Source organism: Mus caroli, unplaced genomic scaffold (assembly GCF_978045245.1).
Source record: "Mus caroli unplaced genomic scaffold, Mus_caroli_1 scaffold_1, whole genome shotgun sequence".
Taxonomy (NCBI): Eukaryota; Metazoa; Chordata; class Mammalia; order Rodentia; family Muridae; genus Mus; species Mus caroli.
This window is the reverse complement of record NW_028227256.1, coordinates 63,880,321-64,024,499: the sequence shown is the minus strand read 5'-3', so window position 1 is coordinate 64,024,499 and position 144,179 is coordinate 63,880,321. Positions and strand designations below refer to the sequence as shown.

The window sequence follows — 144,179 nt, the reverse complement described above, 5'->3', positions numbered from 1 at the left end:
CATGACAGTGTTAAAGTTGAGCACTGTCTTTGACTTCCACTACAAGACCTCTTTGAGATGGCCCCAATAGGTAGTTCAATGGTAAATAACAGTCTTCCTCACTGTGCTTTAACAATTATCACTAGATCATTGTGGGGTTATTGGGTGCCCCACATCTGCTCAGGGCTCAGGCAGCTCATGGAGGCAGAGATGTGCTTACCCCAAGCCGGCAGTGGGCAGATATGAGGCTATGTGAAGCCACTGGACACTGCCCAGGGGTGGGGAGCATAGCCTGAGGTCCCTAGGGACTGAAGGAGCAAGCTCAGGGGTCCCCGGGCCTGCAGAGAGGCCAGGACCATCTGGTTATCAGACTCTTGGGCACCTAAACTCTGCTGGGAGCCATGGAAGAGCTGAGAACAGAGTGGGGGAGTCCCCCAGGTTGGATCTAGCCTGGGGCTGAAGGGGAAAAGAGGGGAGCTCCGGCTGGGTCCCTGGCTTGTTCATCAGGTGGCTTGGCTTGATGGAGGCTGTGGCTGGGAGCACTGAGAGGCCTTCTGCAGGAGACTACATGCTGCTCTTTAGATGAAAGCCTGGTCCACTACTCCCCATGGAAGATCCCAATGTAAAGAGAAAGTCTATGGTTGGTTTTAAGGCATTAATTGTCATGGTGGAGAGTGGCGATGAGTAAAACCATACCGCAATTTCTCAGGGCTGGCCTGAGGTTAAACACCTTTTGCAGGGAGGAGTGTCTGGGAAGGGGAGTTTATTGGCTAAGCCCTTCAGACCTTTAGGTACCTCATTGGAATGGAGATCTGTCTTGAGGCTACATGTCCTGTGGTCACATCCCCTACCTGTGGAGGGGCTTGGGGCATTGCCCTTACATGACTGATGACCACAAAATTATGGAGACCTGCGGCATCATGTCAGGAGCCTGGTGTCCAGGAACGTGGAAAAACACCCATCTTCACTTGCAGGGCCTCCAAAGTTTCCAACCTAGCTCAATCAGAAAGCAGGCTACCTTTAACAGTCCTACAGATCATCTTTTTGTTAAAATTTGTGATCCTGCTGGATGTTTTCAGAACTTGTATCAACAGCTACTCACAGCTACTGTCTTAGGTTAACTCGTGCAAGTTCCTCAGTATCAGCTTACTTACCTGGAATAACTGTTTTATGCGTAGGTTAAGATACTGAAAACTCAACAGAAGACAGATACTATAATCCTGCCACCTCCTGAAGGAAACACCACTGACAGCAGATCAGAACAGAATCACTTACTCTACTACAAAAACAATAATACCTATCTTCCTGCCTTCTGTTAGCAAACCCAACACGACTACTTCAGAAATGAGAGTCAATTTTGGTTTTAAAAGAGAGGTGGCAGATTCAGTTATGATATCTGAATTTAAATTCCAATGCCACCTTTTATTTGATAAAATTAACTGATATTTATGTCATTTGTTTCCTTCTTTTATAAATTAAATAAAGTGATAGATGGTGGTGATGGCAGACAGCTTTAGTCCCAGCACTCAGGAGGCAGAGGCAGGCAGATCTCTGAGCTTGAGGCCAGCTTGATCTACAGAGTGAGTTTCAGAACAGCCTGGGCTATACAAAGACCTTATCTCAATAAATAAATAAATAAATAAATAAATAAATAAATAAATAAATAAATAAATAAAATTAAGTAAAGTAAGATCTGTAGTTTCCATGAAATAGGAATTACAAACATGGATTTTATGGAATAGAGTGAATAACTTTTTTTTTTTTTTTTTTTTTGGTTTTTCGAGACAGGGTTTCTCTGTATAGCCCTGGCTGTCCTGGAACTCACTTTGTAGACCAGGCTGGCCTCGAACTCAGAAATCCGCCTGCCTCTGCCTCCCAAGTGCTGGGATTAAAGGCGTGCGCCACCACCGCCCGGCTTATTTTTTTATTTGAACAGAGGAAAAGCCCTTATCCAATCCTCCCTCTCCCTGCTTCCATGACGGTACTCCCCACCCTCCCACCCACTGCTGCTTCCCTACCCTGACATTCCCCTAGACTAGGGCATTAAACCTTCCCAGAACCAAGGGACTCTCCTCCCATTAATGCTCAACAAGGCCATCCTCTGCTACATATGCAGCTGGAGCCATGGCTCCCTCCATGTGTACTCTTTGGTTTGTTGGTTCAATCCGTGGGAGCTCTGGGAGTGGGGTGGGGGTGGAGGGTCTGGTTAGTTGATATGGTTGTTCTTCCTATGGGTTGTTCTTCCCCTTGAGCTCCTTTAGTCCTTTCTCTACATCCTCCCTTGGGGAGTCCGTGCTCAGTCCAATGGTTGACTGCAAGCATCCATCTCTATATTTGTCCGGCACTGGCAGATCCTCTCAGAGACAGCTATATCAGGCACCTATCATCAAGCTTTTGTTGGCATCCGCAATAGAGTCTGGGTTTGGTGTTGTATATGGGATGGATCCCCAGGTGGGGCAGTCTCTGGATGCTCTTTTCTTCAGTCTCTGTTCCACACTTTGTCTCCATATTTCCTCCCTTGAGTATTTTATTACCCCTTTTAAGAAGGACTGAAGCATCTACACTTTGGTCTTCCTTCTTCTTGAGCTTCATGTGGTACGTGAATTGTATCTTGCATATTCTGAACTTTTGGACTAATACTACTTATCAGTGAGTATATACTGTGTGTATTCTTTTGTGACTGGCATACCTCACTCAGGATGATATCTTCTAATTCCATCCATTTGCCTAATAATTTCATGAATGTATTGTTTTTAATAGCTGAGTAGTACTCCATTGTGTAAATGTACCATATTTTCTGTATCCATTCCTCTGTTGAGGGACATCTTGGCTTTTTCCAGCTTCTGGCTATTATAAATAAGGCTGTTATAAACATAGTGGAATATGTGTCTTTATTATATGTTGGAGCATCTTCTGGGTATATGCCCAGGAGTGGTATAGCTGGGTCTTCGATACTATATAGTATAGTGGTAGTATATGTCCAATTTTCTTAGGAACCGACAGACTAATTTCCACAGTGGTTGGACCAGCTTGCAATCCCACCAGCAATGGAGGAATGATCCTCTTTCTCCACATCCTTGACAGCATCTGCTGTTACCTGAGTTTTTGATCTGGTGTGAAGTGGAATCTCAGGGTTGTTTTGATTTGCATTTCCCCGATGACTAAGGATGTTGAACATTTTTTCAGGTGCTTCCCAGCCATTCAGTATTCCTCAGTTGAAAATTCTTTGTTTAGCTCTGAGCCTCATTTTTAATAGGGTTATTTGGTTCTCTGGAATCTCTTTCAATGAAATGCTTAAAGCTGAAGATAATGAGTGGTTTAAATTCACTGAACTGTAGATGCCTAAGAAGCAAAGACTTAGCTGATGACAAGATCTGAAAATATTTCTGACAGAAAGTGTCTGGCACAGTATTAATATTAACGTGTATATCTCAAGCTGAAATAGAACAGAACTGAACTGACACAGAGCAATGAGTGAGCAAAAAAAAAAAATGGAGAGAAAATAAACGCAGTTATGATGAAAACAAATCGAATCTATATTTTATCCACAATGCTGCCTCTTATTATCAGGATGTCTGACCTAGTTCCTACTTGAAATTTGAGGGAAGACAGTCCGTACATGGCTGCTGGTTAAGTATTGATTAAGCAGTGAAGAGTAAGCAAGAATATTCTGGAATGCTGTCAGTCTAGAGTTTTGTTTTACTTTTTGTCTACAGTCAAAGGAAAACTCAAACACCTCTCTCTTTCTCTCTCTCTCTCTCTCTCTCTCTCTCTCTCTCTCTCTCTCTCTCTCTCTCTCTCTCTCTCTCTCTCTCTCTCTCTTGTCCCAATTATGTTAAGGTTTAAGTACCTATAATGCAGTAAGTTCTACCTCAGGGGGAAGCAAATGAAAAGACACTTTACTAACAGCACAAATCTACCTGGGGAAAGGAAATGGTGCAGGAATACTCTCTCATTGTTGAAAGCAAAGGTTCCTATGCCAGGTTTGTTCTGACAGAGCCTTAATAACAAAGGCAAATGCTTGAACTGGTTCCTGAAGAAAGCTATGTTTGTTTTTAGCATTCTACTTCTTTCTTGTCTAGGTTCAATTCAACCTAATGCTAAATTAATCATTTTTGCACCTACTAAGTGCTAAATCTTAAAAGACTGAAAAGATGATCTAGATGTGGTTCCTATGTTTAAAGAAATGAGGAGTCTACAGGCCTCTTCCGGCTGGGCCAGCACCGGGGTAGCTAGACCGCAGGGTCGGCTGACACCCGCCAGCTACCCACGACCCCCGCCACAGGATTTTGAGACTTCTGGTGAGTGGAACACAGCTTCTGCTCCAGTCCAATCACTCGGGACCAGAGACTGCTTTGGTTGGGGAGGCAGAAATCTGGCCTGAGTAGGGCCACAAGCCTCTTCCAGTCAGAAAAGCACCAGGGTAGCTAGGGCGCAGGGTCGGCTGACACTCGCCAGCTACCCACAACACCTGCCACAGGATGTTAAGACTTCTGGTGAGTGGAACACAGCTTCTGCTCCAATCCAATTGCGTGCGAGACCTGAGACTGCATTAGTTAGGGAAGCAGAAAACTGGCCTGAGTAGGGCCACAGGCCTCTTCCGGCCGGACCAGCACCGGGGTAGCTAGAGGACAGGGTTGGCTGACACCTGCCAGCTACCCACAACACCCGCCACAGGATTTTGAGACTTCGGGTGAGTGGAACACAGAGTCTGCTCCAATCTTTAAACAGTGACAATGATAACAACTAACCCCAGAGATTACCAGATGGCGAAAGGTAAACGTAATAATCTTACGAACAGAAACCAAGACCACTCACCATCATCAGAACACAGCACTCCTACTTCGCCCAGTCCAGGGCACCCCAACACACCGGAAAAGCTAGACATGGATCTAAAAGCATATCTCATGATGATGGTAGAGGACATCAAGAAGGACTTTAATAACTCACTTAAAGAATTACAGGAGAACATGGCTAAAGAGTTACAAGTCCTTAAAGAAAAACAGGATAACACAATCAAACAGGTAGAAGTCCTTATAGAAAAACAGGATAACACAATCAAACAGGTAGAAGTCCTTAAAGAAAAACAGGAAAACACATCCAAACAGATGATGGAAATGAACAAAACCATACTAGACCTAAAAAGGGAAGTAGACACAATAAAGAAAACCCAAAATGAGGCAACACTGGAGATAGAAACCCTAGGAAAGAAATCTGGAACCATAGATACGAGCATCAGCAACAGAATACAAGAGATGGAAGAGAGAATCTCAGGTGCAGAAGACTCCATAGAGAACATCGGCACAACAATCAAGGAAAATGTAAAACGCAAAAAGATCCTAACTCAAAACATCCAAGAAATACAGGACACAATGAGAAGACCAAACCTACAGATAATAGGAGTGGATGAGAATGAAGATTTTCAACTCAAAGGACCAGCAAACATCTTCAACAAAATTATAGAAGAAAACTTCCCAAACCTAAAGAAAGAGACAAGGGAGCTAAAGACATCCAGTGGAAGAAAGACAGCATTTTCAACAAATGGTGCTGGCACAACTGGTTGTTATCATGTAGAAGAATGCGAATCGATCCATTCCTATCTCCTTGTACTAAGGTCAAGTCCAAGTGGATCAAGGAACTTCACATAAAACCAGAGACACTGAAACTTATAGAGGAGAAAGTGGGGAAAAGCCTTGAAGATATGGGCAAGGGGAAAAATTCTTGAATAGAACAGCAATGGCTTGTGCTGTAAGATCGAGAATTGACAAGTGGGACCTCATGAAACTGCAAAGCTTCTGCAAGGCAAAAGACACCATCAATAAGACAAAAAAACCACCAACAGATTGGGAAAGGATCTTTACCTATCCTAAATCAGATAAGGGTCTAATATCCAATATATATAAGGAACTCAAGAAGGTGGACTCCAGAAAGTCAAATAACCCCATTAAAAAATGGGGCTCAGAATTGAACAAAGAATTCTCACCTGAAGAATACCAAATGGCAGAGAAGCACCTGAAAAAATGTTCAACATCCTTAATCATCAGGGAAATGCAAATCAAAACAACCCTGAGATTCCACCTCACACCAGTCAGAATGGCTAAGATAAAAAATTCAGGTGACAGCAGATGCTGGCGGGGATGTGGAGAAAGAGGAACACTCCTCCATTGTTGGTGGGATTGCAAGCTTGTACAACCACTCTGGAAATCAGTCTGGCGGTTCCTCAGAAAATTGGACATAGTACTACCGGAGGATCCAGCAATACCTCTTCTGGGCATATATCCAGAAGATGTCCCAACTGGTAAGAAGGACACATGCTCCACTATGTTCATAGCAGCCCTATTTATAATAGCCAGAAGCTGGAAAGAACCCAGATGTCCCTCAACAGAGGAATGGATACAGAAATTATGGTACATTTACACAATGGAGTACTACTCAGCTATTAAAAAGAATGAATTTATGAAATTCCTAGCCAAATGGATGGACCTGGAGGGCATCATCTTGAGTGAGGTAACACAATCACAAAGGAACTCACACAATATGTATTCACTGATAAGTGGATATTAGCCCAAAACTTAGGATGCCCAAGATATAAGATACAATTTGCTAAACGCATGAAACTCAAGAAGAATGAAGACCAAAATGTGGACACTGTGCCCCTTCTTAGAATTGGGAACAAAACACCCAGGGAAGGAGTTACAGAGACAAGTTCGGAGCTGTGATGAAAGGATGGACCATCTAGAGACTGCCATATGCAGGGATCCATCCCATAATCAGCTTCTAAACGCTGACACCATTGCATACACTAGCAAGATTTTGCTGAAAGGACCCAAAGATAGCTGTCTCTTGTGAGACTATGCAGGGCCCTAGCAAACACAGGAGTGGATGCTCACAGTCAGCTATTGGATGTATCACAGGGCTCCCAATGGAGAAGCTAGAGAAAGTACCCAAGGAGCTAAAGGGATCTGCAACCCTATAGTTGGAACAACATGATGAACTAACCAGTACCCCAGAGCTCTTGTCTCTAGCTGCATATGTATTGAAAGATGGCCTAGTCGGCCATCACTGGAAAGAGAGGCCCATTGGACTTGCAAACTTTATATGCCCCAATATAGGGGAATGCCAGGGCCAAAAGAATGGGAATGGGAGGGTAGGGAAGTGGGGGGGCGGTATGGGGGACTTTTGGGATAGCATTGGAAATGTAATTGAGGAAAATATGTAATAAAAAAAAAACAGTGAAAAAAAAAAAACAAAATATCACTTTTTGCAGATGATATGATAGTATATATAAGTGACCCTAAAAATTCCACCAGAGAACTCCTAAGCCTGTTAAACAGCTTCGGTGAAGTAGCTGGATATAAAATTAACTCAAACAAATCAATGGTCTTTCTCTACACAAAGAATAAACAGGCTGAGAAAGAAATTAGGGAAACAACACCCTTCTCAATAGTCACAAATAATATAAAATATCTTGGCGTGACTCTAACTAAGGAAGTGAAAGATCTGTATAATAAAAACTTCAAGTCTCTGAAGAAAGAAATTATAGAAGATCTCAGAAGATGGAAAGATCTCCCATGCTCATGGATTGGCAGGATCAACATTGTAAAAATGGCTATCTTGCCAAAAGCAATCTACAGATTCAATGCAATCCCCATCAAAATTCCAACTCAATTCTTCAACGAATTAGAAAGTGCAATCTGCAAATTCATCTGAAATAACAAGAAACCTAGGATAGTAAAAACTCTTCTCAAGGATAAAAGAACCTCTGGTGGAATCACCATGCCGGACCTAAAGCTCTACTACAGAGCAATTGTGATAAAAACTGAGTGGTACTGGTATAGTGACAGACAAATAGACCAATGGAATAGAATTGAAGACCCAGAAATGAACCCACACACCTACGGTCACTTGATCTTCGACAAGGGAGCTAAAGACATCCAGTGGAAGAAAGACAGCATTTTCAACAAATGGTGCTGGCACAACTGGTTGTTAACATGTAGAAGAATGCGAATCGATCCATTCCTATCTCCTTGTACTAAGGTCAAGTCTAAGTGGATCAAGGAACTTCACATAAAACCAGAGACACTGAAACTTATAGAGGAGAAAGTGGGGAAAAGCCTTGAAGATAGGGGCACAGGAGAAAAATTCTTGAATAGAACAGCAATGGCTTGTGCTGTAATATCGAGAATTGACAAGTGGGACCTTATGAAACTGCAAAGCTTCTGCAAGGCTAAAGACACCATCAATAAGACAAAAAAACCACCAACAGATTGGGAAAGGATCTTTACCTATCCTAAATCAGATAAGGGACTAATATCCAATATATATAAAGAACTCAAGAAGGTGGACTCCAGAAAGTCAAATAACCACATTAAAAAATGGGGCTCAGAACTGAACAAAGAATTCTCACCTGAAGAATACCGAATGGCAGAGAAGCACCTGAAAAAATGTTCAACATCCTTAATCATCAGGGAAATGCAAATCAAAACAACCCTGAGATTCCACCTCACACCAGTCAGAATGGCTAAGATCAAAAATTCAGGTGACAGCAGATGCTGGCGAGGATGTGGAGAAAGAGGAACACTCCTCCATTGCTGGTGGGATTGCAAGCTTGTACAACCACTCTGGAAATCAGTCTGGCGGTTCCTCAGAAAATTGGACATAGTACTACCAGAGGATCCAGCAATACCTCTCCTGGGCATATATCCAGAAGATGTCCCAACTGGTAAGAAGGACACATGCTCCACTATGTTCATAGCAGCCCTATTTATAATAGCCAGAAGCTGGAAAGTACCCAGATGACCCTGAACAGAGGAATGGATACAGAAATTATGGTACATTTACACAATGGAGTACTATTCAGCTTTTAAAAAGAATGAATTTATGAAATTCCTAGCCAAATGGATGGACCTGGAGGGCATCATCTTGAGTGAGGTAACACAATCACAAAGGAACTCACACAATATGTATTCACTGATAAGTGGATATTAGCCCAAAACTTAGGATGCCCAAGATATAAGATACAATTTGCTAAACGCATGAAACTCAAGAAGAATGAAGACCAAAATGTGGACACTGTGCCCTTTCTTAGAATTGGGAACAAAACACCCATGGAAGGAGTTACAGAGACAACGTTTGGAGCTGTGATGAAAGGATGGACCATCTAGAGACTGCCGTATCCAGGAATCCATCCCATAATCAGCTTCTAAACGTGGACACCATTGCATACACTAGCAAGATTTTGCTGAACGGACCCAAATATAGCAGTCTCTTGTGAGACTATGCAGGGGCCTAGCAAACACAGGAATGGATGCTCACAGTCAGCTATTGGATGTATCACAGGGCTCCCAATGGAGAAGCTAGAGAAAGTACCCAAGGAGCTAAAGGGATCTGCAACCCTATAGTTGGAACAACATGATGAACTAACCAGTATCCCGGAGCTCTTGTCTCTAGCTGCATATGTATCGAAAGATGGCCTAGTCGGCCATCAATGGAAAGAGAGGCCCATTGGACTTGCAAACTTTATATGCCCCAATATAGGGGAATGCCAGGGCCAAAAGAATGGGAATGGGTGGGTAGGGAAGTGGGGGGCGCTATGGGGGACATTTGGGATAGCATTGGAAATGTAATTGAGGAAAATATTTAATAAAAATATTAAAAATTTAAAAAAACCTTAAAAAAAAGAAAAGAAATGAGGAGTCAAGACACATAAAATTAACTACAGAAAGAGTTATTCTATCTCATTGGCTGTCCCAATACCACCTTAATATTCTAGCATGTCCCAATACCATCTTAGTAGTTCATTCCTCTAAAACGGGATTCCCTTATTATTTGAGGATGAAGCCCCAAGCCCTCCCACAATAGACTCATGTGTTTGAACAGTTAGTCTCCAGCTGTTTGGGAAAGTTGTGTCTGGATGTAGGAAGAGCGTTCATGGGTCCAGGCCATGAGATTTTTTTGAGCCTGGCCTCACTTCCTGTTTTCTCCCACTGCTTTCTGGTTGTAGATGAAATGTGACTAGCCAGCCTCCTGCTCCTGATACCTTCCCTGACTAATTCTGCATCTTCTCTGTCATAATAAATTGCATTTACTCAGAACTGTAAGCCAGAACAAACTCATTTTCCCTTAAGTTGCTTTTATCACAGGATTTTATCACAGAATAGAAAACTATGGTATCCCTTTAAAGAAATTTACTTACACACACCACCATTGTGGTAAATTCACATGCATACAAAACCAAACACAATATGATTTCATATCCATTGTGTGTGTGTGTGTGTGTTTGTGTGTGTGTGTGTGTACTTTGTAGTTCTGATGTACTCTACTTTCCCAATCTCCCAAAGCTCCAACTAATATTTCTTTTATTCAATCCTTTTATTTCTTGGCCTTATTCAATTAGCTATTAAATCCTACCAAATATCCCTGAGGAATTTACTCCATAAAAATAGTTTCCCCTCATAGGAACTCCACAGGACAACCAACAGAGTCAACTGACCTGGACTCTTGGGAGCTCTCAGAAACTGAACCACCAACCAAAGAGCATGCATGGGCTGACCTAGGTCCCCCTGCACAAATGTAGGGGATGTGCAGCTCCAACTTCATGCAGGTCCCCCAACCACTAGATTGCGAGCTATTCCTAAAGCTTTTGTCTGTTGGTGGATCCCATTCCTCTAGCTGTTTTACCTTGTCTGGTCTGGAGGTGCCTAGTCCTGCAGAGATTTGATGTCCCCAGGTAGGGGGATACCCACAAGGGCCTCTACACTCTCAGAGGAGAAGGGGAGGGAGGATGGAGGGACTGTGGAGGGCTCTGTGAATTGCCTTTATCATCAGTAGTAAGCAATGTGACAGAAACCTACTTCACCCACATCCCTGCCTAGTTCACAAGCTCCTTACTCCCCATTCACGTCTCAGCATAGTGCTGCTCCCACCTGTCGCTTTAGCTTGGTGCTCCTGAAACAATAAAAGTTTTTCCAATGGTGGGTGAGAATGGCGCTCACCACAGGCAGGGATATCAGAGCACCCTTCCCTGGAGAAACTCCATTAAAGCTAGTCATGAGAGGTAACTCCTCAGTTACATGCTACAAACCTTCCTTGCCATTGCAAACTAATGTTTAATAGAACCTCAACACTTTCATGTTGAAAATCTCCCCTAGAAGGAGAACAGTTAAGCGCAGAGGCTGACCTACACGCACCACTGACTAGGTGATCTCTCGGCCCAAGAGACCTAAGCCTCTGTTATTCTTTTTCAGTGTGTTCAATCTTACTGGAGTTCTGCAATTAATTGGATGTCCCTGACACATCTTCATGTTAGAAAATAAGTTACAAAGAATGTGCTATTCTATTTGAAGAAAAATAAACAACAAATTAGTCTAAGGTATTTTGCTTATATAGAGTTTTGTGAACAGAGATGGATATGTAGGCGGGGCAGGGGTGGGGGGACACTCCAGGTGTTGGGAGTAGTTTATAAAGGGAAGAAACAAGGCAGCAAGCAATAGTGAACACCAAGAGGCTGGAAATCATTGATGAATGATGGGGCTTAAGCAAAAGCTCAGATGAACTAACCTGATCTAACTGAAAATCTATAAAAATCGAAAACAATATTTTGGTCTTCTTCAAATAGAAATATCACAGATAAACAACAATTTTGATCGATTATGTGACAAGATCATAATAATTTACACTAGTGATATTTATTCTTTTTTAATATTTTGCTTGCAATTCAGTAACATCTGATTTTTGTATGAATTTGGAAACAATTCTGCTTCCCAACTTCAAAGAATCTTTATCATTACATAACTTCTCTCTTCCATGCACATCCCAGGTGCATGCACATTTCATAAGAAACCTTTAGTTTCTTGGGGGTTTGTAGGGTTATGGGTCTCTGTGTCTGCTCTGCCACAGGGCACAGCTCCAGGGGAGGCCGGACTTGGGAGTTGACTGCACTTACCACAAACTATCCCCTTGCAGGTGTTGGGCTGTAAGGAAGCCCCAGGACACCACTTGGGAGTGGGTTAGCACAGTCTGAGGTACAGACAGCTGGAGCTACCTCAGGGGTCCCCAAACATGCAACAAGGCTGGGGCCATCTGGTTCTCAGACTCTTGGACATTCCAGTGTTCCTGGAAGCCCTGGAAGAACTGAGAATGGAGTGTTCCCTCCTCCTCCACCCCTGCAGGCTGGATCTGGCTCAGGGTGTGTGTTGGGGGGGGGGGGGACTCCAGCTGATCCCACAGGAGGCTGGAATCAGGCGAAGGAGTCCTTGGCTTGACAGCAACAGCATAGCTGGGAGTGCAGAGAGGCCTTCTATGGGATATTAGACAGTGGCTCTGTAGGCAAAGGCCATCTCCAGGGCTCCCCATAATGAATTCCGATGAAAAGAAGCAGCTCATCATTTAAGACATTTAATAAGATAAAAATGACATCAATAATTACAGGGAGCAACAATCACTATTCCTTAATATCTCTTAACATCTATGGGCTCAATTCTCCAGTAAAAAGACATAGAATAACAGACTGGATATGTAAGGGACCTCATAAAATTACAAAGTTTCTGTAAGGCTACTGTCAATAGGACAAAATAGCAACCAACACATTGGGAAAAGATCTTTATCAACCCTCTATCTGATAGAGGGCTAATATCCAATATATACAGAGAACTCAAGAAGTTAGACTCCGGGCTGGTGAGATGGCTCAGTGGGTAAGAGCACCCGACTGCTCTTCCGAAGGTCCAGAGTTCAAATCCCAGCAACCACATGGTGGCTCACAACCATCCGTAACGAGATCTGGCGCCCTCTTCTGGAGTGTCTGAAGACAGCTACAGTGTACTTACATATAATAAATAAATCTTAAAAAAAAAAAGAAGTTAGACTCCAGAGAACCAAATAACCCTATTAGAAAATGGGGTACAGAGCTAAACAAAGAATTCTCAACTGAGGAATACTGAATGGCTGAGAAGCACCTGAAAAATGTTCAACATCCTTGGTCATCAGGGAAATGCAAATCAAAACAACCCTGAGATTCCACCTCACACCAGTCAGAATGGCTAAGATCAAAGACTCAGGTGACAGCAGATGCTGGCAAGGATGTAGAGAAAGAAGAACACTCCTCCATTGATGGTAGGATTGCAAGCTAGTACAACCACTCTGGAAATCAGTTTGGTGGTTCCTCAGAAAATTGGAGATAGTACTTAATAACTGAGGACCCAGCTATACCACTTGTGGGCATATACCCAGAAGATGCTCCAACATATAATAAAGACACATGCTCCACTATGTTCATAGCAGCTTTATCTATAATAGCCAGGAGCTAGAAAGAACCCAGATGTCCTTCCACAGAGGAATGGATACAGAAAATGTGGTACATTTACACAATAGAGTACTACTCAGCTATTAAAAACAATGAATTCATGAAATTATTAGGCAAATGGGTGGAACTAGAAAATATCATCCTGAGTGAGGTAACCTGGTCACAAAAGAACACACATGGTATGCACTCACTGATAAGTGGATACTAGCCCAAAAGCTCCAAATAACCAGGATAATTCACAGACCACATGAAGCTTAATAAGAAGAAAGACGTGTATGTATGCGTGCTTCTTTCCTTCTTAGAAGGAGAACAAAATACTCACAGGAGCAAATATGGAGATAAAGTATAGAGCAGAGACTAAAGGAAACGCCACCCAGAGACTGTCCCACCTAGAGATTCATCCCATATACTGTTACCAAACCCAGACACTATTGTGGATGCTAAGAAGTGCATGCAGAAAAGAGCTGATACGGCTGTCTCCTGAAAGACCCTGGTAAAGTCTTACAAATAGAGAGATGGAGGTTAGTAGCCAACCATTGGACTGAGTGTGGGGTACCCAACAGAGGAGTTAAAGAAAGGACTGAAGGAGTTGAAGGGGTTTACAACCCCATAGGAAGAACAATAGAAACCAACCAGATCCCCCCCCCCCAGAACTCCCAGGGACGAAGGCATCAACAAAGGAGTACACATGGCTCCAGCTGCATATGTAGCAGAGGATGGCCTTGTCATGCATCAGTGGAAGGAGAGGTCCTTGGTCCTATGAAGGCTCGATAGATGCCCCAGTGTAGGGGAATCGAGGGTGGGGAGATGAGAGTGGGTGGGTGGGGAGATGAACACCCTCATAGAAACAGGGGGGCAGGGAGATGAAGGATGTAATAGGGTGTTGCCGGGAGGGAGGGAAACTGGGAAAGGAGACAACATTTGAAATATAAATAAAGAAAATATACCACCAAGAGATTGGGAAAGGATCTTTACCTATCCTAAATCAGATAAGGGACTAATATCCAATATATATAAAGAACTCAAGAAGGTGGATTCCAGAAAATCAAATAACCCCATTAAAAAATGGGGCTCAGAACTGAACAAAGAATTCTCACCTGGGGAATACCGAATGGCAGAGAAGCACCTGAAAAAATGTTCGACATCCTTAATCATCAGGGAAATGCAAATCAAAACAACCCTGAGATTCTACCTCACACCAGTCAGAATGGCTAAGATCAAAAATTCAGGTGACAGCAGATGCTGGCGAGGATGTGGAGAAAGAGGAACACTCCTCCATTGCTGGTGGGATTGCAAGCTTGTACAACCACTCTGGAAATCAGTCTGGCGGTTCCTCAGAAAATTGGACATAGTACTACCAGAGGATCCAGCAATACCTCTCCTGGGCATATATCCAGAAGATGTCCCAACCGGTAAGAAGGACACATGCTCCACTATGTTCATAGCAGCCCTATTTATAATAGCCAGAAGCTGGAAAGAACCCAGATGACCCTGAACAGAGGAATGGATACAGAAATTATGGTACATTTACACAATGGAGTACTACTCAGCTATTAAAAAGAATGAATTTATGAAATTCCTAGCCAAATGGATGGACCTGGAGGGCATCATCTTGAGTGAGGTAACACAATCACAAAGGAACTCACACAATATGTATTCACTGATAAGTGGATATTAGCCCAAAACTTAGGATGCCCAAGATATAAGATACAATTTGCTAAACGCATGAAACTCAAGAAGAATGAAGACCAAAGTGTGGACACTGTGCCCCTTCTTACAAGTGGGAACAAAACACTCAGGGAAGGAGTTACAGAGACAAAGTTTGGAGCTGTGATGAAAGGATGGACCATCTAGAGACTGCCATATCCAGGGATCCACCCCATAATCAGCTTCCAAACGCTGACACCATTGCATACACTAGCAAGATTTTGCTGAAAGGACCCAAATATAGCTATCTCTTGTGAGACTATGCCGGGGCCAAACAAACACAGAAGTGGATGCTCACTGTCAGCTATTGGATGGATCACAGGGCTCCCAATGGAGAAGCTAGAGAAAGTACCCAAGGAGCTAAAGGGATCTGCAATCCTAGTTGGAACAACATGATGAACTAACCAGTACCCCGGAGCTCTTGTCTCTAGCTGCATATGTATCGAAAGATGGCCTAGTTGGCCATCACTGGAAAGAGAGGCCCATTGGACTTGCAAACTTTATATGCCCCAATACAGGGGAATGCCAGGGCCAAAAGAATGGGAATGGGTGGGTAGGAAAGTGGGGGGGGGGTATGGGGGACTTTTTGGATAGCATTGGAAATGTAATTGAGGAAAATACGTAATAAAAAATTAAAAAAATAAAAAAATAAAGAAAATATAAAATAAAAAAATTTTTGAAAAGCTCTATAAGATTCTGGATTGGGATCGCAGTCTAGCTTCTGAATCTAGGCTGCATCCTCTTGGGTTGTGCATTTGATAAACCAGTCTCGTTTGAATCAGTGTCTGAGTGATTGTTTGTGTGGTGATTCCTAGACTTCAACAACTACTTTAACTACTTTATCAATAAAAGTAATAGAATCTTCCCAGGATCTGACCTCCAGTGTAGCTAATAAAAGCCCCAAGACTATTCAGGATATGAAAAAAATACCCAAACATTTACTTAAAAGCTCCAGAATTCAGGAGGAACTGAGGTATGTACCAAGAACAGCCCTCTCCACCGTAACTGTTCTAGCCTGGGAACACTCAGTCTCATTTGAGGTTTGGGGTGGGGCTACGTTCCCAGGAGTCGGGAAGCCATTATCACACAGTCTGTCCCTATACCTAAAGCTACATTTCATGACTAGAGTCAAGCAGAGGTTGCCATTGTCCAGCCAGACCCTGCTCATGGGATGAACACTGACCTGCCCAGTTGAGGTAGGCTAGGACAGACAAGGAATTATGGAGCCATGAGGACAGAGAGCTGCTCACTCTGGAGTTTGGTTGGAGCTCCCCACCAGCCGGAAGCAGAAAACCCTAGTGCAACACTAGCTGCAGGCTCTGCAGATTAGAATACAACACAGGGCAGAGCCTCCCTATAGTCCCACTTGTTGAAAACATGTTTCTTTCTTTCTCTTTTGTTTTTGTTGTTGGTTTGGTTTGTTTTTATTTTTGTTTTTCCAGACAGGATGTCTCTGTGTAGCCCTGACTGTCTTAGAATTTTCTCTGTAGACTGAACTCACAGAGGTCCACCTGACTCTTGTCTCCCAAATGCACCACTTTGCCAGCTTGCTGGTTTAAAAAAAAAAAAAAAAGGATATTCAATGTCATGGTGGAAAGTAGATGTGTAAAACCATACACACCCCACTTCTCAGGGTAGGCCTGAGGATTAATACCTTTTGCAGGGAGGAGTGTCTGGGAAGGAAAGCTTATTGGCTAAGCCCTCAAGCCCTTAATTAAGGTACCTCATTAAAATGGAGATCTGTCTTGAGCCTACATGACTACAGGATCAAATCCTTTACATGTGGAAGGGCTTTGGGCATTATCCTTACATGACTGATGGCCACAAATCTAAGGAGGGTGACTGTGGCTAGTGACAGGGGCCTGGGTACCCAGGAACAGGCAAAGCACCTGCCATCCATCCCTTCAGGGTCTCCAAAGATTTTAGTCTTAGCTCAACTGGGAACCAGGATATCTTTTCATGGTTCCATGGGGTTTGCGATGGACTTTCAGGGTGTGTGGTTTGGGAGAAGGAGGAAAGGTAAAAGCCCTTGATTTCTGCTGTGTGATAGGTACTGTGCTAAGTGCTTTTGATTCAGAAGTCCATTTAGTCCTCTCACTGACAGTAAGATGAGGTTTCTGCCACCTTCTCTTTTGTGTAGATAAGAACAGAGGTAAGTCTCTTTCTTGGATTCACAGAGGCAAAGCTTCAGTTTTCACACAGGAGAGCAAGATGACAATGTTCCTTCTGGGTTTTTCTGTCTACCTGCTTCCTACATCTGTCTTACCCAAGCATCTTAGTGGACTTCACCCAAATCCTGTCATCTATAGTGTGCTACTTGTTACAGGCCAACATAACCCACCCCCACCCCCAGCCTTCTTCTGTTTTTTCTTTTCTTTCTTCCTTTTCTTCTTCCTCTCCCTCCTTCCTTCTCTCTTGTTCTTATTCTTGCCTCTTCTCTGACCCTGTTTTTCTCCCGTGTTGTTTCTTCCTCCTTCTTCTTTATAACCCGCTCTTTTCCTTCCTTACTTTCCCCCCCCCTATGATTTGGTATGTGCCATTACTCGTCACCTGTATATTAAGCAAATTCCCACATCCTCCCTAAGGTCCAACCCAGCCGTTCTCTCCTTTTGTAGTCCATGCCTGACATGACATTCTCCAAATAGACTCAAATCTTTTCTATTGTTATGTTGTCTATTTTTACATGGTTCTTGTCGAGTTCATCACTGCCCTGTTGCTTAGCCACTAGCTTACTTAATCTTCCCTTTCTCCAACCCAAAATGTACTCCTGTAGAACAATAACTAAATGGAGTTTCCCTTTGTCTTTTCAGAGTCTCATAGAGAATTTGGAATGGATCAGATACTTACTAAATTCATACTAAATGGAAGAATGGGTCCATTGTTCCCCAGAGTTTAATGTAGCAATCCAGAGCAACTCAAGAGACAGGTGGTAGAACAAGACAGAATGGACATGAGTTTGCCCTCTGTTCATGAACGATAACAGAGGCTTTAAGATAAGTTAACTGTCTGAGGGAGGCTTTGCATCAGAGTAATCAGCCCGATGGTACAAAGTCTCCAAGGCATAATACAGACTTACATACAGTAGGCTTTGCACGTTGCACCTGTAGAAGCGAACCTTAGCTCCCTGATAACCAGTCTCTCTAACGATCTTCTTATCCCTGGCATAGAACAAAGGCGGCAACAGTGGACACCTCAGAAACTGGCTACTGGTTCTCAGCCTCGGAATCATAGAGGGGAATCCCCACTAAAGTTTCAATTTAATTTCTCACCAGCCCAGTGGATAAAAGGATAAGAGAGTTGATTTGGAGAAATAAAGAAATGCTATGCTCTTTCCTTTGCCAAATTTAATGTATTAAAATAACTGCGTTCCAGCCAACACAAAATTACACTTAAAATAACTTGCAAGAAACAGTGAAGATTTGGCCCACAAGGAGTAGCCAGGGAAAGAGGCCTTTGGAACAAATAAGGACAAATGAGTCCCTGAGGATCTAGGTGGCAGAAGTCAATGGCCTTTGTCAAAGAGCCATCTTTGAGTTGAACATAGTCCAATTATATTCAGTTTTCCTGAGAGTCTGATTGGACAAGCATGATCAGGTGTCTACAAGTTGGCAAAGAGAACGAGATTGGAATAAGATCAAAGACTGTCCCACCAAGATATCAGTCAAACAGGGTAGCAAGTTTCCCACAAAAATATCAGAATACAGGAATTAGAAAATGACAATGCATAAGATTTGGAGATACCATATCCATTATTCATTCATAATTCCTACTTTTCATTATAACATTTACAATACAAGTTCAGTGGAGGCAAAAAATTTTGTGTTGTTCCTTACTGTGCCCTTAGTCTTTTGTGGCTTATAATAATCATTCATGGAACATTAGAAAGGCTAGGAATCAGCTCAGTGACTGAACAGTTGCCTAGTCTGTGTGAGACATGAGGTTGATTCCTTAACACTATAACAAATAAGTAAAGTTTAGTTACCTTATTACTTTGTCTCCAAATAAAGTCAGTGTGGTTATGATAGATATGTGTAAGCCCAAGAAGGAAAATAGGCAGTTGGTAAATTTTATGTAAAGAAAAAGTTTACAAAAGAATCAAAGTCTGAAGCAGAATATAATTAAAAACATTAACTGTACAGAACACCATTGAATGGTTCTAGAGACTTACAATTGCTAAATAGCCATGCAGAAGAAGGCACAGGATGGCTGCCATGAGGGAGGATGATAAAATGTCTACTTAGAGCAGCTGTTGTAAGCACTTTTGCATCTGCTGTCTCATTAAAATGGTGTGCCAAAACTCCAAGAAATATATAAAAAGTAATGATTATCACAGAATATGGACTTCTTTTGCTTCATAATCATGTTACAAGAGGCCCTTGACCTGAAGTACCCTCCACTAAATACACATTTGATTTGCACAGTGGGGTCATTGGCTCTGGCAAACAGCAGTGTCAACATTGCTAATCTGAAACAACAATCTCTCATGCCCCTCTCTGCCCCACCTTCAAACACACCCACAGCAAGTCCTGACAAACACTTTATATGTGCCGAACTGAGCATTCTCTATCACTTGAGTAGACATGACAACCAGCTAACCTTGCAGGAACTTCCCTCTCTCCTGGCTTCTTTCTAGTGAGAATGGAATCCAGCTCACCTTATTCTAAAATACTTGGTGTAGAACATGAAATGGTTTTGGAGTTTTCTTCATATATATTTAGATCTAGAAAGAGCCCATGCTTATTTTAAGTTAATGAAAGATAAATTCAAATTTAAAAAAAAAACAAAACAAAAAAACAAACAAACAAACAATTGCTCAATCCCTCACACTTGTTAGCTCTGGGCCTGGTCTTTAACCCCAGTTTTCCATTTCTACTTCAGTTCTTTTCTCAGTCAGCTGGGTTTGCTAAGATTCATGCTTGCTTTACATTTTCTACAAAAGCCCAGAGACTGAAACTATGTGTTTTAAGTGGTTTTAACTCAAAATGTTCTTTTTTGCTTGTTGAGAACTCATAAACCAACTTGATGGAATGTTCTTTCTAATTATAAAATATTATAATGAGGTCCCTGTATCCAAGAAGCACCATCTAATGTCCTTTCTGATCTCTGAGGATTTTATTTTTACATCAATCCAGTTCTGACCACCCAGACATGAAAGAGCCTTGGTCACTGAGCCACCAGCACCCTCCAGTTGGCAAAAGCAAGGTCATGAGAAATGGTAACAATTTCAGAGCTTCTTACTCTTCATTTGGATTCAAAGTCCCTAAAATGGAAATATAATTCTTTTTACCACTACTTGAACTACTCTATCAGGCAGGGTTCAAAAAATAAAATCCACTTTGAGAGTTTCTTTAAATAGTAACACCCTTAATAATATCACAACATGATTTACATAATTGCACCCTATTAACTAATATGAGTGTATTTCTTGTGAATAGTTATGTTGAAAAGAAGTTCTTGGAAGCATCAAAAATATTAACTAAAATATTTAAAGAATGATTTAAGCTCCATCAAAATTTTAAAATGTTTACTCAAAAGATACTGTTAAGAAAGTGGAAAATAAGGCATAGACTTAAAAGCAAATAGTCACAAATGATATTATAGTAAAAAAAAAAAAAAAAAAAAAAAGTTGTATCCAGGCCAGATTAAGAGCTGTTAGAAGTAGATAGCAAGATGAATGATCCAACTTAAAATAGGCAAAATAGGAGCTGGAAAATGCTCAGTGGGAAAATGCTTGCTATGCAAACATGAGGATCAGATCTCAGATACCCAACAACCCTATAGCTCACAGCCAACCATTGGACTGAGCTCCAGGGGACCTGGATGGAGGAGATGGAGAAGGGATTGAAGGAGCTGAGGGGGTTTGCAGCCCCATGGAGGGAGCAAGAGTGTCAACAGGCCAGATAGCCTGGAGCGTCCAGGGACTGGACCAACCACCAAAGAATACAGCCCATGGCGCTGGCCACATATGTGGCAGATGGCCTGGTTGAACATCAGTGAGAGGAGAGGCCCTCTGGCCTGAGGGTGTTCAAAGCCCCATTGTAGGGGAATGCCAGGGAAGGAGAATGGGAGTGAGGGAGTTGGGGAGTACCCTCATAGAGGCAGGGGAGGGGGAATGGGATGGGGGTTCCGAAGAAGAGACCTGGAAAGGGGAAACCATTTGAAATGTAAACAAACAAACAAAAAAGCTATTGCAGCAACACAAGCCTCTAATTCCAGCACTGGGACATCAGGTGGGGCTGGGGTGGAGGACTTGTGAATATCTGACGTTTCTTCAGATCCAGCTAGTTCAACTGAGAGCTTCTGTTAATCAAGACAAACATCGACAGTTGGTCTACACGCACACACAGGTACAAAGATGCCACAGGTACATATACAAATCAAATAACTAGAATGAAATACTTAAAGTCTCCTAAAACATACAATATGTTTGTATAGCTTTATCACAAAAGAAAATATACTGGAGGCTAAAAGTCACAAAAAAGAAAAGAATGCCTGACACCAGAAAGCACTACAGAATTGCACATTAAGCTGTAACAGGAAGCCTTCTAATGCTCATTATAGGAGTTGTAATCATGAGGCTAGGGAGAGAGGGAGAGAGGGATCCGTATGTTAAGTGTTACCCATCCCACAGGCAAGAACAAATCCCTGACACTCTTAATGATACCTGGCTATGCTTGTAGACAGGAGCCTAGCATAACTGTCACCTGAGAGGCTCCACCCAGCAGCCAATGGAACAGATGAAGAGACCCACAGCCAAGCATTAGATGGAGCTCAGGGAGTCTTGCAAAAGAGTTGGGAGAATTGAGGGACCCAAAGCGAATAGGGACTCCATAAGACCAACAGTCAACTAACGTGGACTCTTGACAGCTCCCAGAGAGTGAACCACCAACCAAAGAGCAAGCGTGGGCTGGACCTAGCACCACCACCACCCCGGCGTGTATGTAGCAAGTGTGCAGCTCGGTCTTCATGCGGGTCCTTCAACAACCGGAGCCAGTGCTGTTCCTGAATCTGTTGCCTGTCTGTTCCCTTACTGGGCCTCCTTGTCTGGCCTCAGCAGAGAGAATGTTCCAAATCCTGAGGTGACTTGATGTCCCAGGTTGGGGTAATACCCAAGGGGGTCCTCCCCTTTCTCAAAGGGGAATGGAAGGGGTATCTGGAAAGGGATTTGTGAGTAGAAGACAGAAGGGGTACTGCGATTAATTAATTAATTAATTAATTAATTAATTAATTAATTAATGAAAAAAGAGTGTTTACTACTGCTCTCCCAAAGTACCCAGTGTCAGTTCCCTGCTCCTACATTATGAAGCTCACAGGCCCTGTAATTCCAGACACTGTAATTCCAACTCCGGGGCAAGGGACAGGAATTCTACACACACAGCGTGTGCGCCTGTGTGTGTGTGTGCATGTGTGTGTGTGTGTGTGTGTGTGTAATTTAAGCAAAAATCTTTATTTTTGACAAAAGAAAAGACTATAATCAAAAATTGATAATAAGAAGCATTGGTGAGAAATTGGAAACGTTATACATTGCTACTGAGATGGTAACATAGTACAGATTCCTTAAAATCCTTTTGCCAGTTTCTTAAAATGTAAATATAAATTTCTCACATGATTCAAAATTCTACCCTTATTTACTTGAAAAGTGAAATTCACAAATTATGTTCTCACAAAGATCTATATGTGTGTATCACAGAAACATTAATAGGATCAAGATAGAATTAAGCCAAATGTTTATAATAAGAACATAGATAAACAAAATATAGTAGATTAGTACAGAATTCTATGACTCAGTAGTCATTAAAAAAAAAAGAAGAAGAAAAGAAATGGATAAACCTGGGAACTAAAATCCATCCTGACATAATGGAACCAGATACGAAAGGCCTACATATTACCTAATCCAGTTCAATAAAAATGTTTAGAATGGAGGCTAAAGTGTTAATTCAGTTAAGAACACTGCCTATTCTTCCAGAGGACCTGAGTTTGATTCCCACCACCCATCAGGCATACAGGTGGTACACAGACAAAAAACGCAAGCAAAGCATTTATATACATTTTTTAAAGTTTAGAGTGGCAATTCCATGTAGAGTAAAATTCATAAGCCATCCAGGCTGGAAGGAAGCATATGATCTTTGGGAACTGATGGGGATACCCTAAACTCCAGGTGACAATGGTTGTGAAAATATGAGGATTTGCAAAACAAAACAAAACAAACAAACAAAAAACAAACAAAAAAACACTGGACTATGCATTTGAAATGATAGATGTTATGATGTGCAAACTACAACTTAAAATGCATTGGACAAAGGGTAAGATCTCCCTTGTTCACTGAGAGTTAGAGGGACCATCTTCCCATGTGAAGTATCACCTAGAAATTATATAAGAGAATCAGCTTCTTTCAGTGTTTGGTTAAATAGCTAATGGTGACATCACAGACCTGATACAATGAGGCAATCTTGAGCTCATCTCATCTTCATGACTTGACTTTCAACCTTTGTCTCAGGGAAAAGGGACTAAGTCCAGTGGAGTAGCTGAATCTCAGATGCAGATGCTGAGGGCACAAAAGACAAATGCATATTCTAATATCGAATAAAATAGACTTCCAACCCAAACTTATCAAAAAAGACAAGGAGGGACACTTCATAGTCATCAAAGGTAAAATCTACCAAGATGAACTCTCAATTCTAAATATCTATGCTCCAAATGCAAGGGCAGCCACATTCATTAAAGAAACTTTAGTAAAGTTCAAAGCACACACTGCACCTCACACAATAATAGTGGGAGACTTCAACACCCCACTCTCACCAATGGACAGATCCTGGAAACAGAAACTAAACAGACACATGGACACTAACAGAAGTTATGAAACAAATGAATTTAGCAGATATCTACAGAACATTTTATCCTAAAACAAAAGGGTATACCTTCTTCTCAGGACCTCATGGTACCTCCTCCAAAATTGACCATATAATTGGTCACAAAAAAGGCCTCAACAGATACAAAAATATTGAAATTTTCCATGCATCCTATCAGATCACCATGGAACAAGGCTGATCTTCAATAACAGCATAAATAATAGAAAGCCAACATTCACATAGAAACTGAACAGCACTCTACTCAATGATACCTTGGTCAAAAAAGAAATAAAGAAAGAAATTAAAGACTTTTTAGAGTTTAATGAAAATGGAGCCATAACATACGCAAACTTATGGAACACAATGAAAGCAGTCCTAAGAGGAAAACTCATAGCCCTGAGTGCCTCCAAAAAGAAACTAGAGAGAGCATACACTAACAGTCTGACAGCACATCTAGTAGCTCTAGAACGAAAGGAAGCAAATTCATGCAAAAGGAGTAGATGGCAGAAAATAATCAAACTTAGGGCAGAAATCAACCAAGTGGAAACAAAAAGAACTATGCAAAAAATCAAGCAAACCAGGAGCTGGTTCTTTGAAAAAATCAACAAAATAGATAAACCCTTAGCCAGACTAACTAGAGGGCACAGAGACCGTATCCTAATCAACAAAATCAGAAATGAAAAAGGAGACATAACAACAGATCCTGAGGAAATCCAAAACATCATCAGATCCTACTACAAAAGGCTATACTCCACAAAACGGGAAAACCTGGATAAAATGGACAACTTCCTAGACAGATACCTGGTACCAAAGTTAAATCAGGATCAGATTAACAATTGTAACAATCCCATTTCTCCTAGAGAAATAGAAGCAGTCATTAATAGTCTCCCAACCAAAAAAAGCCCAGGACCAGATGGGTTTAGTGCAGAGTTCTATCAGACCTTCAAAGAAAACCTAATTCCAACTCTCCTCAAACTGTTCCACATAGAAACAAAGGGTACTCTACCCAATTTATTCTATGAAGCCACAATTACTCTGATACCTAAACCACAGAAAGACCCAACAAAGAAAGAGAACTTCAGACCAATTTCCATTATGAATATTGATGCAAAAATACTCAATAAAATCCTCCCAAACCGAATCCAAGAACACATCAAAATGATCATCCATCATGACCAAGTAGGCTTCATCCCAGGGATACAGGAATGGTTTAATATATGGAAATCCATCAACGTAACCACTATATAAACAAACTGAAAAACAAAAATCACATGATCATCTCTTTAGATGCTGAGAAAGCATTTGACAAAATCCAACACCCCCTCATGATAAAAGTCATGGAAAGATCAGGAATTCAAGGCCCATACCTAAACATAATAAAAAGCAATGTACAGCAAACCAGTAGCCAACATCAAAGGAAATGGAGAGAAGCTGGAAGCAATCCCACTAAAATCAGGAACTAGACAAAGCTGCCTACTTTCTCCCTACATATTCAATTAGTACTTGAAGTTCTAGCCAGAGCAATTCGACCACAAAAGGACATCAAGGGGATACAAATTGGAAGGAAAAGTCAAAATACCACTATTTGCAGATGACATGATAGTATATATAAGTGACCCAAAAAAATTCCACCAGAGAACTCCTAAACCTGATAAACAGCTTCAGTGCAGTAGCTGGATACAAAATTAACTCAAACATATCAATGGCCTTTCTCTACACAAAGAAATTAGGACTGAGAAAGAAATTAGGGAAACAACACCCTTCACAATAGTCACAAATAATATAAAATACCTTAGTGTAACTCTAACTAAGGAAGTGAAAGATCTGTATGATAAGGACTTCAAGTCTCTGAAGAAAGAAATTCAAGAAGATCTCAGAAGATGGAAAGATCTCCCATGCTCATGGATTGGCGGGATTAATACAGTAAAAATGGCTATCTTGCCAAAAGCAATCTACAGATTCAATGCAATCCCCATCAAAATTCCAACTCAATTCTTCAATGAATTAGAAAGGGCAATTTGCAAATTCATCTGTAATAAAAAAAAACCTAGGATAGCAAAAACTTTTCTCAACAATAAAAGAACCTCTGGGAGAATCACCATGCCTTACCTCAAGCTGTACTACAGAGCAATTGTGATTAAAAAAAAAAAAAAAACTTCATGGTACTGGTACAGCAACAGACAGGTAGATCAATGGAATAGAACTGAAGACCCAGAAATGAACCCACACACCTATGGTCACGTGATCTTTGACAAGGGAGCTAAAACCATCCAGTGGGAAAAAAAGACAGCATTTTCAACAAATGGTGCTGGCACAACTGGCGATTATCATGTAGAAGAATGCAAATTGATCCATTCTTATCTCCTTGTACAAAGCTCAAGTCTAAGTGGATCAAAGAATTCCTCATAAAACAAGAGACACTGAAATTTATAGAGGAGAAAGTGGGGAAAACCTTCAAAGATATGGATGGGCACAGGGGGAAAATTCCTAAACAGAACAGAATGGCATGTGCTGGAAGATCAAGAATCGACAAATGGGATCTCATAAAATTGCAAAGTTTCTGTAGGGCAAAAGATACTGTCAATAAGACAAAAAGGCCACCACAAGATTGGGAAAGAATTTTTACCAATCCTAACTCTGATTGGGGGCTAATATCCAATATATACAAAGAGCTCAAGAAGCTGAACTCCAGAAATTCAAATAACCCCATTAAAAATGGGGTACAGAGCTAAACAAAGAATTCTCAACCAAGGAATACAGAAGGGCTGAGAAGCACTTGAAAAAATGTTCAACATCCTTAATCATCAGGGAAATGCAAATCAAAACAACCCTGAGATTCCACCTCACACCAGTCAGAATGGCTAGGATCAAAATTTCAGGTGACAGCAGATGCTGGAGAGGATGTGGAGAAAGAAGAACACTCCTCCATTGCTGGTGGGATTGCAAGCTTGTACAACCACTCTGGAAATCAGTCTGGCGGTTCCTCAGAAAACTGGACATAGTACTACCGGTAGATCCAGCAATACCTCTCCTGGGCATATACCTAGAAGATGTTCCAACTGGTAATAAGGACACATGCTCCACTATGTTCATAGCAGCCCTATTTATAATAGCCAGAAACTGGAAAGAACCCAGATGAATGGATACAGAAAATGTGGTACATTTACACAATGGAGTATTAGTCAGCTATTAAAAACAATGAGTTCATGAAATTCTTGGGCAAATGGATGTATCATCCTGAGTGAGGTAACACAATCACAAAAGAATTCACTTGATATGCACTCACTGATAAGTGGATATTAGCCCAGAAACCTAGAATACCCAAGATACAACTTCCAAAACACAATAAAATCAAGAAGGAAGACCAACTCATGGATACTTCATTCCTCCCTAGAATAGGGAATAAAATATCCATGGAAGGAGTTGCAGAGACAAAGAAAGGATGGACCATCCAGAGACTGCCCCACCTGGAGGTCCATCCCATAATCAGCAACCAAATGCAGACACTATTGCATATGCCAGCAAGATTTTGCTGAAATGACCCTGATATAGCTGTCTCGTGTGAGGCTATGCCAGTGCCTGGCAAACACAGAAGTGGATGCTTACAGTCATCTCTAGGATGTTATAACCATTTTAAGTAGAAGTATAATGATGTCATATACATACATGCATACATATACTTGTATGTATGTGTGTGTGACCAAACTTTTGAAGGTGAAAATTAAAATACCTGATGTTTAAGATGTACAGCAAACTGGGTGTCACAGAATAAAATACCAATGAATTCAAGAGTTTGAGGATTTAACTCAGTGGTAGAATAACTATTACAGCATGAAAGAAAGAAAGAAAGAAAGAAAGAAAGAAAGAAAGAAAGAAAGAAAGAAAGAAAGAAAGAAAGAAAGAAAGGAAGGAAGGAAGGAAGGAAAGAAAGAAGGAAGAAAGAAAGAAAAAAAGAAAGAAAGAAAGAAAGAAAGAAAGAAAGAAAGAAAGAAAGAAAGAAAGAAAGAAGAAAGAGGAAGGGAGAGGAAGGAAGGAAGGAAGGAAGGAAGGAAGGAAGGAAGGAAGGAAGGAAGGGAGGGAGGGAGGGAGGGAGGGAGGGAGGGAGGGAGGGAGGGAGGGAGGAAGGAAGGAAGGAAGGAAGGAAGGAAGGAAGGAAGGAAGGAAGAAGGAAGGAAGGAAGGAAGGAAGGAAGGGGGGAGGGAGGGAGGGAGGGAGGGAGGGAGAGAGGGAGAGAGGGAGGGAGGGAGGGAAAAAGAAAAAAGAAAATTCAACTCATTGTAGAAAGCAACTGAAACTACTAAAAATGAAAATGTAAAATAAAAAAAGTTTTAAAGAAATTATTAAAACACCAGTGAATCCCTCCCAGCCAGGGGCAAAGAGACATCTTATTGGTGGTGTTGTTCGTATATCAATCAGGGGCAGAGAAGATGGCAGTCCTTTGTTCATCATAGCTTGATGGTAGGTTTGGTGGCTGCGATAGTTTGTATATACTTGGCCCAGGGAGTGGCCCTATTAGGAGGTATAGTCTTGTTGGAGTAGGTGTGTCACTGTGGGTGTGGGCTTAAGACCCTCGTCCTAGCTGCCTGGGAGTCAGTATTGTGCTATCAGCCTTCAGATGAAGATGTTGAACCCTCAGCTCCTCCTGCACCATCTCTGCCTGGATGCTGCCATGCTCCCACCTTGATACTGGACTGAACCTCTGAACCTGTAAGCCAGACCCAATTAAATGTTGTTCTTTATAAGACTTATCTTGGTCATGGTGTCTGTTCACAGCAATAAAATCCTAAGACAGTGGCCAAAGCTGACTCATAAAAATCATATCAGATCAAATCAAATGCAGGCAACACAGCATGGGAGGCATACAGAGACCTGTGGACTGCAATGCAATGTCACCCAACAGACCTGCTCTTCTGCATTCAGAACAGGCAGGCCAGGGGTGCCCACTTGCCTTCACATCATGCAAAAGGCTAGATGTCACCCAGAGCCACCACAATGTGCATAATGTTCAGATGGAGAGAAAGAGAAGTGGAGCAGCTTGAGCATTATAAAGAGAGATGGAACTGGAGACTTGAGAGTGGAGAGGAGGAACCTGCTGTGAGTGGCCAGTCTTTCCACCTGGGGCCAAGGTGAGGTCCCAGCCCGACTTGCCACTGAGGGCCAATCCTGAGCCCACAGCTATGCAGTAGCTATGCAGTAGCAGGAGCTGTTGCCAATGTCCATGGCTCATACTATCACTAGAGAACACAGGGATGTTCCTAGTTGGGGCAGCCACTGGGGATCACCTAGCTCTTTAGAGACTGTGCATAGCTGGACAGCCTCTCACTGTACAGCACTTCTGGAGAGCTCACCCCATCTCTCATCACTGGCAGCACTTGGGAAAGTGGAACCTGCCCCCTGCCCAAGCAGCACCGTGGACCTGGTCTTAGTGACAGGGGTGTGGGTGAGCTGGCCCCAAGGGTATAGATGTGGGAGAGCTGTACCTGCCCCTTGTCTGCTGTGATGTGGCAGAGGGCACAGAGATGATACTTCCCCACCTCTCACCATTTCTGACAGCCGGGAAGCCTGCCCATAGAGTCATAATCTCAGACCTGCATCACTCAGGAGAGTTGGTCCTGCGCCTGTCCTGGACAACATAGCACAGCTGACCCTGGAAGTGGGGTACAGGTGAGTCAGTCCCAAGGCTGAGAGCATGGGAGATCTAGCCCAACCACTTGCCTACCATGAGGGGGCATGGATGCAGGGGTGATTCCCCACCTCCCACTCCTGCCCCTCAGCACCTGCAGCAGTAGAGTGCAGGTGAGCCAGCCCTAAGGGCAGGAGAGCAGGAGAGCTGAAGCTGCCTCCTGCTGATTGATCCAGGGCTCTGAATTGGCCCACTCCAAAATCTATATTATCTGACGTGTTTGGGATGTGTGAAAGGGCCAATCCTGCAGTTCCAAAACTTCAGGATCTCCATGACAGGGCAACAACAGGGTAACTGGGAGGAGCCCCGATGAGGATCTGATATTGATGGTGTCACAGAACCCAGAGATCTCCAAACAGACCAATGACTCATTGCAATGAACATTTGCAAGTGAAGATATGTGGACAGAGGGATATACTGTGGGACACACTGTGACACACCACAGCTTCCACATTGAGATGTCTTCTATGCTTTGTTTGTTTGATGTTGTTGTTGTATATGCTTGTGTTTTATTTGGTTGGTGAAGGTCACAAGGGTGAAAGGCAAATATGAGGGGACAGGGAAATGAGCAAGACTTCGGTGCATGACATGAAACTCACAAAGAATCAATACAAAGTTTAAGAAAAAAACATTAGTGAATCATTAGAAAGTTCAAATGGTCTGATATAGAAGTATTTGTAATCCCCAAAGAGAAAAGAACATGAAAAATAGAAAAATAATGGATAAGATATTCTAAATTTAGTACAGTCTATAAGACCATAATTAAAGTAATTTCAACAATACACAAGCAAAACACAAGAAAGCCCTACTAAGTCCACATTAATTACTCAGACTTAGTGATGAAGAGGAAAGCCACTGAAATAAAAAGAAGCACCAGAGAGAAAAAGATGGACAGAAGTGTCTTCTGAAAACAGCGTAAACACAGCAACATGTTTAAACTGCTGGAAAAAAAAATCTGTCAACCTGAAATTCTACAACACAGGTTCAGACTCCAAAAAGCACTCTTTAGAGAAATACAAGCTATAACTACAGCAAGCTGCTACTAAGGTGGCTGAAATTACAGTCAAATACAGTCAAGAGCTTGGAAGGGCTGAAAGCCATGTGTTCCTACTGGTCATGTAGACTACTGCAGTCAGTCTGGTGAACACTTCAGAGTTGAACAAGAATTGTATGTAGTGTGCACTTAATCACACGAACTACTCATTCTATTTCTTGAGTTTTACTCACAAGAAATAATATGTCCATATGGAGACATAAAAGCTATAGTTATTTGAAGCTCATCTTTTAAACACTAGAACTTGGAAACATATCTAAATGACCTTGATAGTCACATCAGGGAATGATCAAAAGAAACTGTAGACTATCCATACGTTAGAACACAACCCCAGTAATGAGAAGACGAATCCTGTTGATTGAATGCACCGCAGTATGAATGAACCGAAAATAATTATACTTGTGAAAGAGGCTACACAAAAAAGAAGTCATAGTGTGTATAATTCACCTTTATAAAATGCCATAAACTCAACTAATTCATAGTGTCTGCGACAGTCAGCTTTATATTGCTATAATGAAATATTTGGGGAAGGATAATCTTATAAAGAAAAAGTTATTTAGTTCATTTCATTGTGGAAAATAAAGAGGGGAGCACATACTGAGAGTAGCTACCACTTAGCATAAGTGTCTAAGACAAATGGCTCTGAAGTAGCATCTCTCCCACTTGAGACAGAAAGAGAACAGCATGGCTAGAGAGATCATGTGACTCCAGCCTAATTGACCAAGCAGGAAAGCCTTCACAGTCTTCAGTACATTGCGCATCATTATTGACAAACAACTTACAAGACACACAGGCCACAGTCTATCAGAAAGTCAGAGTAATGCCTGTGACAAACTATCACAGCTTGACTTCAGACCTTCTATTGGTTCACCCACTTTGTTCGTGGGCAAATGAACAGGCACCTGTCACAGGATATCATGTGTTGTCCTGGTGCTGATATTTAATTGTGTTATGAAGTTGACAAGGTGCTTTAATACCAAGCTCTCTAGTTAGTCAAGTAGCTGTTAACTAACAAAATACACAATAGCCACAGTGAGATTTAGCAGATATTATTAAAGAACTTCTTCAAAAGCCTTATGTTTTTATTAGTCAGATACGAAAACTAAAAGAAAATTGGGAGAAACATCAATGAGGAGGAAAAAGGCTAAAGTGTGTAAATGGAATAAATGCTATCATTTTTCTTTGCCATTACCTTGGCAATAAACGGTTTCTATGGAAGCTCCTGATTTATGGCCCTTTCAAGGCAGTCACCGATGAACAAAGCCACATTGATTTCCCAAGATCCAAGGTGGGGCAGGTCAAGGCCTCTAACAATTGCAATTCACACTTCTATAGGTTGATATCTAGGAATTAAGCCTGACCCAGACCAAATTTATGAATGGGGCTGATCTTGGCCTACCCGTCTTATCACCAACAAATGGAAACTTTTACCTTACAGTAAGTCATGCACAGAAGGCACTCTGGACTTGTGAGCCAAGCCTGTGCAAGCACTCTAGAGAGGGGACCTTAAGACTCCCTTTGAAGATTATGCACCAATAAAGTGCATTAATCTTTGATAAAGATGAACCTTCAACGGCTGAGAACAAAGCTATCACAGAGAGACTAACAAAAGAACCACACAGAAAAAGTTCAATGTGTTTCTACTTGGTTTTCCTTATATGAGTTAAGTATTAAAATTGATTTTGGAATATTTCTCCTTCATGGGACATTGTAAGGCACATATGCAAGTAAGATAAATAGATAAGAGAAGAGAGCAAAAGTATGCCATATGTATACATATATATGTGTATATATATATATATGTGTGTGTGTGTATATATATATATATATATATATATATGCATGAAGAATAGAAAACGAGAACACTAAACAGAGTAAAAAAATCACTATTTCAGTAAGTAGGAAGAAAAGCCTGATCAAATAAAAAATGGGGAAAAATGAAACACGGTGGGCAAGCTGAAAAAAAATCTGTCTTAAGTGTACATTTGGCATGGGCCATTATCAAGCTTTCTAGAGTAAGAGGCTAGAGTGAGTTTGAACAGAAAAGTCCCAGGTAGCACAGAGGACAGCTGTAATGTGTCTTACAGCAGTAAACTGTCATGTGTTCTTTGAGCTCACTGAGAATCTGGTTCTGAAACTGAGATCGCCCCCCCCCCCCACACACACACACACACTCTTCCCCATTTCAGACCTAAGTGCATTGCTTCAACATGTTTTCCAAGTCAACTTGCTTAGGGATAAGCTTTCCCCACCCAACCTAATTACAGGGAGGGAAGAGAATGACAGAAGAACCCAAGAGTAGAAGCAGTTGGCTCTTGGGAACACCTAGAAGGTAAGCCATTTCCAACAGATGGTACCACTGTTTCTTCCACCGTGTAAAAGTAGAAGCTAGCAGCTCTGCCATGGGAAACCCACCCATGTAGAGAAAGTTCAACCAGGAACTCATGGAAGCTGATGATGCCTCAACTCCCTCAGCTGATTGCTTCTTTTAGGGTTATTAGCCCTGACTGTCTCAACAAAGCTTCCCTAGTCAATTTCTGTGAGGTGTTTTGAGCCCCAGTTTGATGTTTTGCCATCCATCCATCCCTTGCTATATAATGGCATTGGCTTTCTGTATACTCAGTAAGCCCACTCATTTAAAACTCCAAGTATGACTCTCATACATACCAGACAGAACAGTACAAATGAAGACAGGAAGGTAAGCCTACAAGTCCATGAGGGGAGCTGCATTCAGTAGGTAAGGTGGGTTCACAAAGGGAGCCAGGGTGAAACCTCAGGGCTCTCCAGAGGAAGGTAGAGTTTCATTTTACCCTGAAAGCTCAGTTTAGCTGCTGAGAAATAATATCGGGTGTGCATCTTAGCAAAACCAATATACCAGAGGAGGTTATGTAGGAATGTGGTGAGAGAGGCAACCAGAAAGACAAAATTGATGGGACGTCACAACAGTTGCACTTACTGACATTTGAAAGGACAACATATAATGGAATCCAAACGCATTAGGCAATAGAGACTGTGGGCCTGGGGCAGCTGGCTTCATTTTCTCTGAAATGTGGTCACTAGGAGAAAAAAGAGGGCAGACGGAGAATTCCACTTTTATGATGTTCAATTTGAAGGGTCTGTAGGTGATCTGCTTAGGCAGAAAACTGAGTGAAGCATCAGAAGATTTTTCACTGGTGAGGTGGTGCCTCACACAGATTGAACTCTCTAACTGGAGTATTACACTGATGTGAATATATCTGATGAAAATAGTTGAAACCAGAGGCCTTCAGCAGATGCATACCACTCAAGGTTTAGTGAACTGCCAATGGCCCATGCCATTGTGAATCCAGGAGGAGCTTCTCTGACAGCCCTTCTAAGTTGCTCCATTATTCTCTTTACCCATTAGGTTTAGACTACAGTGAGAGGTGAGCTTTGTTCTAATCTTTCAGTTTTGCTCTCTTTTTTTCTGACTGTAGAACTCTCAGAGCCTGGGTAAGTGAACAAATGTCTTTATTATCATAGCCCCATTGGCAAAACTGAATTTCCCTGTTCATCATTCAGTGAAAGAAATACTGTTGCCCATTTTCCTCATGCCAATATCGCATAAATAATATTAAGACCCTCCTCTCCTAGGCAGAGTAAATGGCGGACTCTTCTAGTCTCTTGTTGGCTAAAGGGCCTAGGGCATAGCTAGTGGGAAATGTTCCTACATACCATATCTCAGGTTTGCCTATATGCTGACCCCTTCCATGGCTCCTTTTAGATATAAGGAAATCATAAAATGTAGACATTGGCCATCCTTCTGAATTGCTAGCTCCCTAAGCACGTTTATGATTGAACAGACATCAGACAATGTCAGTTACAGTAAGGAAGGCTGTTCTCTTCTCTTGATTGTGTCACCAGTAAGACACATGTGTGTAGCAGTACACTTAGCTCCTGCAGAATGGTGAAGAACAGGGTTTGGAGCATTGCTCAGTCTTACACCAGAAGAAATACAGCTGCATTAAAAATAGCCACACCCATTCCCAATGAGTATTCAAGAAGAGACTCATATTTAGTTCTGTATGACTTCAATGCATAACTCTTGGAATCAGGATGACTTCATTAAATTATCTGGACTGAGACCTTATTAGCTGTTAGACCTTGAGCAATTTAGTTAACCCTGTTTGTCGACAGTTTTCTCATCTATAGATTGAAAATGTTTGTAGGATTAAACTCGTGTCATGGAGGTGAGGATGAAGTGTCATGACACATCAAGAGTTTAATTCATAGCCTGCAGTAAAGTCTTGGCATACACTAAGAATTCAGTAAACCTTAGCCACAGGTACCGAAAAAGCTTCTTTCCTGTATTTTGCTTGCTTTTCACATGGCTGAGGACTTGAGGATTTGGTGAGCTGTCTGTTTTCTTTTGTACTAATGACGATTAGAAATGGCTGCAGCCAGATGGAGAATGTCAAGGAGCAAACAAGGGATGTTCACACGTGGACACACACCTGCTTTGATCCAGTGTTCCAGGCAGTGACCCACCAGTAAATGTCACTAGGGAAGAGGAAAGCACCATGGGGCAGCCTGACAGCAAGAAAGTGGCATCTGCCTGGACCACATGCAAGGAGGGTATGGAATCTTTGAAAGAAAAAAAAAAACAGAGGAAAAAACACATCTTCCTGTTTTGACAGTTCTAAGAGTTCAGAGAGGAAAGTCAACTTTGTAGAATAAAGCAATATGTGTGCCTTGAGACCTCCCAAGAAAAGGGAAAGAGAGGCAGCTTGTTACTGTGTGTGTGCTAAGAGCTTTGGCCCTCATCTGCACTGTGCTATACAGAGAGGATTTGGGTTGGTTTTTTCCTGATGTGGCATAAAATTCTTCCTTCCTTCTTGGACTTGCCTTGTGCTGCTTCAGATACTAAGAACAAACACAGCATCGTCGAGCAGCAGTCCTGAACAATAATGCTCCATTTTACCCTGAATACCCTCCCCCTTCAAAGAATGTTGAGTTGGAGTCAAACATACAAATTCCTGAAAATTATAGCAACCACGGAGGTAACAGAATAAAAATGAACTCACCAATTCATTATACTTCCCATTATAAATAATAGTTACAGCAGAAACTGAAATAGGCAAAGGAATGGGATGCACCAATAAAGAGTAAGGGAGAACACACCTGCCAGAGGAGAGAAGAAAAATGAGAACTGATATTAATGCAGAGGGTTCACCTCTCTCCCTTCAGACGCTAGAACGCTTATTTAATGAGTCTCTCTCTATCAACTTGTCAAGAAAAACAGCTGCACCTTTTGAGTTAAAGTGGCATGTCTCCACAAAGCTTCCCAAACGGAGCTTCAAGCTTACTGCACAGAGTAAAGGGAAACCCCAAACAACCGTGCTCTCCCGCCTCCTAAGAATTGCCTGTGCCATCTAGTGGCAGCATGTGATATAGCATCCAACTGGTTAAGGGATCCACTTCACCTTACTGCAGTTTACTGCAGAGTGTAGGAGAGAATTTTCACCGGTTCTCACCACTAGATAAAGAAATAAAGGTACCTAAGGGCTGCTGGGATACATACATCCCAGCAAACCTATGTGTATTCCAATAAAAAAAAAGCGATTATCAACTAGAGAATGGACCAAGGAACATGAAAGAGGCTGGAGCCAGAGAGCCTAGGAGTTAAAGGGAGAAAAAAGAAAGGGGAAAGTGACATGATTCTATTTTAATTAAATTGCGTTTTTAAAAAGACTTCAGTGTTCCACCTCATCACAGAATGTCTTCTGGAAAAACCTTAGCAGATTATGGAACCAGTGATCTCCTCTCTGTACAAAGGAATCATTTTGAGAGAGTTTAAAAATAGATCAATGCTGGATTTTTGTAAAACACACATCCCATCAGAATTTCTTGGACTCAGGCTCAAGGAATTGGTTAGTTTCTGTTAGTTTTGTTTTGTTTTAATTGGGGGAGGGGTTCTTCAGAGCATTTAGGGCCTCAACCTGTGGGTTGCATTGCAACCCCTTTGGGGCCCAACCAACATCTTAGAGGGGTCAGATATCTCATATTACATATCAGATTGTAGGAGGAACAGCATGGCCACCTCTGAATAAATGTCGGGGACCACACAGCTGCAAAGGCATCTCCTGCAGGAGGACCTAATTGAAGACTTCCTGAGAGACCAAGAATCGCTGACACTGATAGTCCCAGTCAAGTGGGAACTGCTGTTCAGAATAGATGCTTTCTTGGGACCAATGGGGTGTGGGTGGATGGTATTAAAGGAGCTTGCGCACCATTCAGATGAGCTTGCTGCGGTGTTTCTCAGCTGTTCCTATGGTCAGTGCCATTGATTCTGCACTATGTCACCTCCAACCCCCAAGGGCAAGGGTAAACCCCAAGGGTTGGACATCGGGTGGTCCATGACACATGCAACATGTGATTCATAATGGTAACAAAATTATAGTTATGAGGTAGCAACAAAAATAATGTTATGGTCAGGGGTCAGCACATCCCGATGAACTGTGTATGTTGAGGGGTCACAGCATTAGGAAGGCTGAGAACCCCTTGCTTTAGAGCAGTCTGAGCTTTGAGAAAACAATGCTAACTCAATTCTTCCTTTTAAAAGTATAGTAAGCATGGTAGAAGCAAAGGGAGCCAAGATGTACTTCCCCTAAGGATGTAGCACTTCTTTCCTTAAAACTCAACCGTAAGGTTGCTCAAACAAAAGCAACGAATGCAAGCCGTAGGCTTGGAAAGATGCTTTTTTATAATGAAACATTTGATCTTCCAAAGATAAATAGAATTTTTGCTATTTTTACTGTATCTCATTTATTAAGGCATTTATTAAACCTTTACTCTATGCTCTCAGGTGTTCCCAGCATTAAGAGCTGAATTCTTCTTTACAACTTGCCTTACTTCTTAAAAGATTTAAAACAAAAGTAGACATAAAACAATAAAACTTTGTATAGGGTCTTAATTGGGAGTGAAAAATAAAAATAATCAAATAGTGCTGCATGTAATTTTAAAAGCCACGATACCTCCTTGCCAGGGTCACAGCCGGCACCGTCGGCTTAGCTCCACCAATGGTGAGCTGGCACCTTTCCCGGGAGCTGCCCCAGCCCCTCCAGGTTAGCTTCACCAAGCCTCCAGCTATCCCCCGGCTGCTCTTTCTCCCGCCCACCTTAGCCCATCGGAAGAAAAACACTAGACCACTTTATTATTTTAAAACTTGCCAGATAACACAATTGCTGAGCATAGAAATCTCTCACCCTTAACTTATCAGCTATCTTATATCAGCCATCTACGGTGATGGAGGACACTGGTTCTGGTTGCCCTAAGACCTTACATAGTTGTGCATCCTATTCGTTCCAAAGCCTGGCTCAAAGAGCTCCCCTTCCCCCACTCCACCCCCCCACCCCACCCCACCTCCCACCCCCGCAGCTCTTCTTGTTCCTGCTGGACCTGGAAGTCCCACCTTTTTCCTTTTGCCCAGCAATTGGCTTCCGCCTTCTTTAATGACCAAATCAAGAACCAATATGGGAAACAACACTTCCCCCTAAAAAATAGAAAGGTGAAATTAGAAAGAATTACCAGAGAGGAATGTATTCCTTATTATAGCCTACACAAATGTTGCTCCGCTGAAGAGAGCCAGTGAATAGAGATGGAGAGATGTTTAGTTACAAGGTCTCTACTTCCTTCTGGTCAGTTGCTCAGAAGAGGAATGATTTTCTTTGGTAGAAAGTAAGTAAGATAAACAAGCTACATTGTATCAAATGGTAATCCGCTCTGGGGTAAAAAAATGAAGCAAATGAGAGGGGGAGATAGAGGTTAAGTATTAAATAGCAGCTAGAAAAAAAAATGTTCCTGGGAAGATATAACCTGAGCCATGTCTTCTTGGAATCAGGCATCCTGAAGACACAGAATAGCAAAGTCCTGAGGACAGCTTGTGCCTGTCATGTTGGAGGAACAGTAAAAAGTTAAATTAAATTAAAAAGCTAGTTTGAGAGTAGTTGCAACTAAGGTATAGTGTAAAAGTAATTTCTATTCACCTGATGTAATTGTCTCCTCCGAGTCTTACTGCTGAATAAACTCACCCTTTCTAGTTCTTTCTGATACCTGGCTGGCTGGTTCAACTCAGCTGGTTTTGTCCTAATCTCTTCTCTAATCTGATTCAATCTGGCTTCTCTAAGCTTCTCACCGAATTGCTCTGCTTAGCCTCAAACCAACTCTGGCAATTTGTTCTAATCTTCTGGCCCCTTCTCCTTCCCTGGCTCATTCTGTCTTCACCTATGACTACCTTGTTCTCTCTGCATCCTATCTCTATAAAACTGCCCCTGTGAAAACTGCCTCTGATCCCCAGGAATGGAAACCACTGCACTGCACTGCCTCTCAACTCACTGACTCAACTGGACTGACTGGACTCATCTGATTGCATTCCAATTAAATGTCACTATCAAACATGGCTGATCCTTCTACAAATTCACTTTAACTATGCTGTTTGGGATTAAAGGTGTGTACTAAAAGCCTGTCTGCATTCTTGTCAGAAGGGTTAAAGACGTGTCATTCCAGCCATATCACACAGACCTAGGAGGTCTTTGGATGTGATCATTTTCCAGAGCATGTTTCTGGATTAAAATTCCTCTACAGTTAAGTCTTACTTAGATTATGTAACTTCTCTGTTCAGGATGCTCCAGCGCTTCCTGTCTCCTTCTGAGGAAGCAGCAAAGCCATTGCAATCATCTACAGCATCCTACAATATTGGCTTCCAAGAACTCTTACTTTGTGTAGTGACAATAATTCATGAACACTGACATTCAGATGTGTCTTATACAGAGGAGCCTGGAGATAAATTCCTGGCCAGTGTGAGAGGAGGGTTTCATTTAAGGGCCTGTTAGGAACAAAAACAAGAAGTGTTGCTACAGTGTGGTGACTCCTCCTATAGTAAGGTCTCAGTGATGCTAGAAGAGATAGGGGAAGGAGAACATGCAAAAACACACAAACTCATCTTAATGTCTTGAGTAGAAAATTATGGAATGGGAAAGTTGAGTATTGTCTTATATAGCCATGGGTCTGAGAAGATGCCACAGGCACTCCCGATGCATTCACACAAGGATGAATGTTTCAACGATAAACTCATATGAAAAATAATTGAAAGCTTCTTGGTTTGAAGACAGGACATAGTGACAGCAGAATCTAAACAGCAGAGAAATGATAAAACTGTATGGTGTTTGCCACCAATTTGTCTTTATTTTTCAAAAATAAAGAGGGAAGATGGAGGAAGGAATACATTTAGGGAGGAATAATTTATCTACTACATGCACATACACATGTATTCCTATACACACACACACAGACACACCAGGAAGGTGGTGAATGTACACAATGACAAAGCAAAATAGAAAGTCACTTCCTAAACACTTTTTTTATATTCTGGGTTTCTTTATTTCTTTGTTTGTCTTCGTTTGAATTGATTGGCATGCAGAAAGTAAAGAAGACTGCTGAACAGATCAACTATGCACGACAGAAACATGAGAGGAGAAAAGGTTCCCTGCATGTATCTAAGATCTTCCCCCAACCAGGAAGTGTGTTGTCTGCATGTCTGTGTGCTGAATTTTGGTGACTTTACACTATTACATGATTTGTATGATTCCTGAATTTAATGGCATCTCTAAGTCCAGATCTTAGTTCCTGAATGGGAGTACATAACAGAAAGAGAACAATGCTCCACCATATAAACTACACCACTGAAGACAGAGTGCCATGCTAACGGAATACTGGCATCTCAGCACAGAGATGATCTAAAATAAGAAGTTTCTCTGATCCTCAAAAGTTTCAGTGTAAGAACTTTGAGCTCCAAAGAATGGTTATTTATAGTGAAGTCACACTGAGTACTTTCAACACAAGCCAGAGACAGACCCCTGCCCACCCGCAGGATGTTCTAAATCAATTAATGGAATATTAATTCCCCATATTATTCTATTAGGTCATCAGTGCCAAAAGCCATTCCTTGAGCTATTCAGCATCAGCTCCACCTGTCGTGGAAATTCTAAGAATTGGACTCAACTACTTCCCAGCCTTCCCTTCTTACACACCTTCAGAGTAAACCTCATAGATGTAAAAAAAAAAAAAAAAAAAAAAGTGGAGCTCATGTTGAACACTAGAGAACATGGAGATATATTTTGCATATCAAATTTAAGAATTCGGGCTGGAGAGATGGCTCAGCCGTTAAAGGCTAGGCTCACAACCAAAATTTAGGAATTCTTCTTTAGGGGCCCACACAAGTACCTAAGTATGTTTGCATCTCTGTGTGATCATTTTATTCAACTTCAATAAATAACCTTTTGTCAACACAAAAGTTAGAAAATAAACACATTTTCAGAATAAGAGGACATACAAAAAACTACCTTTTAATGAAATTAACCTATTATCATAGCTTGAGTATTTTCTCTATGAATTCTAAATACCACGTGATAACAGGGGACATGGAGACATGCTTGTTTCTTAAGCCTAGAAATAAGTCCTTGTTCTCTATTTCATGTTGGCATGAGCCTGGGTTAGATTGACTTCCATTTCCAAGACACTTAAAATCTAGCTAACTATTGTTAGTTCAGTATTCTGTAGAACTGCAATGGCCCAGGATTACAGAAATGGTCTAGGAGAGAGTTTCAACACCAAATACCTCAGATGAGGATAGCAGGAATTAGCTCCCTTCCCTGGAGCTATGAAGCTGGCTCGCCAGCCCCAGTAGGAATTTGTTACCCTGACAGTTATCAGGCTTCACTCCTTTCTTGGCCTTATAAGGTTTTTCCTCTGGACCATACAGCCCCCTGAGTATGCAAATGAAGCATTTTCCAACACCTCTGTCCTGACCAATTGTATGCATCCACACAGACCTTGCCCCACAGACCCTGGCCTCCTCCCCATAAGTATACCTTCATCCCCCTCCCCCTATGCTCCATTAAACTAAATCAGTTCTCCCAAGGTGTTCCCAGGTCTGCATGTTCTTTGCCTGTCCTAACCAATTGTAGAAGGTCACACAAACCTTGCCCCCACCTCCCATAAAGACCTCTTTATCTCCACCCCCAATAAAACTGAACCAGTTCTTGGAAGCTGTTCCCATTGTGCATGTTCTTTGCCCTTTGACTCACTGCCAACCACGATCCTGCCTGCACTCACCCAACCCCAGCTAAACTTCTCTCCTTCCAGTCCAGCCCGGTGCGCAAGGGCCCTGGCTACCCTGAGGGACAAGCAGACATGGCCTGCAGTATTCAGCACCATGACACCATGATGAGAACACCTGCGTACCGGTTTACAACTTCAGACAGCTTTATTAACCCATCTGTTCACTCATACGAATGAAATCATTCCTCTATAAACTACAAATGGCTATCACCTTAAATGACAGCAGCACAAATGAGAAGTTCAACCGGAAAGGGTATTTGCGCACCCTGGGGAAATGTAGCTGCCAGTGTAAGTAGAACCAAGAGCAAACGGAAAAGAACGACTTTCGACCTTTGTCAATTGAGACCTTCAACTGACTGACAATAGTGAACGGATCGGCCCATCTCTGTGATTGAGATGACTGAAAAGTGTCTGATTGAAAAAGCCAACAACATCTCTTTGTACATGACCCAACTGGAAACACACACACACACACACCACTCCACCATGGGCACTAGTTTCCTTTGTTTTAAATAGCCTATCTACCGGGCTGATGCATTTTAATATCCATACTTAATGCAGCCATTCAAAGGCCATGTCGGTGTCACCAATGGTTACAACTAAAAGAATTGCTCCTGTGACTTAGAATTGCCCAAGCACCTGATTTGGAGAACAAGTGCTTGGAAAGCCAGATGAGAAGTTTATTACTTTACAATTTGATCAGAATGTACCCAGCTTGCATTCAAACCTACCCCATCTTCTATTGAACAAACCCACCAGCTCACCCAATTTTGAAGCTCCTATTTGAACAACAGCTTGGTGAAGCAACTGCTGAAGGATGATTTGAAAACCCAACAAAATAGTTCTAAGCTTTGAGCTCACAGAGAGCAAGCAGGTGGAGAAGTGGATTCTAAGGGACCATGTATGTGAACAGGGCAGGGGGACTGCCATCTATTTTAAGTAACATTTAGCCATTGTTAATATTCATTCAAACATAAATGCAAGAACTCAACCTTAGTAGTGTTATCTATGTGTGTAATTTCAAGGTAGAATTTACCTATATTTAAATTTCTCATTGCAGTGGTGCACATGCTGGGGGAGGGGGAGGAAATGTATGATTTATTTGGTGTTAGAATGATTGTGTGATGGAATTCTGCAACCCTAGAGCACATTCTATTGTGTTACAACATTTTAAATTATTATATAACAATATTTCAGTGTGTTGGGATTTTCTTTTCTTTTTATCTTATATTGTACATTTCAAAGCATTGTTCTCAGAAGAGATAGATAGGTTTCACGACAGTGCCGATCATGGTAGGAAAGGGTAAGACATTTAAAAGTTACCTTTCCTTTTCTAGTAACTGGTGGTTAGATTTTTATGTGGCTTCGAGACGTAATTTTTCTCATGGAAGTTTGTTTGTGAAGGCAGATATCCTGAACACTTCATTCCAGGTAACACGTTCAAAGCTACTTTCTGCAAATGGTCAAGCAGCAAGAACATGGAATACTTTCATTTGTATGTCTTAGAGAAAGAAAAGAAACTTTCCAGTGTACACTGAAGGTAGTCATCCTAATTCTAACGTGTTCAGTGCCTTGCTCAAGGACTATAGCTATTGGCTTAGCCTTTAGGAGATACTTCTTCCCTATATGTACAGAGCATAAAGATACACACACACACACACACACACACACACACACACACACACACACACACATATATATATATATATATATATATATATATATATATATGCCGTGTAACTATGCCCAAGAGTTCTCCAGCTATTACTTATAATGTCTTTTGATGTCTTTCCACATGATGAATGTTATGACATCATAAAGTGGCATCATTCAGAAAACGACTTCTGTCAGAGTAATGAAACCTTGTCTCTTGCAGGCCTGCTAGCCTCAGACTGAATACTTACCCGTCACCTTGTTAACCATAAGCTCCAGCACCACTTTCTTATGCATCTGTTGTTCCCACCCATGTTGACTGCTGCCAGTGTCTCACTGACACTTTACCCAGCTTCACCGTGTCCACGCGTGTCAATGAAACCTCTGTTAAGTTAGGAAGAGAAACCCCTTGTTGCTTCTCAAGTTAGCAGGCTTAAGGGAAGCCCTGATTGGCCAGCCAGTATGAGACAGAAGACATCTAAAAGACTGGTAACTGAAACTCCTCATTGCTACCAGAAATCTCAAGGATCTTACTGTTAGGTTTCAAACCTAGCACAATGGCATAGGTGCCTATTTAACATATCCATGTGGACCTGGACACCAGGTTCTCCCTGCATCCCTCAGTCCCTGTTACAAAGTATAGCCAGTATCATACCACAAACTCTCCAGCCCAAGGAGATGGCAGGGCTGCCTTTCCCTATATAATTCAACCATTTTGGTCACCCACTCTCTTTGTACCTTTGAGCCTCCTGGCTTCTGCCCCTGGTTCCTCTCTCTCCCCTCTTCCTTCTCTTTCTCCTCTCTTCAAGTTGCTCCAGGTCATGTCCACTCTGAATTTTCCCAGGTGCCCCTGCCTCTGGCTATGCCTCCCTTTTATCTATAAGTTTCTCCTCTACCATAGAAGCAGGCATGTTTCTTTTCCTTTTTATTTATTTTTCATTTATCCACTGCCCAAACTCAAGCCAGTTATGTGGTTTCTTTTTTCTTTTCCTTCTTTTTTTTTTTCATTTACGTACAATTTCTTATGAAGAAAGAAGTATCCACTAGAAGCCTTAATCATAGATGTAAGCCGGTAAAGTCAAAGGTACGACAACTTCCCATAGTCGGGAGACACTTAGAACACCACAGAGGACCAGTTGAATCATGGAGATCCAAGCATGTTTTTAATCAACCACATAACTCAGAATAGCCAATCCTGAAATCATGCCTGCAGGAACTCAACACAAGCAGTAATTAACACCTTCTGAAGAAATAAAACAAAAACACGTTTTCTTACAGTCAATTAAACACACTCAAGTCAATTATTCTAACGATTCCTGCCAATATACAATTCAAGCATTCATTTCAAAAGAATTTGTTTGCAGGCCTAGTAATTGCCTCCAGATATTAGGAAGCAGGAGTTTGAAGGAACTTCTCTAACACCAGAGACTCATAAGGCAAAGACAAATCTAGACTCTGGTCTTAGTGTTGTTTCATGTTGCTGGGGAAAAATACTGATGAAAGTAACTTAATGGAAAGGGGTGTTATTTTGGATCCCAGCTCCACAACATAGTCCATCATCAAGAGGAAGTCAAGGTAACAAGAACGTGAAGCAGTATGTAGCATTATGTTCACGATTGAAAAGCCAATCGTAATGAGTGCATAATGCTGTGGGCTCAATTTATACAGTGCAAGACTGAAGCCAGCAAATGATGCTGCCCACAATGGGTACTTAGGTCTTTCCATCTTTATCAATGTAATCAAATCCAGAGGTCTATCACCCAAGTGATTATAGATTCTGCTGGGCTGACCATCACTGCTCCAAGTGAGACTCTGTGGGCAGTATTGTTATCATACATATAAGAAGTGGGAAAGATTAAAAAGACATGGTTTGCCTTAATACTTGAAGAATTTCAAGATGTATATTTTTGGGGGGAACACAAAGTTTAAATGAAAGTTTGATAGAAAAAAAAGGGAGTAGTACTACTTTCTGTTTTCCAAGAAGTCGAGTCTTTTCAAGTTGTAGCCAGGGTTTGTTGGGTTCAGGGTGGAAGTGGAGAAAACGTACAGAGGCTTAAGAATGAAAGTTTGATTTTCTGAATGCTCGGGGAGATGGCCAGCTCGAGATCTGAATCGAGTCCCCGAAGGGTGATTATTCAACATTTTTATAGGATGGGAACACAAAGCAAGGGGGAATGGGGTGGTTGCACTGACCAATCATATTTTGACACAAGGGATTAACCAAGGACGTTAACTCTGGTGACTGGGTCTCATCCAAGTCACCTGGTTTCTGTGTCTTTGATTCAGCTTTTGCAGTTAGGACACTGGCCTGGAATTTTAGAAGGATAGGGGAACAAAGGAGTGGGCAAGCAGCATGTGGCCAGTTAAATCGAGACAGACAGCACATGTATGAGCTGCACATTGTCTAAGTTTAGACAATGGGATAACAGCATCTTCCCTCTTCAAATCCTTGACTGGTTAACCGGCAAACATGAAACGTCTGAAGAAGCAGGACAAAAGTTGGATTCCAGGGCCTGGAAACATGAACTCAGTTTTTAATTCTTGCCAGCAAGGTGGAACTGGTTCCTGGGATAGATGAACTCAGGAAACCACTCCTAACGGGCTCACCATGAAAGAGTCTTCTACTCTATCTTTAGTTTGTACTATCATCAATAACTAAATCAGTAATTTCACGTTATCCTCTCCACAAGTATTCTAGAATCTTCTCTTGGCAGATGCAATGTTATTGTAAAATCAGTTAGGGCATAATTCTCGGGTTATTTATTAGACATGTATTAGATGTAAAATTATTTTATACAACCAATGTTGGGATTGATATTCTAAGGGAGTCACATAGATCTACATATATAAACCTACTGTGGTTGAGCATGAAAGGAAAGAAAACCATATAGACAATACTAATCTATGATACAAGTCTATAAGCATTTAGATTGGTAAGATTATAGGAATATATACATATACATATATATGTATATGTACCAGATTTATAAGCATCTATATGCCTCCATAGACTTAGAGAATATTCTTAATGGCCATAAAGCTCTGGCTGTAGATTTCCTGAGTGGTGTCACTTAGTAACCACAGGTAATCCTGCTCATCCTGAATAACAGCTATGAAGCCACACACAAAGTGTAATGTCTTCTCTCTTTTTTCCTTATCTATTTTGTTCTCCCTCCTGTCTTCTTTTTCTCCTCTCCACATTCCTCTTTCTCGTCCATTCCTGAGAGAGCATCATAAAAGTTTTACTATTGCAGTCAGGTAACTGCTTGGTAATGCCCGTCTCTCTATAGTATAGTGTTGAGTTTAAATACATGGGTCTTTTAATGTTCTCTACCTCACATTGTAAACTTACTCCTGCAACTACCAAACTGAAGATCTCAGAGAACCATCAGATGCATGTATTGTGAAAGAAAATCATGCCCTGCTAGGCCAAATCTGTCCTGTCTCTGAATCATTTAACTGAAGGAGAGTTGATATCCAATGAGGAAAGTATTCATTCTTGAGCTATATCTGGAAGGGCCCACCATGAATCAAGTCAAACTTCACCTGGCAAAACATTTGCTGTATTCTCCAAAATGTTCAGTAGGCAGAAATACAAAGCAAAGTCCACAGAAGTTGCTGATCTTCCTTGCCATCTTTCACATCTCTAATTTCCAAGGTGTATGTTAAAATAAAGGATAGAAAGACCTGTGAAAAGGTGTGAATCTGTAGTCCACTACGACTTCCAAACTTGATAGGAAGATTTCGGTAATCCCAATTGGTAAAACTTCTCCACATCTTTTCTTATAGCCTATAGAAGTGTCCACTGTCTTACTAATGTCTCTAGATTTGAGATTCAAGTAGACGTGAAAAATTACACAGATAAGGGTCACAAGGAAAGGAAGGTAGACATTAGTTATAAACATAAGGTTTGTGAGGTTTTTTATTTTTTTAAAGCCACCATTCCCAGAGAAAAATACTGCTTTCCCAAAAGACCCTCCCATCATTGTCCAAAAGATGGGTAGAATTTGTACAGTTGAAGATAAATACATTCATTTATTTCTGCTCAGGGTGTCCCTAGTCTCCAAAGGCATTGGTTCCTGTACACACAAAACAATCACTATCGCAGCAGTCACAGCGAAAGCAGACAGAAGAGACAGGCAGCATGTTAATAAGGAGACCACTGACAAACTGCAATCTGCTAAGCCCTGGAAAAGAAGTGAGGCCACAAACAGGCTAAGCTTACATTGGGAGGCAGAACTTTTCCAGTGTGAGTCTGATGAAAGCTGGGATCCTGTGTAAGTTATCCTTGCTCACTTTTGGAATGTGAGATGTTTTAGCTTTGGCTACAGTGCTAGAGATGGAATAATAATTTGTACTGACAAGTGGATTTTCTCTCCTCCACAGCAGAGACATGTTCTTACCCCCAATGCAAAAGTAAAATCCTTCCCATAATCTGAAATGTATGAGTCATTGCCACTCTCTTCCCTTTTAACCTTGGAAGATAGCCAGTCTGTGTAGCTAAAAAAGAATACTGCAAGCAAGCCAAAGAAAAAGGTTGTGGGGCAAACCAGATATTTAATAAAGAGAGGAAAAAGGTCATTTCGATGCAGATTCAATTAGTTTCATATCTAAAGGTTTCCCATAGGTCCCTAACACAGACCTGTGCGTAGGACTGAGTGAGATGAAGATGCCCTTTTTCTGAAGAACTGGGACATGTCCCCATGGTCCACGACACAGGCAGGAAAGCTGATTTAGTGGCCTAATTCCATTCTCAAAATTTGAAACTCAAGTATTGCATTGGTGCCTTCTGGGTATTTTTCTGACATTTCACCGAGGCTAAATTGTTCTCTATTTCACTTTCTACAAATTGACATGTATGGCTGGGAGCACAAACATGTGTAAAGGTAAATTTACTATCCAAACGCTTGAATGAGTAAAGCCAAACTATTGGGGGAAACAATTTGTAAAAGAGAAAAATCAGATTTAGTTATAAACTAAAAGAAGAGGAGGTGTCATGGTATAACAAACAACCCCAAAAGAGTACCAAAGAGAAATTAACAATCAACCGATGTCAACAGACAACTTGGAGAGACAGGGCTGTGATTTTCATTCATCATCACCTGCCTTCATTCCTTAATAAACACATAAATACCTTTATATCTTACTAAAATCTCTAGCAAAATACCTGTTCAGAGAACCCTAGTGTGTACTTTATCCTAAAACAGCCCTGGCCACTCCTATTAATAAATTACTGAGCTGTCATGAAATTCAGATGACTCAGAGGATTGAGTCTTCTACATATCAGGGCCCATCAATCATGTGTACTATCTAGATATGAGACAGCAAAGCAGTTCTTCCTATTTGCCCGAGTTAGTTTCAGCTAATAAGTTATCTGTGGGAGTCTCAACTGAGAGAGGGTCCAGATCAGATTGGACTATGGCCATGTCTATAAGAGGATCTCTTGATTGATGTCCACTGTAAGCGAGCCTGTCAACTGCAAGGACCTGGGAGCGAGCACAGTGAAGAAGGAAGTGAGAAGTGACAGGATGCTAGCTGGGCTTTGAGATGTGTAAATATCAAGTATGTGTGAATAGGAGGTGAAGGATCCTGGAGGCCAGCATGGGTTTGATATGATGTTATGATGGCACATATATATTTCAATACAGAGTGACATGTCCCTTCTTCCAGAAACAAAGAAAATGACTCCTTTTGATGGATAAGAACACTTTTCACAAGTTCCTGAGGCATGCTGGCTTTTACCTAACCACCAGAAATCCTTCTATAGTCAAACTTGAGCTAAGACTAAGCACTCAATTTTGGACCAGATTATTGGGCCTTCCCTTTTGAGTGAGGAAAGAAGAATGAGGTACCCTTTGGACATAACAAGTGTTTATCATGGTGACAGCAAGGGAAACTAGAACACTACTGAACATCACAATGCCTGAGGGCACACGTGCCTGTAGGCTAGCAAGGAGCAGATAGCAAGGAGTACCATAGCTAAAGTCCTAAAAAAGGAAATATGTAGAGTGTGGTTCTGAGAAATTTACATAGTGGCCTCTTAGGAAAAGGTGAAGATTAGAAAATTGGAAGCCATTTTGAGCCATTTCTGTGTCTTTTACTGTATACGGTGTATAATTCACATAAAGGGGAAGGAGTTAAAGTAAGCAAGAACTGCAGCTCTGGTGTGGTTTTATGACTGGAACCTCACTCTGGACCCCCTTCAGCCCTCTAGTCTTTAAGGTCTCTTCAGAAAAAAATCCAGACTACACAGAGAATATAGTGGAGAAGATAGGCACCTTATTACAGAGCAAATAGGATGCCCCAAATGGGTAGAAATAGACAATGAGACATTATGTCAATCTACATTAAAGGCAGGCTTACAATGTCTAAGGACTCCAGACATGAACTTTTAGTGGTTATGTATTAGGATACTTTCATCTGGATAATTGTTCCCTAAAAGTCCATGTGTTAAAGCCTTGATGCCCAGAGCAGTGCCTGGGGGAGGCCTTTAGGTCATTAGAAATGTGCCCTAGAAGAATATCAGCGTATTCTAGGCTCTTAATCTTTGTGCCTATGACTCGACTCATAGCATAAACAATTAGCTCTGCTACATGTTCCCACCATAAAGGTTAAGTAATTTGAAGAGATGATGGTTAAGGGGGTGGATTTAAACCCCATCCTATTTCTGAAGCAACAGGTCTAAGATGTCAACCATAATTCTTTACAAAAAGAAGATGAAAAATAAGTCTGAAATGCAGAGAAGATAGGTTGGAAATCTTCCAACAGGTGGAAAAAAAATAGAAGCCATATGCATAGGTGAATTCACCAGGGACAGAGTGGGCTGGACTGACCACGACCACATCAGTGAGTAGTTGATTTAATGAATCTGAAATAGCTACCCATGGGGCTGTTTTAATGATGGCCACAAGTGGTTTACACAGAGTGCTTGACATATAGACAAGGTCCTGTGAACACAAGCTGTTGTTATTAAGAAGGGGCCATGGACTATATCCCCTTCTTGACCTTTTCATGTGCCTGCCAACCACAATGAATGCTCTGGAAGGTTTATGAATGTTTGTATAAAGAGTGACAGCAAGCCTCCTGCTTCCCTCCCCAGCAATCTCTGGTTTGGCAGCAGAGAGATGGATTATGGGCCTCCAGTTCCACAGTGGAAATGTGTGGAGTAGACTTGTTCTGCCTGGTGTCTAGAGAAAGCCACAGGACTCCTGGAAGACTTGTCCTGACTAGTTCTTCTCCACCCTGCTAGAGACATGTTTGAACATATGGTTGAGAGACATGCTACATTGACGAGAGAGATCCTGGGGAAATGCAGGAGGGGTTAAAATTTACTTGATTGCCAAAAAAAGAAAAGACAAGACAAGAAAAAGGAAAAGAAAAAGAAAAAAAGAAAAAGAGGAATACCCCTTTTGGATAGTATCTAGGTAAAATATCCAAAATACTGCCTAGAAGCACAGGCTGGCTTAGGTCAAAGTAAGTATACAGGACCTTCCCCCTCTGTTTCTCCCTCCCTCCTCGGTCTCTGTCTCTATCTCTGTGTGTGTGTCTGTCTCGCTATCTCTGCCTCTCTCTCTCTCTCTCTCTCTCTCTCTCTCTCTCTCTCTCTCTCTCTCTCTCTCTCTCTCTCTCTCTCCACCCCCCTCTGGCTCCTTCTCTTCAGGTCTTTTTCTTAGCTTTAGTCGAGAGCAGTGGTTCTCAACCATCCTAATGCTAAGACCCTTTAATACAGTTCCTCGTGTTGTAATAACACCCAACCATAATTTTTATTGCTATGTTGTAACTGTATTTTTGCTACTGTTATGAATCATAACATAAATATCTGTGTCATGCAATGATCTTAGGTGACCCCTGTGAAATGGCCATTCCATCCCAGGTTGAGAACCATTGGTCCAGAGAATTATCTGAGGGACTGTGATATACCAGATGTAAGCTAGAAATCAATAATTCCCAGAATCCCAGACATGGTTTTTTAAAATATTCGCACTATATTCTTTCATTGTCTTTTCTTTTCTAGAACCAACCATACCAAACTCTAGACAGCAAAAGAATCACATGGCCATCTATCCAATTCTACAATTTTTGCCTACAAGAGATTCATATGAAGCTTTTCATTATGCAGAGCCAGCCCAATTTCCCTAAGACAGAGTGCCTGGCTGGAAGTGGGGGAGTTTGTATTAACATGTGCTCCGGTGGTGACACTATAAAGGAGTCAGTCTTCAAGAAGAGCAAGTCTTGCATGATTCTTTGGAGTTCCAGTCCTCTCCTTTCCTTGGCCTGCCCAGAGCACAGCCTTCATGCCAGGCTTTGTGGCTCAGCCCAGGCAATGTGTTGATAAGGGAGGAAGGACTTTCTGAAGCCCAGACCTGATGGCCCTCACAGTCAGAGACACTAAGTGTTCAAAACCAATGTGACAAGGTAACTAGTAGATTCTTAGACCTCCTCCCTGGTCTAGGAGCTCTAATTCCAGATGTGTGTGGCCGTACTGAGAGACTGTCTTTGCCTTCTCGCTTGTAAACCTTTGTGTTCCAGTTACTCACCTTGACTTTGACCTCTCCCTTCTCCCAGCAAAAAGAAAAAAAATGAAGCATAAATAACACAGTTATTGGGAAATCTGGGTATTTTTAATATTTTCCTTTCAATAACTTAAACTGCCTATTGTGAGACAAATCTGTATATGACATGAGCATTGTAAATACTGGCACCTCCTTGTCAGGCAGTGGAACAGGCTGGTGGGAATCCCAAACTGGGACAAACCAAGGGTGAGTATGTATCATCTCACTTCATGTACTAGTGTATGCTTTGATGCTGGGTGAGGATAGAAGCAAATGCAATTCATCTCATTAGGAGTTTCTGGCGGCCCAAGATGTGGCTCAGTGAATAAAGGCACTGCCAAGCCTGACATCCAAATTCAATCCCTAGGACCCACACAGTAGAAATAGAAATTGTCCTGTAACCTCCAGACAAAGCCCATATACCCCACAGCTAAATACAATAAAAAAATTAAAAAATATTTTTAAATGAAATGCTTTCTGACTGTGAAAAGGATCCCAGGTATAGGTGCAAGGACATGAGGTATTTTTTATTGCTGACTTGCTTATATATACCATGCACATAGACCACAAGGGTCTATGTAATCTTAACAATAGAGCGTAGGCCCACATTCTCAACAACAAAAGAAAAAACCTCTCTTCTTGCTCCTAAAGACATGGGCTGTTGTGCTGATCAAGATCTATTCTCAAGGGTTAGAAGGAAATCGAGAAACCTGTCTAAATGTTGGAACATCTTTGACCAACTTTCTGTGCTCAAAATCTTTCTCATCTCCCAGAGAACGCCAGCTATAACAGAAGCATTTGCCCAGCAGTTACAGGTACCAAGAAACCTGTCAGCACACTAATAACAGTCCTGACAAGGCAAGGAGGTGGTGTCGTCTGTACCACAGCAAACACTGTCTCTGGGAAATTAAAAGTGAACCGCACTGTGTTCGGTGAATGTCTGTTTGCACATCTGTTTCCTCTGCTGCCAAAGGCACTCCCAATCAGTGGGGTCAATACCATGGGAGAAACAGGAAATTGCTTCAGTTGTACATAGCCCCAACTGGATGTTAAACCAACAGGACAGTGACAGTAAAATCAGACTTAGACAGCTGCTACTTTATAACTTTTGTGCTGCAAAGAAAATAGGCTACTCTGAGTAGAAGGGGAAAAAAGTAAATAAATCAAAGTCATAGACTGCATGTGCGTGAGAGAAGATGTTTCTGAAAATAATATGGAATCTCATGGTCTCTCTCCTCCCTAGTACAATGGCAGGATTAACACAGTTCAAGGGGATGCACCATTAGCAACAATGGTGCATTCAAGGGGGTCAGAGACAAAGTGAGAACCACAACAACTCAACTGTGTTCCCCTTATGCTAGCACACAGGTACTATCAGTTATTAGCTCTTCCACGGGGTATAGGAGACCACTACCCACCAAACCAGTTCACTCCTTCAGACATCAAAGACACACAGAGTGGGCCAGAAGATGACCTCATTTCATCCTCCCTGTGGCTTAATGGTCACAGTCATGTGGCTTAATTCTCACCAGTGGGACATGTGAGGGAAGTGATGGATTCCAGTACCAGCCTGTGCATGTCTGAGTTTGTCTGGCCCCATAGCCCCCTCAAGCCCGGGCACAGATGTACCTCCGATAGAGAGCCATGGTCATTGTGACCACAGTTAACACCCTGAGGAATGGACGAGATCTACAATCCTGAAAGGTGACTAGGAACAAAGCTAACCTAGACTAAGAGAAGTGCTTTTCTCTCTGTTTCCACAATGTGCTTTAGGCCTCTTGGCGGCTGTGACCTCGCTGTCACCCTCCCACATGCTGTGGCATTTGGAGATTGCCTTCTGCAAACCCAGAAACAGAGCAGCACAGAAAAACAAAAAGTAAATGCTACCAGCATCTCAGACTTTGGAACCTCCAGAACTGTCAGAAATCTAACTTTGTGTTGTTGTCTCTTCTACTTGGCAAGGGTGGGCTGTAGTAGCAAGTTTGGGGCATCCTCCTTGCAGCCTGTCAGTGGATAGACACACGTAGCTTGAAGCCAAGTGTTTGAATCTCAATAACAAAATTGTGTGTGTTTTATTTAGATGGAAATTAGCAGGCAGGAAATGTGGTCTCAAATATCTGAATCCAGAGCTTCATAACTGGAATATACCTGCCAGGAGACCAAGAAAACCTGTCAACTGACAAGAAAATCATGCAATAACTAACACAAAAATGAACATCCAGAGATAAAGCTCTGTTGTTTGGCATGTGTCTGAACAAAAGCCCAACACTATTCTCAACAAAAATTAAAAATAAAAATAAAAGTGTTTCAACATCTATGGAAATTTTATGCCATTCATTAACATGGTAAATTTAGAATACTAGACAATAATGTAAATGCTGGGCGGGAGGTGAGAACAAAAACTGATAGGTCCCAACAGAAACAAGATAAACTAGTGCAGTGCTTCTAGAAAGCAATGTAACAGTATTGGGGAATTAATAGTGAGGGAATTAATTTTGAGAATGTCCTATGATCTAGCAGTTGGCTTCTGGTATATATATAATGGCTATACATAAAATAGGTAGATATGCCCCTCAACAGAGGAATGGATACAGAAAATGTGGTACATTTACACAATGGAGTACTACTCAGCTATTAAAAGGAATGGATTTATGAAATTCCTAGGCAAATGGATGGATCTGGAGGGCATCATCCTGAGTGAGGTAACATATTCACAAAGGAACTCACACAATATGTACTCACTGATAAGTGGATATTAGCCCAAAAACTTAGGATACCCAAGATATAAGATACAATTTGTTAAACGCATGAAACTCAAGAAGAACGAAGACCAAAGTGTGGACACTGTGCCCCTTCTTGGAATTGGGAACAAAACACCCATGGAAAGAGTTACAGAGATAAAGTTTGGAGCTGTGAAGAAAGGATGGATCATCTAAAGACTGCCATATCCAGGGATCCATCCCATAATCAGCTTCCAAACGCTGACACCATTGCATACACTAGCAAGATTTTGCTGAAAGGACCCAGATATAGCTGTCTCTTGTGAGACAATGCCGGGGCCTAGCAAACACAGAAGTGGATGCTCACAGTCAGCTATTGGATGGATCACAGGGCCCCCAATGGAGGAGCTAGAGAAAGTACCCAAGGAGCTAAAGGGAACTGCAACCCCATAGGTGGATCATTATTATGAACTAACCAGTACCCCAGAGCTCTTGACTCTAGCTGCATTTGTATCAAAAGATGGCCTAGTCGGCCATCAGTGGAAAGAGAGGCCCATTGGACTTGCCAACTTTATATGCCCCAGTACAGGGGAATGCCAGGGCCAAGGGGTGGGGGTGGGTGGGTGGGGGACTGGGGGGAGGAGTGTATTGGGGACTTTTTGGATAGCATTGGAAATGTAATTGAGGAAAATACCTAATTAAAAAAAAAAAAGAAAAATATCATGAAATGGGGAGGGGGATCTGAGAGGGATTAGGAGAATGAGTTGGGGTGAATATAAAAATACATTCTATTCACACATAAAATCAATAATAAAGATACTATATTAAGTAAATAAAAAAAATAAAATAGGTAGATAGATAGATAGATAGATAGATAGATAGATGCTGGAAAGATATAGATAGATAGATAGATAGATAGATAGATAGATAGATAGATAGACAGATCATGTGCCTTGGCCTGGAGAGATATCTGTGTGTGTAAGAGCTTACTGCAGAAGTATGAGGGTGTGAGTTCAGATCTCCAGCCCGCACATAAAAGCCAGATGTAATAGAAACCATAAACCCAGGTTTGGGGAGGACAGAGACAGGAGAATCACTGGGACTTAGCTTACTCCAGCCACGGAGAAAAACATCAATGTCCAGGCTCACTGAGACACTGTGTCTGGAACAAGACAGATAGAGGACACCACAGGCGCCTCTGTTCCGAATGGGAGCGCAGCATCTCATTATACTGTCCACATGGTACATCCTTCTCAGGTCTTTTAGCCACCAGCATGCTGCTTTCAAACTTCCAGACTTCCTCCATCCTGTGCTCCCCCCGCCCTCCTGCCCCATCCTCCATCTTCCTGTCCACAGTCATCTTGGTCAAGCATCATCTGGTTAAGGTGAGTGTCCCACTATGCTCTCCCGAGTCGTTCCTTCTGTACATGTTAGTGTATTTAGGTATCACAGGAACTTCAATTGCTCATGGAAAGCCTGTGAGGGGACATCATGACACTGGGCTTGCAATAATAACATAATATGATTACAATAGTACAATTATTATAAAATGCTGCTCACTCCTTTTCTTTCCTCTCTTCTGAGATGCTCCTCCACACCTCCATGTTTTCAACTTAATAGTCACTAAAGACCTCTACTAACTCTGCATGAATATGCTGTGAGAACGGAACTAATGAATTTTCTGGGAAAACAAATGTTATTATAAAAAAAAACAAAAACAAAACAAAACAAAAAACCTGGAACTTTTATGTTAGTTTAAAGCAACTTCTCAGGCAAGAACTGGGATCAACATGAGGAAGAGGGGGTTCAGGAGGAGCAGGAGGCCAGGAGTGGGGTGTCTGAAGTGTGTGCCCCTTAATCAAGAGAAAGGTGAAACAAACTGACATTTTATGATTTTTATTTTATTCATTCTGTCTCTCTCCTTCTCTTCTCCCCTCCCCTCTTCCTCCTTCCCTCTTTCCCTCCTGTGTGTGTGTGTGTGTGTGTGTGTGTGTGTGTGTGTGTGTGTGTGTGTGTGTGTTTGGGGTCGGGGTGTTTATGGACGCCAGAAGACAGCATTGAATCAGCTGGAATTATGCTGATTGTAAGCAGCTCATGGGTCCTGGGAATCAAACTCTGGACCTCTCAGCCCCTAGGCATCTCTCCTGCCCTTGACAGATGTGAACTAGACCCCCCCACATTCTTTGAACAGAGAGGTCCCAATGCATCCCGGGTAGGATTTAATTTCCAACATAAAATTTCAAACAAGAAGACCGTTAAGCACTGAAATGGCTCTCCAATCTTTGTCCTTATTTTTTTTTTTTTTAAGGGTTCAATATGTAGTATCAGAGTCTAATTTAGGCTACTGAACGGACTAAATTTCCTAAGGTTTTTTTTTTAATTTGAGTTTTTGCAGTTTCCCTGATGATTTTATCACTTGGTGCCTTGCTCACACCCTCCTGAGCACCTTGAAGTAAAAGATGTCCCCAAAGTAGTTAGCATATCCTGTTTTTTGTAATGGTAGTGTGTTGGGGGCTCACACAGTCTGGTGGGGTTTGTTTGATTGTTCTTTGAGACAGGGTTTCTCAATGAAACCCTGGCTGTCCTGGAACTTACTCTGTAGACTAAGCTGACATTGAACTCAGAGATCTGCCTCCCTCTGCCTGGTCTTCCAAATGCTGAAATTAAAGTCTTGAACCACCACCACCTGGCTGGCCACGTGGGTTTGGTGGTGGTGGTGGTTGGGTTTGTTGTTGTTTCCGTCACTGCCATTTCTGTGTCTCTTTTTCCCTCCTTTTAGAAACGTAATTAGAAGATGAAAAAGCAAAGACACCCCCTACCCCCACTCCCTACACACCAATTTCATTTTGTCAGTTAAGACAAAATGAATTTCAGTAATTTCAGTTTGTAGTTAAGACTTCGGTGTGTAGACTTGAAAAAAGTCCTTTTCCTCTGCAGGGAAAGGGGACTTCGAACTCCTGGAATCTAGAACTGAACTTTCTTTAACAAGGTGTTTATAAATGAGTCTCGGAAACCTGGAGCCCCACCAACGCTGCCTACCGGGAAAGCATCAGAAAGTGCGTTGTGTCTTTAAGAACTTGAAGGTGGGAGGCGGGCCTCCGCCTGCGCGTGCCAGTTGATTGGCCAGACCTACAGGAAGTGGGCGGTAAACGCGCCGCATCTGTTATTGTCCCCGCTGCGCGGTTTGCCGAGCCGCTGGAGAGGCGTGCGGGCTCCATCATCTCCGTGTACTCCCCACTCGTGGGCGTGGGACGTGGGTGAACAACGGGCTTCCTTCCTCCCGCGGGCCTCCGAGCAGCGGCCGCTGTCCCGCGCGCTTGCCGAGCGGCTGCCAGCCGAGGACCGCTCGGAGGGAAGGGGCTGTCAAAGGGCCTGCAGTCGCGTCCCAGCTCCGGGTCCCAGCCCCCCTTGAGATCTCTCTTTCCCCTGTTCTGCAGGTTCGCTTGCGGCGTCATGGCTCAGAGGGCCTTTCCGAATCCTTATGCCGATTATAACAAGTCGCTGGCCGAAAACTACTTTGATTCTACTGGGAGGGTGAGTTGAGGCTTGCCTACCTACATCGCCACCTGCCCTCTCTCCCCAGCCCTGGGGGCTCCGAAGGACATCACTTCTGCCTAGATGATGGGGACGCCCATCTGTCCCCCGCCAAAGATGTGTGATTAGATCAGACTTACATAAGTATCTAAGTCGGGATACACTGCGTCCTAACATATTGGATAGAGAATAAAAACCCATTGTCAACATCACTAACAGTGATGTCAGTTATAAAAATTGTCTTCCAAGTTCACTCCCTAAGTGGCATTAAGGGAGATGAGGAGCCAAGTTGTTTTCATAGGTGCCATGTTTTTCATTAGTGAGTGTGCACAAGTTTGGACAGAGTCATGAGAGCAAACTAGAGCATGGAGAGGACCACGTTAAAGGCATGGTGCTGAAAGAAATGTATCCAACAGGCCCGAAATCATTTGTGATTTTACCATTTTTCAAAGCCTATAAAGCTGAGAGCGGTGAGCCAACAATTAGAAAAACCATTCGTACTTACACTGGTTTGCCCACTACCAGGCACTTAGAGAGGAGAGAGAGCCTAGAGGTGTGGCACCAGGGACCTGTTTTCTCATGCCTTCTTGGGAGTAGGATTATTATTATTATTGGAAGAGAAACCTGGTTTTTGAGCACTGAGAGAGAAACGAAAAAGTGTGCACTCACTGTGTAGCCCAGGCTGAACTCAGAATAGCCAAGGCTGGCCTTGAAATCACTATCCTCCAGCCTCAGCCTCCCCAGCACTAGGTGTAAAAGTGTATGCCAGTGGCCATACATTTTATCAACTTGTTTCTTTGAAATGCTATGACTGCAAAAAAAAAAAAAAAAAAAAAAAAAAAAAAAAAAAAAAAAAAAAAAAGAAAGAAAGAAAGAAAGAAAAGAAAAAAGAGAAAAAGAAAAGTGTTCACAAATATGTCTGGCTTATGTGGTGTCAGCTCACCCCTGAAAACACCTTAATTGGTTATGCAGTAGCAGGGAGGTGCAGTGTGGAAGGTTATCAAAGTGTATGGCCTCCTGGGACAAAGCTTTGTGCAATTGGAGCCCCAGGGTCCTTCTTGTCATCCTCTGCGCCTGTGTTCTGCCTACCTCAGCAGATCTGAAGGTTTGAGTCAGTCCTGTGATCAGAGGGAGAGAGGAAGGTGTGCCTGCCACTTTGTGCTGACTTGGCAGAAGTGTCCTAATGATGGAACTTCAGTCTTAGGCTTTAGGATGCTCAGTTTACACAGTTAATTCTTCTTCTTATTATTATTATTAGTTATTACCTTTTGTTGCCTCAAAAATTTATACATTTCATGTGGGTGATGTGCAAGCCTGTACACGTTATGGCCGTGTAGAGTCCTTTCTTGCCTTGCCTTGTCGAGGCTCAGTCTATTTCTGCTACTGTTCGGTGTACTCCAGGCTAGCTGGCCCACAGCCTGGGTGACTCTCCTCTCTGCCTGACATTTAGCTGTAGGAGCACTGGCATTAACATGTGTGTTGCTACATGCAGCTTTCTACATGCTCTGAGATCATGGCTGGGTAGTCATGTTTCACAGCTAATGCTTTTGTGTGTTGACACGTCTTGGCCTGCTTTCTTTGGATTTTTGAAACGCTAACTAAAGCCCACACTGAATGGCCTTTAGCTCCAAGTAATCTTCCTGCCTCAGCCTCCTGAGTACTGATCCTATAGGTGTGAGCCGCCAGGTCCAGCTATCAAAATCAATCGTCCATTCATTTCTTTTTTTTTTTTTTTCTCAAGGCAGTGCCTCACCTTGTAGCTCCAGCTGGCTAGGAACTCACTCTGAAGTCCGGGGTACCCTCAAACTCAGCAGGCTCTGTCTTTGCCACCATACCGGGTGTAACTTTAATTCATTTCTAAGGGACAGAAAAAGGACACCAATGCAAACTCTGATCCCAGATAACAAGGTGGCGTATGGTAGAGCAGAATTTGGAAATTGTTCTGAGAAAGTGGCATCTGTTTTTAAATCCTCTTGTTGAACCTGAAAGGTCAAGTCCTGGAGACCTGGCTGCACTGCCTCCACATTAAGGCAGCAATACAGAAGGAGCGTGTGTCTGTCTCCTGGCATCTTCCAACATTCTTCACACTTCAGTGATGTGGTCTGCCACAAGCAGCCAGTATTCTCAGGCCTTTGTAAACATGTATGCCTAGCAGAAAGTGACTCCTGTCCCAGGGCTGAGGCACTCTCACTGTGGCTTCCTGATGTCAGGCCACCCAGGGCTGTGCATTACATGTGGCCTCTGTGCAGAAGATGGCCTGTGGCCATGTCGAACTACTCCCCGACTTCTGTGAGGCTTACAGACCTTTTTATATTAATATTGAAGTCCATCATATCTTACTAAATACATCTCAAGTCACGTTGAAGACCTGACCTTCTGTCAGAGACTGTTAAATCCCAGGCGACTGTCAAGCTGTGGATTCTGCATGGTGCTTAGTGCTGCAGTGGCCACAGTCCTCAGAGGGATGCTCCTCAGAGGTGAATCTTGGAGCAATAGGACTTATGACACTGCCTTCTTCCAGTCTTACATGCCTCTTTGCATGTGTGTGCGGGAGACATACATGTGTGTCAGCGTCAAGGATAGTTTCCGTTGCTCCCTGGGTGCTGTCTTTGTTTTCCAGACAAGACTTTCTGGCATGGAACTTGACAAGTAGGCCCAAGACTGGCTGTCCACTGAGCCCCAGGGATTGGCCTGTTTTCTCCTCCACAGCTCTAAGATAATAAGCACATAACAGCATGTCCCCCTGTAAGCATGCACCAGCTTGCCCCACTATAAGAACATGCCAGCTTGCTCCCCTATAAGCACATGCCAATGTACCCCTCTTTTTAATATACTGGTTTAGAGGTCAAACTCAAGTTTTCTGCTTGTAAAGCAGGCACTTTACTATCAGAGCCATTTCCCTAACCTAAAGTGTTCCTCTTAAAAATAAGATTCTAGAGCTGTTGAGATGGCTCATCGGGTGAACGCACTTGCAGGCGGGCTGGGGATGGAAGTGGAAGGAGAGAACGGACTCCTGACAGTTGACCTCTAACCTCTACCCAGGTGCCAGCCATGCATGCATGAGCAGACACTCACCCAGACAGACTCTAGCGATGGCCAGTGTAGGCTTGATAGTGCAGTCTTTTCATGAGGAAACACCTGTCTGCACACGTGGTGGTCCTCAGCCCTGGGTGGAAATCTCGTTGTGTTTTTGAAATTACAGTCTGGAGTCATAGCATGTTCCTGAAGAGTTGGTACGTTGATACCAGTCTTTAATACATGCAGTCATTTAGAGTGTACAGTGCTTGAAAACTACTTTACAGTTGCCTTTATAAAGAGTATGACATGGCGGGGAGGCAGAAGACATGGCTACAATTGAGAGCACTTGTGCTTCACAGGACTGAAGTTGTATTCCCAGTAGCCACATGGTAGCTCACAACTGTCTATAACTCCAGTTTGAGGGGATCAGACACCCCGTTTTGGCCTCCCAAGGCACCAAACATACACATAGTACACAGACATACAAGCCATCAAAACACCCATACATAAAATAATAAAAATGAAAAGAGATTTTCAAAGTAATAATAGGATTATGACCTGTGGCCCTCATCTTGCCCATCAGTTTCATAAGCTATCACATGGGTGTCACTAACCTCAGGGCTCAGTCTTAAGTGTACTCCTATGGCAGAGAGTGGGTTTGACTTTTAAGAAACCATGGGGCAGGTGTTACTCTCCACTTCAGGAAGGCAGCTGCCGTATAAAGATGTGGAGTTAATCTGGGCAGTGGTGGCCCACACCTTTATTTCCAGCACTTAGGAGGCAGAGGCAGGCCAATCTCTTGAGTTTGAAGACAGCCTGATATTCAGTTCAAGTTTCTGGACAGCCAAGGATACACAGAGAAACCTTGTCTAAAATACCAGAAAGGAAGAAAATAACTTTCTTTTCTTTTCTATTGAGACTAGGTCTGACTATGTAGCCTAGGCTAGCCTCAAAGTAGCAACCTCCTGCACCAGCCTCCCAAATGTTGGGATCAGAGGCGTGCACCACTATAACCTGGCTCACAGTAACTTTTTGAAATAAATGTGTTGTCTTAAATAATGTGAGTTCCATATGTGGTTTCTGAAAAGCTACTTTAAGTTTTACATGATAATATCTTATTTCCATGAATAAAAAATGTCATCATAAAGGTACTATTGATTGACTATTTACTCTTCATAAAAATATTTTTTCGCCCATTGGACTTGCAAACATTATATGCCCCAATATAGGGGAATGCCAGGGCCAAAAGAATGGGAATGGGTGGGTAGGGAAGTGGGGGGCGCTATGGGGGACTTTTGGGATAGTATTGGAAATGTAATTGAGGAAAATATGTAATAAAAATAAAAAAATAAAAAAAAAATATTTTTTCTTAATTTCTGCAGCTGACTCCTGAGTTCTCACATCGCTTGACCAATAAGATCCGAGAGCTCCTTCAGCAAATGGAGAGAGGCCTAAAGTCTGCAGACCCTCGGGATGGCACTGGGTACACTGGCTGGGCAGGTACGGTGCACTGACTGAGCTAGCATACACACTGCTGAGAGCCAGGGCAGGACCTTTCCAGAGCTGTGAGGTGTGGGTGCGTCCTGGGAGTGTGCAGCCCACGGGCAAGCACACTGTGGGTATGCATGCCTGGCGCTGGGAGTTTACTGTGAGGAGAAAGATTGTTTTCAGCATGATGTAGTTGATTGGAAGAGTTCCTGGAACAGAGGCAAAGACACTTCATCTTCATGGAATAAAACAAGTCTGTAAATGTCACCTAAAGCGCCCATCCCAAAGCGTTGATGTGTAAGGATCACAGTTGGTGCCAGGTGTGTGAATGAACCTCCTCTGCTCTCCTTGCTGGTTGGTTTTCAAATGCTGTCTACCAGGCTCTGCTGCTGATAGCCTGGAGGGGAAGAACTAGCCACTGCTCTGGAGGGAAGAGGGGCTTGGGGAGGCTGAAGGAAGGCAGTTAGCCTCCTCCTGCAGACAAGAGAGCACAGTCAGAAGACTGAGGAAAGTGGTCTAGGGGCACAGAGTTTCCTTCACACGTGGATAGTTAAAGGCTCCATTTTGAGCGTCCAGACTTTGCAGGTTCCTGGGGCCCACAGCTGAGTTGCTTAGTAACTCATAAGCAGAATTCAGGAATAAGCATTTCACAAACAAATGTGGAAGCTAATCTGTGGGCTGCCGGGGAAGGAAAGCTGCCATGTGAGAGAGACTGTCTGAGAGTAGGCTCCAGCCCTCTGCATGTGAGAACTCACATTTCCTCACGAGGTTTCATGTGAAATCTCTAGCATAATTGCAGGGGGAACAGGAAACCATTTTTTTTTTCCTGACACATGGCTTCACTATGTAGCCCTGGTTGGCCTCGAACTCACTAAATAGATCAGGCTGTCTACAAACTCACAGTGATCCTCCACCTTCCAAGTGCTAGGATTAGGCAAGCTAACTTTGGTCTGTACTTCTTAGAGTTGAGTTTTAAGTCTTACGTATTTTAGAAGCTGACCATAAGAAACAGAAGAGGAAATGAAAAGGAAGCATTTGTGTCAAGAAGGAAGTAATCAGAGCATCCTTTATTACCTACTGTAATTTCAGCTGTAGTGTAATGGACAGACTCATTAGTAACGAACCTTGCCGACTTTATTTAAATTAACACTATTTGGAGAAAGCAGAACACGTACTTATGCATGTCTTTCCCTGACAGGTTTTCCTTACAGAAGGCCTAGGCTTGGATCCCATCCTAAGACATTTGAAGTTTCTATTTGTTACCTCTGACCAGAGAAAGAGGCACAGGCTGACCTGAGACACATGGCTAGCTAGTTCCAGAGCAGATTCCAAAGAGGGACTTACATCCCTAAGTCACCCATTCAGATAGACTCATGGTGTTATAGTGAACAGTGCTTGAGGCTGGGGGAGAAACGGTTTTAGATTCAAATGACTGAGTTGACAATGTCAGGAAAAGCTGTCTGTCAAACAGCCTGAATTGCTAGTTAGCCGAGAAGCTAAAAGGCATACTCTCAGAGGAATGTTTATTCTGAGGTGAAGTGCACCTGGTGTAAGCTTGCTGGCTTCAGTCTATCTCTGGCACCATCTCCTTCAGCTGCCGGTACCTTACCCTTGAGCAGCTCGATTCCAATGCTGGCTCTGTGTGGAGAGCAACTCCATGGCACTTGTCTAAGGCCGACTGGCAGGCACACTGGGCAGTTGAGGGTGTCTTCAGTTGCTGCTATGTTTCTTTTTTTTTTTTTTTAATATTTTTATTAGGTATTTTCCTCATTTACATTTCCAATGCTATCCCAAAAGTCACTGCTATGTTTCTGAAGAAGCTTAAAATCCTGTAGAAAAATTAGCTAATAGCTTTCGAGGCAAGGTTCCTAATATCCTCTCTTAAATGCTATTAAAAGTGCCATTGTTTATGCATAAAATAAACAGTCTCTTTCAGCGATCTAATGCTTAAAAGGCTGTCCTGGGTCAGTATTCAGTCAAAAAAAAAAACGTAAAGCTCTGAGTCCACTAAGCTAGAACGCTGATTCAGCCATAGGAAATCAAAATCTGTGAGCCTTCAGTAACCTTACAACTTCATGACAGCTGCCATTTCATTATGAAGCACTGCATCCAGGAAGATCACGGTGGAATACGTGCTACCATGTGTCAAAGCAGTGGCTGCCTGACGGCTGGGACCTCTGTATGCAATTTGTGTACACCCCGGTAGCTTCCAAAAAATAATGTTTTTCTAAAAAACAACGTACTTTCCTTTGGCTTTGCTCAGTATGAAATTTGGAGTTTGTTAACTTACCTTTACAAAGACTACCCTCTTCTTGCTCTTTTTGCTAGTTTATCTGCTACTTTAGATGCTATTTTACTGTAGAAGACCTGTAAAGCTCCTTCCACACTGACATCTAGTGAGCATTTGTTGTCATTGGATAGTGAAAGCTGTCACAACTTGTCGCTAGCTTACAGTGCGGTCTGTGTGAACCAAGGCTGTGATTACAGTTAATTAGAACTTTTAAGTTGGTAACTTCTTCCCCAGTAGAAATGTGGCTGATAGCCAGTGCTGATTCAGGGAGAATTAGGATTTGGAATGGAATCACTTCATCAGTTTAAATAGCATAGCTATGTTTCTCACACAGCAGAGGCCTGGAGGGACAGCTGAAGGCTGACATCGGCACCTTGGCCGGCAGCAGAGGCCCAGGTTCTCTTACTGCTTTTTCAGTCCTCAGCACTAGTTCTAGCCCTCAGTCAAGATGGCTGCTAATAGCCAGCTATTATTTCAACAAGAGAAAGATGTGTTCCCTTCCTTTAGAAAGACCTTGTGGACGCCTCACTCCGTGGTCAAGTTTCAGTCAGGGTATGTTGACTGTCACACAGTCACATGGTCACTGATGTTACAAAGGAAGGGTGGGTCCTGCAGTCCATTAGCTGGAGTTTCATTACTAAAGAGCATGGACTTTCACATCAAGCCTATTAGTATCTCAGAGCTCCTATCTACAAGCAAAACTATCTTAATTCAGTGTTGTACAGCCAGTTGGTCATTTTTCCCCATCTATAAATTTTCTCTAATGTCTGTCCACTTGGGTCAGAATTTTTATAAGACTGAAACCCTTTGCTAGGCTCTTAAAATATTTTTAAATCATGTAAGCTATATTTTTTCCTTTGTTCATTTCCAAAGGAACTCAAAACATATTTTTTTCTTTTTGAAAACAAAGTCTCATCTCATACATAGTGGGTTTTCCATGAAACCAGTTATGGAAAACTATTTCAAAACACAAAATCCTGGCCTGCTGGTGCTCAGTGCACCTCCCCTCCAGGAGAGACCGTAGCTGGTTCTGCACATGCTCCTGCCTTCTCTAACTGTTGACCTAGTTCTCCATTGTCTCTTTCTTGTCCTTCAAACCCCTGTTGGCTTTGAATGCCTTTGCTTGTGCTGTCCATACTTTTGTCAGACATCACTAAACCCCACAGTCACACTATGTGCTCTCCATGATTCTGAAGGTTTACAGCTCCAGAATGAGGCTGCCAACTCCACGATGCCTGGCGTGTGCTGTCCACCTGCTCTGCTCATGGGGAAGATGCAAGGGTTTGGTGACGAGGCAGTACCATGTGTTTAGTGCTATCTGTGCTTGTATGCAAACACATGGATACTGTAGCTTTTTCCAATCTCAGAGTTTCAGCTAAACCTGAGACTAATGGGGTCAAGGTACTTTGACTTCCTTCCCCGAGTGCCTCTATGTGATGCGTGCTTGCAAGGTAACTGTTGAAATTAGAAGTTTACCATCTGATTGATTATGTTTTTTTCACCCTAATAGTTATGTCTGACTCAGATAAGAGTAAACTTTGACATAACCACATGTGTACAAAATATGTTATTAATAAGAGTTAATGTGTACATGGCTAAACAAGACTTAAAAGTAAATAAGCGGCTGGCAAGATGGCTCAGGGTAGAGAGCTTACTACCCAGGTATGAGATTGGAGTTCCCTAACACCCAGATAGAAACTGGGAGAGCACAGCAGACCTCCTGTAATCCCGAACCCAGCACTCTCTTGTAATCCTAGCACAATGGCTGGCTAAACTAGCCACGTCTAGGAGCTTCAGGTTTAGCAAGAGTCCCTGTCTCAGCAAATACGGTATAAATTGAGCAAGGAAAACACCCAGCATCAGACACTGGCCTCCACATACATAGGTCTCCATGTATGTGAACACATGCACACTACACACACAGGCACACTGTTCTGCAACAGGACCTATCTTGGTTTATTTTTCAGTGGCACTTGAGGATATTTTACAGAATGAGAGTGTTAACTGTGTGCTTTCAGTAGAATCTAAATGTGACACCTATGAGATGCTATCATTAGGCCTCGTATCCCTAGCATTTATCCTTTTACACCTGTGACGGATAAGCAGAATTCCGTGTCCCTGAGCAGAAAAGAGTAGAGGTGACAGCACTGTCCATTAACAGTCACTCTGATGTTCTTGAGACAGAAGTGAGTGTGTGTGCATGGACACCAGTGACCAGTGGGGAAGGCACACACCACGCTCAGTGCTTTCCTTTCATTAACTCTTCCGTGCCTCAGAACAATGCCATAGTATGGGGTCTACCCAGTTTCGTGTTTGTGTCTGTGTCTGTGTCACGGCTGAGAAACAGAAGCAGAGCCAGGCTTGAGTTCTTAGGTGACACAACCAGCAGGTGGGGACAGAAGGCCTCTGTCCAGCAAGCCTGGCTCCTGAGTCATGTCCTTTAGGTTTTGAGTGAGTCTGTGTGCATTCCTACTAACTACTGTATTTGTGTCACCTATGTTTTGTAAGTGAAGATTTTCTTAAGATCTCTGATCTGGATACCTGTACTGTAAACGTTTTAGAATTGCATATGGCCAATCAGAGTTCAGCATTTTTTGTAATTATAAAAAGAATGTGAAAAATAGAGAACTAAGCCTTAATACCAAGACAGCAGAGGGAGGGGTGACTGCTGTCTGGCCTAGGAGGAGCTTGTTTAGGATTGGACATAAAGTAAAGCCTGGAAGTTGTACTCAGCATTGCAGTCAGAAAACAGAGCTCTCTGGGATTCCCTTGGAAGAATTTGTTTTCTCATTTCCTGATCCTATAGTTACATTCAGTGTAGGTTCAGAATAAAACAGGAAGATTCTTCTCATAATGGCTTGCTGTGGAAAAGGGTTGGTGAGCTTCTTCTCAAGTGAGTTTTCATCCGTCATCATCTAAGGTCAGTTGGCAGTTGTTAGTAAGTGATAGTTCATATAAGCAGCCTCCGTTCCTTCACCAGAACCCACCTTTACGATGTATTTCACTGTAGGGCAATGCACAGCGATTACCCTGGGGCGCGTGCCTGCTGTGGCATTGCGTTGTTTGTCTACAGTCTCCATCCCTTCCAGGCAGATCAACAGGAGTTTACGCTTACAGTTCTAGGACCAAGAGAAGCAGTCAGGTTACTTAGATGCAGAAAACAATAGTAGTGGAGCCTTACAACCAATTCCGTGGCCAGCTGCTGGCTCTGTGATGGGCCCCGTGATGTGCAGAACACTCTAGGGACTAGTGCTACCTGTCACTGGGCTGGGCTGCCTTTTGTTCTTAGGATGGCGTCCAGAGGTGCAATCACAAACGATGAGTAAGGAGTTATTGCTATAATTGGTTAATGGGCAAGGAAGTGTCTTTGTGTTTACTAGGAAACACTGCTTCTGACAGGTAACAGCAGAGAGGAATAAGCCTGAGGGAGCACTCTTCTCTCTGGTGTCTTTAGTGTGAGGGAAACTGCTAGCCTCCATGTTTCTCCACTCTACTGTGCTGACTCCTCAGAGAAATGGTGATCAACTTACACTTTAAAAGAGAAAAAGCCATGTGTATAAAGGGCTCAGGGGATTCAGCTCTGAAAGACATGACCTAAGCTCTGGTAGCCAACTCAGGAAGTTAACGAGGCTAAGATTGGCATGCACGTCCTTTTCTCAAGTATTAGATAACGTTTTAAATAAGAAGAGCTACAGTGTGATCCCTAGAGTAATATTAACTTGGGCTCTAAATGCATGTCATTAGTGCTTCAAGATGCTATTCTCTGATCTGCCAAATGTATAGCTGTTAGCTGCCACATTAGTATGTGGGTCTCAGTTATTGCTGACACTAGATTTACTTGGAAGAAATCATTCTGGCCAGTTGTCTTCTCTTTGCAGTTCAATCTCTCTTTATAAGAAGCTCCTGTTCTGGCGCCAGCATTTCAGTGTCTAATTTGAGCCCTGAGCAGATGTCCTCTTCACCTTCAGGAGAAACACCCATCCCTCCAAGCCTGCTTGGATGTGGACAGTGGGCTCCATAGAGCCCTTCTTAGCATCTACGGGAGAGAGAACAATGCCAGGAGCTCTGTCTGCTCTCTTTCTGAGCTATACATCAAAGCATATGATGGTGATGTCATTATACTGTAGGCTATGTTACTAAAGTGTGGGGTTTAGATTCCCAGAGTGTGCTTAGATGAAGCACAGAGAGCAGAAGGCAGTGTCTGTAAGCAGACAAGAGCAAATGGTAGGAGGGAAACTGAGGCGATAGCTTGTATGGTAGTACCTGCCATACAAGCATGAGAAGCAGAGTTCAGAGCCCTAGCACCCATGTAAATTCTGAGCTTGTGTGGTAGCTGCCTGTAATCCAGCATTCTGAGTGTATACACACGATCTCCAAACCCAGGTAACTAGACTAGTTATGGGTTCACTTAAGAAGTTCTGACTTCATGGTATGCATGTATGAACGCGCCACACACACACACAGACGAAATAGTAGAAAGGAAATCAGACTGACCTAAGCAATGACCTTTACAGACACCACCAAAAGGCTGCAGCTGGACTTGGCATTCCCCTTCCAAATAACTTCTACTCAGCAGAATGTCATGTCCATAGTCAATGTGTAATAGAAATAGTTGTCTCCATTATTGCTCTTTGCCACTACCTATTTATCCTAAAAGAATTACTTAAAACTGGGTGCAAGGGAAAAAGAATGAAACTTCAGTTGAGCTCATATCTGTTAGGATATGATGCAGTTCACCTCAGCTCCAGTCTGGTCCTGTTGGAATTCAGGAATTAGCTGACAGCTTTTACCATATCTTCTCCATAACTGGTAAAGCTGGTCCTTGGATTCTCTTACCCCGTGATCTGCACTTCCCCGTAGACTCATGGAGCCCCTGATAGTCCTGGGTGAGCATGCCTACCTAGCCAACAGGAAGGAGTGAAGAGGCGAGAGGAGAGAGCTCCAGGAGGCTAATGAAAGGCCAGGCGGCTTCTCTGTTCTCACCAATCAGGAGGGGAGGGGAGATGCTGATGTGTGAGAAGAGGGAGAGTGTGTGCCCTCTGCACTCTGCCCCTTTAGATGAGTGATCAGAGATGGATTAAAGCAAGTTAACATCCACAGAGGTGCACTGTCTAATGGTTGAACACTGAAGTCAGCTTGTGCCAGGAACTGTTCCCTGCGAGGCATGTGACTCAGCGATTCTATATGAAACAAGCTCCTGTTGCTCCTGGTTTTAGAAGAGTTCAGCCCTAAGGGACTGCACCAGGGTTATGTTTGCACAGCTAGGAAGGGCAGAGGTAGTCCTAGACCCCACGGTGAAGAACCCACATTCTTACTACTTTAACTTATGTATCAACTGCTGTGCCAGTCCAGTGAAAGGCTAACAGGGCTTCTGTATTTGACCTCTACAAAGCAGAGGGCACTGAGTGGAAGGAAGAACATGCGATGCTTCCTTTGTTCTTCAGTCCTGGCTCCACAGTTGCATGGCAGCTGTGGAAATCGCTAAAAGAAAAAGGATGTATATCTGAAGGGCTTTTTGAACCTCTTTGTTTGGGGTTCTATTAAATGGAAGGTGAAGAATCGGGCCTGCTTTCCTCCCAGATTGCCTGTGGAAAGCTGTGAGGGACTTGTGCAGTCAGCAGTCCGCAGTAGACAGCTGTGAGCTCACAGCTGAGCAGATACCACCATGAGGGCTGGACTGAAACCTAGGCTGCATGGATTGAGCTGTGCACTGTAAAGTCATCACCAGGAAGAAACTGCTGCCCTAATGGCATCTAATTCTGTGTGTGCATGTCCAGTCATTGACACATAAGACTGAGGAATAGTTCTGCGATTATAGTAGAAAGCACCAACTTGATGCAGAAAGGTGGATGGGCATGGGTAATGGGAGTTCAGGGACTTTCACGGACATTCCCCAGATCTGAAAGGAAGAAAGTATAGTAATGCTGAGCTTTTAAAGTCTCAGCAAAGCAGCAGTCTTCACTTAGGTTGCAATTCTTCCTCCCCTCCCCTCTGCTTTAGTGATTCTGACATTCTAAACTCCTGGGTGCTTGTGGACCACCTCTCTGGTAGCTCCCTAATGATCGACAGTCTTAATGTGGCGCTGCCATAGCACCTATGTCTTTGAGAAACCCTAGCCTGCAGGGAGCTGATGTCCTCTGACAAAGGTACCACTGCTGACCCATTATTGAATAAACAAAGCACTCTCGAGCATTACAGAGACACATTTGGAAGGCCCATGTGTCTGGAGATTTTATCATCTCCGTATACATTTGAAAGACAGTGAGGTCCTGATTGGTCAAGAAGAATAGAACTAATGATCCCTCAGAAATGAGGGACTTAGTATTAATTACTTCCCCCAGCTGGCTGTCCTCACAGCAGTGCTGCGGATGGATCAGTAGCTGAGTAAGGAGATTGCAGATTTAGAAGTGTCGTCCCTGGACAGTTGCCCTCTCTCCTCAGGGCCCTAGAGAGAAACTGCAGAGCAGGCCTGGGTTGGGTGCCTTGAAGAGAAGCTTTTTTGGCCTCACAGTGTTTTCTTGTCTTGTCTTTTCTTTGTTCTTAAAGTAAATTAGTTACAAACATTCAAATCCATGTTTACACTGAGTTTGAGGCAGCCCCAGACTTGCTCAGCTCCTTATACAGAGGAACACTACTGTCACTTCAGCAGCCACTGGCCCAATGTAGTTGTTGAACATTTTGAGTGTGGGGGTGTAACTGAAAGTTTGTTTCATGTTAATGAGTGTAAGTGTCTGTAGTTGAGAGCAGAGACTGGCATCAGCCTCTGTAGACAAGGCTGAGAGGACAGGTTTCTGGAGTGCTAATGTCACGTGCTGCGTTTCTCTGGCCTCCCAGACCACATAGACTATGGCAAGTCCATTTGCTTTGCTTTGTTGTAAGGAAAGGCAACTCTCCAGTACTCTCCACTGCTCTTGACCCACACTGGGATAATTGCCAACTTCGGTTACACAAAACTAAGATGTTCCCAAATGCTCACTGATGACATTTTCTGACTAGGATTCATAAACAAATGTGTCTAATTACGTCTTGCCTTTTCCACTTCTCTGAGTATGCCCTTCTCTTGGATTACACTCTCCTTTAAGATATTCACATGTTTTAGCCATTTATATGAGCAAAGCTGAAAAATATTACAAGCCAGAGACCTTACTTAACGATACTAGTTAAGGGCAGACCCACCATGATAAGAAATTGGTACTACTTACCTTAAATGTTAGTGTTCACGTTGGCCCGTGAGATGGCACAGTGAGTGAAGGTGCTCGCTGCCAGGCCTCAGAGCCTGATTGCCATCGCCTGGACCCACACGGGATAAGCAAGAAAGAACAGATGCCCACAAGTGACCCTCTGGCTCCACATATATACCATGGCATACACTCACACTCAGACAAACAAAATGTGATTTTTAAAAGAAAAAATGTTGAGACTTTTAAGTTTTCTGTTTAATGAAAATGTCAAAATTTATCTGGATTCATGAAAAGAAGGCTTTTATATTTTTAAATAAAATATTTCTAAAATAGAAAAGGTACATGAGGCTTATTTTTCCAATTAAATACAATCAAAACTTAAATAATATTTAAATATTTCCTTGTATGGTACAGAAAGTTAAAAGATAGAAAACGGAAGCATATCTCTGTTTTTGTAGCCCTTGCTTAGCAAATAGGGTGCAAAGTTCAGGCATAAACCAAAGAACACACTTAATTACAAATGGCTGCTGTCTTATTTTAAAGAAGTTGTGTGTTCTATGATAGGTTTAAATTCTGACAGACACCGCTCTGAACATCAGTTACTGACTGTACTGGCTAGTTGTGTGTCAACTTGACACAGCTGGAGTTATCACAGAGAAAGGAGCTTCAGTTGAGGAAATGCCTCCATGAGATCCAACTGTAAGGCATTTTCTCAATTACTGATCAAGGGGGAAAGGCCCCTTGTGCATGGGACCATCTCTGGGCTGGTAGTCTTGGGTTCTATAAGAGAGTAGGCTGAGCAAGCCAGGGGAGATATGCCAGTAAAGAACATCCCTCCATGGCCTCTGTATCAGCTCCTGCTCCCTGACCTGCTTGAGTTCCAGTCCTGACTTCTTTCAGTGATGAACAGCAATGTGGAAATGTAAGCTGAATAAACCCTTTCCTCCCCGACTGCTTCTTGGTCATGATGTTTGTGCAGGACTAAGACACTGACCAAGCCCCTTGCTCAGCTGTGTTAGCACATGAGCATTTTCCTGCTGAAATTCAGTGCCTTTTAAAGACCAGCAGTGTATTTAAAGATGGGTCTCTCTGTGGACACAGTGGTGGTCTGCCCCTGAGAACCTGGCAGTTGCCTGAGCTGCCATGCTGCTGGTGCCCACAGAGCTGTGGACCTGGAACATGGAGGAGCCAGCAGGGTGTGTGCCTGTCACCCATCCACCACCACATCCTGCTGGGTTACCCCAGGCAGGTTCATTGCCACGGGGTCTCTGCTGCCCTGTTCTCACTCCTGCTCTTGTTGCACCCTCTAACTATCCTCCAGTGTCCACTGTTCCAACCCCAACAGGGCAGCGATAGTGATGTTTTTTTAAAAATACCATTATGTTGCTCTCTGCTCAAAATGATGCATTTTGATTTGCATTTCTCTGATGACTAAGGATGTTGGAACATTTCTTTAGGTGCTTCTTGGCCATTCAGTATTCCTCAGTGAAAATTCTTTGTTTGGCTCTGTACCCCATTTTTAATAGGGTTATTTAGTTCTCTGGAGTCTAACTTCTTGAGTTCTTTGTATATATTGTATACTAACCCTCTGTTGGATATAGGATTGGTAAAGATCTTTTCCCCATCTGTTGGTTGCCGTTTTGTCCTATTGACAGTGTCCTTTGCCTTACAGAACTTTGCAATCTTATGAGGTCCCATTTGTCAATTCTTGATCTTACAGCATAAGCCATTGATGTTCTGTTCAGTGCTACGCTCTCTGGTCGAGTCAGCTGGACAAGCCGAAAGGCTTAAAAGTCACTCATGAGGCAAAAGAGCTTCAAGGAAGCTCTCCTCCTGAAGTCTAGCGTTCCCTACCCATACAGTAATTTTTCATTCCCGCGTACCATTCCCGAGTTAGTCTAGTGTATGGATCCACATGCTCTCTTTCAATATTTTCCTATCATAAGTGCCTTTTAAGATTGAATTCTGACATAGCTAAAGCCGTCCACCAGTGTTCCAACAGTCCTAGTTTGTCCTTAGCAAGACCTTGGGCTCGGAATTCAGTACTTCCCCTGGTATTACACTATCTCTTTGAGTAAAAGTTAGGTCACTGCCCTTCACAGGAATCTACCATAACCTAAGAAGAAAGAAGTTTCTGACCGTAGAGGAAACCAGAATAGATGCTTAGAATTATAGCTGAGTTACACCTATTTACAGGAATTTACTATGGTTTAGGAAGCAGATCGGGCTGTGGTTTTAGAGTATTGCATTATTCATGAGATGGTTAGCTAGAACGGAACTCCCTAGTTAGAACCATGACTTGTGTGTGAAAGCCCTTGCCCTAGGAGTGAAAAGTTCTCACACCAGGCTTCTAAGAATATAGCTGACCTTAGATAGGGCTGACTTTGTCTCAATTATTTCATTGCCCAGTTCCTTCCGATCTTTGCGTTTTCATTCCTCTGTTCTGTGTAAGAATCATTAAGCATCCGGTTACCTCAATTGTACCTTGTGGGTATGTCACCCAACTTTTTTATTGTCTTCTGTATAAAAGTCTGAAGCTCGAATTGTAAATTACATTCAGATTCTACACACGAACTCTCCTGTGTGCATCTGTCTGTCATTCAACCACACTTTGCCCACCCGCATCGAGAGACCCCGTTCCACGAAGACACAGGGACCCAGAGGGTCTGCGGCAGTTCAGGAATCTTTCCCCTGTGCCCATGTGTTTGAGGCTCTTCCCCACTTTCTCCTGTATAAGTTTCAGTGTCTCTGGTTTTATGTGGAGGTCCTGGATCTACTTGGACTTGAGCTTTGTACAAGGAGATAAGAATGGATCCTTTTGCATTCTTCTACATGTTGACTGCCTGACTGCCAGCTGAACCAGCACCGTTTGTTGAAAATGTTTTTTTTCCACTGCATGGTTTTAGCTCCTTAGTCAAAGATCAAGAGACCATAGGTGTGTGGGTTCATTTCTGGGTCTTCAATTCTATTCCATTGATCTTCCTGCCTGTCGCTGTACCAATACCATGCTATTTTTTATCAGTATTGCTCTGTAGTACAGCTTGAGGTTATGGATGGTGATTCCCCAGGAAGTTCTTTTATTGTTGACAGTAGTTTCCACTATCCTGAAACTATCACCATCAACTGACTAAACCTGAGCTTTGCTACTACCTCTCTAGCTTTACAAAGAGCTTTATTCTCTAGGACTGGTCTTAACAGCATGTGGCAGTATACTTACATAGCAGTGGATTTTATAAGGCGTTCTCTCTCTTGTGTTAGTAGACAGCCTGGGGTCTGGCATGGCTGTAAGTTAGCTCTCAGGGAACTAGACTACCATCTCCGAGCATCACCAGCATCCTATTGGCTTTCCCTTAGAAACTGGGAGGTAGGGAGTCAAACAGGAGATGACATCATTAAAGGTAGCCACCTCTGCAATGCAGGAGTAGGCAGAGGAAGGAGCCCAGTTTGTATGTACAGCCTTTCAGTGTTCTAAGATTTCCAATGTGCAGCCAAGGCCAGGCCTGATTGCTTATCAGCAGGACTGCAGGCTACATCTTGGTTTCTACCTTCCAGACTATCTTTGAGTCTCTGATATCTGTGCAAAGAGGAAGGTATGTGTGCATTATCAGGGTTGGTGGGGGAGCTCTGAGGATTGGACTCAGGACTTTAAGCCACAGGTCATTCATTCCCCCACTTTTCCTGTTACTGAATTTAAACATGTTGGTGAGAAATGAAATCTGTCTGACCTAAGCGTTTTGTCTATTCTCCTGGCCCGAGCTGGATTGTAAGTAGGTCCAAGGATATTGGCAGCAACATTCAGCACTTAAAGCCCTTTCTTTCCATGGGTGCTTTGTGCAGGAAGAAATCACACTCAAGGAACAGACTGCCTAATCAAAATATGGCATCAAGGCCCAGAACAGGAGGAAGAGGAAAATGGGCCTTGGGCCTGTGGACTTCAGGAAGCTCAAGTCATAGCTCTGTGCTCATCAGAAAAGAACCAACCAAAAGATTCTACAGTTTTCACTGTGTGAGGTCTTATAATTGTGAGACATAATAGGTTTTTGTTAACCGCTTAAGACAAAAGGAATTGTTGTTCACGAGAGACAGGGAGGGGTCCAAAAGGGAAAGCTTCACTGGACTTGTAATTAATCACATTCTGTTTTCCCAGATACGAATCGTGTCATTATCTGGCTTTGGTGCTAACATCACTTAATTAGGGGGGTTGCAGCAGCAGTGGGAGCAGGAGGGAAGTGGAAGGGCAGCAGTTTAAGTGGATTACCGGCAGGTGCGTGACGTGGGTGGCGATGAAGCCCATTAGGGAAGTAATTCTGGGAGAAGCTCTTGATGTTGATCATTTGTGAAAAGGAGGGCTTTCTTCCCCCGCCACGCACACGGTTCTGTACACTTGTCTACAAACCTTGCGCGTCCTTACATCTGCTCATCAACTTCTGGAATTACGAACACCACGATGCTTGGAAAGAGCAGACAAGGTTATTAACTTTGGCAAGAAATGAAAACTTGGCCTTAATATACATGTGAAATTGAATTGTCTGTAACACAAAGCTTTCGAGATTACCCATGCAAAATGAGAAAAGTATCTGAATTTAAAATTGTCCTCAGTACAGTGAGAAGTAATTCTGCAGACTGCATTTTTACTGCGTTGAAATCCATGAAGAGATTGGCTCTATTAATTTAGATTTAAACATAGGCTCTGTGTCTCCTAAAAATGGTAAATGAGATGGAAAATGTACTTTACAGGAAAAAGTGCTTCTGGAAATGCTTTAGGCAGACAGACTTCTCCACGTCTTTGGCTGCTTCCCACTGAGCTGGCTTCCGAGGGAGAGCTCTGTCCCCTGTGAGCGGCATTTGTATTAAGATTTGCACACACTGCCTCAGTTACTGCCTGGGCTCTAGGGGAGGACAAGTAGCTAGGTGAGTAGGGACCACAGCAAAGTCATTGGCAGCTCTTACGTTAGTCTCCAAAGTAGTGCACTGGGAAGGGGGTGTCCTCAACAGGGGACCTGAGTCTAGGACTTGGTGACACAAACTAGCCTCTCACGTACAAAAAAGTTTACCTTTTGTTGAAAGAGAAGTTACCTTTTTCATCTGAATTGTTTTATGTCACAAAGATAATTATTCATTGTTCATTATTAATTAACAGAACAGCCATCGACCAGAAACACATTAGTTATAGCCAGTGTGTCTGTGTTTCTGCCTCGGCTAAGTCTTCCAAAGTCTTTACTACTTAACAGAGTTTTAACAGTGAGAAATACAAGGAAAAGTAAAGATTCTCTCTGCCTCATTCTTAGAGCTGAGGCTAGAAGAAAAGTCACTGGAACTTGCAGATGATATCACACAGCTCATAAACCTCAGCCCAGATGAGCAGCTAAGACAATGACCCAGATGACTGAGTGGGTTGCCTGTCCTCATCCCTATGCCCTCTCTGCTTACATTCCAGGCATTGCTGTGCTTTACCTACACCTCCACAATGTGTTTGGGGACCCAGCCTATCTACAGATGGCACACAGCTATGTAAAGCAAAGCCTCAACTGTCTGAGCAGGCGTTCCATCACCTTCCTGTGTGGCGATGCGGGCCCCCTGGCTGTGGCTGCTGTGCTGTACCACAAGATGAACAGTGAGAAGCAGGCCGAGGAGTGCATCACACGGTAACCATGGTTGCTTATGAGGGTCGTTGCCTAGACATCATTGCCTAGGATTCTGCATTACGTGAACACAAGAGCGTTTGACTGAGTTTGCTTTCCTCTCAGGGGTAAATCAGTCCCCTGCTTTTGGTCAGTTCTCATGTTCCTCTTATAGTTAAGGAATAGCCTTGTAATCCTTATCTTAGTACACAGTAGACCACACTGGTGTGGTCCAGATCAAATATCAATTCCCTGGGATCAAGCCTTGATCATGGCATGACTAATTCATCGTGCTTCCCAGAATCCACATTTGGAAAGGAAGTGCCTCCTTGTAAACCAGGGACCAAAAATGTGAGGCTGCTATTCTAGCTGTGTTGGGGACACACCTGAAATCCCCCTTTGTAAGTTATTGAGCACTCTTTTGATCTCCTAAGAAGTTGGACTGGTATGCAGCCCCACAGAGGCTCAGTCACAGAGTCCTCACTGAGAACCTGTGTCAGCAGGTGGAGTTGCATTTCTTACATGATTGTTCCAGAGTCTCCTGTGGTTTTATATTCTCATTCTTCTTTCCTATAATTGCTGCAAGAAATGCATAGTTATCAATTTAGTTAGTTGAGGAATTCCTTCATTAATATATATTGTCCTTCCATACCCATGGGTTTCCATCCAGAGACTCAATCAACAATAACACAAAAGTGTTGGGCAAAAAGTTTGTTATTCCCTCAACAGTGTGACTATATTTACAGAGCACTTTAAGTATAACCTGCTTCAAAGCATAAATGAAGATATCCATGGGTTTCATGTTAATCACCCATTTTATATGGTGGATGTGATTGTCACTATCTTTTAGTATCTTTGGGGTGCTAGAACCAGTCTCATGGATGCCTAACAAAAATTCTGGTCTGTGTGTGTAGTTCATCAGTAGACTCTTTGTGCTGTTCAAGTTGTGCTTAAGAAGGAATTATTCATTCCTGTGTTGCTTGGTGGATGTATAACTTGCACATGTATGCACACATACAGAAGTTCTCCATTCTCCCCAGATTTTGTCCCATAAACTGGTACTTTCTCATTATAACAATTTTTTTTTCCTATTGGAAATTATAACCACTGAAAGGAAGCGAAAGAATCTTTTGTTGTACCTATAACATTTTGTGAATCAATATAATAAATAATTTTCTGCATTGACTTTTTAATATAACTGTGCTTATATTTGTCAGAAGTCACAAATTATATAGTCCAACTTCAAATGAAAAGTCACATTATCTAGTATGTATAGAAAAAAAAAGAAACTTCGGTCAAGAATGACTTAATATACAGCTACACAAGCTTTCTGCATTCTGGCTAGTTCTCATAGTGCTGGAAGATGCTGCTAGGAGGGGGTGACATTACACAGCTATGAACCCTGTAGTTTGTACTACTGACCTCAGAGCAGGCTATGCCCACTGGTACAGTATAGGCAGGACTAATAGGGTAACCAACTGATTTCTTACTGATTTGAGACCACTCACCAGGAGGAATTTTATGTCTGGTACTGTAAGCCTGGTCAGAAGCCCATGGCAGAAGAAGTCATATGCCCTGCTGGGGAAGCTACTGCTGTTGTTTTGCTAAAAGGACATGATACACCTGTCAGATTACACCTAATTATTTATGTTGATGCCCACAGGTCAGTGCTATTGTCAGTTTTTGTCAGAAAAGCTGCTTTCTGCACTGAATGGCAGCTACTATACAGGCTTAATACTGATCTAAGCATTGAAAATAAGTTCCTGTTAAGCATTTAGTCCTGAGAAGGCATCATGTCACCCCCCCAGTCTCAGAGAATATCAAGAGAGCTAGAAAGAATAGGAGAGGTTAGGGAGCCGCTGGAATCCTGCCCTGTGGGCGTGGTATAGCCATTGCTCCCTTGAACTCTTAGCAGCTGTGATTAACTACAAGAGCCCTGCACATCAGTCTTACCAGCATCCTTTCATGGAGAGGGAAGGAGTAATAGGCTGCAGCAGCCCTCATCATCTTCTCAGTGGTCAGTGGCTACAGAGGGTAGGGGACAGCAACTGATAAGATTCCCATGCATTTGTGACAACCAAGCCCATGCTCTTGAACCTTCATTAAACTCATGGGTGTACAAAAAATACAATTAAAATATGAATTTTAAAGAACTGTCACCAAGCTTGATCAGAATGGTAGAGGATACAAAGCAATAATTTCTCTAAAAGTCTATGCAAAGTAAGTTTCTCCCATTGCAGTTTGCTGATACATGACTGGCCAGTGCAGAACTGTTGGATGCTTACTTAAGGCTGAAACATAGAACCTACCTTTCTTGTGTGTTAAAGCCAGTTGGCATTTGAGATCTCTAAGTATTCTTCAGTCTCACTCTGAATTCCTATCAGAGACATAGTGGTTCCAGTATGTCACACACAAGGTCATCTTCCCTGAAATACAGTGGCCAAGTAGTAACCTGCCTTGTTAAGAATTTTAATGGTATTTGGTGGAAATAAGGTGTTGAAACAGATTGGAGTTTATGCTCGATACTGGTTACACAGATTCCCATGCCTGCCTCTGCCTGTCTGCACATAGTCTCAGGAGCATGTGTGGAGGAATCCTGCAGCCTAGGCCAGAGCCATGTTCTCTTTCTAGTCAGGCCAGCCTTCTCCTCTTATCCAAGGACCTGTCCTAAGAAACACTCTGGGAAACGGTAACAGAGGCCATGATTGCTTTATTAAAATTAAAATACTCCAAAGAGTAAGCTAAGACTTAGTTATTGTTTATTTGATACCTTGGTTATAAATACCTTTTGTGATGTACATATTTTTAAATATTTTTATGACACTTCAAGAATATTTTACTTATGGCTAGCAAGCTTGTTGTGTACAGTTAAAATATAGAAGGTGAGATTAGGCATGGCTCCCATCCATGATTCTAACACTTGGAAAGTTGAGGGAGGAGGATTCAGGGCCAATCTGGGCCATGTAGTAAGCTCTAGGCCAGGCTGGTCTATAGAGTAAGATTGTCGCAAAACAAAAGAGGTGTGTGTGTGTGTGGTTATACTTCTAGTCACGTGTATGTGAATATGCGTGTGAAGGGACTTTTGGTCCCAGTTTTGACTGCCTAGCTTCTTTGTTTCATGAGCTCTGTTGGGAACTGCAGTGTTTGCTTAACCTTCTGCATCTCCTCCTCCTCTGTGGCAAAAATTCCTTTAGTTTCCCTTTATACCACCAGATTGAGTGAGTTTGCTTGCTTCCTCTGCTGCTTAATGAGCCATCGTCCTGTTGGCTCACACTCTGGGGATCACACTCATTTCCTTCAGCAGTGTCTTTGTTGTGTCCCGTGGCCACACTACCCATTTACCTTTCCCGCATTTTTTTTTTTTTTTGGTGGAATAGACTCTCAAAATCAGAATTTTGAGTATGAAAGAGCAAACATGTTGTAGGAAATGTTTAAAAAAGAAAGGAACCGACGGGCTTCCTGTGCTACCACCAGCAACCAGTGGACCACATGGCTCCAGCTGGGTGATCTCAACTGGGCCATCTCTCTATTGACCGGAGCTCCTGGGATCTTTGGTGCCAGGCCCACGCAGTGTCCATCCACTCCACGGTCAGCCATCACAACATCCATTTACCTAGTAGAATCAGAACTCTTAAAGCTTAAAATAAACCAATCAGATTTATGTACCAATAAATTCTCCATTTACAAGATGCCAATACAATAATTTCAGAGCCAGTTTGTCTTAGTCCGGGTTTCTATTCCTGCACAAACATCATGACCAAGAAGCAAGTTGGGAAAGAAAGGGTTTATTCAGCTTACACTTCCATACTGCTGTTCATCACCAAGGAAGTCAGGACTGGAACTCAAGCAGGACAGAAAGCAGGAGCTGATGCAGAGGCCATGGAGGGATGTTCTTTACTGGCTTGCTTAGCCTGCTCTCTTATAGAACCAAGATTACCAGCCCAGAGGTGGTCCCACCCACAAGGGACCTTTCCCCCTTGATCACTAATTGAGAAAATGCCAGTTGGATCTCATGGAGGCATTTCCTCAACTGAAGCTCCTTTCTCTGTGATAACTCTAGCTGTGTCAAGTTGACACAAAACTAGCCAGTACACAGTTGATAATGATAAAAGTTTTATCCCAATTATTCTAACCTTATGATACCATAACTACCTGTGGCTGGTTCAAACCACACTGATTCATGTCTGCCTCCATTCTCCTTCTCCTCTTCTCTTAAGAAGCTGTCTCTGCAACCCTTAGCTCCGCCTCCCTTTTCCCTGTCCAATCACAGGCTTCCTCCTCACTAATGTACTTGGATAGGGAAATCCTTTGACTTATCATCCTTTCTGTTTAATTAAATTAAAAAAAAACAAAACTTTTCTTTCAAAATATAAATTGAGCACAACTATTACCATGTTGTAACGTATAAGGTATAAGATAGACCTAACACCCAGTCCAACATTTTTGTCAATAAAATAAAAACACTGTTCTCTATTCTAACTTAAAAGGGTATAATTCTGCACCCGACTTCTGTCTTGATTTCAGATTGAATGCCATCTGAAAACTATGCTTTCAAGTCTGTTCCTCTCAAAGTAAATAGCCTGGGTTGGCTGTGAGACTATAAGTATTTTTTCAACCCCGTCAGAAATCTGAGAATGACCAACATATCTGAAGATATAGGAAGCCTAACACAGCTTCCAGAACTGAGATAAATTGCAGAGACAGCTGCCTACCTGTTCAGCCCCAGTAAGTCAGGAAGTTGGAGCATCTATCTGTGTTCAGCCTTCTGGCCCAGGATCATCTGACAGACCTTTGAGATAAAGGAATATTAAAGACTAGCCTACTCTGTCTCGGCAGAACTAAGCTGTTCTAACCCGTAAATTGAGTGCTTTCAAGAACAGTACAGGTCTGCAGGAGAGATTGGCAATTTTCTGCCCAGTGGTGACCTAGCCATAAATGTACAGCCTCACCTGGAGGTGAGGTGCTCAGTTGTTTCTTTGAGTCTGGCACTACCACTGGCAACTGGACGGACCACATTGCTCCAGCCAGTGATCTCAACTTGGCCATCTCTCTCTTGACTGGAGCTCCTGGATCCATTGGTGGATCTTTGCCTTAAATATTAAAAAAAAATAATGTTTTTATTAATAATAAACCCTCCAGGAGTGGTGGTGCACGCCTTTAATCCCAGCACTCAGGAGGAGAAGCAGGCGGATTTCAGAGTTTGAGGCCAAGCCTTGTCTACAAAGTCAGTTCCAGGACAGCCAGGGCTACACAGAGAAACCCTGTCTCGAAAAGCAAAAACAAAAAAGCAAAAAAAAAGAAAGAAAGAAACAAACAAACAAACAAACCAGAATCCAAAGAAATCGGTTTCCTTTAGATTTTAGTTCCTAACCTTGCCTCTGGGGATCTTTAGCTTCCAGAAGTAGATACACCCTTCAAGGTATTTCCAGAATGGATAGTACTTACACTTTTCAAATGGAGGATAGAGGTCTCTAACTTCCACAAGGTGTGGAGAGATGAATGAGAATCAGTGAATACGAACGGCCTGCTTGGATGACAGAACTCTCACTGCTTCTCTCTGCTGTGTGGTAAATCCAGGTCTAGTCTGCATAGAGTTCTTGGTGTCTAAATGCACTTATAAGGCATCAGCTGTCTGCTACAGTAGGTGACCAGCCTAGCAGGTAGAGCAGAACTTGGAGGCTGGTGGTTAGGGGGAGGAGGAGCTGTGTGGTTTGGACAGAGAATGAGATGTGTGTTGTACTGAGATGAATTAGAAAAAGACTTCCCTGTTATAAGTCTTTGACATAATCCAAGACAGAAGGTTCCATTAATGCCCTGGGGAAGTGTCAATGTGTGCCTAGCAGGGCACTCTGGTCATTGAGTGTCTTTATTCTTCCTCCAGTGACATTCGCGGATGCACTGCTCTCTTCTAACAACGTGTTTCTATTAATATCCCACCTAAACAGATAAATGGAGCAGGGGAATACACTTCTGGTTTGAGAGTTTCCAAAAGGATACAAAACAACCTTTATGATTTTCAAATGCACTTGTTATTTTAACTCCAGAATGTAGCATGTGAAGTGCCCGGCTGAGCCCCACCTTTAGTAAGCAGAAACACTAATAAGTGCTGATGAATTCTGATCTAGAATAGAAATACCATGTCCCTTATTAGCCTAAACTCTGCTGTTGGGAGATACTGGCTCTGCACAGCATGTGTCTATAAACATTTAAACTGTATTCCATATTCTGCTATGACCAGCCCTGGTGCAAATGACTTTGGTTTAAAAATGTTAATTGTATATCACCACCTAGTGGTAGTGTAGGTGAAAACATTGTAGTTAAACTTTTGATAAGATCTTCATTGAACTGAATGCAATAATTGTTCATAATTATGTTTCCTAAGGCAGAAATGACACCAAAATAGTTCCTTCAGTTTCTTTGCAAAAGTAAATTAAGTTCATTTTGTTTCCAAAATCTGTAGGGTTGATGTGTTTGTATTAATACTTGATTAACAATTCTTATCTGACCTTGAGGCAAGTGTTCTGGTCACTGCAGTAGCTGAGCTTGTATATAGTGAACAGATTTGTTTTCTTAGCCCCAGTGTTACTTAGATACAAGTTCTGTCATAAGGGAAAAGATAGAAGTATGGTTTTCTTAGCAAATGTTTTTAAGTTCTTTGAAAATGGGGGGCTGACCAAGTTCCTCTGCCTGGGGCCATGTCGATTGCCCTTCATATCCTCTCAGAAGCACCTCTGAGATCTGAAGGCTCTTCTTTGTGAAGTCTTCTGTTTCTGTAAATGTGTTTCAAAAGGAGAGTCTTCTGTAGCCCAAAATGACCGGAACTGATCCTGCTGCACCTCCCAGGTGCTAGCAGTGTATCTAGTGTGTTCCAGCTTGCTCAGCTTCTGTGACACTTCTTACTCCATGAAGAGCCTTGAACTGCCTGGTTACTCAGCATAGGTCATAGTAGCAAAACAAGGCACAAAAATCTTTATAGCACCCTTTGTAGAATCATTCTGGGAAATGATTTAGAGTACATGTGCCGTCATTTGCATTCCTCAAAGACCTGCATAGGCATATACTAAAAAAGAACTGGATCAAAATTGTTGGATCATAAGGCATGTAAGACATCTTAGACAGATCCCTCTAGAAATAGTTTACCCTCCAAGAAACAGAAAACATATATATAATTAAGTATATAATACATATTTTAAATAAAATATATATACATGAGTATATGTGCGCGCGCGCACACACACACACACACATATATATATATATATATATATATAGAGAGAGAGAGAGAGAGAGAGATAGATACATACATATACATCCCTTACAGCCTCACCAATGCCAGTACTTACAGTATTAACCTGATTCAGTAGCCCCAAAGTATTGTATCATTTTTTGATTTTAGTTTGTTACCACCAGGATTGACCTTGACTATTAAAAAAAAAATTTATATGTATTAGCTGAGCAGTGGTAGCGCACACCTTTAATCCTAGCACTTGGGAGGCAAGGCAGGCAGATCTCCGTGAGTTTGAGGCCAGCCTGGTCTACAGAGCAAGTTCCAGAACAACCAGGACTACACAGGGAAACCCTTTCTTGAAAAAAAAACAAAATAAAAAATAATAAGTGCTGCCATTTGTGACTTCTTTGAGTACAGGAGTAATTGGAGGCTGAGGATGTAAGTCAGAATGGTCACTTGAGCATCCTGCCCATGACACTGTGGCCATTCTAGCCCTGTTGTGAAGGGGAATGAAGAAGGTGTGAGCTAGCCTTTACATACTTGGCTGATTGAGATGTACCAGTCTCCTGCAGCATGGCATTCTTCTATAAGCCTCTCTTTCTACCAAGGAGCAAGCAACCATAAAATACCCTTTATTCCATAAGTGGAGAGAGGGCCTAGGGATTAAGAGCAGAGCACTGATTGCTCTTGCAGAGGACCTAGGTTCAATTCCCAGCATCCACATGGTGACTCACAACCTCCATGACTCCAGTTCCAGGGGATTCCAAACCTCCTTCTGACTACTGCAGGACCAGGCACAGGTGTGCTGCAGTGCCTCACTAAATGAAACACTCATGTATAAAATACAAAGAATAAATCTAGATTTAAAGTGTGTTTCATTTTTAAAAACAGGAGTCCCTTATCCCTTTCCTCAGCCCTTGTTGCATGTCCATCAGCTACTTTAAACACAGAGTCATCTCATTCTGCTTACAGGAACAGGTCTTCTTCATTTTAGGCACCAAGTGTGCCTCCCTCCCAGTCGATGATAGACCCGAGGTAGAGAAGGGGATGTGAGAGGAATATTTCCTTTCTCACAAATGCTATTCTGCCTAACTAGATCCTCTTTGCTGTATGCACTGGTGTGCAGCTGGCCTATTGGAACAGTTACCATGGTTTTGTGTGTCTGAGTTTCTTGTGGTTTTGATCTGGGTAAATACTGTTGGCCTTGCAGGGGTTATGGCTATATGCTACCTTAGCTATGTGTGTTAAATAAAAGTGTGAACAATGGTCTAGTTCTACCAAATGGGCAAATATTTACTAGAAATAAGACCACATATGATATGTTTCATAGCCTGCTCTTGTAGCTTAGAGAAAGCCCAAGGACGGTGGTACACAGTCCACACCTGCAACCCTGTCAGCTCATTCCACCAAGAAAGCCCTTTCCTGAAATTCCTTACTGCTTTTATTAACCAGTTCTTGGGATGGTTTTTGGTAGAAAGTGTTGGGTCACTGTACCTATTGATTCCATCCATCCTGTGTGAGCTGTCATACTGCCAATGCTGTTCAGCCATATGCTGATGGTCCAAAAGTGAGTTTTCAGCCTGACAGCAAACAGGATTTTACAGTCAGAATTCATTCTTAGAGATGGGACATGGAGCTTAGTATATTGTAAAATACCAAAGAACATTTGATTTTGTAGAAAGTCCCTGGGTTTTTATACTAAGTATCACTTTAAGTTTTGACCAAATGTGAAGTGTTTTAATAACTTACATGGGAATCTCATTGAAGTTCATAGGCGATTTAGAGAAAATTGAGGTGCGTGTTTGAAACTCCACGTGATTAAAAATTCTAAAACAGCATGAACACCACCACCCCCAACCGAACAAAACAAAAACTCACAGAAACTCATTCTCGGAGCTTTGGCTGCCTAGTCTGTGTGTTCTCTTGCAAGTGTCCTCCCCTGGGCTCTCCCCCACTTTCTGGTTGCCTGGGGTTCTGTTGCTCAGCTGCCCATGTTTGAGCCCTGTGCCTTCTTCTGGGCTGAGTGAGCAGCAGGGTTTACCCGTTTCATGGAACCACAGGGCAGATGGTGCCTCTAGTCTCTGAGGAAGATCTTCAGTGTCTCCCTTACAGAGCTGGCTCCTGTGGGTTCTGTTGCAGTTGCTTCTGCTTGGGGCTTTTGCTCCCTGGCTTGGGGCGGGGGGGGGGGGGGGAGAGGGGAGAGAGAGAGGGGGCAGGGGAGGGAGGGGGAGGGGAGGGGGAGAGGAGAGAGAGAGGAAAGAAAACAAACTCAGTCTATTTTTTTATTAAGGACTTCCTTTCCTGTTCATCCTTGAGACAAAACTTCTGGGGGCATTTTCAGCCCCCAGGTGCCCACTTCTGTGTTTTGGCCTGTACTGAGGTCAGGCCACAGGAATATTGAAAGAGGAAAAGAACCCTCCAATTTAGTATGCCAGATTCTGCCCCACTATTAGCTGTCATTTCCTTTCCAGAGTGCTCAAATAGCTACCATGTATATCCTGCCCAGGTTGTTGGCACTGTATTTAATGGGAGAGGGAAGGGTGGAGTCCACTTTGTGCTGCATAACTGGAAACAGAACCCATAGAAACTTTGAAAAAGCTGCACTGCATACAGCAATGAGAACCTAATAAATTATAATGTTCAGTTTCACAGGATATTGTTTTGCCACTTACAAAGAATGCGTGCTGGGTAGGTCTTGAAAGCTGTCGTGGTACTGTTCTAGGATAAATTCATACCTATATATACATGTATTTGTTCTTATATGTACATAGATCTAGAAATAGGCCAATTGCATATGTTACCTTGTAGCCGGCCAACCAGGCTGCAGTGAAGGCAAGTAGGATGCAGCAAGCATTTCATTAAAGCCAGTAGCTCTCTGAGCATCTTCGATTAGCTGGGCTAAATGCTGTAAGGCAGCACTTGGCTAGCTCCCCCATCCTCACTGCTTAAGCACAAGTCTTAAAGCCAACGTATGTGAGACGCTAGGGAGAATCAGGGAACCTAGGTCTTACTTGTGCATTCTCCTGGTGTTTGACCAGTCCCATTGTGAACTCAATATGGGCTAATTTTAACTGTGATTTTAGGTATGTATGCTTATGTGTTGGTGTTTATATTTTTTAATAGACCACTTGATATGCCAGTGTCTGACCCCTGTCAGGTGATCATAGACACATGTTTCTATTCCTAGGCTCATTCACCTAAATAAGATTGATCCCCACGTACCAAATGAAATGCTCTATGGCCGCATAGGCTACATCTTTGCTCTGCTTTTTGTCAATAAGAACTTTGGAGAGGAGAAGATTCCTCAGAGCCATATTCAGCAGGTAATACAGTTCTGTGGGGTTTAGGAGTGTTTTAGGCAGCTGCTTATGTACTGTTTGTCTCATCACTTAGTACGTCCTATATAGGAAGACCATGGGTTTGACTCCTATAGGTGAGGCACAAGTCAGAGAGCCACAGCCTCATACTCGGTCTGTGAGAAGCCCTGGCAGGAGCCAAGGGAGTCAGAAGGCCATCCTGCTCTAGTTGCTGGTTCAAGGCCCTTCTGGGGCAGATGAAGGCCAAATCTCATCTCTCAGACACAAGTATCTCCTTCAGTGCCAGGAGGAGTTTGTGCTTTTCATCAAAAGATGTGTGGTTTCTTAAAGTGCTAATAAGGAGAGTTGGGGTTCCTCCCCAGCCTCAGTCTGCTAGACAGCATGCATTCACACGTCTCAGAAGGGAACTGTTCTTCCTGGTGGAAGATAGTATCTGATTCCCTTCCAGGAATTCAGTACTTCTTAACAAAAAGTCCCTTGCCTCTACCAAGAATACTTCTTGTCTAACCGTCTTGTTATTTTGCTTGGCTTTCTCCCTGTAGATTTGTGAAACCATCTTAACCTCTGGGGAAAACCTATCTAGAAAGAGAAACTTTGCGGCAAAGTCTCCACTGATGTATGAGTGGTACCAGGAATATTACGTGGGGGCCGCTCATGGCTTGGCGGGCATTTATTACTACCTGATGCAGGTAAGGGATGCTTAAGGTGAGACTGTAAGCTGTCTTGGCTGGGGAGCAGATCCTGGTACTGTCTTCCTGTCACCCACTGATTCACACTTCCTGTAATCATCTGGCCTCAGCAGAGGTGCAGTAGCCAGGGTGCTCTTCAAGTGTGACAGCCTGAAGACACTGTCCTGGGGATGCTGCTTGAACCATGTGTCATGCACTCCCAGTGTGCCCTGGAGCAGGATCATGACCTCTAATTCTCTGTGTCGTGTTCTTTGCTCTTCTTTCTCAGAAAATGCCTTGAGTTATAAGTATTATTCACTATTATAAAGAAAACCCACTGAAACAAACTTTAGGAGTAAAAACAAAAATCAATAAAGAAAAAGGAGCACACACTGCCTAAGGCTCACTGGGAGAGCAAAGCCAGGAAGACTACCCAATGGATTTTGTGCTCTGCCCCATAGTTCTCAGGTTCTGACAGTAGTGAGAGGCATCACCCAAAGCTAGAAAGACAGAAGACAAATAGAACTCGAATAAACTTGATTTGGGGAAGGTCAGAAAGAGAATTCAGAGGGTGCCGAGTTCTAAGGCAACAATTGGTACTTGCAAATGAGAATTTATGGCAGAGGAAATGGGTTCTTTATGGCAGCAGAGGCAAGCGCCTCTTTACAAATCACATTGTCACATAAAGGAAGGTATTGTTACTCGTGTGTCTAGCATGGTGCATGGATATATATGTCACCTTCTAGCTGCAAGAACCATGCCATACCTCTTCTCAACTCCTGATTGCTATAGAATAGAGTCACAGTTTGGGAGCAGTGATGAGAGGCCATTCATTCATTCATTCATTCACTCTATTTTCTAGTAGAAGTTATATAATTAGCATTTTGACAACCAAGATTTAAATTCCTTTTCCTGGAATGTTCCCTTGGTGACCCTTATTTCTAGAACTACATGTAGATTCTTAAACATCTTTCATGAAAAGAGGGTTTGTGTCTTTTGACGTTGAGGATAAGTTAAAATTGTACATCTCAGTGAATGGTTAGCCTTTTTGACCTGTCATTAAATCTGATAATCAAGAGATAGCTACCCTGCCTCTTTTTTGCTAGCTCTAAAAAGAAATATGAAAAACATAGGATTGATTTTTTTAATTTCCAAGTTGTTATCTACTTGAAATGATGAAGGTTTTAGTAATGAAAATCTGTTCGTGACCATGCTTAGCTATCAACATTGAACAGTATTACTTCTAGGCCATGTTGGATAACTCCCAAGGAAGACTCACTCCGCTTTAATACTTTGTATTGATAATCTTCATGTAAAGTACTATTCTTACATGCCTTGAAGAACACAGAATGCTAAGAACTTACTACATCTTGTCATTTCCAGCACCATCCACTGACTGTGCACCCCTCACTCCGCATGCCCTGTCCTCTGTGTCTTTTACACTTTTTTTTTCTTTTTTTGGTTTTCTGAGACAAGGTTTCTCTGTATAGCCCTGGCTGTCCTGGAACTCACTTTGTAGACCAGGCTGGCCTCGAACTCAGAAATCTGCCTGCCTCTGTGTCTTAAATAATGAACAGGCCCTGAATTAAAAACAGTATCAAAAAGTAAATGAGTTTATATCCCAAATATCATTCATGTGCCTTGTATCACCATGACTTATAAATCTCTTATGTCCTAGTATCAGAATAATCCAGCATACAAGACATTCCCAATTGGGTGTTGGGCACACTGCACCTCTGCATCAGGTCTCAGGTCCCCCAGTCCTGTGTCCTTCTCTGTTACAGACAGCACCCGCCACCTCTCTGTCTTAAAGCGGGAGCCAGACTTGGTGGTCAGTGCATCTCTGCACTCAACAAACATCTATTTCACCCTTGTTTGCAAGTATTGACTTGGAAAGAGTTCCTATGACTATGTCCATAACAGCAAATAACACATACAGAAGACCTTTTGAGTTCAATAATGGCCCAACTGTAGTTTGTCCTATTTCTTTAAAATCATAAAACAAGATTAAAATGAGACTATCTAGCAAGCAGATGAGGAAATCGGGAGAGATGTGAAGCCTTTTAATGACTTCATATTTCCTTTTTAGGCATGATTTTTTTTTTCTTTTTTCTGGTTTGGTTTTCAACTCATTTTGAGTTTTAGGAATGTCATTTTCTTCAGCAGAACTAATAATGTTGTTTCTCCTTTTTAGCCCAGCCTTCAGGTGAACCAAGGAAAGTTGCATAGTTTGGTGAAGCCCAGTGTAGACTTTGTCTGCCGGCTGAAGTTTCCTTCCGGCAATTACCCTCCATGTTTGGATGATACCAGAGACCTGCTTGTCCATTGGTGCCACGGTGCTCCTGGGGTCATCTATATGCTCATCCAAGCATACAAGGTACCTCATGTTCTCTTGTTTAACAACAACAACAAAATAGCAAACACTTGTATACCTTAACACTATTCTCAATCATGAAAGGATTATGAACAGCTTTTGGAGCTAAGGTCATTGTACTGATGGTTAGCATCCATTCTCCCAGTGTCCATCGTACCACAGTGGACACCATCCTCATAACACAGGAAGCTGCTTCACTGACAGAGTAGCCAAGATGATAACAGAAGTGGCAGAGCCAAGATAAATACCCCAGAAGCATGACTGAAAGCAGAATTCTTACACATTGCTTCAGCAATGTGAAATGGTACAGCTGCCATGCAGAAAGACTGCTGGTTCTTAAACAAATCAAGCCCTTGACATACAACCTAGCAGTTCCACTCTAGACCCACCCTCCCCCAATGACTATCCATAACAGCTCTGCTTGAAGCCAAATGTGAAAAATATCTGAGCATCCGCTATCCATCAACAGATGAATATATAGGTAAAATATGGTGTGCACATGCCATGGAATTGTATCTACTTATAAAGGGGATGGAATTCTAATGTACACTGTAATACTCACAAACTTTGAAAATGTGCTAAGCAAAATAAGCAAACACCCAGAAATGCAATACAGAAGAGAAAATTGCATGCATATGGAGTGATGGCTAGTGGGAATTGTCTAGACTAGGGAAATTACAGACAGAAAATAGAAGGTGTCAGGGTCAGAAGTGGAAAACAGGGAATGCTGCTTAATATATAGTGGTAAGAATGGAAGCGATGCTGGGTGCGCAACTTCATGACTGTGATGCCACTGCATTGTACACATAAAGATGCAATCCCAGTGCTGGAGCTGGACACAGGAAGGGCCCTAGAGCTACCTGGTCAGCTAGGATTGCCCAGTCCTTGTGCTCCAGGGTAAGAGACACTATCCTAACAAATAGTTGGAAAAGCAATTAGTGAAAACACCTGATCTGGACCTTTGACCTCCAAAGGTACTACACGCATGTGCACACATAAGAACACGTACATAAACACACAAAATTACAACAGCTCATAGATTCTTCCCTAGTGTGTAAAGACATTCTAATGGTGAAGGGTGTCAGTTACTCAAGTTGTATAGCAAGTGTGTTCTTTAGAGGGAATTGGTGATAAGAGCAAATGGCCAGTTCAGTATTGCTGCTGCATCTGTCTCTCTGTCTCTCTCAGTATTGCTGCTGTATCTGTCTCTCTGTCTCTGTCTCTCTCTCTCTCTCTCTCACACACACACACACACACACACACACACACAGCTTAGATCAAGCATACACGATCAGGCCCAGTTATTTTATAAAGCAAAGCTAGTTACATTAGTTCACTTTTGCTATGATAATACACTGACTAAAAGCAGCTTGGAGTAGGGAAGGGAAGGAAAGATTAGTCCAACGTGAAGGGAAGCCAGGGCAGGAACCTGAGGCAGGAAGTGAAGGAGAGTCCATGGATGGATTCTAGTTACTAGTTTCCTTCCCCTGCCTTGCTCATCCTTCTTTCTTATACAACCAAGACTACCTGCCAGGTGATTGCACCCCCAACAGTGGACTAGGCCCTCCTCTTACATTGATCAACAATCAAGGAAACACCCCACAAATATGCCCACAGGCCAGTCTGATGAGGACAGTTTCTCAGTGGAGGTTCCCTCCTCCCAAGTGTGCCTAGTCTTGTGTCAAGGTGACAAAACCTAACTATGATACAAGTCAGTATCTGCACTTCCTGTTGCTGCATTCCTTACTTCTCGGCCTGCCTCCTCCTCTTCTTCCCCACCTTGCCTTCTCAGGTAGGAAGAGCTTTGTAGCCCCAATGACAGAACTCACATATGTCCCTTGACTCTGCAGGTGTTCAAAGAGGAGCGTTACCTGTGTGATGCCCAGCAGTGTGCTGACGTGATCTGGCAGCACGGGCTACTGAAGAAGGGCTACGGGCTGTGCCATGGTGCTGCAGGGAATGCCTACGCTTTCCTGGCACTCTACAACCTCACACAGGATGTGAAGTATCTGTACAGGGCCTGCAAGGTAAGAGCCAGGCTGGGCGTGGAGAAGCAGCTCCTTGGGAGGCTGAAAAGGTCCATGAGCTTAGAGTTAACACACATGTTGTTTAAGGAAAACCTCGAGAACTATTCAGTACAGTTAACATCCCTTTAAAGGGTAGATTCTGCTTGGACATTTGTAGGAGCAAAGGCTGAAGGGTGAAGGGTTATTTTGTTTTGGTACCCTTGGCAACAGTGTTCTTACTGCTCACTAAACTCCTCCCAAGCCATGCAGCTGCCTCCAGACCTCCCATTCCTCAGCCATTTCTCCTTGTCTCTCACTTTATAGTTTGGGAATTATTCAAAGTAACGCAGGCAGTTTTTGTGAGTTCCTAGAATTCGGAAGAAATAACTACAGTAATTGAACTCGGTCTCATTTTCAGTTTGCTGAGTGGTGCTTAGACTACGGGGAGCATGGATGCAGGACAGCAGACACCCCCTTCTCCCTCTTTGAAGGTATTTATTTTTCACACATGACTTAACTCCTAAGATCATCAGCTACCATTCTGCTTGGTGATAATCAGGTGTAACCACAATCTGATTTTTATAGTCCATTCTTAAACATGTACCACCTTATTTCCTGAAATGTCAGGTCGGTGAGCAAGGCTGGGGGTCTAGCTCAGTTGTTACAGTACTTGCTTAGTCTACCCAAAGCCCTGAGTTCATCTTCCACACTACATAAACTAGGCATATTGGCATATACCCACATATCTATAATCCCAGCACTCAGGGGTAGAGACAGTAGAGACTGGAAGATCAGCAATTCAACTAGGCCATTTACTTGTTTAAGGCCAGCCTGGACTGTGTGAAACCCGGTGCCAAAATAAATAAATAAATAAATAAATAAATAAATAAATAAATAAATAAGTCAATGAGCGTATTACCTCAGACTATAATATTAGTAGCTGTCATGGTGACCACCATTTATGAACCCAGGTATATGCTGAGTCATAGATACAGAGCCTCTGGGAGGTAAGTGGCCACGAGGCAGTGCTGAAGAAGCTCGCATGTGGCAAGGTGACAGGAAGTGAGTGGCTAGAATAAGTAGCTTGAACGTGCTTGCCTCCATTCTGTCTCCTGTCTTCCCCTGGATAAAAAGAAAGCCAAGAACTCCCCCTAGGGGCCTCTGATGTTGAATGCAGGGTATGAATTACAGGATGCTTCCCATGACCTAAAGTCAATAAAAAATAAAAAAATTTTAAAAAAAAATGAGCCTTAGGAAATGGAGCCATTTGGTGTCATAACTTGTGCTTCTTTCTGTTCCTCTAGGGATGGCTGGAACAATATATTTCTTGGCTGACCTGTTAGTCCCCACAAAGGCCAAGTTCCCTGCATTTGAACTCTGAAAAGAAAGCATGTCTCCTGCCGCTTACAGCATGACTCTGTGTATCACTCTGGGCTTCTTATTTCCCTTACTTTTGAAGGAAGCAGAATGAAACTGTGTACTTTGAAGTAGTTCGGTTTTTATTTCCATAATTTGTCTTTAGCAGTTCAGCGCCTTTTATTATTTACTTTTTATTTATAAGTGTACATGAAGCCATCTTAATTTCCTTCCAGAGGGAAGGATGGATGACAGTACAGTATTTTGTGATCATTTGCATGGTTCCCAGACATGCAGGAAATGTTCCTCTTATTACTTATCCATCAATGTAAGCCATGCCTGGGAGTATGTTATCCCATCTCCTTGGGAGAGAGGCAGGAGGATCACAAGTTCAAGGCCAACCTAGGCAACTTAGTGAGACCCTTTTTCAAAGTAAAGAGCAGGAGAGATCTGGCACATAGCTGAGTGGTAGAACACTTTCCTAGCATGGAGAAGAGCCCTCGGTCCTGCCCCAACACAGATACACATAGTGTACACAGGAGCTCAGTGCAGGTGGCTGATTACATGTAGATGGCTGTTGCTGGGTACTGCCTTCCAGCTCTTCTGTTGAGCATTCCTCCTCCACAGAGAGGAGTAGTTCTGGAACTGGGTCCTCTCAAGTGGTGAGCAAAGGTGACCAAAAATGTAGCCCGTGCTTCTGGAAGGAAAGCTGCAGGAGTTATACACTAGATTTTTGGGCCTAAATGTCATTTTTTTAATTCCTAGTTTCTGTCTGAACTAGAAATACCACTTAATGAGCCACACAGGCCCTATCTACCAGCAACGTGATCAAAACTTAAATGGTTGGGATGCACATTCTTATCTGAAAGTTTATTCACAAATAACAGTTCCTTGGTTTGTGTTAGATTTCAGAAATGTTTGTTTTAAAAGTTGTCCTTTAGTATTCATATGAGATCTAGAAGTAGATTTTGTGTGTGAATTTGCTGAGACAGGATTCCAGCCTGACCTCTGGCTGGTCGGGACATGTCTGACTCAGCTTTGACTTGCTGACCTCTGGCTGGTCGGGACATGTCTGACTCAGCTTTGACTTGCTGACCTCTGGCTGGTCGGGACAAGTCTGACTCAGCTTTGACTTGCTTTTTGCTGACTGCCTGAGTGAAGGCCACATGTCATCACCTTCTGTCAATTGATTTGAACATTGATCTCTTCACTGAATAGTACAAAATCTAATTCTGCTTACAAAGAATGTGGAAAGGGAGCTGCTCTAACCAGGAGCTTCTAAGAAAACACAGCTCTTGGCAAGTACTTGGCTGGAATGGGATGTGACTGCCTTCATGCGTGTAACAAATGGCAGTTTGCATGTCCCAAGAGCAAGTGTCCTTCACATTCCGAGACCACCTCGGAGTCAGGTCTGTTTGTACACGAAGACTCCCTGGTGTTTCGACCTCTGAACAAATGCCTATTGGCTCTTTAGCTCCTCCCTCCTTTCCTCGATATCAAAGGCCTAACCAGACTCTGTAACCGACATGGTAACATTTTCCAGCTTTAAAACAACAGGGTCTAAGAATATTTAGTGTGCTATTTGTGGCTCTTTTGGTCATTCTATTTTTATTGGAGATCAAATCCCCATGGAGTGTATCCTGGTTGCTATAAGGAGTAATCTCCTGTTATTTTCTATTTGGTACCAAGATAGCTAATATTCCATGAAATTTTCTGGCCCTTTTAAGGGTGCCTACAGTAGGATCCAAAGAGCAGCCCAGCACTCGATTTCTAGGATTGAATTGGTCCTTCTGTGACCCCTGTGCATCCTCAGAAGTTGTGTGTAGACTGTGCCGGGTGAAGGCTTTGTATCAATATTTATAAGTCACTCTTAGACAGTAAAGTGCAGCTGTTTGGCTGGGTGTCCAGCTTTAGAAAAGAAAGCCCACTTTGTTTAGTTAAATGGCTCATTATATTCTGCCTACACTTTACTATAGATACTTACTAAAGAAAAAGAGGAAGTGTTTTGATCAGCCAGTAGACTTGATCACAGTGCTTCCCCAGGCATCCTGATGAATGTCGCCTCCTGCATATTGTCATCCATGAAGAGACTCATGAACACCATTCAGCTCTCTTCACTGTAGCATTTTAGAAACTCACTACACTGACAGTGTTTATGCCGCTGTTGACTAATGTTTAAGAGCTAGGAGAGTTTTCTAAGGATCTTAAACTCAGGTAGAATACAAGGCTGACACCAACGCTCCTCCTCGGGAAGAGGCTGCAAGAACCATTTCCATTCAGGTGTCGTGCAGACATGGTTGGTTTTATTCTTATGCATTTTTCCTTCAGAGGTTTTTCTTCTTGGTTTCGAAACCTTCCAGTGGCTGCTTTGGAAAACTCAGTGGCATTGTTCATCTCCATCCAGAGACTGGTCAGTAAGGAGTTCCGAGCCTGCCAGGCAGTCTATTTATCCCCTTGTGCTTTTCTGCCCTAAACTTGAATCGTGTAACATGTCAGCATTGACGTGGCCATCTCCATAGATCCCACCAGGGAGTTCATTTCATCCCAGCTGTCGGTCTCCCATCCTCAGAGTCATCTGGTTCCCTTATCCCCATCATGTCCTGCCTGTATCAATGCAGAAAGCCCCCATGTAGGTAAACTTAGATTGAAGAGGATCTACGAGTATTTTTTCTCCTTCCCTGTTTCTCTAAGTAACAGAATTGCAGCACTCTATCCCTGTGTCCTCAGGTCAATTTGTATCTAGATTACTGGGCCTAATTTTGAAATAAGTAGTGTAAGTGGGAGCTTTTACTTCTATCCCCCTTAGGCTCCAAGAACTCAGGTGTAGTCCCCTGCTTACTTGACATTAATTCCAGTTCCTCTTTTGCTTCCTCAAAACAGGTCAGAGCAGGTTTCTGAGGGCTCCATACTGCTGGGGTGTAGAAAACTGTTTACATCTGGTGAACAGGAGTCAGTGTGGGGGGCATTGAGCAATCACCCCAAGGTTCATTGCCACTAAACTGGGAAAGGCTGGTTTCATATGTGTATGTTATGGGAGGGATTGAACCCACTGGTCTTCAATAAAATGTTATTAGGCCTGAGTATCGGGTACTGTTGTTTGCTTCAGTTTGGACTTGAAAAATATTTCTCCTTAATGATAAATAGTGACCTTTTCTGTATAAACTCCCTCTCTAAGATTCGTTCCTAGCTATTCCTTCATTGTTAGTTCCACTCCTTTATGTAATAACAGATTTATAAAAGGAAAATGCTCTCATCTATGATAATGGTAGAATTTAGAAGAATCTTCAAGGTTTCAATTCATGCAATGCATCACCTCTCATGTTTATCAGAGTCTACCATGTGGTCATTGACCAACAGCCTGCTTCTAGGAATTCTCCCTGCTCACAGTTCTCACAGGAGCTTAGAAGTGAGGTCACTGAGTAAGGTATAATTATGGGGAAGGAAGTCTGCCCAATCACCCAGGAGATGGCATCAGTCTCTCGTGCCATGGTAAGCCAGCACATGAGAAGTACCCCAGTGATACCATGAGCTACATATACTTACATGGCCTGCCGTCCTTCCTCTGTTGACCGAATAATTGTAACACCAAGGAGGGGATGAGTGTTTTTCTCTTCTTTAAATGAAATGACAGTATGCATGTGTCAAGTCTATATATCAGGCAGACAGATATGGAGGGACAAAACTCTCCAGTAACTCCATAGCAACCCTGCTCTGTCTTCACTTCTCTCCAGCAGAATGAAAATACGCAATTGTCACTGCAGTAATAATAATAATAACCTTTTAGTAATTTGGCTCTTTCCATTTACCCATAACTTCTTCGTTAATATGTTTTTTAAAAAATCTTGTGTCCCTCTCATACTCCCTAGTCATTAGAAAGTGGTAATTTATGTCATTTTTTTTCCTACCATAACCCTGAGTGTGGATTCAGTGCCCCAGAGGCCTCCTGTTCTTATCACTACAAGCATTGTGTAAACTTACACTGTAAGTCTATCCCCAGAAAATTTGCCGTTTCGTTCTCATTGGAATCCACACGCGCTCTTTCCCAAAGCCTTGGTCAGAGGCTTCTTCCAAAGCAGAACACAGACTTTCTTCGCAACGGTGAACACGCTGGCTTCACGGTTCTGTTCTGCAAACTGATAAGCAGTTTTCTAGGAGCCTGCTAATGCATCCTTGGGGACATATTTTACAATTTCCTTAGTAATGAGAGAAAGCACAAACACAGTAAGCCAAACCATGGGCTAATGAGGATAGAGAAATGGATCTTAGCAGGGCCACTCCTCCTAGTCAGCCAGCTTCATTTCCGATCGCTACGACATGTTAACTTTCTATCAACATGCAAATTACAACCATGGTGACATTAAGTCTGCAGCTAATGTTCTGTCACTCTACAAATAAGTGTTGGGGACAGCCTTTGTGTGGCATTTAGTGGTTATAGAGGGCAAGGGGGAACTTCTGATTAATCAGTCTGTAAAGCACTGTCAAAATTGCCTAATTTCTCTGGCAGACCTGGCTCCAAAGGAAAGCATTTGCAATCTGAAAGTGCTGATGGGGGCTTGCTGTTAGTGTATAGCTAATGCTGGCTGATTCTCAGGGACTGGCGTTTAGCAATTGACAGGCACCCGTGCAGATACTTTTTACACTGCTGGTGCTAGTGGTTATATGCTGTAGACATGCCCATTCTAGTGGTTGCTGTGAGCAGTGCTCAAACTTTATCTCTTGCTTGTGCCTGACTTGTCGGTGTGTGTGCAAGGTAAGTTCTACATGCACAAAGCAGGCCCTTGGCTCTGGCAACTCAGTCTGAAGAACACAGGTAATTAGCCAAGCAATTACAAAATGCCTTCTGATATTTATACTGGCACCAACTGTCCTTTCCCTTGTTTAATGAATCCCAATACAAGCCTAGTTCTCTTGTGCTCTGTATTTTCTTTATATTTATGAAAATGCTGAAATTTGATGCCTTTATAGGGTGAAGACAAAACTCAGACTAGAAAGCATTTGCCATTAGTACATTTGGACAGCCCTGGTAATGGGCAGGGTGGAGGGAAATCTGAAGGCATGAAGCCACTTACTTTTCCAAATTCTCTCATATGGTCAGCTTCTAGGAAATCCCAGGTATCAGCATCATTAATAAGTTGGGTTTTGCCCATGACTCCCCCCACATACACACCAAGATCAAGCAAGTCAAAATCGAAGTATGGAGGGGGGGGAGAGATGGCTACTGCAGGAGAGTCAGATAAGTCAGACTCCAGTGGATGCCACACCCATGCATATAGATGCAGCACAAATTGAACTCAGTGGGCTAACTTTTTATTTTAGTACAATAGACAGAGGAAAGATGGGAGATGGGTCAGCCAAGAGTTAGGAAAGCAGTGGTACATGTGATCAATATACATTGTGCCCGTGAAACTGTCAATAATAAAAATTAAAGGTAAATCCCTTCCCTTGAGTGATGTCAGTGTGAAATGGGACTGGGCATAGCCTGTAGTAAGGAAGAAGCATGAAGTGAGGCATGTGAGAGTCAAGGACACTGGCGGTAAAACCTAAACGCGTGGCTTTGACCAGTCCTGTGTGAGTGCAAGTTGCTTGGGGATCTTTTTCAGGTGCTCCTAAATGAGTGATGTAATCCATCATGAATCTCAGGTAGAGAAAAATGAGTCAGAAGTGGGCTGGTGGGTTTCAAGAGTTGACCACATGGGAAGGGTAGAAGACAGCAGGAATGACTAGAGTCTGATTTCTGTCACGGTTCTGTAGAATAGAACGTGTAGGGATGCAGTCTTTCAGTGAGCAGTGTTGGTGGTTTCAGCTGATGAAAGCAAAGGACTTGGTGAAAATACTTAATATGGATGGAAAAATCAAGATTTTTTTTTTAAGTTGAAGTATCACAAGAAAATACCCAGAGCAAAGGATTAATTTGAGTCATCTAGACTCAGGAGCTTATGGGAGGAAAGTAAGCCATCTTTGTGCCTCCATCACAGTTCATAAGGAGTCAACATTCTCCATACTTAGTGATACTATTGAACACAGATCAATCATATTCCTTTCCCAAAGCCTGGCTTCTTCATGGTATTATAAGTAAATGTAGTATAGAGGTGCTGCTGGCCTTCTGACATTTGGTGTGATTCCAACATCAGAATTTCATAAAGTGATGTGGGTTTGGGAGTTTCAGAAGCCATCTTCCAGAGCCATGTACAAACCTAAAAGCAAAGCTGATGTAGGAGACTTGCAAACCTAATTAGAAACATGGGAGTGGTATTTTCTCCTAAATTAAAAGCCTGATACAAATGAGTATGATCACTAATGCCCCTTATTCCTGTCAACATGACCATGTTCCCCAGGCATTCAGCAGTAAGAAATGATCCACATTTGAATGACTTTGCAACCAGTGTATTTTCTACTACTTACAATGGTGATTGCTCAGCATGTTTGGTTTTTAATCCTCACCTGCCCAGTTAAAACTGAGTTTGCTGTAGTGACATCTTAAGGTGGTAAAACGCAAGTCCATCCCTTCTGTTTACTTTTGTGAGTCACAAGTACAGGAGCTAGAAGAGCTGCTGAGAATTCCAGACTCTAAGAAGGTGGCATGCACTAGGTAAACAGAGACACTCCTCTCAGGACTCAATAGAAACACAGGCTGTATGTGTGGCACTCAAGACTCTGGAGGACTTCCTGAGAAGCTGCTGATCTGCTGCTGGTACAGGCAAGAAACTGGCATACTAGATATCTAGTACCCACTCTGGGAAAGGGGTGAGTAGGACAGATTGCTATTGCAGAACCTAAGCATATGCCACACATCTGGGCATGGTGGTGCACGTCTGGATGTAGTGGTGTGTATCTGGGCAAGATGCACATCTAGACATGGTGCTGCACACCTGTAATCCCAGTACTCAGAAGGTGGAACATCAGGAGGGCAGGGTCATCCCTAGGTATGTAGCAAATCCAAGGCCAACTCAGCATTATGTGAGATCTTGTTTCAAAACAGCAAAAGCAGAAACAAGCCCAATTAGAATGCAGAAGACAGACACCAGAGGGACCAAGATATTACAAACTGCTGAAACAGAATCTGGCAAGCATGTCTAATTGAAAAATTAAAGCCACAGGGACGTTAAAGTCCCCTAAATCATGGTTTCATAGCTCCCCTCCCCCCAGCTCCCACCTGCATCTAGCTGGGTTTAGCATTGAGCATATTCCCTTGTAAGAAGCCCAGTGCAAACACTGGGACAAGAGCAGATGCTTGCTTTCCTCTTGCTCTATAATGTAAGAAACAACTCTATGCTTTTTTTTTTATAATTCAACATATGTATGTCATGTGTAATAATCAAGAGTAGCAGGCATTTCTGTCTCTTCAACCATCCTTACATATTAATAATTTCTTATTCTTCCAAGTCATTTTGAAATAACTGTTGGTAACTGTGCTGGACAAGCCAATAGTGAGTCCTCCACTTTGTATTGCCCTTCCTGGACCTCAGCCCACTCTCCTCTTGCATGTGTCCCCCAGTTTCTAGTGACCACTCCTTTGTATGCTTCAGTCCTAACCCAATTTATAAGTTACATTAAAAAAAAAAACAGAAAAGTGTGTCCCCATGTATCTGCAGAGCAATCCCAAAGAAATAAGAGGTGGGAGCTGCCTGATTTTTGAGATTAAGAAAATGTTATGTAGAAAAAAATGAGAATGCTAGCAGAGAAACAGAAAAGATAAAGAGGATGCTAGCAGAGAGGCAGAAAAGATAAAGGAGAGAAAAGGAATATAAAGGAGAATCTGGGGAGTGAAAACACAGCTAAAATGACCAAAAAAAAAAAAATCAGCAAAAGAGTTCAATAAAGGTGGAAGAATCATTGAGTTGAATTATATATCTTTTGAAGTCATCCATTCCAAGAGAAAATGATCGTGATGAGGAAAGGAACGAGAAAAGCTGTAAGGTTGTATGTGACACTTTCAGGAGGGTCACACATGTACTATGGGAGCTTCAGAACAAAATTGGGAACAAAAAACAGTTAAAGAAAAATGACTTAAAATGCCCCAAATCTGAGAAAGAAAAGTAACATCCAAGTGAACCCAAACCAGCCTGTACTAGGACGTTATGAACAAATTGTCAAAATCAGAAGTGAAACTTTTGAAAGCAGCGAAAGAAAGGTGAGTTTGAAAAAAATTCAAGTTGAAATAGAAGGGCATTCAACAGAATATAGAAGGATTTAAGCACAGAAAACTAACAAAAATAAATGAGGAGACAAGAACAGGACAATTTGGTAAAGATGGCCTAGGAGTTATTCTAATTCTGGTATAAAAAAAAATAAAACGCAAAACACTGATACATAATATAAAGGAGAGTGGTTTCTGAAAATAAGTGTGGGCAAAGTAAAAGTCCAGGAAACTTCTGTGAATTGACACTGAGTTGTTACTGACTTAACCCGTTGTTAAACGGCAACAAGGTGCTTTAGATAATCATGGTAAGTACTGAAAAGCATATACTCCTATTGAAGACACACAAGAAAATGAGAAAAGAATCATTACTACATCAGTAAATGAAACATTAAAAGAGACACCAAGAGAAAAGAAGCAGCTAACAGACCTCAGTTAGCAAAAAGGCAAGATGAAGTCTATGTAACAATGATGTTTAGCATGGATTAACATTGCAACAAAAGACATAACATTACTGAATGGAATTAAAAAAATAAAAATAAAACAAAATCCAGTGATGTATTGTCTATGTGAGATTCATTTTATATTTAAAGGCCCCAAACAATGAGAAGGAAGATACTTTGTATGTAAATGGTAATTCTAAGGAGTTTCCATGTTTGCTATATCACACAACATTGACTGTGTCAAAATGTGTCAAGGAAAAGACATAATTTAATGACAGAAGGACCAAATCCCCCATGAATTTGTAGCTATTACAAATACATTTGCATCAACTTGGCATGACCAAATATATGAAGCAAACAGTAGCAGGATGAGACGAGAAACAGATGCAGTAGAATGATAGGTGTCAGTGTCCCACTTCTGAGGATGGAGAGAGCATCAAGACAGCAGAGTCAATCTCATTCGATGCAGTAGGAGTAGTACTCAGAGGAACCTCATAATGATGAAAAGGAGGAGAGAGCTAACACAGTACTGTACTGTGAACTAGGAAAAGAACTACCCAATCCCGCAATTGATACACATGGCAGTCTCCAGGATAGACCACATGCTAGGTAGGTAACAAATACCCTCAGAATTTGAGATCTTACCAGCCACAATGAGAGGAAAGGGGAAGCTAGAAATTTCAAAATGCCTAGAAATCAACACACTTCTGAATTTGTAGGTCAGAGACGAAATTGAGAGGAAACACGCCTTCCCTCTTCCCTGCTGCCTTGGATTGCATGTGCACCCAACTCTTTCATGGTTTGGTTCTGTCTTCGCTCTATTGTAGGACTTTTAAGAAATCATATACTCTATCACATCATCTCAAATATAGTCAACTGCATGCAAAGGTCACTTTAGTTTTATTTAACATTTTATAATGTATTTTAAAGAACATTTTGAAACTGCAATATCAATTCTTGCAGTGTCTGAAAAAAGTAATTTAACACATTTAGCAATTTGGTTGTGATTTCTTTTATCCAGAAACTTTTAAAAAGTCGAGGGATCTTACATAAAATATAGAACTACTGATTTTGGTGGGGTCTGTGGTGGGTGAACTTGTATGTATGTGTACAGGCACACATCTGTAGAAGCCAGAGGAAGGCATAGTGCATTTTCTTCTCTGCCTGATACAGGGCATTTCACTAAACCTGCAACTTACCTTGCTTGGCTAAGATGGCTGGCCAACAAGCTCCCAAGATCTGCCTATCTCCATCCCTAATGCTGGGGTCAGAGACCTGTACAGCTGTGCTTGGTTTTTATGTAGATGCTAGGGACTTGAACTCAGGTCTTCATGCTTGCATAGAAAGAACTCTTAACTTACTGATAAATCTCTCTAGACCCTATTTTTTTTTTGTAAGCGGGATTCCACAGATGACCCAGCCAGCCAGAAGTTGGGATTGAGTGTTTCATCAGAACAAAGACTGTGATGGAGAAAAAAACAAAAATAAAAGCAAAACTATGACAGGAATCTCTACTTAAAAAAAAAAAAAGCCTAAAGAATAATGAAAAGTTAGTAAAGTTAATATAAAAGCTAACTTTATTATTGTATTTTAGACTCCCCATCTATACTGGTAAGTCTATGGGCGCAGGGCCGGGGCGGGGGGGATATTAAATGCAAGACACAGCATCTTTGCAATTTCCTCCACAAAGATGTCCTTGAATCGATGCAGGCAGCACTATGCTCAACTGTCAAGAGGACCAGTGTGGACATAGCACTTCCCAAAGGATCTGCTCACCAGCTGAACCAGTCCCTTAGGAGAGGAGACCCTGCTGTGACTGGAGCCAGTCAGTCTCAACTGCCACTAAAGCCTCAAGGGAGGCGCAAATATGTGGCTTAAGCCACTAAGCTGAAGTGAGGCTTTGCCAGGTAGAAAAACAGACTTGGAAACTGCTCTAGGACTTCTTATAGACTAATCCAGTGTCTCTTGCTTGGCTTGGCTCTACTTTCTATTTCTCTTGACAGAGCTTTGTTCCTGAGCTAATGATCACCAAGTCACAAACCCAGGTTTTGTCCAGCAGATGTCAGTAGAAGTCAGTTCAATCATGTCTGTTAAATGAACTTGAGAAAGCAACAGGAGAGGATGGAGAAATATTAGTTGCACCAAGAGTGGCTTTTTGTGGGGTTGGCCTTTGAGGAAGTGGCATGGCATAAAAATTCACACAATTAAGCATGTTGGAAACACTTCAAGATCGACTATAACAAACACGATTCTGGGGCTAATGTCTTCCACTTAAAAATTCAAAGTAGTTTTAACCAGATGTCAAGTTCTAAGTCAGAGTCCAAGTCAAGGCTGACATAGAAAGTGAAGGCCTGAGGATGTGGGCTCAGGTGCGGGTTATAATGCTAGGTGAGGCTATTTACAAGTGGAGGGGGGAGGTGCACATCATCAAGTACACCAGCAGAGACAAAAGGCTGACGTGGGGGTCTTCCTCTGTCCTCTACCTCATTATCCTTTGAGACAGAGTCTCTCACCGAACCTGGTGTTCACTTCTTAGTGAGATCAAGGATAATCAGTCCTTCTGTCTCCATGCCCTCGGAGCTGGGATTACAGGGGTGTACCAACACACCCAGCTTTTTACAGGAATTTTGGGAATCAAGCCCAGGTGTTGAGATTTGGTCTATTGCTATATATGCTAACACTAAATTCTCTACAGGCCTACGAGTGACTTCTCAGGTTTGCAAGCTTTCGTTGTGCAAACCTTATTCCTTGATTTAAACCTATTGGTTAGATAAAATTGGCTACAGCCAGTTGCTGGAGGGATTAGAGGTGGATGGATTTGGAGTGACCTGGTTGGAGGACAGAGACTAAGGGGAGTAGGAGGAAGAAGGAGGATGTGAAGAAGTCGCCATGAGGGGAGATGGACTGTGAGTAAATGACCAGGAAAAATAGCAAGTATCTGGTGTACACTGCTGGGGAGGCAGCTAGGCTTGCAGTTAGAAGAGTAGATTAGGGGTGACCCCCAGTAATTGTCAAAGCCAAATAAAATAACCATAGTCTGAGTCTCGTTTATTCTTAAGCTAGTCAGGGATAATCTTAAATTGCTTGTCTTACACCCAGGATGTCATGCTTACAATATGAAACTTTATACACTGAGCCCTCTGCCCAACCCCTAAAACACTTTTCTGGAGGCCACAATGTTACTTTACCAATTGCTTAGGTTTCTTTTTTCTAGGGTGATAGTAAACTCTCCTTTAGATACAGAAATTTCATATTTCTTCTCACAACCTTAAGTTAAAAGGGAGAAAGAAAAATATTAAAGCAAAACCTATTTTTTTCAATTGTGAGAAAATTTACACCAGGCGGGGGGGTGGGGGGGAGAGACCAAGCCCAAATTGTTTTTTATAAACACTCATGAAATCATCATGTCTAATACAAAAAGAATAATAGTGATAATAGTAGTGATAGATTTTTTTTCTAGTTCTGAATGTGAGTGTTTAATCATCTGCTTTTAATTGTGTGTGTGTGTGTGTGTGTGTGTAATGTTCTTTTCAGTAAACCTTAAAGAACTGGCCTGCATCTGTTAAATGTCATGGAATCAGACCTTCTGTCTTATGACTGATCCCCATCAGGATTCTCCTTTCTCTCAGCACATCTTCCTTTCGGTTGCGGACGACAGAGACAGAGCCCTCACAGAGGTCCTTATGGATAGTTTCTGTGTTGTTCTCTGCCAGCTCCAACACAGTTTGAGAACTGATAAGGAGGGAAAGAAATCTCATCAGGCCAAAGGAGAACTGCTATGTGTGAAGAAAGCAGGTCCTCCCAGCTGGTTGGCTATTATAGCAGCTCTTCCACGTTTAATTTTTATTTTCAGGTAGAAATAAGCAAAATGGCCCTTTGGATACTCAGGCTTCCCCAACACACACATACACACCAAAACTCAAAAGTCTGATCCGATCCTCCTGCCCTCTTAACCTCTCTATATGCAGTCTCACCAGGATGTGAATCCCACACATCATTCAGGAGTCCCTGGGAGATCATTCACAGTGGACAGGTACTTTCCCAAAGATCGTCTTCCTATGGAGGGGCCCATTTGATGTACTATTAAATTACTATTACCAAACCATAATGGGGAGATAGGAAGTTTATATCCTCAGTAATGTTCGAGGGTTTAAAAAAAGAAAGAAAGAAAGGACAAGAAGGAACTGACTTTTATTAATAACATTGCTGGAAAGTGGCAAGGCAACATCTGGAATACTGATTACCCATTTGGCATGCCATTCGTCTGCACAGCGAAGATTCAACATGACAAGCGCTGTCAAAAGGAAATAAGCTCCATCTAGTTAAATTAGAATGATTAGGGCCATTTAGACAGGGGAAGTTTAATTTGTATGGATCTAGAAATTTTATACAAACTGGGATACCTAAGTATTTAATCTTCCCTGAAGCTCAATTTAAAATTGAAAGAGACTGTTGCACAGATCTATAATGAGATGAGACATATTAGAAATTAATTTAACCATTACAACGCTGGGAACATGTAGCCCAAAGAACAAAAGAATATTTCATTTGCAGTTTGTGCAGAACAGGAGAAGCAAATGTTTTGATACAATTCATTAACCAGCCTGTTGTTTCATGAGTTCTTTAAATAGTATTCAGCTTGGATTTATTTTTTTCTACATCTGAAAAACTCTCCTCCCAAACTTAAGTTACAGAGTAAATGTAGAAGTAAATTGAACCAAATTCTATCCTGACCTTATATTCTAAGTGGGGATTCTTAACTTTCCTTGTGCCTCAGAGGATCCCACTGAATATTTATGGACCTTCTCAGAGCAGTATTTTAAACACACACACACACACACACAAAAGTGCATATGACTTGTTTTAGGTAAACATAACACTTTTAATGTGCAGAAATCTAAAGGAAATTACCTTTGTTGAAATATGAGATATGTAGCAGATATGTGCTACTTTTTGTGTATCTAATACCAAAATGTAATAGTGTATTTGATGACTACTGCCATTTTGAAACACTTTTAAAGATTTATTTCTATTTTATGGGTTCTTGTCTGGGTGCATGTATATACATCATGTGTGTGCAATGCCCATGGCGGCTAGAAGAGGGTACCAGAAACCCTGGTACTGCCATGTGGTGCTAAGAAACAAACTAGGGTACTCTACAAGAGTACCAAGTACTTTAATCTCTGAGCCATCTCTCCATCTCTTTGAAATAAATTTTAATAGAAATTATCCCTTGAGTCTGATATACAAGTACAGATGCTTTCTGTCAGTGATTAAGTCTTGGGTACTAAAAATACAACACTTTTGCTTGTAATCATTGAAGGAAGTGTTTCTTTCATTTTAGTCAAGATTTTGTGAAAACAAGTGTGTGATTTTTCCATACACGCTCATAGACTAGCACTTTTTTATTTCATAGCTACCACCAAAGGCTGATTTAGTAGGCTGGCTCTACAGATAACACTATAGCTGAGAAGGCTGTGGGTGGATACAGTGGCTGTTGACAGGGAAATTGGCTAGGCCAGTCATCCCTTGGTCAGTTAATGGCCACACAGACGACAGGGCTGAGGTACCAGTCAGCCGATCCAAAAAGCTGCTAAATTTCTGCCTTTCTTGTGATGCAGCTAGAGGGTTTAAGCTTGTTCCGGATTCATGGAGGATACTGGTTTGAATTGCCTGGTTTAAGTAAGTAAGATCTATAGGTTTTTGGTCTTGCTACATCTCTTAAGCCAGTCTCTTCTTTAAAATATCCTTTGTCCATCTACAATGTCCAAGTAATAAATCTTGACATGTTCTTGGAAACTCCTTAACACTTTCTTTAGTGTAAAGAGGTGATATTTCTTCTGGGAAATAGTGTTTGTTTCAGCATTGTGTATTAAACGCTACTCTGTGCAGGATATCAGGAGGACTAGGTGCTGAGGAGAAAAGCTGACTAAGGCCATGGAATGCATGAGCTGCTGAGAGGATCAGATTAGTAAATCACTAATTACTGCACCAAGTAGTAAAATCGATATACCACAGACACTGTTGGACTTACAACATTCTTCTGCGGCTAGAAGAAGAGGGGAAACCCTGACCAAGGGAGCCAGGAAGTAATCTGTGAAGTTTTATTTTTTAAAAAGTGGGGAGATAAGGATTGGAAGGCTTGTATTTGCAGAGGTTGTGCAAAGGTATGATAAAGTAGAGCATCTTAGACAAAGGGACAGAGCTATACCAGAGGTGCAAGGACCTAACTATGAAATGGTATTTTTCTTCTTCAGCAGTCTGGATGCAATTTTGTCAGCCCTTAAACTCAGCATCCTTGGGGCTTCCTAGAAGGGCTCTTTGTCAGACTCCCAACCCAGACCAACTGTCTCTGAAGCACAGGGTGGAACCTAGACAACTACTTTAGTGAATCCTCCAGCTGTTCACGGACACTATGGAGCAGGAACCATTGACCAATGATGGCTTGATGGAAAAACTGAGCATGCGCACAGAAACCATTCTCTTTTTTAGAAAAGAGAATGATGAACTTCTATTTCCAAATGAAAGAATTGCTTGTGCGTGTGAAAGATGGGATACGAAAGGAGAGATGAATACGGAGAGAAGGGTAGGAGACTGCCCTGTGCCAGGGAAACCCTGGAAAAAATAAAGACAAGGAAAATGGCAGTCAGGATGGCAGGACGGGCAGACTTGTGAGACTGCGCTGACAGATGTTACAGCTGCATGTAGCAGGCAACGGAGGGATAGTGTCCAGGATGACCTATTATGTAGCAGTTGCCTTGTTAGTATTGCTCGGATGAGCTTCTGCAGGCCAGCACACCCAGCCTTTGATACTTATGCGCGCTTCCCCATTAGGGTGCTTTTGTGACTGTGCTTTAGAATAGGTCACAAGGGCCCTTTCCTAGTGACTGATAAAGCGCGCGGGCACGCACACACACACACACACACACACACAAGTGCACGCACACACACACAGTATGTGAGCGCTTTCTGCAAATGACCCATGCAAGACCCAGGATTTTAAGAACAACGAAAACACACTAATCAGAAAGACCTGCTATCAGGCTTCTAGGCGGGGGCTGCGATCCTGGGGCAGACAGGAAATATACAAGCATGGAACATCCTGGGTTGCTATGCAATTTAAAAAACAAAATGCTCAGAGGAGAAAAACTGATAAGAACACATTAGAGTAACCCAGGCAACAGCCTGGAGGAAAGAAATGGATAACCGTGTAGGGCAGCGCTTTAGAAGGATAGCAGCCATAAACATGTGATTTCACTCTTTACAAAAGACCCTTGCATGCTCCCCAATCATTGACGTTAAAGGCAGATGCAAAGACAGCCTTAAACAGGAAGATACTAAGGGGCAGCAGGATGTAATACAGTTGGGAGTCTGAGTCAGATCCTAAAACATAAATACACTAGAGATGAAAATGTGCCCCAAATTTGGTAAATCTGAAATAAAGACTGTAACCTAATTAATAGTGTTGTAAGAATGCTCACCTCTAAAGCTTCAATGAGGTACATTGCCAGATGCTAACATTACAGCAACCTGGCTGCAAAGCTGGCTGAAGTATATAGACACTTTGGGTAAATATTGTTTGCAAATCTTCTATGAGTCTAATATCATTCAAAATAAAATTTCAAGAGAAAATAATTGTCTTCATAGGAAACCTTCCCCTCCATGGACTGCTCCCAGAGGGTGATCTAGTGACTGTCATTCTTAGAATTGTCTTGGGCCTTGGAACCATCCTCTGTGTATCTTAATTTTTCTAGACTTTAGACAGATCTATTTATATTCAAGCTTTATGAAGTGTAAGCTTCAGATTGTCCCCTTTTGTACACCCCACTGAATGGTGAACATTGCTAGAAACTAGAGAATATTCTGATTACTTGAGGAGAAACCAGGTTTTGAAGGGAAGTGTGTGTGTGTGTGTGTGTGTGTGTGTGCACATGCGTGTACATGTGCACGCCGGCCATTCTGACACACTGCCTAAGGGAAGCTCTAAATTAAACCTCTAAGCCACCACTCACATGTTATTTCCTGTTTCATTCAAAACATAGTTGCTTCTTAATGTCCTCGTTGCCTCTGATTTTATGTTTACAATTATATTTTAAGTGGCGTCTTGAACTGTACAGATTCACGCTCACCTAACCTGCCCAACAGTAAGTGCTGAGCACATTATTCAACAATGAAGTCCCTAGAAAACTCATTCCAGACTCTAAAACATAATCCATATTCATTAGTCACAACTGAGTTTGACCATGCTAATTTGCATGCTTCTCTGGGATAACAATTTTTTCTATGGCACATTTAAGGGTTCCCTCCATCTATACAGAAAAGATGTTAGCACTCAGCAGGACTCTTAGAGACCTTCCACACACTCTCTTTTGTAATGAGTAAAATGTCAGTTCCCAAATAGTTAGGTATCAATGGGGGAATTTTGACAACTTTATTCCAGACTCTTTCTTTTTTCTTTCTTTCTTTTTTCTCTACTATCTTATTTTATTATTTTATTTAACTTTGGTCAGTATGGGTATCCCAGTCAGAAGAAACCATGCTTGCCATTTTGAGTCTGGATCTTCCCCTGAGCTAGTGAGTCATTCACTGTACCACACTCTCTCATGATGCCGAAAAAGAGCTGTGAGCGGCGGCCAGCTGCTCAGTCCGGAGAGTACACGACAGATACTCTATAGTATCCTGTGTTGTCAAATGATGACCTTATCTCTGTCCAGTGTCGAAAATAATTGTTTTATTGGGAGTATTTCCAACCTACACTGTGTTTAAGCTCCCCTTATGAGCTGAAGAACAACTACAGTTCAAGAACTTGTTTCCTGAAGGCAGAACAATTAAGGACTGGGGCTCAGACCTGTGTAGATTTTGGAATCTCCTCTGACCTCATAGGAGAGTTGTTGGGTATTTTATATACTGCCCCCTTGAATAAAACTTCTAATTTGTTTCTCTTATTGGCAATCTAAAGTAGCAACAAAAAGCTTTGTCTCTTTTTGTACCCAGTACAGAAATGTGTGAAAGTTTTAAAGGGGTAATAATTACATGTTATTCCAGCTTTGTATACATTAAGCAATTTCTAAGAACCTTTTAAGTTTAGGCAAGCATACTTCTGTATTGCAGAATAAAGCAGAGAGATATAGGTAGGATTTGGGACTGTTGGAATTGGGCTTGCAGTAATGTCCCCTCAGGGATAGGACATCTCTTCAAAGCAGGCATGTGCTCCTGAGAAAACTTGATGCCTGAAGACTTTGCAGTGACTGCAGTCTTCACTATTACACGGTGGCTCCAGGCTGAAATTGAACCCACTGTTAGCCCATCCCCTATCAGTCTGGAGCCAAGCCTAGAAATAGCTCTGTTGCCGCCTTAATGGCATCTCGGACAGGAGCAAATGTTCTCAACGGTGGCGCCTGCTGGCTCTAATCAGATAAATTAAGGGGCTGAGCATGTTTCCACCATTTGGTTTAGTTTTATTTTAGTCCCCAAGTCCCTTTGCTCCCATTTCAAGGCCGGCATTCTCTCACTGTGGAGGCCACCCCTCCTTTATCACTGAAGAAGCTTTGAGTAGATGTACCACCTGTCTCACCCATGCTGAGATGCAACGTTTCCAGCAGACCACTGCACAACTACACTTTGCTGTCACAAAGGCCAACTCTTTGTCTCACTGGGCATGCTTCAAATCCTCCCCTTCACAAAGAAATGGATTCTCACTAGGCCTGGTAGCATATGCTTTTAATCCCAGCACGAGGGAGGCAGAGGCTAGAGAAACTCTCTGACTTGCACCTCAGTCTGGTTTACATATCAAGTTCAAGGCCAGCCAATAAGCCAAGACCACACAGTTAAGCAGAGAGAGACTCCCCCAGAGAGTAAGATATGTGAGCTCTACTAATACAAAGGGTCCTTTACAAAATGGGAATATAATGCATCTGTAGATAGACTATGGCTTTGTTTATAGAAACAGCATAAGGCTTAGAGTGAAACAATATGCAATTTCGTCTCTAAAGATAAGGACTACACAAATCATATTTTCTCTAAATCCAGTGCTTACTATCTATTTACATCATATTACTTTTCTGACCCTATCCTAGTTTTACCCATGAAAGCTGCAATTTTGCATCATTGAAACACATATCTATTATCTCGAGATAACTGGTCCAACTCTCTTCTTTACTTCCCTGTAGACATCCTCCTATCGGCAGAAGACATCCCATAGCTTCAGCAGCTGCAAGGGCTACTGTCCTGGGCTTAAGGAGCTGAGCGTATTTGCACCATTTGGTTTAGTTCTATTTACTAGTCCCCAAGTTCATTTTTTTCTAGCTGAGGCAGAGCCAACAGATGAAACCTTCTCTGTGAATGTTCATAAATTTCTCCTAAAAAAAAAAAATACAAGAAATGTTAAAACAAGCTGTTAAGGAGAAAAAGGAAAGGCCGGCAGAGCTGGTAGTCCTTCTTTGACTGATCTACCAAACTCCCTGTAAATTGTCAATAAACTAATGATTAGAGAAACGTTGTACTAGTCCAGTGATTTCACAAATGATCCATTAAAGGCTCTTTATACCTGGGGATTGAAATAAACTGCACTCAAAGGCAATGATCAATGCAAAAGCAGTAGGGTTATTGAAAAGCTTGCATTACTGATTGATGCAGAATTAAAGAAGAGCACTTTTGCCCAGGGTGATGAGCCCCGAGTCTGTGGCTGTGGCGATATTTTCACCTATTCTCACCTCTATTTGTCATCTAGGTGGCCTCTTTCTTCCTCATTTAATGTAACTTCACATGTGATGACCACACCTTAAGATATGTAGTTGGACAGTTCTCCTACACAGCTCCAGTTGTTTCTGAAGATGCTGACTCATATGGCCAGCAGTGTGCAAAGTAGGAAATCAATAAACATTTATAGAATTAATGTGGAAAAGACAAGTTTTTTTACCCTACGAAGCATTTGAGTGACTTATTTTTATTTATTAACCTCTGAACTCATCCAGTACAGTATGATATGGAAATTCTCACCACTTGTGAAAGTTTACACCTGAGAAAATGGAATATTTGCCTTAACAATTGTTATATTCTAAGGATATACAGTGTTCCTATGGCTGAGAAAACACTGAACTGTTATTCTTTTTTAATTTGATTTATTTTTTTTTTTACTTATTAACTTTTCATCTCACTCACTGCCCCCTTCCTGCCATCCCCTCCCACAATCCTTCCCCTATCCCTCCTCCCCTTCCCCTCTGAGAAGGGGGATCCCTCTAGGTACTCCCCCACCCTGTACTTCAAGTCTCTGTGAGGCTAGACACATCCTCTCTCACTGAAGTCAGACAAGTCAGCCCAGCTAGAAAAACAGATCCCAAGTATAGGCAACAGCTTTTGAGAGAGCCCCCACTCCAGTTTGAACCATTATTCTTAATCCTCCTGCCCTGCCCCACTACACCAATAGATCTTGATAAGATAACTATGTAAACTGCCTTCCAAATTGAGATACTTTGACAGTGAAAATGCAGAACATCCAGGACATGTAGTCACCTAACTCGGTGTGTCCATCTTGAGGAGAGAAAAGCCAATAAACATGTTAGCCTTTATAGTTGACATGGGATGATGTCATCCCAATAGGAAGTAAACTGGGAAATGGGTCAACACAACATACTTCCGATTTTTACTATATCCTTCCAGTATTCTCATGTCTTCTATCACAGGTTTCTACCCTAGGTAGAAGGCTTGAGAAGTGTGCTTTACTCTCACATTAATAAGTACTTATTAATCTTTGATATCTCTGTCTGTATGTGTGTGCATGTATGTGTGTGTGTGTGTGTGTGTGTGTGTGTTTTCGTGTGCACACCAGAAGGTATCATTGGGTGTTTTCCTTAGTCATTCACCGCATTGTGTTTTGAGACAGGTTCTTACACTGAGCCTGCAGATCTCTGATTTGACTAAGTTGACTGGCAAGTGAGCTTCAGGGATGCACCTGCCTCTTTCACCCAACTACTGGAGCTATAAGCACACACCACCATGGCCAGATTTTTACATGGATATAAGGGATATGAGTTCAAGTCCTCATGTTAGCCCAACAAACCCTTTACTGATAGAGCCATCTCCTAGCCACCTTACCTTATGTATATTTTGATAATTTTGTCCCAGTTCATTTATAGATCTTTCTTGAAACGGGATCTCATTCATTGCCCAGGCTGGCCTGAAACCATTGTGAAACCTCAGTGGCCTTCAGCTGGCAGCAGTCCTCCTGCCTCAGCCTTCCAACTGTCAGGATTACAGAGTGAGTCATCATGCTCAACTTCTCTTTATCTGTCAATGAATAACAACAAGAATTAAAACCTCCTATAGTTTCTATAACAAATCCATGTCCTTGCCCTCAGCAACTTAAAGAGCAACAACAACAACAACCAGAAACACAAAAACAGATTTCAACAAAGATAAGAAGCTATTTTTCTAGTTTACTTTTACTGAGATGGAACTCATCTGCCCCTCACCACAGTGTCAAGCTCTCTCCATAAGGGGCCCTTACTCATCTTCATCATTTTCACAGAATCCCAGGTAAAATTTTTATTTTGCTGTTTTTTTTTTAATAGTTTGGCTCAAATGAATGCAGGAGGAGGAAGGATAGAAGGAGGAAGCAGATTTTACCCCCTTCTCTTTCTTCCCTTCATACACCCTTCTCTCAAAATATAATTGAATGGAGAGAGAGAGAGAGAGAGAGAGAGAGAGAGAGAGAGAGGAAGAGAGAGAGAGGAAGAGGAAGAGGCAGAGGAGAAGAAAGAAAGAGGAAGGAAACAAAAAGACTTCCCAGGTTATGGTTAGGGAGAAAATTTATTACAAATAAAATGGAGAGCATAGCCAGAGGCAGACACATCCATGAGATTCCATAATGGTCATGACCCTGAACCTTGTGGGGGAAAGGGGAAAGGAAGTGAGAAAGGAGAACCAAGAACAGCAGCCAGGAGGCCAAAGGTACAAAAGGAACAAAAGAGGAGTGGGTAACCAAAATGCCTGGATTATATACAGAAGAGTCTCTGGGGAAAGGGCAACCTCTGGACTGAAGAATTCAGGGTAGAGGATAGAATATGCCAGCCATACCCTGTAACAGATAGGGACTGAGGGATACTGGAAGAGCCTGGCAGCCGGTCTGCTTTGACATGTTAAATAGGCACTTCAGTTAGCCTTTTGTCTCAGGCTTGAAGTTTCACAATAATAAATAAAAAGTACATTTTGTGGAACATGCATTAGGAACCAGGGAGCCAAACATTGGATTCCTTAGTTCGTGTGCTTCATCAAACACTAGCAATGACTCTATGAAGCTGTAAAGAGAAACACCACATCCACTGTACATCTAAGAAACTTGGAGACACAGATGTCAAGAAATATTGGAGCCAAAAAATAAAATGCTTTCAAGCCATTATTTTGTTAGAAATATATATGATGCTCCAATGGAAACTTCCCATCTATAAAATAATGGATGGACTTACTTATATCTGAAGTCTTCTTTAACTTCAAAATTATGACTCCATGAAAATAATTTTTAAATAATAGGTAAACTGTATGTGAAATGTCTTAAATTACGTTTGCATTCACAGAAGAAAAGAAACACACAGACCAGGCATAGTGGTGAATGCCTTTAAGATGGGGGATCTCTGTGAGTTTGAAGCTAGCCTGGTCTACAAAATGAGTTCAAGACTGGTGGGGATTACATAGTAAGACCTTGTCTCCAAAGAGGGGGGAGAAGGAATGTACACAAGAACTCCTCAAGAATCATCAGTCAGATGTGAGAACACATAAGTTTGAGGCCAGCATGCACTATACAGGGAGAGAGTCACAGACTGAAACATTTTCCCTCCAAGAGCCTGGGGTGTAGCAGAAACAGAAAATGGTTTAAAAAGAAACAATAGCTAGACTGTGAGGTAAATCCCCAGTCCTCACCAGGTGGCTTGGACCTGAGACAGGTTGCCTCCATAACCAGCTTCAAATTGGCAGGAAGCTAGGCCTAAGAATTGGGCAAGTCCAAGCAAGTTAGTTACTAGGAAAAACCTCAGGTTCAGGCAGCTCATCAGAAACTATCCTGCCATCAGAAGCTGCCCAGCCACCTGGCCTGAAGCAAGAGCAATGGGTCGGCAATAGTTTCCAGACCTCCTCAGCAACAGTTTCCAGCCCCTTGAGACCCTGTCTCAAGCAATAAGGTGGAGAGCTACAGAAGGCACCTGATGTCCTGCTGTGGCTTGTGCATACTTCCGCATAGGCCCACACACACTTCCATGCCTACATTTCTCCCTCTCCTCTCCTCTCCTCTCCTCTCCTCTCCTCTCCTCTCCTCTCCTCTCCTCTCCTCTCCTCTCCTCTCCTCTCCTCTCCTCTCTCCCTAGAATGTCCCTAGAAATGGAGTAAGACAAAGGTCACCTACCCCAGAACCCGCTGATGTGCTTTAAAGCAGGCCTTTGAGCTCACTTGGTTGTCTCTCTATCTTGGTAATGGGAAACCCCAGCATGCTGGACTTCTACAGAATAAAACACTCATTGCATTCATATACTATTTGAGTCTAGGGTATCATTCTTTGGTGAATTGTGGACCCTTACAGAACCTGACAAGCAAGAGAAAATTCAAGAGTATAATCCTATTTCTGGCAGGAAGCCACCAGAGCAGGAGTCAGGCCCCTGATTAAGTTGTGCCAGCAAGGTAATAGGAATGGAGAGGGGACTGAGCAGATAAAGCTTTGTCAGTGGGATTTAACAAGTGGAGGGGAGACCCAGCCTCTTGATGGCTGCAAAGTAAATCAAAGTGATATTTGGGGGGGATTTAAGAAAGGGGGGTTTGTTGTTGAGTGTTTGTGTGAGTAACTGTTTATCTAACCAGAATTTCGGACATGTATTGTGTGACTTGTCATGTACTCATAGGGGTATAACATTTTCATAAGAAAAACTAGAAGCACAGCCTTTAAGCTCAGCACTCAGAAGACAGAAGCAGGGGGATCTCTGTGAATTTAAGGCTAACTAGACTACATAGTGAGACTCTGTCTCAAAAGAAAAATTACTTGTGTTCTCTTGGACATGAAAATTTAACGGCAGAGAAAACCCATGAAGATTGGACATAATGACACATTGTAATAGTGGTTACATAGAAGCCTGGTTCTCAGAGGATACAGTGGAAGGAGACTTCCTTTCTCCTACGTGTAGGAATAGAAGTCAGGGTGCTGAGATGGCTCAGCAGTTACTAGGAGCATAGGCTGCTTACTCTTCTAGAGGACTCAGATTTAATTCCCAGCACCCACATGGCTGTACTTGTACAATTGCCTGTACCTTCGGTTCCAGGGAATCCGATTCCATCACTCAGACAACATGAGGGAAAACCACCAATGCACATAAAATAAAAAAGTTAGAAATCATTTAAGAGAAATGCTGAGTAAATAATACTTAAATAGAGCTGAGTAGGGCCACAGGCCTCATCCGGCCGGATCAGCACCAGGGTAGCTGGAGCGCAGGGTTGCCTGACAACCGCCAGCTACCCACGACCCCCGACGCAGGATTTTGGGACTGCTGGTGAGTGGAACACAGCTTCTGCTCCAGTCCAATCACGCGGGACCTGAGACTGCTCTGGTTGGGGAGAGAGAAATCCGGCCTACATAGGGCCACAACCCTCTTCCGGTCAGAAAAGCACCGGGGCAGCTGGGGCGCAGGGTCGGCTGACACTCACCAGCTACCCACAACTCCCGCCACAGGATCTTAAGACTTCTGGAGAGTGGAACACAGCTTCTGCTCCAATCCAATTGCACGCGGGACCAGAGACTGCATTAGTTAGGGAAGCAGAAAACCGGCCTGAGTAGGACCACAGGCCTCTTCCGGCTGGACCAGTACCGGGGTACCGTCAGCTACCCACGACCCCCGCCGCAGGATTTAGAGACTGCTGGTGAGTGGAACACAGCTTCTGCTCCAATCTTTAAACAGTGACAACGATAACAACTAACCCCAGAGATTACCAGATGGCGAAAGGTAAACGTAATAATCTTACTAACAGAAACCAAGACCACTCACCATCATCAGAACCCAGCACCCCCACTTCGCCCAGTCCAGGGCACCCCAACACACCGGAAAAGCTAGACACGGATTTAAAAGCATATCTCCTGATGATGATAGAGGACTTCAAGAAGGACTTTAATAACACACTTAAAGAAATACAGGAGAACACTGCTAAACAGGCAGAAGACAATAAAGAGGAAGCACAAAAATCCCTTAAAGAATTGCAGGAGAACACTGCTAAAGAGTTACAAATCCTTAAAGAAAAACAGGATAACATAATCAAACAGGTAGAAGTCCTTACAAAAAAACAGGAAAACACATCCAAACAGATGATGGAAATGAACAAAACCATACTAGACCTAAAAAGGGAAGTAGACACAATAAAGAAAACCCAAAATGAGGCAACACTGGAGATAGAAACCCTAGGAAAGAAATCTGGAACCATAGATACCAGCATCAGCAACAGAATACAAGAGATGGAAGAGAGAATCTCAGGTGCAGAAGATTCCATAGAGAACATCGGCACAACAATCAAGGAAAATGTAAAATGCAAAAAGATCCTAACTCAAAACATCCAAGAAATACAGGACACAATGAGAAGACCAAACCTACGGATAATAGGAGTGGATGAGAATGAAGATTTTCAACTCAAAGGACCAGCAAACATCTTCAACAAAATTATAGAAGAAAACTTCCCAAATCTAAAGAAAGAGATGCCCATGAACATACAAGAAGCCTACAGAACTCCAAATAGACTGGACCAGAAAAGAAATACCTCCCGACACATTATAATCAGAACAACAAATGCTCTAAATAAAGATAGAATAATAAAGCAGTAAGAGAAAAAGGCCAAGTAACATATAAAGGCAAGCCTATCAGAATTACACCAGATTTTTCACCAGAGACTATGAAAGCCAGAAGATCCTGGACGGATGTTATACAGACACTAAAAGAACACAAATTCCAGCCCAGGCTACTATACCCAGCCAAACTCTCAATTAACATAGATGGAGAAACCAAAGTATTCCACGACAAAACCAAATTCACACATTATCTCTCCACGAATCCAGCCCTTCAAAGGATAATAACAGAAAAAAACCAATACAAGGACAGGAACCACGCCCTAGAAACAACAAGAAGGTAATCCCTCAACAAACCTAAAAGAAGACAGCCACAAGAACAAAATGCCAACTTTAACAACAAAAATAACAGGAAACAACAATTACTTTTCCTTAATATCTCTTAATATCAATGGACTCAACTCCCCGATAAAAAGACATAGACTAACAAACTGGCTACACAAACAAGACCCAACATTTTGCTGCTTACAGGAAACTCATCTCAGAGAAAAGGATAGACACTACCTCAGAATGAAAGGCTGGAAAACAATTTTCCAAGCAAATGGCATGAAGAAACAAGCTGGAGTAGCCATTCTAATATCTGATAAGATTGACTTCCAACCCAAAGTCATTAAAAAAGACAGGGAGGAACACTTCATACTCATCAAAGGTAAAATCCTCCAAGAGGAACTATCAATCCTGAATATCTATGCTCCAAATACAAAGGCAGCCACATTCATTAAAGAAACTTTAGTAAATCTCAAAGCACACATTGCACCTCATACAATAATAGTGGGAGACTTCAACACACCACTTTCACCAATGGACAGATCATGGAAACAGAAACTAAACAGGGACACAGTGAAACTAACAGAAATTATGAATCAAATGGATCTGGCAGATATCTACAGAACATTCTATCCTAAAACAAAAGGATATAACTTCTTCTCAGCACCTCATGGTACCTTCTCCAAAATTGACCACATAATTGGTCACAAAGCAGGCCTCAACAGATACAAAAATATTGAAATTGTCCCATGCATCCTATCAGATCACCATGGACTAAGGCTGATCTTCAATAACAGAATAAATAATAGAAAACCAACCTTCACGTGGAAACTGAACAACACTCTTCTCAATGATACCTTGGTCAAGGAAGGAATAAAGAAAGAAATTAAGGACTTTTTAGAGTTCAATGAAAATGAAGCCACAACATACCCAAACTTATGGGACGCAATGAAAGCATTTCTAAGAGGAAAACTCATAGCTCTGAGTGCCTCCAAAAGGAAACTAGAGAGAGCACACATTAGCAGCTTGACAACACACCTAAAAGCACTAGAACAAAAGGAAGCAAATTCACCCAAGAGGAGTAGACGGCAGGAAATAATCAAACTCAGGGGTGAAATCAACCAAGTGGAAACAAGAAAAACTATTCAAAGAATCAACCAATCAAGGAGCTGGTTCTTTGAGAAAATCAACAAGATAGATAAACCCTTAGCCAGACTCACTAGAGGGCACAGGGAAAGCATCCTAATTAACAAAATCAGAAATGAAAAAGGAGACATAACAACAGATCCTGAAGACATCCAAAACACCATCAGATCCTTCTACCAAAGGCTATACTCAACAAAACTGGAGAACCTGGATGAAATGGAGAAGTTCCTAGACAGATACCAGGTACCAAAGTTGAATCAAGATCAGGTTAATGATCTAAACAGCCCTATATCCCCCAAAGAAATAGAAGCAGTCATTAATAGTCTCCCAACTAAAAAAAGCCCAGGACCAGATGGGTTTAGTGCAGAGTTCTATCAGACCTTCAAAGAAGATCTAATCCCAGTTCTTCACAAACTATTCCACAAAATAGAAACAGAAGGTACTCTACCCAACTCATTCTATAAAGCCACAATTACTCTGATACCTAAACCACAAAAAGACCCAACAAAGATAGAAAACTTCAGACCAATACCCCTTATGAATATTGATGCAAAAATCCTCAATAAAGTTATTGCTAACCGTATCCAAGAACACATCAAAACAATCATCCATCCTGACCAAGTAGGTTTCATCCCAGGGATGCAGGGATGGTTCAATATACGGAAATCCATCAACGTAATCCAGTATATAAACAAACTCAAAGACAAAAACCACATGGTCATCTCGTTAGATGCGGAAAAAGCATTTGACAAGATCCAACACCCATTCATGATAAAAGTCTTGGAAAGATCAGGAATCCAAGGCCCATACCTAAACATGATAAAAGCAATCTACAGCAAACCAGTAGCCAACATCAAAGTAAATGGTCAGAAGCTTGAAGCAATCCCTCTAAAATCAGGGACTAGACAAGGCTGTCCACTTTCTCCATACCTATTCAACATTGTACTTGAAGTCCTAGCCAGAGCAATTCGACAAAAAAAGGAGATCAAAGGGATACAAATTGGAAAAGATGAAGTCAAAATATCACTTTTTGCAGATGATATGATAGTATATATAAGTGACCCTAAAAATTCCACCAGAGAACTCCTAAGCCTGATAAACAGCTTCGGTGAAGTAGCTGGATATAAAATTAACTCAAACAAATCAATGGCCTTTCTCTACACAAAGAATAAACAGGTTGAGAAAGAAATTAGGGAAACAACACCCTTCTCAATAGTCACAAATAATATAAAATATCTTGGCGTGACTCTAACTAAGGAAGTGAAAGATCTGTATAATAAAAACTTCAAGTCTCTGAAGAAAGAAATTATAGAAGATCTCAGAAGATGGAAAGATCTCCCATGCTCATGGATTGGCAGGATCAACATTGTAAAAATGGCTATCTTGCCAAAAGCAAACTACAGATTCAATGCAATCCCCATCAAAATTCCAAATCAATTCTTCAACGAATTAGAAAGTGCAATCTGCAAATTCATCTGGAATAACAAAAAACCTAGGATAGCAAAAACTCTTCTCAAGGATAAAAGAACCTCTGGTGGAATCACCATGCCTGACCTAAAGCTCTACTACAGAGCAATTGTGATAAAAACTGCATGGTACTGGTATAGTGACAGACAAATAGACCAATGGAATAGAATTGAAGACCCAGAAATGAACCCACACACCTATGGTCACTTGATCTTCGACAAGGGAGCTAAAAACATCCAGTGGAAGAAAGACAGCATTTCAAAGACAGCATTTCATGGTGCTGGCACAACTGGTTGTTAACATGTAGAAGAATGCGAATCGATCCATTCCTATCTCCTTGTACTAAGGTCAAGTCTAAGTGGATCAAGGAACTTCACATAAAACCAGAGACACTGAAACTTATAGAGGAGAAAGTGGGGAAAAGCCTTGAAGATATGGGCACAGGGGAAAAATTCCTGAATAGAACAGTAATGGCTTGTGCTGTAAGATCGAGAATTGACAAGTGGGACCTCATGAAACTACAAAGCTTCTGCAAGGCTAAAGACACCATCAATAAGACAAAAAAACCACCAACAGATTGGGAAAGGATCTTCACCTATCCTAAATCAGATAAGGGACTAATATCCAATATATATAAAGAACTCAAGAAGGTGGACTCCAGAAAGTCAAATAACCCCATTAAAAAATGGGGCTCAGAACTGAACAAAGAATTCTCACCTGAGGAATACCGAATGGCAGAGAAACACCTGAAAAAATGTTCAACATCCTTAATCATCAGGGAAATGCAAATCAAAACAACCCTGAGATTCCACCTCACACCAGTCAGAATGGCTAAGATCAAAAATTCAGGTGACAGCAGATGCTGGCGAGGATGTGGAGAAAGAGGAACACTCCTCCATTGTTGGTGGGATTGCAAGCTTGTACAACCACTCTGGAAATCAGTCTGGCGGTTCCTCAGAAAATTGGACATAGTACTACCGGAGGATCCAGCAATACCTCTCCTGGGCATATATCCAGAAGATGTCCCAACCGGTAAAAAGGACACATGCTCCACTATGTTCATAGCAGTCCTATTTATAATAGCCAGAAGCTGGAAAGAACCCAGATGTCCCTCAACAGAGGAATGGATACAGAAATTATGGTACATTTACACAATGGAGTACTACTCAGCTATTAAAAAGAATGAATTTATGAAATTCCTAGCCAAATGGATGGACCTGGAGGGCATCATCTTGAGTGAAGTAACATAATCACAAAAGAACTCACACAATATGTATTCATTGATAAGTGGATATTAGCCCAAAACTTAGGATACCCAAGATATAAGATACAATTTGCTAAACGCATGAAACTCAAGAAGAATGAAGACCAAAGTGTGGACACTGTGCACCTTCTTAGAATTGGGAACAAAACACCCAGGGAAGGAGTTACAGAGACAAAGTTCGTAGCTGTGATGAAAGGATGGACCATTTAGAGACTGCCGTATCCAGGCATCCATCCCATAATCAGCTTCTAAACGCTGACACCATTGCATACACTAGCAAGATTTTGCTGAAAGGACCCAAATATAGCTGTCTCTTGTGAGACGATGCCGGGGCCTAGCAAACACAGGAGTGTATGTTCACAGTCAGCTATTGGATGTATCACAGGGCTCCCAATGGAGAAGCTAGAGAAAGTACCCAAGGAGCTAAAGGGATCTGCAACCCTATTGTTGGAACAACATGATGTACTAACCAGAACCCCGGAGCTCTTCTCTCTAGCTGCATATGTATGGAAAGATGGCCTAGTCGGCCATCAATGGAAAGAGAGGCCCATTGGACTTGCAAACTTTATATGCCCCAATATAGGGGAATGCCAGGGCCAAAAGAATGGGAATGGGTGGGTAGGGAAGGGGGGGGCGCTATGGGGGACTTTTGGGATAGCATTGGAAATGTAATTGAGGAAAATATGTAATAAAAATATTAAAAATCAAAAAAAAAGAAACAAAAATCAAAAACAGCAGACTGGAGAGATGGCTGCTCTTCCAGAGGTCCTGAGTTCAATTCCCAGCAACCACATGGTGGTTCATAACCATCTGTAATGGGATCTGATGTCCTCTTCTGGTGTGTCTGAACACAACTACACTGTACTCATGGACATAAAATAAATGAATCTTTGAAAAAGAAAAAAAAATACTTAAATAGAATGAGAAATAACAAAAAAGGAAGAATTATCCACAATGGACAAAGAGAGAGATTTTTCTTTGATCAGTCTAGAATCTTCAAATGCTTAAACAACATATGATTTAATGGTCTAAATCAGATTTGTTCTTTCCATGGGACACATAGTCTCCAAATTAATTGTAGACTGATAGAATTGGTAGCCGATCATTGATCTTCTATGTGCTGGTGTATAGAGATTATATTTGTCCTAGTCAAAGATTTTTTCTAGTAGCTGGGCACACCCGCACATGAATGTAACCCCAGCTACCGCTACCGAGTCAGCTAAAATAGGAGGTGTCACTTCAGTCCATGAGAACATCTGGGCCAACAGAGTATGAGAAAAAGGGTCAGAAGGAGACAGGGAGGAAAAGAGAGAAGGCATTTCTACATTTAGATTTGAATGTACAAATTCAAACATTTGGTCTCTTCCAGACTTCAAGTCTGTCCAGGTTTCTTCCTAAGCCCAAAGACCTAGCACTCCTGTACTCTGGATTCCTACTTCATCTTGAGGAGAGAGAGAGAGAGAGAGAGAGAGAGAGAGAGAGAGAGAGAGAGAGAGATCGGTTTTGAAACTCTACACCCCCCCCCAAGGGACTAAACTCAGAGCCTAGCACATGTGTTTATACCATCTGAGTCCAAGTATTCACCATCTTTCAAAAGATCCCCGTGTGACTCAGGCGGGGAGAGTTAAAGGAAAGCTCCTCTAACTAGTCTTCCTCTTGCTCGCTGGGTGGAGTTGTTGAGGTATGGGCTGTAACCCTGAATTTTAGTCCAAAACCACATTTAGAGACAAGTTCATTTAGAGTTTAAAAATAACTTGGCTGAATTCTCCACATTTCTGACCATTTTCCCTAAACTGTTTCATCTTAGCAAGTCTTCTTAGTATTGCAAGGTGACTGAAACTGTTTCATGCTTCACTGTTGTCTTTGGGGAAGATTTTAGTCTCCTCTACCAATGAGATGAGATCTGAGAGCCTTTACTCCTGAAATACAGTGACCAGTATCTGTGATATAGTATCTGTGAAAGCAAATATCAGAGGGAATTCTGTCCCTTACAAAACACATCCACTTGGTACACCAGGAAAACACACACCGAGGTGAACTGTAGGCATATTTAGAAGCATATTTGCTTACCAAGGCAAACATTTGAAGACAAAAATGAGGAGAAATTATATCAGACATTGCAACATGCATGCAATTGTACGGAATACTCTGAGGGCTTTAGGGATCTAGAAAGATGTTTTTAAGCACTTAGAAAACCACCTTGGAGGGAGGAAGAACAGGAGGAGAGAGTGGAGGAGGAGAGGAGGGGATTGTCATTAGGGACCTACACATGAGCCACTACAATAGGCAATAGGTCATGAAGTTTAGCTGGAAGACCCCAGGGCAAACTCTTCCTGGCAGCATTCAATTTTTTATGGATTTTTCCCCTTAAATAGTATTTTGCTATTGCTTTTCTTCCTTGTCCTTTGCAATTAGCTGATATAGTTACTGGGGCCTGAGCATGTCTGTCTTCTACTTTTGTTATGTAGCCAGGACCTGGAAAGAAACAGATGGAGAGGGAGGGAAACAGGCTTTATTCAGGGCATCTCTATTTGAGGAGTTAATAGTTTCCTTCTCCCTTTTCTCCTCCTCTTTTTCCTCCTCTATTTTTCTCGCTTCCTTCCTCAGTAGTTAAAGACAAGCTCCAAAATTTCATGTAGTCCTTGGCAAAAGGAAAACAGAAGCAGATCCCTTTTGTCCTTGCATCAAATTTACACCTTAGGATAAAAAAGTAAAGTGATTATTAATTGAGACTCATTTTGATACTTCAAAGTAAGGGAAGAGACCAGGATTCAACTTTGGGGTCAGATTCCCAGAAATATATCAATAAGGTATGAACATGTGCCTGGAACATTCCCCAGGGTTCTAGGTAAGATGGACCTGCAGAGCTCACCAAGTCTAAGTTTGTATCTATAACCAAGTGTACTGCCATGTATACCCTGGGCATGCACCCTGTGCATGATCAACTAACAGTTCTTTAAAATCTGTGTGAGTGGATGCCATGACAAAAAACAAACAAACAAACAAACAAAAAACCAACAACAACAGAAAAAACAAACAAACAAGCAAAATAACCCATCTGTTAGATATGCTAATAAAACTCTCCTGAGGTACTTAAGTGGGTAGTACCATCTTCCAGCAGCTACTAGCCTCTAAATTGGAACAAACATAAAACAACAACAAAAACAAAACAACAAAAACCACACTCTGTTATTGAGCCATCTAGATTTGCAGTAGGCCCGTGTTCTCAGTTCCAGATGTCCTATTGCTACTAGTGTCCCCCATCCTTGCCCAGCGCTGCTCCCTTCATTTATTTTATTCTGAGCTGTTTAGCAGAATAGAATATTGCTCACATAATCTCAGGGCACAAAATTCAGCTGGCCATCATTTTAATCACATAGTTGGAGCTTTGTCCCTGTTCCCTTTCAGTCTCTTCCACAAATGAGAAGATGCACTTTTAGAACTAATTACACAAATACCAGTTTCAGCAGCATTGTCTTCTCCAACAGCTTTGGTACTGTATTCAAAGCAAATCAAAAGCTCCAATTTGAAAGATTTCTATGCATAGGCCAGAGATCTTTCTGCTATGTTTTAAATATTCATGCTTTCTACAGACCTTCAGAACTTTATGTAGAACTTAACAAATGTAGGTATTAAAAATATTTTTTTCTGGGCGTTTTATGCTATTTAAACAATTGGGAGCATGTATTAATTATTATAAATCACCTCTATTTAGCAATATTTTGCAGAACAAATACAAACTAATGAAAGAAAACATTCTGCAGCTGTTGAATGTAGGATCATTATGAAATTAAGAGAACACTAAAAATTCTAATCAGAAAACTGTCAACAAGGGAAGTATCAAAGATGGGCTGGGGACTTTGTTCTGAGCTGGCATTTTCACAGTGAAAGGAACTTCTAAGATGGTTTATCCTCCTCCCCTACTTTAACTGGTCACACCGTTATTTATTCAACAGTTAAACAACCTATTACTGTTTTTAGCCCAGGTCTGACACATACGACCTAGCTTAATAATCCTACATACCAGAAGCACATGCTGTCCTTTGCAGAGTACAGTTGGTCTGACTTCAAGAGTGCTCACAGAGGGGTGACCATCTGGGTTAATACAAGTTGTAGTCACACACTTGAACTGAGGCGTTCTAGAATAAACTTTTCATCCCACGCACACTCTTAACCTCTCTCACCCCCAATCTCCCGCTGAAGTTATTACCTAAACTATTAAAAAAAAAAAAAAAACTACTCTGAGAGAAAGTCAAGTTCCACTAAAAAGGCGTGACATTTCTCAATTCTTTTAAGAAGGGTAAGAAGAAACAGCAGCCTGTTGTTGTTGTCATAGGCAGATGGGAAAATGAAGCTCCTTTTGTTCCCAGTGGTCTAACAAAAGTTACTTCATCAGAGAAGGAGCTGAAGAAGAGACAAAAGGATGGTACAATAGGTACAGGACAATCCCCCACCCCCGTCTCACCCAGCTTAGTACAGAAGGCTACACCGAATATAATCTGCAACACACAGGGGAAGGTGGTGTAGCAATGTATCACTGTAACCTTGGTTTGAAATTTTCGTTCAAGGACATAATTCACCCAGTCAATCCAAACAGAAAGAAGAAGAAAATACATATAAATTGTACATGGATGGGGATGCTTTGGCTAATATTTAGAAATGGTTTCTGACAAAGATGCAAGGGAGTGAGTGATCATGATTGTCTTAGTCAGGGTTTCTATTCCTGCACACAAAAAAATCATGAGCAAGAAGCAAGTTGGGGAGGAAAGGGTTTATTCAGCTTGCATTTCCACACTGTTCATCATCAAAAGAACTCGGGACTAGAACTCAAGTAGATCAGGAAGCAGGAGCTGATGCAGACAGAGGCCATGGAGGGGTGTTAATTACTGGCTTGCTTCCCCTGCTTTGCTCGCCTTGCTTTCTTATAGAACCCAAGACTACCAGCCCAGGGATGGCACCACCCACAATGGGCCCTCCCCTCCTACCCTTGAGCACTAATTGAGAAAATGCCTTACAGCTGGATTTCATGGATGCATTTCCTCAACTGAAGCTCCTTTCTCTGTGATAACTCCAGCTGTGTCAAGTTGACATACAAAAACAGTCATTACAGTGCTGTACCATTCCAGATTACATCAACAAATCGAAGGAGATGAAAGGAAGGCAAGTGTGCATTTAAGTGTTCTCAGTGGGAAGATCAATAGAACCTGCATAACTGCTGAACTTGATAGTGAAATGGGTTGGAAAGTATTTTCCAAGCTAGCTGTCCAACACCAGGTGTGAAATTGTTAAGTAACAAAGAAAAAAAGCAGGAAGGAGAATGGAAAAAAGAAAATATAATAATCAACTCTCAAATCAGAAAGGTTTATGCACTTTATATTCACTTTCATAAAATTCCAGGGAGATGGATTATCCAAAGTTGTCATTGCTGGCAGTAATCTTCTACTTTAATGGGATTTTACGGGAAACAGTTAACGCTACTGGGAATTGCTATACTACTGCTTTTAGAGTATTTTACAATCAAGTCACTTAGCATAGGCATGCCCGGTGAATATTAATAGCCACATTCCAAGTTGTTCATCAGCAGTGACCTTCAAGCTTGCTAAGCACCATTTGTGAAGCTCAAATTAGAAGGAAGTGATCCAGCCACCAGGGTCTGATTTCTTCATCATGACCTAGGAAGTCAGGGAAATGGAGGGCTCAGAAGACCAGAGTCTCTTCTGTGGGTTGTTCTTCTAATGCTAAATGTATTAAATCAATCGCAACCATCTTCACATATGAATATATTTCACTAATATATTTCTCTCATTGAAAATAATCACTTTTCTATACAACACGATCAGTATATAAATATAGAGACTATTCCTGGAGATTTCACAGCTATAGAAAAAGAAATCAAGAGAGTACAACAGAAATTCTAGAAAAAAGATTTTCAAATAAATAGAAGCTTTCTAAATATCTGTGTTATCAGATACCTGTTGGAAATGGCATATTTAATACCTAGTATTGAAGCATTTTATTATCCATATGGGAAAAATTATCTATTTTATGTCACACTCAAAAATAATTAGTACAGCAAGCAATATAAGAATGCAGGAAAATATTTTAAAATAAAATTAAAAAAAGATTTCTTAACAAAAATTGCTTTTTAAAAGATTTATTCAGTTCTATATTTCATGTATGTGTATATATCCCAGTATATGCATGTGTACCAAATGTATGCAACTACTAGCAGGGACCAGAAGTGGGTGCTACAACTGAAGTTGCAGATGGTTGTAAGCCATTGAACATGGCTGCTGGGATCCAAACCAGGGCCTAAAAGTGTTCCTAACTTCTAAGTCATCTCTCCAGTCCTCAAAAGGATTTCTCAAATATAAATCATAAAAGAAAAGATTGGATAAATTTAAGTTAAAAAATATCAGCTGGACATGGTTGTAGTCACCTACAATTCCAGCACTCAGGGGATCACAGCTTCAACGACAGCTTATCTTAAAACAAAACAAGACAAAACAAAAATCTCTATATAAAACATATGGATAAAAATATGTGCCACAGGTTTCTGTATGCACCCGGAGCTGATCCTGTGTCACATCTCTCCATACCCAAATACAGCCAGGAGAGAGCTTGTCTCCCAGGAGTACAGACTTGCCTATGAGTACAGATAAGACCACCACTTCTGCTCAGAGGGACCTGCCCAGGACCCTAAGGACACAAGAGCTGGGAGCAGCCTGGAACAGGATCCTTCCAGGTTTTATCTGTGCCCGTAGCTGATCCTGTGCCACAGTGCTCCACACCCAAATACCATCGGGAGAGAGCTAGTCTCCCAGGAGTGATGACACCCCTATGAGCACAGGTAAGACCACCACTTCTGCTCAAATTCCTGGCCCAAGAAGGACCTGCCCAGAACCATCAGGACACAGGAACCAAAGAACAGCTGGGAGCAAGATCCTTCAGGTTTCCATCTGCATCCCTGGGCTGACCCTGTGCCACAGCTCTCCATACCCAAATTCCTCCTGAAGAGAACTGGTCTCCCAGGAGTACTGACACAAAGGCTTGCAAGGGGGGACAAGCTACAGTCAGAGACAGCAAGACCAGATAACATCAGAGATAAACAGATGTCGAGAGACAAGGGCAAGAACATAGCAACAGAAACGAAGGCTACTTGTCATCATCAGAACCCAGTTCTCCCACTACAGCAAGCCCTGGATAACCCAACACACCAGAAAGCAAGACTCTGGTTTAAAATCACATCTCATGATAATGATAGAAGTCTTTAAGAAGGACATAAATAACTCCCTTTAAAAAATACAAGCGAACACAGGTAAACAGCTAGAAGCTCTTAAAGGGGAAACATAAAAATCCCTTAAAGAATATAGAAAAGCACAACCAAACAGGTGAAGGAATTGAACAAAAACATCCAGGATTTAAAAATGGAAATAGAAACAATAAAGAAATCACAAAGGGAGACAGTCCTCGAGATATAAAACAAAGGAAAGGGATCAGGAGTCATAGATGCATCACCAACAGAATACAAGAGATAGAGAATTTCAGGAGCAGAAGATACCATAGAAAACATTGACACAACAGTCAAAGAAAATGCAAAATGGAAAAAGCTCCTAACCCAAAACATCCAGGAAATGCAGGACACAATGAGAAGACAAAACCTAATGATACTAGGTATAAAAGAGAGCAAAGAGTCCCAACTTAGAGGGCCAGTAAATATCTTCAACAAAATTATAGAAGACTTCTCTAACCTAAAGAAAGAGATGCCTATGAACATACAAGGATCCTACAGAACTCCAAACAGATTGTACCAGAAAAGAAATTCCTCCTGTCACATAATAGTCAAAACACCAAATGCACAAAACAAAGAGAAATTTATTAAAAGCAGTAAGGGCAAAAGGTCAAGTAACATGTAAGGGCAGACCTATCAGAATTACACCAGACTTCTCACCAGAGACGATGAAAGCTAGAAGACCCTGGGGAGATCTCATACACATCCTAAGAGAATACAAATGCCAACCCAGGCTACTAAAACCAGCAAAACTCTCAATTACCATAGATGAAGAAATCAAGATATTCCATGACAAAAGCAAATTTACACAATATCTTTCTACAAACCCAGCCCTACAAAAGATAATAGATGAAAAACTCCATCACAAAAAGGGAAACTACACCCTAGAAAAAGCAAGAAAGTAATCTTCTTTCAACAAGCCCAAAATAAGATAGATGCACAAACATAAAAATAACATAAAATATAACAGGAAACAATCACTATTCTTTAATATCTCTTAATATCAATGGACTCAATTCTCTAATAAAAAGACATATAATAACAGACTGGATACGTAAACAGGACCCAACATTTTCCTGCATACAGGAACCTACCTCAGTGTCAAAGACATCAGAGTAAAGAACTGGAAAACAATTTTCCAAGCAAATGGTCCCAAGAAACAAGCTGGAGTAGTCATTCTAACATCGAATCAAATCAACTATCAACCAAATGTTTCAAAAAAAAAAAAAGATAAGGAAAGACACTTCATACTCATCAAAGGAAAAGTCTATCAAGAGGAACTTTCAGTTCTGAACATCTATGCTCCAAATGCTAGGGCACCTACATTAACAAAGGAAACTTTAGTCAAGTGCAAAGCACACATTGCACCTCATACAATAATAGTGGAAGACTTCAACACCCCACTCATGAGACAGATCATGGAAAGACAAACTAAACAGAGACACATTGAAGCTAACAGAAGTTATGGACCCAATGGATTTAACAGATATCTATAGAACATTTCATCCTAAAACAAAAGAATATATACCTTCTTCTTATCACCTCATGGTATCTTCTCCAAAATTAATCGGTCACAAAACAGGCTTCCACAGATGCATCCTATTAGATCATCAAGGACTAAGGCTGGTCTTTAATAGCAACAAAAATAACAGAAAGCCCACATACACATGGAAGCTGAACAACATTCTACTCAATGATAACTTGGTCAAGAAAGTTATAAAGAAAGAAATTAGCGACTTTAGAGTTTAATGAAAATGCAGGCACAACATACCCAAACTTATGCGACACAATGAAAGCAGTGCTAAGAGGAAAACTCATAGCTTTGAGTGCCTCTAAAAAGAAACTGGAGAAAGCATACCCTAGCAGCTTAACAGCACAGCTGAAATCTCTAGAACAAAAAGAAGCAAATACATGCAAGAGGAGTAGATGGCAGAAAATAATCAAACTCAGGGCTGAAATCAGGCAAGTAGAAACAAAAAGAACTATACAAAGAATCAACCAAACCAGGAGCTGGGTTTTTTGTTGTTGTTGTTGGTTTTTTGTTTTGTTTTCTTTTGTTTTTTGTTTTGAGAAAATCAACAAGATAGATTAACCCTTAGCCAGACCAACCAGAGGGCACAGAGACAGTATCCAAATTAACAAAATCAGAAATGAAAAGGGAGCTAAAACAACAGAAACTGAGGAAATTTTAAAAATCATCAGAACCTATTACAAAAGCCTATATTCAACAAATCTGGAGAATCTCGATGAAATGGACAATTTTCTAGACAGATACCAAATACCTAAGTTAAATCAGGATCAGATAAATCTTCTAAACAGTCTCACAACCCCTAAAGAAATAGAAGCAGTCATTAAAAGTCCTCTAACCAAGAAAACCCCAGGACCAGATGGGTTTAGTGCAGAATTCTATCAGACCTTCAAAGAAGACCTAATACCAATACTCTTCAAACTATTCCACAAAATAGAAACATAAGGAACACTACCTAATTCATTCTATGAAGCCACAGTTATGCTGTGCATTCTCTCTTAGAGATGAAACAGTTTCTGTCTAAGCAGGAACTTGTCACAATTTCCTTTCATAGAGGACTTCATAAGAGATATTTTACTACTTCTCTCATGTTTAATGTTCCAAATACATTTTAAACACTGGTTGAGTGCATATTACTTTTAGCTTCAGAAGATATCATATATATTTAAGAGGCATTTAACTAGTATAAATTATTTTGATGACTTAAAAAAAGTCAATACTGAGTTGTATATTTTAAAACAAATTGTTTTGTTTTGTTTTGTTTTTGAGACAGGGTTTCTCTGTATAGCCCTGGCTGTCCTGGAACTCACTTTGTAGACCAGGCTGGCCTTGAACTCAGAAATCCTCCTGCCTCTGCCTCCCAAGTGCTGGGATTAAAGACATGCGCTACCACGCCTGGCTTAAAATAAATTTTATTAGTTTAATAAAAAAATTGTGCCACAGAGAATATATTTACAAACATTCATAGTTATAATATAACTACCTCCTACAAGCAAATAAGAAAAATATGTTGACGTACTATTATAAAATGGGCAAAACCACTATATAGGGAATTTATAGGAGGTAAATCTGAATGGCCTGTTAGTAAAACCTGAAAACATGCGATCTCAGTCCTAGTTGAAGCACACATTAAAATAGGATATAATATTAATTCTGATCAATATTTGAAGATTTTTAACTTGTTTGGTTTTGGGGGTTATTTTGGTTTGGTTTGGTTTGTTTGGGAGGTTTTCTGTTTGTAGTGCTGATTGATGATGCCCATATGCAAGGACCAGCAAGTGTGGTTTATTTTATTATACTCCTTAAGGAAACTCTTTCAAATACATAAGAACTTAATATACCATTATGGTTGCTGCATCGTCTAAAGGAGCTAGAAAAACAGACTACAGTACATTTATAAGGTGAAACGGCACAGTCTCAAAAATAGATGACATTGGGATGTATCAATGTGGATAAATCCTTTAAAAAGTCTGAGTTTAGAAGATGCAGAAAGAGTTATATAGTATGTTATACTTTGGTCTCTTTATGTATTATTGTATGTATCTAACAGCACATCCATTTATCTGTCTTTCTGTCTTCTCTCTTTTCAGTGCACATGTAAAGTATGTGATCTACCCACTAAGGTATATCTCCTGCCCTCCTTTTTCTTGTTGTTTTTAAGTTTAAGGGTATGAGTGTTTTCCCTCCAAAGACATACATATAGAAGGTCAGAAGAGGGCATTAGATGCCCTGAAACAGGGGTTATAGAAACAGGGTTAACTGTCTTATGGGTGCTGGGAATCAATCCAGGTTCTCTGGAAGAGTAATCAGTGTTCTTAATCCCTTAGTCACTTTTGTTGTTATTTTGAGATAGGATTTCACTAAATTTTACCCTAGGCTAGCCTTGAACTTGTGACACTACTGCCTTGACCAATCCGTATCAATATCTCTTTTTTTAAAGATTGTATTTCTGAGAGCAGTCTTAATTTCATAGACAATGTTCAAAGATGCAGAGATTCCTCACAGATTTCCAGCACCTACTTATGTAAAAATGGAACTGAAGAGGTCATGGTGTGCACTGGACAACTGTCTTTTATCAGATTTGCCTTTGCAGATATTTTTCTCTCCATGACTTATCTTTTCATTTTCTTTACAGAATGTTTTGCAGAGAAAAACATCCTTTATTCTAATGAACTCCAACTTCTCTATCATGGATATATATGTCTTTGGTGTTATATCTGAGCAGTCACTGCAGTACTCCAGGCCACCTAGGTTTCTTCTGATATCACCCAAGAGTTTTGTGGCTTTGTAGCTTACCTGACCCGTCCAGCAGGTCCAGTTATTTGAGGGTCTTGAGGGGACCTTCTCCTAAGAACCAAATGGGGGTAGGGAGAGACGAGAACCCTGTGCAATAAACGACACACAGAAGCAGTCTGAGTAGCATCAAGGTCTCACTGTATTGAGAAAGGCTCAAGGCTTACATGCACAAGCAAAAGGGGAAGTACTTTTCAGCAGGAGGGGTGGGGCAGTAGAAATGCACAAGTAAAAGGGGAAGTACAAGTACTTCTCAGCAGGAGGGGTGGGGCAGTGGAAATTTTTCTTTTGGCAGCTACACGGGGAAGCAGGAACTTGGTGGTATCAGGGTGTGGTCAGGACATCTGGTGCTGACTTAGGGCTGGAACATTCTGTGGTTGTTCTCGGAACAGTGCATCGGTGGCCCACTTTTGACCCCCTTTTCTTCTCGGGGGGGAGAGGCCCAATTCAGAGATCAGGACAATAGCATTGTCTTAATAGCTCCCAACACTTATCTTCAGGCCTATGATTCACTTTAAGTTGGCATCCTTCTTGGTGTTCTCTGAGAGCCCCAAATCCACAGTTTTCCTCAGTCATAGTTAATCTCTTGTTCTTCTGTCCTTTCAACTAATTTCACTTATATCACTAGAGAAGACTCAACTTGCCCACATTAGGTTTTAGCTACTAAACAGTCTACCTCCTTGTACCACATGATCATGGGAGTAACCACTTCCTCATTTATCTAACATCTCCTAATCATACTTCGAAGGCTGGGCTGACTCCATGACAGACTTCAAATTGGCAGTTCAGAATAGTAGGTTTAAATTACTGTTTGTAAGAACTGAGCAAGTCCAAGCAAGTCCAAGCCTCAGAAGCTGCCCTGCCACCTGGCCTGAGGCAAGGACAATGAATGGGTCAGCAGCAGTTTCTAGACTTCCTCAGCAACAGTTTCCAATCTCCTCCCTCCATCACTCTCCACACCCCCCACCCCACCCCCAACCCCAGACCCCAGCAATAGTTCTGGAATGTCCCTAGAGATAGAGCCAAGATTAAGATAGAGGTCACCTTCCCCTTCCCAGCCCTGCGTTTGATTATTTCCTGCAGTCTATTCCTCTTGGGTGTGTTTGGGGGTTTTGTTTGTTTGTTTTTTGGTTTGTTTTGCTCTAGATCTTTCAGGTATACTTTTAAATTGCTAGTATGAGCTCTCATCAATTACTTTGTAAAGGTCCTTAGTGCTATATACTTTCCTCTTAGCACTACTTGCATCATGTCTCATAAGTTATGTTGTGCCTCCATTTTCTTTGAATTCTAGAAAGTCATTCATTTCTTTGTTTCTGCCTTGACCCAATAGTCATTCAGTAGGAGTTGTTCAGTTCCTATGAATTTGTAGACTTTCTATTGTTTCTGTTATTGAAATCCAGCTTTTATCCATGATAGTATACAGTGGGGGAGAATCTTTCAATTTTCTTCTGTCTGTTGAGACTTGCCTTGTGACTGAGTATGTGGTCAATATTGGAGAAGGTTCCCTGAGGTGCTAAGAAGGTAAATTCTTTTGTGTTTGGGTGGAAAGTTCTGTAGGTATCTCTTAGGTCCATTTGATTCATAATGTCAGTTAGCTTCATCATTTCCTTGTTTGGCTTTTGTCTGGACGACCAGTCCGTTGGTGAGGCTGAGGTATCAAAGTCTCCCAGTATTGACATATAGGTTTCCATGTGTGATTTAACTTTTAATAATGTTTTTTCTATGAATGTGAGCACCCTTGTATTTTGTGCATTGATGTTAAAAATTGAAATATCATGTTGTGGATATTTTCTTTAATGCATATGAAATGTCCTTCTCCATCTCTTTTGATTAATTTTGGTTTGAAGTCTATTTTATTAGATATGAGAATAACTACACCAGCTTGCTTCTTGGATTCATTTGCTTGGAAAATATTTTTCCAACCCTTTACTCTAAGGTAAAGTTTATTATTGATGTTAAGGTGTGTCTCTTGTATGCAACAGAAGGATAGATCCTGTTTTCATATCCATTCTTTAGCCTTTCTCTTTTTATTAAGAAATTGAGTCCATTGATATTTAGAGATATTAATGACCAATGATTGTTACTTCCTGTTATTATGGTGATGGCAGTAGTGTGTGTGTATTTCCCTTCTTTGGGTTTTGATTGTATAAGATTATATACTGCTGAAAAAGTAAAGCATAAAACACAAAAAATTCTAGGCCTTTAGGCCCAGGCTTGAGAATGTGACCTTTGTGAGTCAATGCTCCAAGTCATGCTAATTATAAAACAGATAGTGACATTCCTCCACCCACCCACTTTCTAGGTTCAGGGAGTGTTCGTTCAAACTGCTGCTGGAACCCACTATGCAAATGTGCTGTTGTTAGAGGCTCCTAGAAAACTGTCTTGACTTTCGACTTCCTCATGACTCTTAACTGGTATTTTTGGTATTTTCCAACAACGCCCTCCCCAACCCCTTGAGTTGTGGTTTCTTCCTTTACCGCCTTATACAGCTACTCAGGGCATCACAGTCCTCTACCCCTGCGTGGTGGATGACTGTGAGCCCCAGAGTGCTCTTGGAATAAGAAGTCCTCCTGCAGTTTGCACCAAGGTCATTTCTCATGAGTGATTTGGGGTGTCGCTTCTCCTGAGTCAGAACATGGGGGAGTCCTCACGTTGTGGGTCTTTCACTGCCTGTGTTTTCATGGGTGTTGTTAATATCCTTTGGTTGGAGTTTTCCTTCTAGTACCTTCTATAGGGCTAGGTTTGTGAATAGATATTGTTTAAATTCAACTTTAGAATGGAATAGATTATTTTTCTTATCTATGGTGATTGAAAGTTTTTCTGAGTATACTAGTCTGAGCTAGTATCCATGGTTTCTTAAAATCTGCAAGAAACCTGTCCATGCCCTTCTGGATTTTTTTTTTTCATTTTTTTATTAGGTATTTAGCTCATTTACATTTCCAATGCTATACCAAAAGTCCCCCATACCCACCTACCCCTACTCCCCTACCCACCCACTCCCCCTTTTTGGACCTGGCATTCCACTATACTGGGGCATATAAAGTTTGCAAGTACAATGGGCATCTCTTACAAGTGATGGCCTATTGGCCATCTTTTGATACATATGCAGCTAGAGACAAGAGCTCCGGGGTACTGGTTAGTTCATATTGTTGTTCCACCTATAGGGTTGCAGTTCTCTTTAGTTCCTTGGGTGCTTTCTCTAGCTCCTCCATTGGGGGCCCTGTGATCCATTCAATAGCTGACTGTGAGCATCCACTTCTGTGTTTGCTAGGCCCTGGCATAGTCTCACAAGAGACAGCTATATCTGGGTTCTTTCAGCAAAATCTTGCTAGTATATGCAATGGTGTCAGCATTTGGAAGCTGATCATGGGATAGATCTCTGGATATGGCAATCACTAGATGGTCCATCCTTTCATCACACTTCCAAATTTTGTATCTGTAACTCCTTCCATGGATGTTTTGTTCCCTATTCTAACAAGGGGCAAAGTGTCCACACTTTGGTCTTCATTCTCTTGAGTTTAATGCATTTAGCAAATTGTATCTTATATATTAGGAATCCTAAGTTTCTGGGCTTATATCCTTATCAGTGAATACATATTGTGAGAGTTCCTTTGTGATTGGGTTACCTCACTCATGATGATGCCCTCCAGGTCCACCCATTTGGCTATGAATTTCATAAATACATTGTTTTTAATAGCTGAGTAGTACTCCATTGTGTAAATGTACCACATTTTCTGTATCCATTCCTCTGTTGAGGGCCATCTGGGTTCTTTCCAGCTTCTGGCTATTAAAAATAAGGCTGCTATGAACATAGTGGAGCATGTGTCCTTCTTACCGGTTGGGACATCTTCTGGATATATGCCCAGGAGAGGTATTGCTGGATCCTCCGGTAGTACTATGTCCAATTTTCTGAGGAACCGCCAGACTGATTTCCAGAGTGGCTGTACAAGCTTGCAATCCCACCAACAATGGAGGAGTGTTCCTCTTTCTCCACATCCTTGCCAGCATCTGCTGTCACCTGAATTTTTCATCTTAGCCATTCTGACTGGTGTGAGGTGGAATCTCAGGGATGTTTTGATTTGCATTTCCCTGATGATTAAGGATGTTGAACATTTTTTCAGGTGCTTATCTGCCATTCGGTAGTCCTCGGGTGAGAATTCTTTGTTCAGTTCTGAGCCCCATTTTTTAATGGGGTTATTTGATTTTATGGAGTCCGCATTCTTGAGTTCTTTATATATATTGAATATTAGTCCCCTATCCGATTGGGGATAGGTAAAGATCCTTTCCCAATCTGTTGGTGGTCTTTTTGTCTTATTGACGGTGTCTTTTGCCTTGCAGAAGCTTTGTAATTTTATGAGGTCCCACTTGTTGATTCTCGATCTTACAGCACAAGCCATTGCTGTTCTATTCAGGAACTTTTTGCCTGTACCCATATCTTCGAGGCTTTTCCCTACTTTCTCCTCTATAAGTTTCAGTGTCTCTGGTTTTATGTGGAGTTCCTTAATCTACTTAGATTTGACCTTAGTATAAGGAGATAGTAATGGATCAATTCACAGTCTTCTACATGATAACAGCCAGTTGTGCCAGCACCATTTGTTGAAAATGCTGTCTTTTTTCCACTGGATGGTTTTAGCTCCCTTGTCAAAGATCAAGTGACCATAGGTGTGTGGGTTCATCTCTGGGTCTTCAATTCTGTTCCATTGGTCTACTTGTCTGTCACTATACCAGTACCATGCAGTTTTTATCACAATTGCTCTGTAGTACAGCTTAAGGTCGGGCATGGTGATTCCACCAGAGGTTCTTTTATCCTTGAGAAGAGTTTTTGCTATCCTAGGTTTTTTGTTATTCCAGATGAATCTGCTGATTGCCCTTTCTAATTCGTTGAAGAATTGAGTTGGAATTTTGATGGGGATTGCATTGAATCTGTAGAATGCTTTTGGCAAGATAGCCATTTTTACTATATTGATCCTGCCAATCCATGAGCATGGGAGATCTTTCCATCTTCTGAGATCTTCTTTAATTTCTTTCTTCAGAGACATGAAGTTCTTGTCATACAGATCTTTCACTTCCTTAGTTAGAGTCACACCTAGGTATTTTATATTATTTGTGGCTATTGAGAAGGGTGTTGTTTCCCTAATTTCTTTCTCAGCCTATTTGTCCTTTGTGTAGAGAAAGGCCATTGACTTGATTGAGTTAATTTTATATCCAGCTACTTCACTGAAGCTGTTTATCAGGCTTAGGAGTTCTCTGGTGGAATTTTTAGGGTCACATATATATACTATCATATCATCTGCAAAAAGTGATATTTTGACTTCTTCCTTTCCAATTTGTATCCCCTTGATCTCCTTTTGTTGTCTAATTGCTCTGGCTAGGACTTCAAGTACAATGTTGAATAGGTAGGGAGAGAGTGGACAGCCTTGTCTAGTCCCTGATTTTAGTGGGATTGCTTCAAGCTTCTCACCATTTACTTTGATGCTGGCTACTGGTTTACTGTAGATTGCTTTTATCATGTTTAGGAATGTGCCTTGAATTCCTGATCTTTCCAAGATATTTATCGTGAATGGGTGTTGGATTTTGTCAAATGCTTTCACAGCATCTAACGAGATGATCATGTGGTTTTTGTCTTTGAGTTTGTTTATATACTGGATTATGTTGATAAATTTCCGTATATTGAACCATCCCTGCATCCCTGGGATGAAACCTACTTGGTCAGGATGGATGATTGTTTTGATGTGTTCTTGGATTCGGTTAGCAAGAACTTTATTGAGGATTTTTGCATCAATATTCATAAGGGATATTGGTCTGAAGTTCTCTATCTTTGTGGGGTCTTTTTGTGGTTTAGGTATCAGAGTAATTGTAGCTTCATAGAATGAGTTGGGTAGAGTACCTTCTGTTTCTATTTTGTGGAATAGTTTGTGAAGAACTGGGATTAGATCTTCTTTGAAGGCCTGATAGAACTCTGCACTAAACCCATCTGGTCCTGGGCTTTTTTTGGTTGGGAGACTATTAATGACTGCTTCTATTTCTTTGGGGGATATAGGGCTGTTTAGATCATTAACCTGATCTTGATTCAACTTTGGCACCTGGTATCTGTCTAGAAACTTCTCCATTTCATCCAGGTTCTCCAGTTTTGTTGAGTATAGCCTTTGGTAGAAGGATCTGATGGTGTTTTGGATTTCTTCAGTATCTGTTGTTATGTCTCCCTTTTCATTTCTGATTTTGTTAATTAGAATGCTTTCCCTGTGCCCTCTAGTGAGTCTGGCTAAGGGTTTCTCTATCTTGTTGATTTTCTCAAAGAACCAGCTCCTTGATTGGTGATTCTTTGAATAGTTCTTCTTGTTTCCACTTGGTTGATTTCGCCCCTGAGTTTGATTATTTCCTGTCTTCTACTCCTCTTGGGTGAATTTGCTTCCTTTTGTACTAGAGCTTTTAGCTGTGTTGTCAAGCTGCTAATGTGTGCTCTCTCTATTTTCTTTTTGGAGGCACTCAGAGCTATGAGTTTTCCTCTTACAAATGCTTTCATTGTGTCCCATAAGTTTGGGTATGTTGTGGCTTCATTTTCATTGAACTCTAAGAAGTCCTTAATTTCTTTCTTTATTCTATTCCTTCCTTGACCAAGGTATCATTGAGAAGAGTGTTGTTCAGTTTCCACGTGAAGGTTGGCTTTCTATTATTTATTTTGTTATTGAAGATCAGCCTTAGTCCATGGTGATCTGATAGGATGCATGGGACAATTTCAATATTTTTGTATCTGTTGAGGCCTGTTTTGTGACGTATTATGTGGTCAGTTTTGGAGAAGGTACCATGAGGTGTTGAGAAAAAGGTATATCCTTTTGTTTTAGAATAAAATGTTCTGTAGATATCTGTCAGATCCATTTGTTTCATAACTTCTGTTAGTTTCACTGTGTCCCTGTTTAGTTTCTGTTTCCATGATCTGTCCATTGGTGAAAGTGGTGTGTTGAAGTCTCCCACTATTATTGTGTGAGGTGCAATGTGTGCTTTGAGCTTTACTAAAGTTTCTTTAATGAATGTGGCTGCCCTTGTATTTGGAGCATAGATATTCAGAATTGATAGTTCCTCTTGGAGGATTTTACCTTTGATGAGAATGAAGTGCCCCTCCTTGTCTTTTTTGATGACTTTGGGTTGGAAGTCAATCTTGTCAGATATTAGAATGGCTACTCCGACTTGTTTCTTCATACCATTTGCTTGGAAAATTGTTTTCCAGCCTTTCATTCTGAGGTAGTGTCTATCTTTTTCTCTGAGATGAGTTTCCTGTAAGCAGCAAAATGTTGGGTCTTGTTTGTGTAGCCAGTTTGTTAGTCTATGTCTTTTTATTGGGGAGTTGAGATCATTGATATCAAGAGATATTAAGGAAAAGTAATTGTTGGTTCCTGTTATTTTTGTTGTTAAAGTTGGCATTCTGTTCTTGTGGCTGTCTTCTTTTAGGTTTGTTGAGGGATTACCTTCTTGTTGTTTCTAGGGCGTGGTTCCTGTCCTTGTATTGGTTTTTTTCTGTTATTATCCTTTGAAGGGCTGGATTCGTGGAGAGATAATGTGTAAATTTGGTTTTGTCATGGAATACTTTGGTTTTTCCATCTATGGTAATTGAGAGTTTGGCTGGGTATAGTAGCCTTGGCTGGAATTTGTGTTCTCTTGGTGTCTGTATAACATCTGTCCAGGCTCTTCTGGCTTTCATAGTCTCTGGTGAAATATCTGGTGTAATTCTGATAGGCTTGCCTTTATATGTTACTTGACCTTTTTCCCTTACTGCTTTTAGTATTCTATCTTTATTTAGTGCATTTGTTTTCCTGATTATTATGTGTAGGGAGGAATTTCTTTTCTGGTCCAGTCTATTTGGAGTTCTGTAGGCTTCTTGTATGTTCATGGGCATCTCTTTCTTTAGATTTGGGAAGTTTTCTTCTATAATTTTGTTGAAGATATTTGCCGGTCCTTTGAGTTGAAAATCTTCATTCTCATCCACTCCTATTATCCGTAGGTTTGGTCTTCTCATTGTGTCCTGGATTTCCTGGATGTTTTGAGTTAGGATCTTTTTGCATTTTCCATTTTCTTTGATTGTTGTGCCTATGTTCTCTATGGAATCTTCGGCACCTGAGATTCTCTCTTCCATCTCTTGTATTCTGTTGCTGATGCTCGTATCTATGGTTCCAGATTTCTTTCCTAGGGTTTCTATCTCCAGCGTTGCCTCACTTTGAGTTTTCTTTATTGTGTCTACTTCCCTTTTTAGGTCTAGTATGGTTTTGTTCATTT

At 41.9% G+C, this 144,179-nt stretch overlaps 1 protein-coding gene across 3 annotated transcripts; it reads left to right on the top strand.

Annotated features, from left to right (window-relative positions):
- The first annotated feature begins 57,767 nt into the window (after positions 1–57,767).
- On the top strand, positions 57,768–97,794 carry Lancl1 (LanC like glutathione S-transferase 1). Of its 3 annotated transcripts, none has more exons than XM_021167262.3 (10): positions 57,768–57,860; positions 58,071–58,167; positions 62,568–62,685; positions 77,582–77,789; positions 88,181–88,316; positions 88,853–88,999; positions 91,173–91,355; positions 93,203–93,379; positions 93,777–93,849; positions 94,663–97,794. In XM_021167262.3, the coding sequence occupies exons 2-10, from the start codon at positions 58,087–58,089 to the stop codon at positions 94,737–94,739; spliced, it is 1,200 nt and encodes a 399-aa protein (XP_021022921.1). In that variant the 5' UTR covers positions 57,768–57,860; positions 58,071–58,086; the 3' UTR covers positions 94,740–97,794. The 3 variants fall into 3 exon arrangements, with proteins under 3 accessions (XP_021022921.1, XP_021022913.1, XP_021022930.1); XM_021167254.2 differs by having other exon boundaries at positions 57,773–57,886; XM_021167271.3 differs by having other exon boundaries at positions 57,773–57,890.
- The last annotated feature ends 46,385 nt before the right edge of the window (positions 97,795–144,179 follow it).

What these genes read in the sequence shown, in the direction of transcription:
- Lancl1 (XM_021167262.3), top strand. Translation starts at nt 58,087, where the DNA reads ATGGCTCAGAGGGCCTTTCCGAATCCTTATGCCGATTATAACAAGTCG. An exon ending in TGGGTACACTGGCTGGGCAG is followed by an intron (nt 62,686 to 77,581) that starts GTACGGTGCACT and finishes CTTACATTCCAG; the next exon opens with GCATTGCTGTGCTTTACCTA. An exon ending in TGCTCATCCAAGCATACAAG is followed by an intron (nt 91,356 to 93,202) that starts GTACCTCATGTT and finishes TTGACTCTGCAG; the next exon opens with GTGTTCAAAGAGGAGCGTTA.